The 141,179-nt window shown below is 50.7% G+C and overlaps 4 protein-coding genes and 2 non-coding genes across 13 annotated transcripts in view; 3 read left to right on the top strand and 3 right to left on the bottom strand.

Annotated features, from left to right (window-relative positions):
- Positions 1–48,524, top strand: part of UBN2 (ubinuclein 2) — an 86,116-nt gene extending 37,592 nt beyond the window's left edge. The window contains 12 exon segments of the mRNA XM_038754458.1: positions 1,882–2,019; positions 5,710–5,819; positions 7,193–7,703; positions 24,126–24,244; positions 25,881–25,994; positions 26,828–26,971; positions 29,520–29,570; positions 30,622–30,664; positions 34,493–36,142; positions 41,828–42,059; positions 44,600–44,692; positions 48,191–48,524. Of these exon segments, the coding sequence (XP_038610386.1) occupies positions 1,882–2,019; positions 5,710–5,819; positions 7,193–7,703; positions 24,126–24,244; positions 25,881–25,994; positions 26,828–26,971; positions 29,520–29,570; positions 30,622–30,664; positions 34,493–36,142; positions 41,828–42,059; positions 44,600–44,692; positions 48,191–48,240 (3,255 nt within the window). The 3' untranslated portion in view covers positions 48,241–48,524.
- LOC119935444 lies at positions 19,667–19,734 on the top strand. Its single transcript, XR_005453327.1, has one exon. It is a non-coding gene; the product is annotated as a small nucleolar RNA SNORD75 (small nucleolar RNA).
- A 13,938-nt stretch (positions 48,525–62,462) lies between the features above and the next one.
- On the bottom strand, positions 62,463–66,589 carry FMC1 (formation of mitochondrial complex V assembly factor 1 homolog). Its single transcript, XM_038754496.1, has 2 exons — positions 66,450–66,589; positions 62,463–63,103 (listed from the first exon to the last, which is right to left on the bottom strand). Exons 1-2 carry the CDS (start codon positions 66,579–66,581, stop codon positions 62,900–62,902), a joined length of 336 nt encoding a protein of 111 aa, XP_038610424.1. The 5' UTR covers positions 66,582–66,589; the 3' UTR covers positions 62,463–62,899.
- A 1,022-nt stretch (positions 66,590–67,611) lies between these two features.
- Positions 67,612–67,684, bottom strand: TRNAR-CCU. The gene has a single exon. It is a non-coding gene; the product is annotated as a tRNA-Arg (tRNA).
- A 10,493-nt stretch (positions 67,685–78,177) lies between these two features.
- Positions 78,178–119,958, top strand: LOC119934066 (putative RNA-binding protein Luc7-like 2). 4 transcript variants are annotated; one of them, XM_038753445.1, is made up of 11 exons: positions 78,178–78,384; positions 99,743–99,813; positions 101,601–101,695; positions 108,513–108,611; positions 109,822–109,932; positions 110,638–110,781; positions 111,896–112,072; positions 113,501–113,592; positions 115,280–115,309; positions 117,508–117,699; positions 118,896–119,958. In XM_038753445.1, the coding sequence occupies exons 2-11, from the start codon at positions 99,756–99,758 to the stop codon at positions 119,092–119,094; spliced, it is 1,197 nt and encodes a 398-aa protein (XP_038609373.1). In that variant the 5' UTR covers positions 78,178–78,384; positions 99,743–99,755; the 3' UTR covers positions 119,095–119,958. The 4 variants fall into 4 exon arrangements, with proteins under 4 accessions (XP_038609373.1, XP_038609372.1, XP_038609375.1 ...); XM_038753444.1 differs by lacking the exon at positions 99,743–99,813 and having other exon boundaries at positions 78,179–78,384; XM_038753448.1 differs by lacking the exons at positions 78,178–78,384; positions 99,743–99,813 and adding an exon at positions 101,166–101,188.
- Positions 119,959–127,258: 7,300 nt separating this feature from the next.
- PRB4 (proline rich protein BstNI subfamily 4) lies at positions 127,259–137,380 on the bottom strand. Of its 5 annotated transcripts, none has more exons than XM_038754497.1 (7): positions 137,036–137,380; positions 134,754–135,027; positions 134,602–134,660; positions 134,236–134,321; positions 132,591–132,704; positions 129,974–130,096; positions 127,259–128,430 (listed from the first exon to the last, which is right to left on the bottom strand). In XM_038754497.1, exons 1-7 carry the CDS (start codon positions 137,058–137,060, stop codon positions 127,963–127,965), a joined length of 1,149 nt encoding a protein of 382 aa, XP_038610425.1. In that variant the 5' UTR covers positions 137,061–137,380; the 3' UTR covers positions 127,259–127,962. The 5 variants fall into 5 exon arrangements, with proteins under 5 accessions (XP_038610425.1, XP_038610427.1, XP_038610426.1 ...); XM_038754499.1 differs by having other exon boundaries at positions 132,591–132,632; XM_038754498.1 differs by having other exon boundaries at positions 132,530–132,704; positions 134,830–135,027.
- Positions 137,381–141,179: the final 3,799 nt, after the last annotated feature.

Raw genomic sequence — 141,179 nt, 5'->3', positions numbered from 1 at the left:
ATCCCGTCTCCCAACAGGACTTGATCACATAGCAACAGTTGGCATAGGGGGGTTTTTTATTTCTTCACAGCCCCCCTAAAGTCGCATGTCCTCCAAGAGACCACCTCCAACTAACCTCTCATTTTCCCTATTTGCCGTCCCTCATCTTTACACTTCTCTTTAGAGAAGCAGCGTGGCTCAGTGGAAAGAGCCCGGGCTTTGGAGTCAGAGGTCATGGGTTCAAATGCCGGCTCCGCCGATTGTCAGCTGTGTGACTTTGGGCAAGTCACTTCACTTCTCTGGGCCTCAGTTCCCTCATCTGTAAAATGGGAATTAAGACTGTGAGCCCCCCGTGGGGCAACCTGATTACCTTGTAACCTCCCCAGCGCTTAGAACAGTGCTTTGCACATAGCAAGCGCTTAATAAATGCCATCATTATTATTATTATTATTATTATTATTATTAAGCTCTCCAGCGCTTAGAATAGTGTGTTGCACCTAGTAAGCGCTTAATAAATGCCGTTATTATTATTATTACACTTGGATCTGTACTGCCTAAACACTTGATATTCGCCCCAGCCCCATAGCGCTTAAGTACGTATCCTTCCCGTCTCCCATTTCCCCTGTCTGTAATTTAACGTCCGTCTTCTCCTTGAGGGCAGGCATCATGACTTCCACCTCTGTTGTACAGTACTCTCCCAAGCGCTTAGTACAGTGCTCTGTGGCCAGTCAGCGCTCAGTACGCAGCATTAATTGGGCAGGGAATGTAACTGCTAATTCTTTTGTATTGCACTCTCCCCAGCGCATAGTACAGCGCTCTGCTCATAGTAAGCCCTCAAAAAATACCGTTGATGGATTGATGGTGGGACTCAACTCTTCTCATCACCGTCAGACCCAGTGGCTTCCTTTTTCCATACTTCGGGAAGTGCAATAAAGCAAACAAAAACAAAATCAAACCTGACCCTAGGGTTCCATTAGGATATGGAAGAATATGGTTTGACTCGGGGATAGCGAGAACAAAGGCCAGTGACACAAAAACTATCAGTCAGTCAGTGGTCTTTACTAAGCGTCTAGTACAGTGCTGTGCACACTGTAAGCACTTAATAAATTCCAGTTGTTGATGTGAGTGCTTCCTCTAAGCCTGTCCTGTAGACTGTAAACGTGTTAGGGGCCGGGAACGTGACTGCGAAATCTGTGGTGTTGAACTCTCCCAAATTCTTATTACAGTGCCCTGCACGTAGTCAGTGCTCGATAAATACCATTAGTTGATCGATTGCAGAGCACTGTATTAAGTACTGGGAAAGTACAGTTTATATTATCTGTCCCCCATCCCCGGACTGTATGCTGTTTATTGTTGTATTCTCCTAAGCGCTTAGTACAGTGCTCTGCACACAACAGGCACTCAATAAATACGATTGAGTGAATACAATGTCGTGGAGTGGGTAGATGGAATTCCTGCCCACAGTTTGCAATTTCACGGAGGGCGCGGTGGGGAGAAGACAGGCATTAAATTACAGGTAGGGAGAATAACACAAACGAAAGTACCCCAAATCACAGATGACAACCAGGGTGTATACTAAGGTGGAGAATGAATACAGGTTTGCTAAAAAGCAGAGCATGGGCTTTGGAGTCAGAGGTCATGGGTTTGAATCCCGGCTCCGCCAATTGTCAGCCGTGTGACTTAGAGCAAGTCACTTCACTTCTCTGTGCCTCAGTTCCCTCATCTGTAAAATGGGGATTAAGACCATGCCCAGGTCTGTAGAATAAATAGCCCGCTGGCCGTCCCTTGCAACGGGGCTGTAGTTAATATCTAAGGGCCAGAGGTGAGTGGCGGGGAAAACGATTTCATGAGAAAGCATTCGGAGACGTGGGGTTTTCACTGAGCCTCGCTTTCCCCGTCCAGTACGACGAACTGGTTCCCGCCTCCCTGACGACCAAATACGGAGGATTTTACATCAACACCGGCACGTTGCAGTTCCGCCAGGCGTCGGAATCGGAGGACGAAGACTTCGTCGAGATGAAAAAGCACAGGCCGCCTAAAGTGAGTGCGTCTGGAGACTCGGTGCAGGTTGGAAGTGTGGGAAGTCCCCACCCATTCGTTCGATCGGTCGTATTTATTGAGCGTTTACGGTGTGCAGAGCACGGTACCGTGCGCTTGGGCGAGTACAATGGGTCCGTCATCCGGCAGACATTTTCAATCTCCCTGCAGTCTGAGAACCCTCTGAATGGTCTGTTGCCAGACTGGATTAAAGCCTACAGCTGGAAGACTTACGGTTTGGATGGTTCTTTCCCAAAAGGCCGTCTCTTTGGGTCATTTCCTTCCCCTTTTCAGAACTCTTCAATGGCAGCTAATTTCCCCGGCAACTACATAAAAATTCAAGCTCAGGCACAGGATTTTTCAGGTCATTGTCCAGTCTAGACTGTGAGCCCACTGTTGGGTAGGGACCGTCTCTATATGTTGCCAACTTGTACTTCCCAAGCGCTTAGTACAGTGCTCTGCACACAGTAAGCGCTCAATAAATGCGATTGATTGATTAACTGATTTACAGCTCCTCACTAGCCTCTTCTCCGGCTAAACCTTGGCTCGTACTCTCCGCGTTAGCCAAGTGTAAAGAGCGAGAGACCCATGGAGCGAATGACTGGTTCGATGAGCTTTTGTTCAGCCCAATCGGTCAGAGGTGTTTGTTGAGCACGTACTATGTGCGGAGCAGTGTGCTAAGCGCTGGAGAGTACAGCGGATTTGGTAAACTCAATCCCTGTCCTCTGGAAGCGTACGGTCTAATATCAAAGCTGCCCCTTTTGGTGAAATACTGGTCTTTACAACAGTAAAAATGATCTTTATTCACGGCGGGGGTCTCCCGGGGTCTTTGAGAGACAGTCACTACTCCGCGTTCCTGTTAAGGAAGAGTCATGTTGTATTGATCAGTGGTATTTTTTGAGCGCCTGTTATGTGCAGAGCACTGTACTAAGTACTTGGGAGAGTCTTTCACAGTAGAGTAGGTAGACTTGATCCCTACCGAAAGGGAACTTACTTAATCATATTTATTGAGCGCTTACTGGGTACAGAGCACTGTGCTAAGCACTTTAGGAGAGTAACTCGTCTCTAGACTGTAAGTTAGTTGTGGGCAGGGAATGGGTCTGTTTATTGTAGTATTGTACTCGGCCAAGCACCTAGTAAGGTGCTTTGCATCCAGTAAGCGCTCAGTAAATGCGATCGAATGAATGAACGAAAGCGCTGTAACAGACATTCCCTGCCCACAGTGAGCTGCGCATGCCTCGACTAACATCGTAGGCATGCTTACCACCCTTTCTCCTGACATTCATTCATTCAATCGTATTTATTGAGCGCTTACTGTGTGCAGAGCACTGTACTAAGCGCTTGGGAAGTCCAAGTTGGCAACATATAGAGACGGTCCCTACCCAACAGCGGGCTCACAGTCTAGAAGACATCCCTCCACGTCCTATCCAGACAGAAGTATGCTGTTGGATGCTGTCGGGGAAGCAGCGTGGCTCAGTGGAAAGAGCCCGGGCTTTGGAGTCAGAGATCAGGGGTTCAAATCCCGGCTCCGCCAACTGTCATCTGTGTGACTCTGGGCAAGTCACTTCTGTGTGCCTCAGTTACCTCATCTGTAAAATGGGAATAATAAATAAATAATAATAATGGCATTTATTAAGCACTTACTATGTGCAAAGCACTGTTCTAAGGACTGGGGAAGTTGCAAGGTGATCAGGTTGTCCCACGGGGGGCTCCCAGTCTTCACCCCCATTTTACAGATGAGGTAACTGAGTCCCAGAGAAGTGAGGTGACTTGCCCAAAGTCACACAGCTGACAATTGGCGGAGCCGCGATTTGAACCCATGACCTCTGACTCCCAAGCCCGTGCTCTTTCCATTCAGCTGTTTCATCAGGGGAACAGAGAGGAAGTCATCATCATCATCAATCGTATTTATTGAGCGCTTACTATGTGCAGAGCACTGTACTAAGCACTTGGGAAGTACAAATTGGCAACATATAGAGACAGTCCCTACCCAACAGTGGGCTCACAGTCTAAAAGGGGGGAGACAGAGAACAAAACCAAACATACTAACAAAATAAAATAAATAGAATATATATGTACAAGTAAAATAAATAAATAAATAGAGTAATAAATATGTACAAACATATATACATATATACAGTCCCCCAACGGCTTCTCCAAAGTGGGGAGCTGCCCTCAGGACCTCAGTGTTCTAATCCCGGCTCTGCCACTTGTCTGCTGTGTGACCTAGGGCAGGACACCTTTCTTCTCTGGGCCTCAGTTACCTCATCAGTAAAATGGGGATTGAGGCTGTGAGCCCCATGTGTGACAGGGACTGTGTCCAACCTGATTTGCTTGGATCCACCCAAGTGCTTAGAACAGTGTCTAGCACATAGTAAGCACTTAGCAAATATCACAATAATTATTATCATTATTATACCACAGGGGAGTCTGCTTGCTCCCCTCTCAGGGCAGATCTCCCCCAGTTATCAATCAATCGATCAATCAATCGTATTTATTGAGCGCCTACTGTGTGCAGAGCACTGTACTAAGTGCTTGGGGAGTACAAGTTGGCAACATATAGAGACAGTCCCTACCCAACAGTGGGTTCACAGTCTGAAAGGGGGAGACAGAGAACAAAACCAAACATACTAACAAAATAAAATAAATAGAATAGATATGTACAAGTAAAATAAATAAATAAATAGAGTAATAAATCTGTACAAACATATATACATATATACAGGTGTTGTGGGGAAGGGAAGGAGGTAAGATGGGGGGATGGAGAGGGGGACGAGGGGGAGAGGAAGGAAGGGGCTCAGTCTGGGAAGGCCTTCAGCACTTCTGTCCATAGCTATTGTGCCTTTATTTCTTAAACACTCACAGTGCTCACAGTCTGGTGGCATTGTACCCTCCCCAGCGCTTAATACAGTGCCCCACACAGCGGGTGCTCAATAAATACTCCGGAGCGATTGATCTCTTCCGCTTTGTTCGATTTCCCCAAGGTTCCTATCCGGTGTCCGTATAGCCCATGGAAAGTTCACCTTCATGAATGGGTATTTTAAATAACTGAAGACCGTTCTATTTGTGCTTATTTCTATCAATCAATCAATCGTATTTATTGAGCGCTTACTGTGTGCAGAGCACTGTACTAAGCGCTTGGGAAGTACAAGTTGGCAACATATAGAGACAGTGGGCTCACAGTCTATTTGTTTCCAGCACGGGTTTATGTAAGGTTGGGTTTTTCTCGCCGCCGTCTTTAGATAGGAAGCTTTTTGAGAGCAGCGGTTAGGCCTCCCCCTTCTAATGGAGCCGCCCCTCCGGCCCCAGGACCCAGGTTTGTGTTCGTGTGCATGCGCGCGTTTACTATATACCGGGCACCAAGTGCTGGGGTAGACACAAGGTAATGGGCATGGACACAGTCCATACTCCACGTTGACAATCTGAGGAAACTGAGGCCCGGACAAGTGAAGCGACTTGCCCGAGGTCACACGGCAGGCACGTGGCAAAGCTGGGATTAGAACCCAAGTCCTTCCGACCCCCAGGCCCCTCCTGTATCCACCGGGCCACACTGCTTCTCACCCAAGGCTCTAAACCAATAGTAAGCGCCCAATAAACACGGTTGACTGGCCCGTCGGCCTGGGGCGGGCCGCGAAACTGTGATCGAGATGGTTCCAGCTGAAGAGTAAGACGCATTTTGCATTCCTTTTACAGGTTTCCAAAATAAAAGAAGGAGAGGATTTCAGCCTGAAGAAGAGGAAGCGGAAAGAGGAAGGAGAAAAGGAGAAGAAGGCTCAGAAGATGAAAGTTCCCAAACAGCTGGGGTAGGCCTCAAAAAGCGGGGGCATCACAGGCATGATTTCTTCCGTGCAGAGAGGGTGCAGCTGACATGGGCTCTCGGCTTTTATGGTATTCGTTAAGCGCTTCCCACTGTCGAACCCTATTCTGGGGTAGATACAGGTGAATTAGGTTGCACACAGTCCCTGTCCCGCTTGGGATTTTCAGTCTAACTGGGAAGGAGAACAGGAGCACTGAGGAAAGAGAAGTTAAATGAGTTGCCCAAGGCAGCACAGCCAGCCGTTGGCAGAGCTGGCTTTGATGGGGATTCCCTTTTAATGGCTTCATGGTTGGCTTTAATGACTTTAATCCTTGACCGGGTTGCCCCAACTCGGCGTGGAACCAGGTCTCTAGAAGAGCCCAATCGGAAAATGTCTAGTCTTCCTCGTTCACGTTCGGCTCATTCCGCTTCCTAAAAGCCGTCGGAATAAGACTCTCCCGAGTCCGGGGCAGTGGAAGTCTCAGGAGCCCTTGGGCGGAGATTCATTCATTCATTCATTCAATCGTATTTATTGAGCGCTTGGGAAGTACAAGTTGGCAACTTGTACTTGTTGGCAACAAGAGGGGAGGGGTTCCTCCCTGGATTGGGGGTGTTCCCTCCGTCCCACTAGGGGAAGCAGCACGGCCTAAGGGATAGAGCACAGGCTTGGGAGTCAGAAGGACCTGGGTTCTAATCCCGGCTCTGCCACTTGTGTGCTGGGTGACCTTGGGCAACTCACTCAGCTTCTCTGTTCCTCAGTGACCTCAGCTGTAAAAATGGGGATTGAGACTGTGAGCCCCATGTAGGACAGGGCCTGTAGCCAATCTGATTAGCTTCTATCTACCCCAGCGCTTAGAACGGAGCTTGACACACAGCGAGCGCTTAACCAATGCTACTATTATCATTACCACTAAAACATGTCACGGTGGGGATGAGAGTGGAGGAAGAGGGGAGCGGGAATGGGTATAAGCACCCCTCACGCACACATATACGTGCACTCTTCAACTGTTAAAGGTAGCCTTGGAAAGGAACAGCACTGGAAAAGAAGAGGGTCTGGGAAGAATAGGTCTTGGGTTCGAATTCTGACTTTGCCAGTTGATATAACTTGGGCAAGTCACAGAACTTCCCTCCGCCTCCTCATCTGTGGGATGGTGAGAAAATACTTGCTCTTCCTCCCCCTTACACTGTAAGCCTGGTGTGGGACAAGGATGGTCTCATCTGCTTATATTGTATGTACAGTGCTGGGCACGTAGTAAGCACCTATCAGACTATCGTTATGATGAGCAGGATTACAATCCTGCTGATGGCTGAGCCTTACAGAAGCCTCCTTTCTTTTCCCTGCTGATGGCTGAGCCTTACAGAAGCCTCCTTTCTTTTCAGAGTTCTAGCCCTCAACTCGCACAAGTCGGAAAAGAAGAAGAAGAAACTCTATAAAGATTCTTTCTCTCTGGCCGCCATGATCCGAAAATTTCATAAAGAGAAAGAAGCGTTACGGAAGAGAGACTCTGCCCCGAAAGAGGCCGTGACTGTGGTGCCCTCCGCCCTGAGTAAATCTCCCTCCGTCGCGGCCACCTCCGCCACCCCCCTGGGCCACGACGCCTCCGAGTTAAACCTCACGAGCCCCGACCCCGTCCTCTCCATTTTCGGGAGCACAAACGAGCACGAACTCCTGCAGGAAGCCGAGTCTGCCCTGGAGATGCTGGGAGACCTCGACTTCGACCGGCTACTGGATGCCACCTCGAATGGCAGCCCCGTGTCTGAGTCCGGGGGCGAGAACGGCAGCGCGGCCCAGCCCCCTCCCACCGCTCAGGTCCCGATGCCCAAGCTGGTCCCCAGCCTCCCGGAAGGCCTGCCCGTTCTCCTCGAGAAACGCATCGAGGACCTCCGCGCGGTAAGTGCCCCAGCCCAGACGGCTCCACGGAAAGCGACTCCGTTTCTTTGCCGACGTTCCGCTTCCTCCGGTCGCTTGGAAGACGGGATTTTTCTGTACTGGTTGTGGTATCCGTTAGGCGTTGCCTCGGCGACAAACACTGTTCTGAGCGCTGGAGTAGATGCTAGATGGCCAGGTCGGACGAGTCTGTGTAGAAGGGAGAACAGGGACTGACTCCCCATTTTACAGTTGAGGAAACTGAGGCCCAGTGAAGGGTCACAGCGCAGAGGAATGGCAGAGCCGGGATCAGATCCCAGGTTCTCCGACCCCCGGGTCCTCGCTCTTTCCTCTAGGCCCGAAGAGTAGAAGACTCTCCGGAGGGCCGGGTTTTCTTTCAGGTGCCAAGGATTGGTCTTCAGGAGAGGGTGTTTGAAGAGGAGAGCATTTATAGCCAAGGATAGGCGATTGTCGGTATCGCTGTCGGGAAGCTCCGTGTCGGGTCTTTATCCAGAAGACTGGAAAATGGCTGTGCTCTTCCTCCTCCCCATCCCCGCCAAAGAGATGGGCTCGCCGATCCCGGAAATAGCTCCCCATTAATAGAGGGATGAAAAATTGAGAGCCGTTTCTAAGAATAACTAGATCGTGAGCGGGAAATGTTCTGAGCAGATCGGCTAGACTGAATTATTCCTGTCAGAATTACTAGCGGTAGGGCTGAATTAAGATGGAGGGTTTAGAGATCGTGGAAGAGAATCTGCTGTTTGGGGTTGGCATTTTATAGAGCCGCCGTTACCTTCAGGGGCCGGGAGGAAGTGGGTGGTTATGGGATACCTGGGGAAGGCAAACTCAGACTGGCTGTGGGGAGCAAAGGACGGTGAAGAGTTCAGGGATTCCGAGGTTTCTCGTTTGGAAGTGCCAAACGAGAGCCAAGAACAGAGGGAGCTGCGTAGAGAGAAAATAAGAAGCTCTGAGCAGCTTGAGTTCGTGAGATGATACGTCATTCGGTCAATCAGTCAATCAGTGGTGTGTATTGAGGGCTTACTATGTGCAGAGCACCGGACTAAGCACTTGGGAGGGTACAGTACAACAGAATTAGTAGTCACATTCTCTACCCGTAACTAGTTTACCGTCTAGAAACGGGCTTACTTGCTTCACGATACAGGTGTCACCTTGAATGTAGTTGGGAGTCGAAACCGTGGTGACTCGAAGCCTTGACAGGGACATCATTCCATTTTGGGAGAAGAAGAAGGGCCCCCCTCACACCCTCCAGTTGTAGATGGGCCATAAGTTGGGTATTTTTAAGCCCACCGTGCTCAGCGCCCGGGTAGGTACAGGAGAATGAGTTTAAACACAGTCACTGTCCCATTTTGGGCTGGTGATCTGCCAGCTAGGGAGAGAGGGTATGCACTCTCCCCATTGTGCAGACGAGGAAACCCAAGGTCAGAAGAGGAAATAACTTTACCCACAGTCACACAGAACATCGGTGGCAGAGCTGGGGCTAGAACCTGGGCGTCTCCCCCACCCCCCGCCCGTCTCCCAGTTCTGGGCTAAAGCAGTCAGTGGTATTTATTGAGCGCTTGCTAGGTACAGAGCACTGCACTAAGCACTCAGGAGAGCGTAATAGAGCAGAGTCAGGAGACGTGTTCCCTGCCCATAAGGAGCTCTTTCCGAAAGGCCCGGGAGTCCCAGAGCCAAACCAGGTGTGTGCTAAATCCTAGAAGGCAAAGAGGATATTGAGGAATATGCTGGGAGCTAGTAACCAAGATGGAGGAGGATCAAGGATGAAAAATGTTCTGGAGTTTTGGATCTCTTTTCCATAACCCCATTTGGACGGTTAAATAAGTCGCTTATATTCCCCACACCCCTTTTCCGCGTCTAACCTCTATTCAGTGGTGTAGTTGACAGGTAGGACGTGTGGAGTATACAGATTGCAGTTTATCGTACAAAATCTCTTTGGGTTCCCTGCTTTCACCCATTCCCTGCCCAAGTCCGGCCTGCGGCAAGCATGTTTTAGAACTTTTTTTAAAAAAATGACATCTGCTAAGCCCTTTACTGTGTGCCAGGTATTGTACTAAATGTAGGGTTTGAGGGCGAGGCCAATAACAACAAACTGAATCTTCTGGTGGGGCCGGTGGGAGAGATGTGTGGGAGGGGAGTGGTGTTAGAAGAGGTCCCGGGGGAAGGCGTGCCCTTTGACCCTAACTGCCGCCAGCACCCGTGGTCCATTCCAGGAATGAGCAGACGGAGGTGGAAGCTGGGATATTTCTTGGGAAAAATCGATGGGAAGGTGCGGGGTGGGTGGAGAGCGAAAGAGGGCAAACGCAGAGGAACAGATAGGAAAGAAATAGAAGCCACTGAAAAGTCAAAGCTGTAGCAAGACTGTGAAAGTTAGAAGCTGAAAGAGGCGGGAAAGGTGGGAGAGAGGAGGTGAGGCCCAGCCGCCGTCATCGGTCGACGATTGTTGGAGATCCGCGAAGGTGTGTGTCATGTTAGGAGCTTCGGAAATATGTCCCAGGTGGAGAAAATGCGCTCAGTAACCCTGGATTTGCAGTAGTCCAATGCAGCAAAGTTGGTAGACACGTTCCTTGCCCACAAAGAACTTAATCTAGAGGATGGGAGAAAGATAAAAATATTCCTTTTCAGTTTGGTGGTCTCGTTAGAATTTAAATTTAAGGAAGTTCGTCTCTCTCTTTCCCAGCCGTTGGCCCCCAAATAACCAATAGCTAAGTGCGCACCGCTCATCCGGGATAAGATTCCCGTTTGGGGTATCACGGGATGAAGGTCAAAGCAATGTTTATCTTAAAATGAGTCTCCATTGTCCCTTCCCAAGTGGACTGTGCACAGCAAGAGCTCAATAAATACAACTGATTAATTAGAAACCCGTCAATAGTTTCTGTGGGCATTGAGTAGCAGGAATCGGATCCAGCTGGCTCAAATCCAAATGGCGCAGAAGTTCCTGAGTAGTAAGTACTCAATACGAATGAATGAATTAATGAATGAATTAGAAATAATAAGAGTAGGAGATGAGAAACCTGATTTTTCAGAAAGTAATGGAGAAAAGAAATCGCCTTCCTGAAGGAAATGACAAAATAGACTGTTACCCTTGGAGAATAAGGTTGCCAACCTCAAGCTTAGCCTGATACAAATCACCACAGTTTGGCAAACATTTCTTCGAGTGTTGGGGTTGCCTAAAAACGAGCCGTCCATTTTAAAAGTCAAAAGCTATGCTGAAAATTGACGTTAATACCTGCTGCCTGCCAAAACGGTGAAACAATAATAGCACGTGAGGTGGAATGGAGCCGATGCCAGATAGCGTTTGATAGGCGCCGTTGTCAAAAAGAACTTAAAGATGCCATTTTTATGTTAGATCCTAGTTATATCTTAGGATATTCCACCCGCATGATGATCTTAAAATTGCCTCAATCCCTTCCTGTCCCGTGCTGATACAGGTCTGCCATTTTGTGGTTTTCCTCTTCTGGTCTGCTCCAGAGAACTAGTTCCTGGATTTATAAATTATTCATGCATATCAGCATCTGCCTCCCCCTCTAGACTGTAAGTTTGTTACAGGCCGGGAACGTACCTGCCAATTCTGTTGAATTGTACTTTCCAAAGTGCTCAGTATAGCGCTGTGCACATAGTAAGCGCTCAATAAACACCATTGATTGATTGCCTTTTATCAGGTGACCTAGGCCTTGCTTAGTAGGGTTAATATACAGCCTGGTATTTACCTTCCCAGAGACTCCAGGAAGAAGAAGGAGGTGGGGAGTGTGAGAAGTCAGGGCATTCAGGAAATCAGTCAAACCGTGCTATTTATTGAGCACTTACTGTGCGCACGAAGCACTTTACTAAGTGCTTGGGAAAGCACAGTAAAATATTGTTAGTAGACATGCTCCCTGCCCACAAGATGCTTACACTCCCTGGAGGGAGACAGACCTATTAAAATCAATTATGGGGCGGCGGGGGGGGGAATAGAGGATAAGAATATGTACCTTAATGTGGTGTGGCTGGGGGGACTGTGCAAATGCTCAGGCGAAGCAACAGGGAGAAAGGGGAAGGGAAATGGGTGCTCAGGGAAGGCCTCTCGGAGAAGATGGGATTTGGGGAGGGTTTTGAAGTTGGGAAGAATGGCGGACTATGAAATATGAAGCGGGAGGGAGTTCCTGGCCCGAGGGAGGTTGTGGGCAAGGGGTCAGCGGCGGAATAGATGAGGTCTTGGTGCAGAGAGTGCGGTTGGTGCCGGATTGGATCGTAGTAAGGAGATCAGCGAGGTAAGATAGGGAAGGGAGCTGACAGAGCGCCTTAAAGCCGACGGGAATGAGTTTCTGTTTGATTAGGAGCTGGACGGTTAGCCGGCAGAGGTTTTCGAGTGGGAAGCGGTTTTTCAGAAAGATGGAGTTTGTCGCTCCACTTCTGAGATGGAAAGCTCCCTGGCTGCCGTTGGAATGTGGTTTTCTCTTTAATGCCCCGACTTCCATTCACAGCTTCCCAAGAGTGGAACCAAGGACTGCTTAAGAGTGGAAAGAGCCTGGGCTTTGGAGTCAGAGGTCATGGGTTCAAACCCCGGCTCCGCCCACTGCCAGCTGTGTGACTTTGGGCAAGTCACTTAACTTCTCTGTGCCTCAGTTGCCTCATCTGTAAAATGGGGATTAAGACTGTGAGCCCCCCATGGGACAACCTGATCACCTTGTAACCTCCCCAGCGCTTAGAACAGTACTTTGCACATAGTAAGCGCTTAATAAATGCCATCATCATTATTATTATTATTAAGCTCATTAGCCTTTGCCACTGCCAGGATCTGAGAGAGTTCCTGATTGAGATGGTCCTTTCCTGGAGTCGACGTAATAATTTTGAGGCCGCTCAGCGAGAGTGGCCTGTCAAACTCTCTAGAGTCATCCCCGGGGGTCCCAACAGGCCGCCTCGGGGGTCAGACCAGACATCGCCTGTGGAGTTGGGAGTTGGGTTCCGGCTCCGTTGGCCAGCACCGTTCACCTCGCCCTCCATCCGTGAAGTCGCGGGGATGGGGAACCCTGTTTGGCAACCTCGGCCCAAGCAGCGAGATTCCTGCTTTGGCCACTGGCTTCTTTCCTCTGACAAGTTTCACTAGCTCCGATCGGAGCGAGAGCCGTCAAAAGATTTCTGAGCCCGGTGTTTAGAGGAACGCGGAATGATAAATCCGTCCTTTGTCGTCGTCTCTTCTTTCTTTTCCTCTTGGTTATTTCACTTGGGGGGTGGCCAGGGAGGGAGATCTTTCTTTCTCTCCAGCAAGCGGCTGATTGGAACGCTAGTTGAAAAAAGGAAACGCTGAGAGTGACTAACTGTACGCTCTATTTGTCCTCATGGGGATGGGGTGGGGAGTGCAGAAAGAGAGGAAAAAGCCAGGTTGGGTGGGTTATTGTTTTGTTTTTTTCTTTTTGTTAACTTTTTTCCAAATAGCAGGAATGTTGAATGGCAAAATGTATGGATGGACGCTGTTGGCCTCGACTGGCAGGTGTGTAAAGTTTGGTGTATTTCCAGGCGGTGACCAAGTGGTTCCCTGGCTCTCTCTGTTCTTCGCTTCTCTTGATCCGGGGCTTTACTTGGGATTTTAGGCTGATAAAAAACTTCCCAGGGACTGCTCCTGTTCCATTACTTTTTCTTCCATGTGTCACGTTCCCGTCCTTTTTTATTTCAAGGTTCTCAATTACCGCTGGTGCTTTAGAGACGAGGCATCCGTATTGCGGGTGATCGGCCCCTGTGCTGAGAGTTGAGCCCAGGAAGGAGTGTTGCCTTCAGAAACCCTTCAGTGTTGCCATTTTTGTTCAGAGCAGCACGATTTGGTACATCGGATGGAAACAGCATGGTTTAGTGGATGGAACATGAACTTGGGAGTCAGGCCAGAATGTACCAATATTTTGGGTACATTCTTCTGTTGAAAATTGTTTGATTCTTTCAATTTTCCAGAAGGACCCTACCTTTGTTGCCAGACTGCAATGCCCAAAGACAATAAGGGTTCCACCTTACCAGGTGGTTAGGCCTGTCATTGGCACCAGGGCCCCTTAAAATAACATCGTCTGACTCCTGGCCGGCCCTGAACCGAAGTGCCCAGGCTGGTCCAGGCATCAGCCCGCTGCAAGGGGATGGAGGAAACTGGGATCGGGTGGCATCCCCAAAATCCCAACACATTTCGATGGGTTTATTCAGAGCCATCCCTGAGATGGGAACTAAAGTTAATCGATTTGGGGGCCAGCTCTGAAAATATCTCTAACCCTGTTTAGTGATGCAGTCAATCATTGGTATTTATTTATTGAGCACGTACCGTGTGCGGCACGCTGTACTAAACACTTGGGAGAGCCCAATACAATAAAGTCGGTAAGCGATCCTTGCCCCCAAGGAGTGCGAGTCAGTTTTAAGCCAGGGAGCAATGATAGAAGCAGAATTTTGATGACCTGAAGTCCGTGCTACTGCATGTTAAATGGTAGCTGCCGTTTGCTCTGTGCTTACGCTAAGCCCTCCTCCCTGGGATCCGTTCCCCGTCCCTCAGTTCTCCACTTCCCGAGGGAGTCTGAGGAGATATGTCAGCCCTCATTAACAAATCCCAAGGTGGTGGAAGTAGGAGGTATGCAGCGGGGTGAGAGATTGTGCCCTCCTGCCCCCGACAAGTTCCACAGACAGCTTTATAGTTACATGGCGGTTTCAGAGACGGGAATGGAATCATAGTCGTGGCCTCAGCAAGCGTCAAGAGTGCAATCGTAAGATACTGCTCTGGATCCAAATTCCTGGTCTTGAGAGTTTGGAATTCCTCTATGATAAATCTGCTGGGAACACCTGCAAACCGCACCCCACCCCCCCGAATCCCATCTAGTTCTCAAAGGCAGAGAGGGAAGAGCTGCTCCGGTCCTCTCCAGCTGGCTTGGCTAATTATGCTGATATTTCATCAGCCTGGAGTGCTCCTGCTTTGGCAACAGGACTCTGGGGAGGCGCAAGCCATTGCTTAATTTACTCCCCGCTTAGCTTCGCTGTTGGGGAAGGGGGGAGAAGAGAGAGAAAAATGCCCAGTGATGCTTGAAAATGAGAATATACTGACCTCCACTACACCTTGGCTTTGAGGACGAGAGTAGGTAATACTGAAAGCTTGGTGCTGTTAGACTTCAGCACCTCTCTCATCGCCGATGAGCGGGATACTCCCATTTTGGTCATGGTGGTATCTCCCAGGAAGGAAGGATTTAGAGGCCATTTTGGTAAGCCCTGTTATTTCACAGGCATCTCTCTGCAACAGCCCCCGCTCCCACACCTAGCAGTAACAGGTTTGCAGAAGGCCCGGTCTCCGAAGGTTTATGGCTGGGCAAGGGCTTCTCTGCTTGGACTTCACAGCCTGACTAGGGGTAGACCTGTGGCAAGCCGGAATTTGGTGAAGGGAGAGAGGGGACTGGCTTTGTGTCCTTGAGGGAGACGATGCCTATGCCCCCCGTGTTAAGGTGTCGTCAGGATCTGGGAAATAATTCGCGTCAGTCGGAGAGCGACACCGTTTCAGCATCCTTTTAGGCGATTTCTTTGACACCTTCTAAGGAATTTGGCGAAGGGAAAGAGGGGACTGGGTATGTGTCCTTGAGGGAGACGATGCCTATGCCCCCGTGTTAAGGTGCCTTCAGGGTCTGGGAAATAATTCCCGTCGGTCGGAGAGCGACACCGTTTCAGCATCCTTTTAGGCGATTTCTTTGACACCTTGTAAGGAATTTGGTGAAGGGAAAGAGGGGACTGGCTTTGTATCCTTGAGGGAGACGATGCCTATGCCCCCCCTTCAAGGTGCCTTCAGGGTCTGGGAAATAATTTGCGTCGGTCGGAGAGTGACACCGTTTCAGCATCCTTTTAGGCGATTTCTTTGACACCTAAGTGTCTGCTGATACTGGCAGGGTGGTTTATTCCCCTCCCAAGGAAACGGGTCAGTTAAGGAGGGCATTTGAGGAGGAGTCCAGAAGTCCGCTTGAGCGATTTTTGGTGTGCTAGGGTCTTAAAAGATTGTGTTTTCCCAGCTTGGGGTGGTCCTTTTAGGCAGAGGCTCTGGCATGATTGGAAGAGCAAAAGGTAACGCAGAAACAGCGCCAGGAGCTTCAAATCACAAAAGCCGCGACCCAGCGAGGAAGATTTAAATGTAGGCATAGACGGGGATAATAATGCATATTATCTGTCTTTCAATTAGGCAATCCATAGTATTTTTTGTGTGCCTATTGAGAGCTAAGCCCGTGTTAAACACTCGACCTCGAGTACAAGAGAAACAGAACACACATTCTGCGCCCTGAAGGAGTTTACAGTCTCCCCTCCGGCCCCCCGACACACACACCCCCCAAAAAAAATATCAAAGTGGAAGCAAGAGGAGCACAAGAGTAGGGCAGGAAATGGTACAGATAGAGCAGAACAAAATAGCTGAATCAGTAAATGAATGTATTTCCAGCCTCACTGGTGTGCTGGATAAATTGCCACCCTCAGTAGCACCACTTTTGAATACTAACACCGATCCCGTGGGGGTGTGGAGGAGTTGGGGGAGGGGGCGAGTGAGAGAGAGAGAGTGCACACATGCGTGTACGTTCTCTTTTTGTGTTCTGGTTTAGAATAGAAATGGTGAGGATCATGTGAAACAGTGGATAAACCCACACAGTTGCAAGCAAACCCATGCTCAGACATGCATTTGGGAAGATTTGGGGAGCTTTTGTATTTTGGGGGGTGGTTTATTCCGCATTCGTATTCACGCCCCTGTGGGTCCACCCTTAACTTCCTACTAGCTTTGCCCGATTCTTGGGGTGACGGATCACCCAGCTCTGATGGGTGGGGTTGCCAGCAAAGAGAGGAAAAACGTTCCGTGTTTTCCACTCCCTTCCCACCCCCGACCCTAGCTGTTGGCAACGGAGGTCTGAAGACCTCGAGCGGGAAGCCCTTCGTCACTGACTCCGCTGGGCTTGGAAAAGGATTGCAAGTGCAGTTCGTTTGTTCATTTGTTCAGTCGTATTTATTGAGCGCTTACTGTGTGCAGAGCACTGTACTAAGTGCTTGGGAAGTACAAGTTGGCAACACCTAGAGACGGTCCCTACCCAACAGTGGGCTCACAGTCTAGAAGGGGGAGGCAGAGAACAAAACATATTAACAAAATAAAATAAATAGAATTAATATGTACAAATAAAATAGAGGAATAAATATGTACAAACATATACACATATAATATATAAAGGTGCAGTCTACCTTTGGCCGCCGTAGCCGGGAGCAAGGGATGGCCAGTGCCCCGGAGACAGGCTGGTTCTGCTCTGGCTGCCGCTGCAACACCCCAGAGAGCTGCCCCCAGGACTCAATCAGTCAATCAATCAATCAATCGTATTTATTGAGTGCTTACAGTGTGCAGAGCACTGTATTAAGCGCTTGGGAAGTACAAGTTGGCAACATACAGAGACAGTCCCTACCCAACAGTGGGCTCAAGTTTGCTCTCCACCCCCAAATTCTCCAAAATGAATTCTGGAGTTTTGGGTGCCATCCTCTCGTGCGTCCCAGGTCCTATTTTCAGGTTTCTAATATAGGAGTTTATGTGCAAACAGAAATACTATGGCTGAAAGACTGGATTTACCAGACGAGCGTGGCTGCCCCAGAAAAGTCTGGGTAGGAGAGTTCACTAAAGTCCCCTTGACTTTAGCATGTTCATTTCCATTCCTCCTGCTTGACTTCCGTCCATTTCATCCATTTCGTCTTTTCCCCCAAGATCCACACTTAAAAACTAAGCTTTTGTGAGACTGCCAGGGCATCCAGCATGAGGATTTTCATCAAGAGTTCGTTAGAAACTTTATGGAAAGGAATCCCTTCTGTTCCGAAGCCATTTTGCTTTGATTAGCGGGGAGCTAGAGAAGACAGGAGGGGCATCTGAGTTGCAGGTTCTGTCGGCTCTGGCCTCTCTTCACCTCACTATAGCAGTTCTTTGCGACAGTTCCACAAAGAGTGCATTTTAACCTCAAACTGTGGTGCGTTGTCTAGGCCGCCAAGCTGTTTGATGAAGAAGGTAGGAAAAAATTCTTCACACAGGATGTGAACAACATGCTACTGGAGTAAGTAATTTACTTCTTTGGTTCCAGATCCCTGGCAGATTGCATTGGTTTGTCCTCGTCAGTCGAGGCTCTGCGGGGTTAGGTGGTCCAGCTTAGGATGTGTGGCAAGCTGAGGAGGAATTCCCAGCTCCCTTCACTTCCTGTGAACTCCGGCTGCCAGTCAGATCCTGCCGCTTCCGGACCGGCTGGGGCTCTTCGGGATGCTGCCCTCTGCTTCTCTAACGCTTGAGCTCTCAGACTCCTGTCGGGCAAATGGGCAGTGAAGCTTCGCTTCAGCAAGAGGGATCCAGGGCAGTCGTGAGGTAGAACTCCCTGCCGGTTGGCGCTGTCGACTGGGGAGTCTCTATCTCTGCAAAGCAGTATGCAGAGGGGGGATTTTGGAATGAGCTCTGCTCCACTCCCAACACTTCCTGGAATGCTCGCTGGACTGAGGCAGGGAGAGGGATTGGCAGAGGACAGAAGACAAGGCTGTGAGGAACACACAGAGGCGACCAGGCCTCCGGAGAAGAGTTAAATCTGTGTAGGGTCCCCCCTCCTTGCTCCGGAATCCTCTTCCGTCTCCATCGTACTCCTCCCTTGGGAGCCTGGACCCGGCATCTGGGCCGGGGACGAGACCACTAGCTCTGACTTCCCTTTCCCCGGGCTCGCTGGGGAACGGCGCAGACTCAGAGGCTCGTGGGCATCGAGTCGGAGACTTTGGGCAGATTTAAATTGTAGGATAAAAACTGAAACGACAGGTTTTTCGAATCGCAGCGGGAACCACCGTAAGGAGGGTAGTCTGTCCGCATGCACTGTAGGAAAGGAGTTCAAGTCCAAGCAGTCTTCCGTGTCTGTGACCTTCGAATGGCGACCACTTTAGTGCATCGATTGCAGGAGATTTCTAAACGTGGACATCGTGTCTTAGGTGTGTGTCGGGGACAGGTGGCTTCTCGTCGAGCTGATTAGTGGTCGGGGTGGTCATTCTTCATAGGGTTGGATTTAACTTTGACCAAAGAAGCACAAGAGGCAACCCACCCGCATTAAACCGATCCCGGGACGTCTCCCATCCTCCCTTCCAACAGCCCAGAGAGCGGTCCTCACAACCACATACATCGTGATCGGCAAACGGGAGTACCCTCCCTTCCCCCGTCCACGGAGAATTTCTATTTCTAGGAAATACCCTCACCGACGTGAGTTGCATCATTAACGCCATTTTGAGAAGCGCTGGTGGCGTCATTTATACACTGTGTTATTTCAGATGAGAAATGACGACCAGTTGCTTTGGACTGAAATGCAGGTCGCACCTGGGGTAACCAGTGCAGTCAAAATGGAGGCTCCTTTTCAGAAAAAAGCTGGTTTTCCTGTAGCGCCCGATATCTTCGAGTCGGCGATTTCGTGGGCTTCACCTAAATCGACAGACCCTATCGACATGGCCATTAGATAGCACTCGCCCCCTGATATTGTGATAAATATTTCACACCCGTCGGCGTAAACAGCTTCCCTGGGGATGGCAGCCAGAGTTCGCATCAGTGGGGTACCTGTGTTGGCCTGGTTAACTCACGAAAAGAAACGGGTGCAGAAGTTGGGGCCGGTATGTGCGGACCCTCCCCGGCTTTGTATCTGGTCCTTTCCAGACTTCCTCCACAGGAGTGGAGCTCTCCCTGGCTGTGTGGTGACTCTAGGAGTCCGTTTTACCTGTCACTGCTCGGTAAGGCGAGGTCAGACCCGCTCCCGCCGGCGAGTCGAACAGCGTCGCGAGGGACTGCTTTCCCAGCCCCGTCGCGCCTGCCCCTCGCCAAACTGCCAAGTCGGGCAGAGGCCCCCCCGGGCCCAGTTAGTTCCGGATCATCCGTTTCCCGCTGTCCGCTCAGCGCCCTTCCCTTGGCTCAAAAGGTGCCTCCAGCACTTTTAAGGCCCCCTCCGTGGAAATAGCCTATGATGGTTTTAAGCAGCCTATGATGGTTTTAAGCATAAGAGTAGTGGACAGAAGTGATTTCTGATAATTGTCTACTGAGGCCTTGGGGCTTGAAGAAGTCAGGTTGTTCCTGGGTGGTATGTTGAGATCTTGAGCTTACTCCTTGTCTGTCTCGCCATCGACCCCCAGCCCACGTCATCCCCCGGGCCTGGAATGCCCCCAATCCCTCTGCCCCTCCGCCAAGCTTGCTCTCTTCCTCCCTTCAAGGCCCTGCTGAGAGCTCACCTCCTCCAGGAGGCCTTCCCAGACTGAGCCCCTTCCTTCCTCTCCCCCTTGTCCCCCTCTCCATCCCCCCGTCTTACCTCCTTCCCTTCCCCACAGCACCTGTATATATGTATATATGGTTGTACATATTTATTACTCTATTTATTTTACTTGTACATATCTATCCTATTTATTTTATTTTGTTAGTACGTTTGGTTTTGTTCTCTGTCTTCCCCTTTTAGACTGTGAGCCCACTGTTGGGTAGGGACTGTCTCTATATGTTGCCAGTTTGTACTTCCCAAGCGCTTAGTACAGTGCTCTGCACGTTGTAAGCGCTCAATAAATACGATTAATGATGATGATGATGATGAAATAGGCTAGCACTCGCAGAAACGCTCCCGCCGCACAGTTGAGGATGCTTCCGCCGCAGGGGGCTCGCTTAGATTTCAGCAGAGTCTCCCAGAAATTCCGCCGTCCCCCTGCTTAGCGTTTCTTGTTTTTTTGTCAGTATCGAGCTGCAGTTACAGGAGCTGAGGCCAGCCATCCGCGGTGGAGTCTATTCTCACCTCGAGGCTTTTGTCCCGTTTAATAAAGACTCACTAGTAAAACGTCTCAAAAAGCTACACCTTAACGTCCAGGTAAGAGGAGGGAGGAGAGCGATGATATTACTACAGCACTGGGCTTCTCAGACGGGGCCTGTGCTGGCGGAAGGGCGATCCCTAAGGCGGGAACTGCAGTTGAAAGTAGTCGTCTCGACGACGGAAAGATCACTAGGCTCGGAGTCGGGAGATTCCGGGTTTTTGTCACGCTCCACTGTCTTGCCGCGTGATCCTGGGCGAGTCACCCGACTTCCCTTTACCGTGGTTTTCTCATCTTCTCCCTGTCCGGGAGGAGCTTACCCTCTGGTAACTGGCATTAATTGGTGAACAGACCACAGTCAGGTGTGGGTGGTGGGTATAAAAAGGGTGACTGGGAGGAGGCGATGGCGTGAGGGTCGGGTTGACTGATGGGATGGCGTGGCCTGAAGGCTTCCCGGGGGAGGTGGCTTATAAGGAGGTCCTCAGATGTGGTTTGGCGAAGCCATGTCGGGGAGGCCGGCGGAAAGATGCGAGCGGTGGTTTGGGAGAGGCGGGAAATTAAGACTCAGGCACAGTTAGAAGCAACGTGGTTTAGTGGAAAGAGCCCAGGCCGGGGTCTTGGAGGACCTGAGTTCTAATTCCGGCTCCACCACTTGCCTGCTGGGTGGCCTTCGGCAAGTCACTTCTCTGTGCTTCACTTACCTGTAAAATGAGGATGAAAACTGTGAGCCCCGTGTGGGACAGGGATTGAGTCCAGTCTGATTAGCTTGTTTCTACCCCAGCACTTAATAGAGTGCCTAGTACATAGTAAGCCCTTAACAGATACTATAGAAACAAACAAAAAGTTAGCCGGTGCGACCCGTAATCGACCTTCAGGTATTTGGTTTTTTTGACGTCGGGCTACTGTGATCGCTTCCCATTGATGCCGATTCTTCTGACGGCAAAGGGAAAAAAGAATCAATTTTCCCATCAGTGCGGTGGATGTAATTCATTCCCGGTGAGCCCCCGGCCCTTGAAGGGGTTTCTTAAAGCCCCATCCCAGACCGTAGGCCCTTGGCTTCTCAGAGCCCCAACACGGTGACTCCAGAAACGTACCATTGGCAAATCTCCCTCCCCACAGCCTGGTCTTATATCCCAGCTCGTTCCTGGAAAATCTACATTTCCAGGCCTTAGTAGTAGTAATAGTATTTTTTTTAAGCACTTACTAAGGTGCAGGGAGGATGCTTTTGTGAGAGGGGAAGAAAACGGTGAATGCACCCTGGTCTCATAAAGCTGAGAGGTGCTGCTATCACTTTTCTGTTGATAAAATCAAATGACGCCCATTTTCTCAGTTGCTCCTTTTGAGGCTGGACCACTGGGGTAGGCACCTCTAAAAGATCTTGGATTTATTTTGCCGGACCTCCAGCGAGCTCGGAGTTCTCCGCAGCTTTTGTTTCCGGTTCAAGATGCGGCTCTTTCAGCTTGTCTGTGGGGAAGGTGGAAAGATAAAGGGTGTGGTGCTCTGTTTTTGGAAGACCAGGAAATGGAGGCAGGAAAAAAAAACAAATTGTTGGAGCAGGGTGGAAGGGAGAATGTCTCCCTCATGGGAAAAGTCTCTTGCCCCCACGTTCCCACCCCCTCTTGGGCGAAGTTGAACCTGAGCTAAGACAGCCCACACAGGCAGTGGGGGAGATCAGTCAATCGCTTGTATTTATCGAGTGCTTACTATATGTACTCATTTATTCATTCAGTCAATCATATTTATTGGGCGCTGACTCTGTGCAGAGCACATGTAAAGCTCTGTACTGAGTCCTTGGGCCATGAGAAGGATATGAAAAAGCAGCCCACATCAGCTTGTTCTGTCTTCTCCAACCTGGGACGTGGACTGTGTCCAATCTGATTAGCTTGTATCTACCCCAGTGCTTCGTAAAGTACCTGTCACAGTAGTAAGCGTGTGACAAATACCATTTAAAAAAAAGCACTGGAGAAAGAACACTGTTAAAGAGTAGGTGTAGACAAGCCCTGCCCACAAGAGGCTTACATTCATTCAGTCCTGTTTATTGAGCGCTTACTGTTTGCAGAGCACTGTACTAAGTGCTTGGAAAGTACAATTCAGCAGTGAATAGAGATTCCATGGCCATGTCTAATTATTTCCACCTGCGTATTCTTTCCCAGTGCTGAGTACACGGCTGTGTACGCAGTACGTACTTAATAAATGTAATTAGTGCCACTCGGTCCAGGGCCATGTCTAATTATTTCCACCTGCGTATTCTTTCCCAGTGCTTAGTACAAGGCTCTGTACACAGTATGTACTTAGTAAATGTAATTAGTGCCACTCGTACTATTCCTGACGGAGCTGACAATGGTAGATTGCAAAATTTTCATGGCATCGGTTCTCCTCTGCTCTGTGCTGCAACCCCCAGGCCGGGACTCCCTGTAGTAGGTTCCCTGCGCCCCTCCTCCAAACGGTGGGTATGGTGACCCCCTCAAAGGGCGTCTCTTGGGGTCAGGAAGAGCATGTATAAAAAACTCCCAAGGATCAGTGGTCGTCACCAGTCAGGGACCCCTCCCTAATCCCAGGGGTAGCTCCAGCAGTAGCCCAAGCGTGATTCACGTTTTCTCGGTTGAGATCGGTTCCCGGTTACTAGTTGGACTCCAAAGTTTTTGGCCACGAGTTGGACTGTGAGCGAGGCAGGGACCCTGTCTGATCTGATTACCTTGTATTTTCCCCAGCGCTCAGTTCAGTGCTTTACCCAGAGTTAAACGCTTAACCAGTACCCTAGTTATCAGTGTTGCGTCTCACCCAGAAAGACTCCCGGTTTGGGAGATGTCTCTTCGGGGGCCTCCTTTCTCCCCCACCCCGTCATTGCTCTCTTGTACATAGCCACCTTCTGCAGGAGCTGCGGTTTCTTTGTGTTTGGGCTTTTTGTTCTTTGATCAGTCCCACTCAGCTCTTCCAACTGCAAAGGAGAAGAACCGCGATCCTCATCTTTCACATGGAGAGAGGTAGTCGACCTTAAAAGCGGGCTATTAGGTGCCAGGCTAAGTCCTTTTGGGGTGTCATTCAAGCGCTTTGTTCAGTGTTCTGTGATGGATTGGTTCTGTTGGAGGGCATCGGGGAAGGTGGAACTGGGAGTTAAGCTGTTAGCCAAGAAGGTGTTGTTATCCCCAACCTTTTTTTTTTCCTCCCAATATTTGGGGAAACTGCTGGAGGGGATTTAAGCAGCGAATTAATGGTCAAGTTCCAAAATCAGGAACAAGCTCTCTTCAAGGAGATGCTCGTTGTTTTTCAGAGAAGCAGCATGACCTATGGGAATCAGAAGAACCTGGTGGGTTCTCATCCTGGCTCTGCCAATTGCTTGCTGTGTAATCTTGGGCAAGTCACTTCACTTCTCTGGGCCGCAGTTTCCTCAGCCGTAAAAGGGCTGTTCTTGCTACTTGGAGTCTGAGCCCCTTGCGGGACAGGGACCGTGTCTGCCGTAATTTACCAGCACCTACCCCAGCGTATCAGAACAGTGTTTGACACGTAGTAAGCGCTCAACAGATGCCATGCAAAAAGGGAGGAGTGTGCTAGAAGACGGAATGGGGGTACTGGGGTCGGGGGGAGGCGGGTAGTTAGTTTATTCTCGGGATCGAAAGCTTTGATCTGAGTTTCCTTTCCTTTCCTTTGCAGGATGATCGTTTAAGGGAACCCCTGCAAAAGCTGAAAGTGGCTGTGAGCAACGTCATGCCTGAGCAGCTGTTCAAATATCAAGAGGATTGTCAGGCCCGCAGTCAAGCCAAGAATGCCAAGTATGTCCCTTTTCAGGTCGGGCCGGCCGCAGCGTCGCATTTACCTTGCGGTCCGGGCTTCTAGCTCCGGGGAGGCCGTCCTCATGCCCCACAAAACAGTGCTGCCTAGTTGGGCAGAGCACCGACCTGGGTCCTGGGGGGGTCTCACCCCGTTTGCTTGCATCCTCCTCAGCGTTCAGTACAGTGCCTGGCACATACTAAGCACTTAACGAATACCAAGATTAGTATTAGTAGAGAAGCAGCGTGGCTCAGTGGAAAGAGCCCGGGCTTCGGAGTCAGAGGTCACGGGATCAGACCCCGGCTCCGCCAATCAATCAATCAATCAATCGTATTTATTGAGCACTTACTATGTGCAGAGCACTGTACTAAGCGCTTGGGAAGTACAAATTGGCAACATATAGAGACAGTCCCTACCCAACAGTGGGCTCACAGTCTAAAAGGGGGAGACAGAGAACAAAACCAAACATACTAACAAAATAAAATAAATAGAATAGATATGTACAAGTAAAATAAATAAATAAATAGAGTAATAAATATGTACAAACATATATACATATATACAGGTGCTGTGGGGAAGGGAAGGAGGTAAGATGGGGGGATGGAGAGGGGGACGAGGGGGAGAGGAAGGAAGGGGCTCACACAGTTGTCAGCTGTGTGATTTTGGGCAAATCACTTAACTTCTCTGTGCCTCAGTTACCTCATCTAGAAAATGGGGATTAAGACTGTGAGCCCCCCGTGGGACAACCTGATCACCTTATAACCTCCCCAGCGCTTAGAACGGTGCTTTGCACATAGTTAGTGCTTAATAAATGCCACCATTAGTATTATTATTATCCCAGCTCTGTCACTTGTCCAGTGGGTGGCCTTGGAAAAGTCACTTCACTTCTCTGGGCCTTAGTCGCCTTCATCTGTAAAATGGGGATTCAATCCCTGTCATCATCATCATCATCATCAATCCTATTTATTGAGCACTTACTGTGTGCAGAGCACTGTGCTAAGTGCTTGGGAAGTACAAATTGGCAACATATAGAGACAGTTCCTACCCAACAGTGGGCTCACAGTCTAAAAGGGGATGACAGAGAACAAAACCAAACATACTAACAAAATAAAATAAATAGAATAGATATGTACAAGTAAAATAAATAAATAGAGTAATAAATATGTACAAACATATATACATATATACAGGTGCTGTCCTCCCTCTTACCTAGGCTGTCGGCCTCATGAGAGGCAGACTGTGTCGGACCTGACTGATTTGTATCTACCTCAGTGCCTGACACAAAATAGGCACTTAACAAATACCATTAAAAAATGCACCCTGTATAAATACCTCCATCAATCAGCCAATGGCATTTATTGGGCGTTTACTGTGTGCAGAGCACTATAATAAGGGCTTGGGTGAGTATCATATAACAGATATTGTAGGTATGTTTCCTGCTCACAAGGAGCCTATAGTCCATTCCCTGCTTCTCTGCATTTAGGATGAGAGTACCTATTTCCCTTTGCATGTATGAGAACTGAAGAAAGACCCTCCTCTTCCTCAGCAGGCCCTTCCCCTGGGCCCTGATTTTGAAAGTCTTCTGGGCCCTCTGTTGCAAGCAAACCCCCTGAGAGAAACCCCGGTTTCATTTTCCAGGCAGCAGGCAGATGAGGAACGAGAGAAAAACGGTTCCGAAGAGGATGACGACGAGAAGCCGGGGAAACGGGTCACCGGGCCTAGAAAGAAATTCCACTGGGACGACACCATCAGGTAGGACTCGCCCATGCCCGAAGTCAGCAGGATCGGGACCCAAATTGGGCGAGCCGCCGCCCGGTTTCTGGAGGCGCTTCCCCACCAAGTCAAGGACTTGGTCTAGAGTACAGAAGGGTTGGAGAGGGAGAAAGGGTTCTGACTAAAATGTCTTACCGCTGGCATCATTTTTTTCTCCCAGTATTGACCACTTTTAGACTGTGAGCCCACTGTTGGGTAGGGACTGTCTCTATATGTTGCCAATTTGTACTTCCCAAGCACTTAGTACAGTGCTCTGCACATAGTAAGCGCTCAATAAATACGATTGGTGATGATCATTCGGACCCTGTAATTTTGGGCACAGCGTGGGGCTCCGCTCAGATAAACACCGGGGGCCAGGACGTGGTGCCGTGTTTCGTTCTTTACTTTCTTCAGGCCGGTCCATCAGCCGCTCTGAAATGCACCCTTTGGAATACCAGCTGTCCACTGCCCGCTCGTTTCCTTCCTTTCCTACCATTTTGGCCCCTGACTGGAAAAGGGCCGGGCTGAAAAGAGTACCGGCACCGGGCTACTCATACAGTGACGTTTTCCCTAAAACTGCCAGAGAAAATCGCCATCCCTAAAACCGAGAGCCTTTCCATTTGGCAAGCGGACAGGGAAGGGTCCGGCAGTGGAATGGACAAGATCAAAATCGGCACTAGCATTTCGGAGGTCTCTAATGGTTGTTGGTATAGATTGCCCTTGGCATCAGACGGACTCCCCTCTTCAGTACGTCACCTGGCTCTTTCTTGAAACGTCCAAATGGCAGCCTCTGGTTTGGTTTTGCAATTAAAAGATGGCTTTTCTCCGTTCAGGACTTTGCTGTGTAACCTCGTCAAAATCAAACTGGGATGCTATGAGCTAGAGCCAAATAAAAGCCAGTCTGCGGAGGATTATCTCAAGACGTTTATGGAGACGGAGGTGAAGCCACTGTGGCCCAAAGGCTGGATGCAGTCTAGGTAAGAAATACGGCCTCTTTTTCTGCCATGTTAACATTTTGGATCGGTGAGCCCCACCAGAAAAAAAAAACACTAAGGTAACACTCGATAGAGAAACAGCATGACCTGTTGGGAAGAGCGTGGGCCTGGGAATCAGAAGGACCTGGATACTGTCGGTTGTGTGACCCTGGACAAGTCACTGTACTTGCTTCAGTTATCTCACTGGTAAAATGGGGATTAAGACGGCAAGCCGCGTGTGGAACATGGATGGTGTCCAACCTGCTTAGCTTGTATCGACCTCAGCACTTAGTACAGTCCCTCTGGACTATAAGCTCGTTCTGGACTGTGAGCCCATTGCTGGGTAGGGACCGTCTTTGGAGTCGGAGGTCATGGGTTTGAATCCCGGCTGTGCCAGTTGGCAGCCGTGTGACTTTGGGCAAGTCACTTCACTTCTCTGGACCTCAGTTCCCTCATCTGTAAAATGGGGATTAAGACTGTGAGCCCCCTGTGGGACAACCTGATCACCTTGTAACCTTCCCAGCGCTTAGAAGAGTGCTATGCACATAGTAAGTGCTTAATAAATGCCATTATTATTCAGCGCTTAGAACAGTGCTTTGCACATAGTAAGCGCTTAATAAATGCCATCATTATTCAGCGCTTAGAACAGTGCTTTGCACATAGTAAGTGCTTAATAAATGCCATTATTATTCAGCGCTTAGAACAGTGCTTTGCACATAGTAAGCGCTTAATAAATGCCATCATTATTATTATTATTATTATGTTGCCGATTTGTACTTCCCAAATGATTAGTCCAGTGCTCTGCACACAATAAGCGCTCAATAAAAACGATTGAATGAATGAATGGAATGTGTCTGTTTATTGTTATATTCTACTCTCCCAAGCTCTTAGTACAGTGCTCTGCACACAGTAAGCGCTCGATAAATACGATTGAATGAATGAGTGAATGAACACAGTGCTTGGCCCATAATAAGCTCTTAAATTAATAATAATAATAATAATAATGGCATTTATTAAGGGCTTACTATGTGCAAAGCACTGTTCTAAGCGCTGGGGAGGTTACAAGGTGATCAGGTTGGCCCCCGGGGGGCTCACAATATTAATCCCCATTTTACAGCTGAGGTAACTGAGGCACAGAGAAGTTAAGTGACTTGCCCAAAGTCACACAGCTGACAATTGGTGGAGCCGGGATTCGAACCCATGAACTCTGACTCCAAAGCCCGGGCTCTTTTCCACTGAGCCACGCTGCTTCTCGTAAAGAGCATTTAAAGAGCAGGCACACACTCGAATTAGTGGTAAAATGGCTATGTCTGAGCGCAGTGACATACCTGGTGGCCTCTTTTTTTCAAAAAAAAAATGGCCACAATGCCATCTTCCTTTCATTGTTTTAACTTCTGGAGAGGTGATGGAGGGAAGTGGATAAGGTAGGGAATCATAAAGAAGGAAATGTGTAAAATGGTTGGATTTGAGTCCCCCTTTTTTTTTTTTTGTCATTGCTTTGTCAGAGGGACCCCTGAGAGGACACCTTGTAAATAATAAAATAATTAGGTTAGATCCGTTGCCCCTTTCCCATTAATCAGGGGCACTTATTGAATGCCTACCGTGTTCAGAGTTCTGAATTAAGTGCTTGGAAAAGTACAACAGAATTAGTATACGTGAACTGTTCCCTCGGGGACCTAACGGTTTAGCAAGGGAGATAGATGCTTAAATTACAAACAGGAAGAAATGATAGGCTCTATGAGATATATACGAAAATTCTGTGGCGTGTTGTGAGTGCGTAAGTGGCACGGAAGTGCCAGAGTATCAGTGTGGGGATAAAAGGTGGAGTTGGGTTGGGTATTTTGAGTTGATCTGGTCAGTGAAGCGAATCATTCAATCAGTGATATTTATTGAGAGCTTCTCTGTGCAGAGCACTGTACTAAGTGCTTGGGAGAGTACAATACAACAGAATCAGCAGGCATATTCCCTGCCCAAAATGAAGTGAGGACTAGAGAAGGGAGAGCCTGGAGGCAGGAAGGGGGTAGATTTTGTAGGCAGATGAGAGATCTCCTTTTGAGAGAGAGGAACATGAAGTGACCAAAGTTGGCCTGGGGGCTGGATTTTTACCAGTACCGCCCCAAGTCATGAATGTTGGAGCAGAGGGTGAGCTGCTGTTGTTATCCGGGGCTGAAGGTTGTTGATGGCAGATCAGCGGAGGGGCAGGATGGAGTTGAGATGGTTACCTGGGGCAAGTCACTCCCCTCAACTTCAGTTTCCTCATCCCCAAATGGGGACTCAGTACCTGTCTACCCTCCCGTAGACTGTGAGCTCCATGTGGGACAGGGACTGGGTCCCGCCTGAGTATCGTCTGTCCATCCAGCGCCCAGTACGGTGCTTAGGACCTAGTATGCTCTGTACAGGTACCACAGTTATTTTGGTTATTGGCTCCACTGCCCCACTCTGATTCTGAAAGTCCCAAGTGAAACCCAGTGCTCCGATGGCAGACGGCGGAGATCTGAGGGACCCTTATTGCTCCCCCTGATTGCTTTGGGTTTTATTTTTTTTTTTCCAGAATGCTCTTTAAGGAAAGCCGGAGTGTTCACAATCATCTCACTTCTGCCCCGTGAGTAAACGCGGCACCCCCTGGCCTCTCCTTTCATCTGGGCCGGTTTTTCAGCTCCTGTCGCAATCTGTTGGTTTCCCCGAGGTGTTCAAAATTAATTATGGTAGTAGACTGATTTTGTTGGCTTGCAGGGGCTTTGAACAGGGCCACCTGTTGTGTAGGTCCCATGTGAGGTGGGGGCAAGAGAGGTCAGAGATCTTCCTTCGTATCAGTTGGTTCCTCCCAAGTCCTTACCCACTTAATACTCGGGTTTGTGCCTTCTCCACCGTGCCACCCTTAAAAACAGCGAGTAATGCTCTCTTCCAAATGCAGACTCTTCTTGGGTGTTGACATATTGTACTCTCCCAAGAACTTAATGCAGTGCTTTGCATACATTAAGCGCTCAGTAAATATGAATGAATGAAATAGTGACAGACTCTTCTGACTCCGAGTCTGTCTTGTCGAATGTCAGAAACATCACTGGGCTTCAAAGGGAGGCAGCTAACCCGTCCACGCGAGCGCTGTCCGCGAAGAAGTTTCCAAAGCCCCTGATGTTTGAAAATGAAAGTGTCAGAAATCAGCGAGGGCCCGTCGCTTAAAACAAAAAAGTCCATCCCGCTGAGCACTTCTCAAAAAAACCCATTCAGTCAGGCTGCCCTATTTGAGTTAAAGATGATCTTCCCTTTTAAGAGATACAGAGTAAATCATGCTTTCTGGACCTGGGTTTGGGCAGTAAAGTTCCACTTCCGAACTTGCGTTTTTCAGGATCTTAAACCTGTAATCTTTTCTATGTTAAGAAGCACTAGGAAGCTCCTCCCATCCACCCACCCCCTGAACATGCCTTAAAGGCTTAGAGAAAAATGGGAAGAGAGAAAAAGTTAATTGTTTTACTGTCTTCCAACTTATTTTGGTTCTTTGCACTAGTAGGGCCATCAACCGGTCATTAGTGTTTTACTGAGTTAAGGATGTTTTTCACATTGTTCCCTTTTACCTGGAAGGATATGTGCTGAGAGTGAAGTAGCTTGACTGATCTCTTTTTATCTGACTTTGCGTCTGTTCTTTCTTGCATTAGGGCGAAGAAAAAGGTGATTCTGGCACCGAAACCCAAAGTGAAGGTGAGTAGCGGAAACCCTCTCTTTACCAGGTGTTAAATGGTGAGGGAGGGCAACTTGTCTTCCGCGGTTAAAACTGCAACCCCGGTGTGTGGTTTAGTTCAGTCCAATTTGAGGCCTTTGAGTGACTTTCTGACCACTATGGAGAAAGCTAGTCTGCGGTATCCCTTGAAACTCAACCTAAGATAGTTTTTCAGTTTTGCCACTCTGCCCTTTTCCAGCTCGCCCTTACACACTTTGTGTTCGTAGTTGACCTCTCCTTGTTTGCTATAGGAAAGAGCTGAGCTCCTAATCATCATCATCATCAATTGTATTTATTGAGCGCTTACTGTGTGCAGAGCACTGTACTAAGCGCTTGGGAAGTACAAATTGGCAACATATAGAGACAGTCCCTACCCAACAGTGGGCTCACAGTCTAAAAGACAGTGGGCTCACAGCCTAAAAGAATCCCCACCCATCCCTCCTCTGCACACACACGCTCCCTCAGCTTCCCTATGGACTTCCCCTTCCCTCACAGTGTGGTGTGGGGAAATTTTCTTAAATTTTTTTTTATGGCATTTGTTAAGCGTTTGATAAGTGCCAAGCGCTGGGATAGATACAAGATAATCAGGCTGGACGTAGTTGTGCCCACATGGGGCTCACGGTCTTAGTCCCTATTTTAGAGATAAGGTAGCTGAGGCCAGTGAAGTGACTTGCCCAAGGTCACACAACGGACAAGTTGTGGAGCTGGGAATAGAATCCGGGTCCTTTTGACTCCCAAACCCACTCTATCACCGAGGCAGCGCTTCTTCCCCTCGCTCAGCGGAATCACTACCTCTTGCACCTATGTATTTATTAACGTCCAACCGCAGAACTGGTGAAGAGATTATTCTGGAGATCTCCCCTCCCACAATATACGTTCTTCGTATACTTCCATTGTATTTCCCGAAGTCTCAGTGAAGTGCTTTGCATTCACTAGGCACCCCATAATTATCGCTGCTACCAACCCGTTCTTCTCTCTTCCCAATTCAGTTGTTACCTCATGCTAGGGGAAGCTAGCGGAAAGAGCACACTCTGCACCAAGCATTGTAATAAGCACCAGGATGGATACAAGATAATTGGGTGGGACACAGTCCCTGTCCCATATTGGGCTCACAGTCTGAGGAGGAGGGAGAATAAATATTGAATCCCCATTTTACAGATGAGGAAATTCATCAGAGAGAAGAAGTCAAGGTAAAGTGACTTGCCCAAGGTCACAGAGAAGCTAGTGGAAAGAGCACAGACGTGAGAGTCAGGAGACCTACCTTGTAATTTCAGCTCCACCACTTACCCGTTGTGTGACCTTGAGCAAGTCGCTTCACTTCTTTGTGTCTGTTCCCTCAGTTGCAAAAATGGGGATTCAGTGCCTCTTCTTACTCCTACTCAGACTGAGTGGGACCTTATGGTCTTGTATCGATCCTAGTGCTTAGTACAGTGCTTGGCACATAGTAAGTGCTTAACAAAAGCCATTATTGTTATTATTAGTGTTGTTCTTATTGCTGTTATTATTATTGTTATTATTATTATCGGGGAAGCAGCGCGGCTCAGTGGAAAGAGCCCGGGCTTTGGAGTCAGAATTCATGGGTTTGAATCCCGGCTCTGCCAACTGTCCGCTGTGTGACTTTGGGCAAGTCACTTATCTTCTCTGTGCCTCAGTTACCTCATCTGTGAAATAGGGATTAAGACTGTGAGCCCCACGTGGGACAACCTGATCACCTTGTAACCTCCCCAGCGCTTAGAACAGTGCTTTGCACATAGTAAGCGCTTAATAAATGCCATTATTATTATTATTATTATTCTGTCCACTGTCAATAAAACTGTCATCTTCACCTGCTTCTTTGGTCAGGTCACCCTAATATTAACTGCCCTCCAGGGGCTCCCCATCGCCCGGCATCCAGTGCAAACTGCAGACAGTTCCCTTCAAAGTTTTCCGTCTGCCTTCTGCTCTTATCTTCTGCCCGGCAACTCCTGCTTGTGGCGGTGGGGCTAGAAGATAGGGTATTTGGTCATCCCCTTGTTTGGAGCTGTTTCCCCAGACGCACGTTTTTCCAAAAGGCCCGCCCCGAAATAGAGGCAAAGGAACGTTCCCTCCCAGAAGCGAAAGTCCCCGGGGTCAATGGCAGAGGGACGGCCGTATGTTCCCAGGGTACTTGGAGGAAAACTGCCCTATTAGATTTGAAGTTCCTTGAGGGCAGGGACCCTAACTGTTCAAGTACCACAAAGGGATTACGCCGGTGCTGTGCTCTCACTCCATCAGCAATCTAAACAGACACTTTCTGACAGACTCCTATGACAGCTCTCTCTTCCCTGTTCCTCCTCCCTACCTCTTAATTACTGGCCCATGGATTTCACTGAGCCAGGCACAAAGTGCTTCTCTTCCCCCCCCGCCCAACACACACACACACACACACACACACACACACACACACACACACACACACACACACACACACACACACACACACACACACACACACACACACACACACACACACACACACACACACACACACACACACACACACACACACACACCCCCCCCCCCCCCCCCACCTACCTATCTACCTACCTTCCTCGGTCCCTGCCATGTCCCTTCCAGAGGACTTAGCCTTGTTCTTCAAACCGCTCCCTATTTAGGAAAATCTGATCACCCCTTTTTGGCTTGGGAGAGAAGGAAAGCAGTGAAAGGAAGGGGATGAATCAGTTTATGAACTGTTGGAGTAACAACTCGAGGGAAGCCTCAAGCAAGAGTTTGCTTTGTATTTGCACTGTGCTTTCAAGGATTTCTCACGAAAAAAGCCGAGTCCGTGTAGCAGATACCTCAGATGTCGCTGCGCAAAGGGTAAAGGGGACATAAAATTCAAACAAATCAGTCTTGCAGCCCCAAAGAAAGTGTTTTATTGCACCTCTGCCCGGGATATTTTTTCAGACACAGAGCTATAATGTATAAAGCCATGACCATCTGTACTTCACTTACGTAATATCATTTTAGACCGTGAGCCCACTGTTGGGTAGGGACCGTCTCTATATGTTGCCAACTTGTACTTCCCAAGCGCTTAGTACAGTGCTCTGCACACAGTAAGCGCTCAGTAAATACGATTGATGATGATGATCATAAACTGACACTTCATAAAGGTATTGCACCGAAACAGATATTTGTACCCCTAGTGATCACTTCTAAAACGGGAGGAAGTACAATTACGGGGCTAGACATTAGAGCCAGAATACGTGAGCATGTTTTAAATCTGATATTGGGGAATCGGCCGATGCCGATTTTATAGCTGCCGGTCCACGGTCAGATGCCCAGTACTGTCCTCTTCCTTTTCGCAACTCTGTCTTAATGATAGCCATCACCTTCTTTTCGACAACGAGCAGTATTCCTTGATCTCCAGGGCTGTTGGAGTTTTCCAAGTGGTTCTTGGGCTTTTGGCCCCCGTATGTGTGCCTTCTTTTCTCTCTGACTTCCGGGAAACATTCGAACGGCCCTCTCCGCTTCGCCTTTTGTGGACAGTGGTGAATTTGGCTACTGATTTCCCTCAAGCATCACTTCTTCCACAGCCGTTCCCTCTCTCACCTTCTTCCCCTCCCAGTCAGAGCCAGGGATAGTCCCGTCCCCATCCCCGACTCTCCCCCACCATTTTATCCGGTCTCTCTCCCTCTGCCTTCCACCCTCAACGGCCGGTGCCCGGGACCCACAACCGGAGACGGATGTCGCCTCCCCAAACTTAAGGTCCCGGCGTTTACAGGGATTTGGGGGGCGATCTCCAGTGGGAGGTGGACTTGTGGTAACTGGCTTTTTCCTCCTTACCCCAGGACTGCAGTCCCAAGAAGGAGCAGAAAACGCCCGCGCCGTCTTCAGCGGGGTCTGCCTGCGGTCCCGCGGCGGGCTCCGTGCCGTCGGCCGCGGCCCCGACCGGTTCTGGCTGCGCGACCCCGGCCCAGGAGACGATCTGCCTGGATGACTCACTAGACGACGACCTCTCCTTCCACCCCCCGTCGCTGGATTCGATCTCGGAGGCCCTGGCCGTGATCAACAACGGCGCCAAGGGGCCCCCCGTCGGCTCGGGAATGAGCGCGCTGACGCCGAGACCTCGCCCCGGGCTGAGGGAAGAAAAACTAGCCAGCATCATGAGTAAACTGCCGCTTTCGGCCCCGAAGAAGATGGAGTCCGCCCAGGCGGCCCACTCGTCGAGTCTCATCGCTGGCCACACGGGACCAGTACCAAAGAAACCCCAGGACTTAATTCACACCGGCATCTCTTCAGGCCTTATCGCCGGCTCTTCGATTCAGAACCCGAAAGTTTCCCTAGAACCCTTGCCAGCCAGGCTCCTTCAGCAAGGACTGCAGAGGTCCAGCCAGATCCAAGCAGCCGTCTCCTCCTCCCAGACTCACGCCTCTCCCTCCTCCTCCTCTCCCTCGTCCTCTTCCTCCTCCTCCCAGGCCCAAGGGGCGGCCTCCTCTCACGCCCCGCCGTCGTCGTCGGAGGCCCGCGAGGCCTCCCCCGGACCGCAGGGGACGAAGGCGCCCCAGCCTCCGCCCGCCCCGCAGAACTACGTGTCTCCCCTCCAAGCGACCATGAGCAAATCGCAGACCAACCCCGTGGTGAAACTGAGCAGCAGCCCCCAACTCTCGTGTCCCGCCCCACTCCTCAAGGCTTCAGACAAGCCTCTCGTCTACCGCCTTCCTCTGTCCATGCCCTCCTCGGGAAGCGGCTCTCAGGGGCCGCATCCTCTGGTCTCCAGGACAGCCTCCAGCGCCTCTACCTCTAGTAACTATTTAGCTAAGGCCATGGTGTCCCAAGTTTCCACCCAGGGTTTTAAGCCTCCCTTCTCTCTGGCCGCCTCCCCCAAGCCCGCCGCCTCCCCCAAGCCCGCCGCCTCCCTCAAGCCCGTGGCCTCCCCCAAGCCCCCGGCGCCCCCGAAGCCCTCCGCGTCACCTAAGCCCTCCCCCGCGCCCCCCAAGCCCTCCCCCAAGCCCTCTCTGGCCACTAAACCTCCCCTGCCCACGAAACTGAGCCTGTCGAAGTCCGCGGTGCCCCCCAAGCCCATGGCCTCCCCCAGTTCTTCCACTTCTAGTGCACTAGTAGCCCAGAGTAGCCACTCCAGCAGCAGCACCCCCCAAGCCCACAAACAGCCGAGCGGAGGCCACATCAGCAGACAGTCCCCCACTTTGAACGTCCTGCCCTCGAGTCGCCCCTCAGGCCTTCAGCCCGCCAAGAATCTCCAGGCCTCTTCCAAGATGGCCAGCCCCTCTTCCACTGGAACTGCCGGAAAGAATAGCCTGAGCGGCGTCGGAATGAATGTACCCACCAGCCGAGGCGGCAACCCTAGCTCCAGCGCGACTAATAGGACTAGTCTCTCTGGGGGAGCAGGAAGTGGAACACAGGGTGCTACTAAACAGTTATCTACTCCGCACAGACCATCCTCTGCCTCAGGGTCTTCAGTGGTAGCGGCCAGCGTGCAGGTACGTAGCTGACGAGCGGTCTCATCCTGACCGCCTGGGCCGGGGTGGGGACGGGGGGAGCGATGCTGTAGCCGATATCTGGAGAATCCGCAGAGGGTCTTTGCTCTCTCGACCGTACGTCGGTGTGGCGGTGTCTCAGACCGACGCCCGCGTAGCCACGCGAAGCTCACCGGATGGCCAGCTACGAGGGCTGGAAGGAGTTTTTCGATTCTCCCTGCCTTCCAGGGGCCCGGTGTGCTTTTCTCCGAGTTCTCGTCTTTGGAAAGGGAAGACCCTCGTTCCCACGTTTTCCCCTTCTCCCCACTCCCGGCCACCCATGCGCTTTCCCTGTACACTTGATTGCCCCTAGTGATTATCTGGAAGACCCTGGAAGATTTGCCACAACTAGAAAATCCTCATTTTTAGAGAGGTTACCGTTTCCGGGGACCCCAGTCAATCTGTAGAAATCATCGAGCAGCCGCTGTGTGCAGAGCACTGAACTATGCACTTGGGAGAGTTTAGTAGAGACTCAGAGAAATATCCAGCAGCTACCCATTAAGAGCAGAGAAGGGAACGAAGGAGAGGTGCATAAATAAATTGGCGCTTTAATGGTAGGGTATGGAAATACGTTTGTCCACAATTGCTAAGAGTCGGTGTCAGCGCGTGGTTACAGAGGAAGCGGATAGGAGGATCGGAACCGGCGAGAGAAAAGTTAATCCGGGAAAGCCTCCTGGGAGAGATGAGATTTCAGGAGGGCTTTGGAGATGGGGAGGACCGCAGCCTTTCGGATTGGAAAGGGGAGGGAGTTGACGCAGTTAACTTGAAAATCAGAAAAGGCGTCACGGTAGCCCTTCAGATTAACACCCTTTCTCCCCAAGGTGGTTTTCTGTAGGCTGGCTATGTGAAGGAGGTTTCCCTCACGGAAGTTAGACACAGTGGCAGACTTGGAAGGCATCTAATTCCCCCCACCCCTTACCCCTGAAGGCCAGGGTCAGTCCCGAGAACGCCGGTCCGGAGCAGTCCTGGGAGGAGTGGCCTGGTTTGGCCAGAGGCTGGTCTCTGTCTCTCAATCAGTCAATCAATCGTATTTATTGAGCGATTACTGTGTGCAGAGCACTGTACTAAGCGCTTGGGAAGTACAAGTTGGCAACATGTAGAGACAGTCCCTACCCAACAGTGGGCTCACAGTCTAAAAAGGGGGAGACTCTAGGGAGTCTCTCCTAGATTGGGGTATGTTTCAGGCACAACCCCCAGGTTCCTGGACTTTTTCTGACTGTAATCCCAGGCCTAGACTGGGGTTGAACCCTCAGACTCCCTGGGGTTTAGGGCCAGGGCTAATTGGGGGCCACTTCAGGATGGCATAGGTGCCCTGGTGCTCATTCTGAGGAACGGAGCAGGAGTGGACGGCCGGTATGGGACTGGGTGTCTAAACAGCAGCCGGAGGCTGCCTCAAGTCCCTGACCTATCTGGCAGACGGCAGGTGGATCAGGGGTGTTCAGTCTAGACGATATTTTCCCGGGTTGCCGTGAGAATGTCCTGTTGGCTAGAAATGGAAGACTTCTTACACTGAACATAGGTGACATCCCTTAGTTCCTCTTAGTCTTCCAGGCCTGACGGCTAGGTTCTAGAAAGAGATTGAATCGACCCTGCCGGGTCTCCCCGGCTCTCGGGAGGGAAACCGGGACCGTGATGAGCGAGGATCCTTCCCTTGTCCAAGTGTTTGCAAAGTGGTGATGAGCTGGTCTGACAGGGCTATGATTTTGAAAGGGCACCTGTGTATTAATGTGCCCTGGGCCTGTGAGTGTTGGTAGTTTTAGGGGTGCATCAGTCTGAGGGCATTGTTACCGGTGGAGAATTTTCTCCTCATGTGGGTCAGACTGAGCTGACTTACGTGTAACCGTCCATCCCTTCCACTGCGCATGTGGAAAAATCGCTACCCTGTTTGTCCAGTGGGCATCGTTCCGAGACTTCCTCTTGGAGTCATGATTTCCCCCAGCCTCTTCTTAAGAGGTGCCACTGTCTGCTTGGTCGCTGGCAAACTCTTTCCTACCTACGAACCCCACTATACCTCCTCCTCGCCTTCCTCCTCCTCCTCGCCCAGAACTTTGGAGTCCCTCCTGCTGACTTCCTCTTCATTTGGGGGCAGTCAATCACCGAGACCTGCCTCTCCGTCCTCAGGAATGTTTGGACGGATTCACAGCCCCGCCGTCTCCATTCCCACCCCCATTGACCCTCTTGGTCAATTGCAGGAACTCCCTGCCTCTCGCCCCCGACCTTGAGCCCACAAGAGTCATCTTTCTCCCTCAACTTGCTCACCAGGCCTCAGAGTTTACAGGGGCCTCTCAGGGGCTCCTCCATACCTCACTGGACTCCACTTACCATCCCCTGCCCCTAATTTCTGTCTTCATTTCCTCCCCTCTTGGCCAAGCTACGATGTGCCCTTCCAAGTTTTCCTTTTAGAAAGCCCCCTCTTCGTAGAAGCCCGCCCAGATAAGCCCTATCAGTTCCTGAGCGCTCCACTCATTCCGGTTATCTCCCGGCTAGTCCTGCGATTCCTCTGTAAATGTTGCGTATGTATTTCTGTCGCTTGTATCCCTACATATCGCTATACTCTCTGCCTCTGTCACTTGTGCTTTACGTCTGTTTGTATGTTGCCTGTTTGTGTTTCTCCTGTCTCCCCCCAACCCCGGCCGTGAGATTGTAAGCCCTCCGAGGGCAAGGCTCTTGTCTTTTGCTTTCTGTGTTACTCCCGTCGTGGCAGATCCTGAGCTCTGCCCCCAGAAGGCTTCCAATAAAGGCTGTTGATGGAATGAGTGGTTTTGACTAGAAGCCGGAGGAGTTCCAGTTGCACTGCCAGTGTAGATGCCCCCAGCTCCCTTGGCGTGGAGGACCGTGGGCATGACGCGGCGTGACAGCTCAGGAGTTTCTCGCCTCCTGCCCCCTCCCTCTCTAGCAGCTATGGGCTTGACTGAGATTATCCCTCCTCTTTCCCCATCCCTTTCGGAGTGCCAGAGCGCTCCTTAGGGATAGAGGCAGAGCACCAACCCCCTGCCTGTGTGCTAAGAACCATCCTCGCCCCCCTCCACAAACACACCCACCCACCCGCTACCTTCAAGGGGGTTACTGCAGAGGTTTCCCTCCAGCCTCCCAGAGCCTGCTTTCTAGGGGCAATCCAGGGGCAGGAACGGGGCTTCCTGCTCAGGTGGTCAGCCACGGGGCTGGAGGCTTCTCGAACATCCAGCCCAGCCCCTTCAAGCCCCGGGGAGTCGGTTTACTTGATACTCCTCGGCCCCCAAGAAGCCCCACACTGGTGCTCAGCTCCCCCTGAAACTGTGACAGCCCCATTTCTTGGGTAATACTTACAGGAGATGATGCAGGCAGGAATTTGTGGTTTCAGGAAAAGAGCATTTCTTCATGGGTGAGTCAATGCCAACCTGATTATTTCTGATCCAGCTGCTTCCAAAATATGTTTCTTTGGAAGGGCGGAGTCAGTCCTGAACCCAGGTTTGCATTGGTCACCAAGTGTAATTTATACCAGCTTTGATCAAAACAGTTTCCTTTGTACGTTGTATGTGGCTAGATCACATGAGCAGCGTGAGAAGCAGCGTGGCTCAGTGGAAAAAGCCTGGGCTTTGAAGTCAGAGGTCATGGGTTCAAATCCTGACTCCACCACATGTCTGTTGTGTGACCTTGGGCAAATCATTTAACTTCTTTGAGCCTCAGTTACCTCATCTCTCTATATGTTGCCAACTTGTACTTCCCAAGCGCTTAGTACAGTGCTCTGCACACAGTAAGCGCTCAATAAATACGATTGATGATGATGATCTGTAAAATGGGGATTAAGACTGCGAGCCCCACGTGGGACAACTTAATCACCTTGTATCCCCCCAGCGCTTAGAACAGTGCTTTGCACATAGTAAGCGCTTAACAAATGCCATTATTATTATTATTTATTTATGAGCAGGAGTTTTTATTCTCTCGCTCCCGGGAAAGGATCTTGATTGCTTCAGTAGGTTTACTGCAGTCTCGAAGGTTGCTGGATTTTTTTTTTGAATGGGCTACTGAAAAGTAGCTACTCATGATTGGTTAATGACAGTACTGTAATTTTTACTCCTCCCCTCCCCACCCTCGCCCCCCACCCCCTCTTTTTTTCCCCCTCTCATAATTCCAGGAGTTTTGTTTTTATATATAATACATATAATATATAATATATATTATATAATATATATAATATATAAATTGTATGTGTAATAAACTCCTGGAATATATACATATATACACTTTTAAATGGAAGAATATCTGCCTTCTAGTTGGCTTCACGGGAGAGAATCTAGCGATCGCACATCCCAGGAAGTTGTGCGGTTGTGTGTAGTTGGTGCAAAGATGATTTGGATAAATTGACTTATGAGAGGCCCAGGGGTTATTTGGAGCACAAGTTCAGAATGACAGCTCGTCAGTCTGTTACCATGAGGACGGTTGTCCAGGAAGGCAACCGTCGTACGGTTCCTCCGAGCATCCCGGTGCCCCCGCACAGGAACAGGATACTGAGCCGGGCAGACCACCGGGGTGGACCCAGGACAACCGTTACCCGCATCCCGCAATGGGGCTTCCCGATTCCATTCCCCATCATTCCGTGGATTTCCAGAAATTTGGCCAGGCAGTTTTAGTCTGTTCTTCGAGACCAGTCCCAGCAACAGTAGACGGGGCTGCTTCACAGAGGCTGACGCTTTTGGTCACCTCCCGTCTCTTGCCGGGGAGTCATCGACCGGAATCGTAGCTGCCACTGGGACATTGCTGTTTGAAGCAGGGAGGCTGGTGATGTCCTAGGGCATCGGAATTCTTGTGGAAAATATGGTTTGGCCCCAGCCACGAGCAGTTCCTACTGGGTTGGGCTAATAGAGACCCATCTTCCCTGGCCTGCCGCCTTGCCCGGTGCAGTGGCTGCGAGTCAAAGCTGGCCCGGAGGGCCGGGTGGGGCAGACCACCTCAGCCCATCCCTGGACCAGCAGATTCGCGTGCAGCGGGAGACAGAGGGGACTTCGGGAGACACGGGGTACGTGATCTGGGGGTGGGTGGAGTGGCGGGAGTTGAGAGAGGGAAGGAGAGTGACTCTGAATGAGGTTGTTCATAGGAGGAGATAGAGGTAGAGCTCTTCTTAGCTGGGAACGCAAGTTGCCTTTAAGGGAGGAAGAAGAGAGGATCAGGGAGGAGAAAAGGCCAAGGAGGGAAAGGGGACTAGGAGAGGGAGAGAGCACAGGAAGAGGCACAGAGGAAAATTTTTGCCTCCAACCGAAGCCTCCCAGGATCTGGGGTAGAGGAGTGCCTTTGGTTCCTCGCTTGTATTTTTACTATAGTTGCGCTTCGTCGATGCCAGGATTTTCGTGAACTACCCTAATTAGGCTCTCCCTATCCTTTAGGCCAAACCTTTTGAGCCCGGTCTGTCGGGTTATTGTGGGGTTGAAAGGCGGCTAATGTCATCCCAAATAGACTCTGCCAACCTTGAAATTGGGAGAAAACAAAAACAAAACTGCAGTCCGGGGGGAAACGTCCGCCGTCACCGCGAGCCTCGGGGTTCCCTCCGTCAAAAGCCTTCCCAGGCCGGGGAAGGAACAAGGTGCAGCGCCGCGGGGTGGGGATGGCCGCGTCATTTTAGGGTTTGGTTGGAAAGGCGTTTTGTAAACATTTTGCCCCCTGGTTTGTGCACAGTCCACAGCAGGAGCATCACTATTGGCTAATGCCTCACCTCTGACTCTCATGACATCACCCTTATCCATAACGAATCAAAATGTGGCTCCATTTGGGATGCTGGGTGGCCTTGTTCCTGTGACCATGCCCTTCCAGTTTCCTTTGGAGTTGCTTGGCTTCGGGACGGACACAGCTGGAGTGACTACCACTGCGGGATCTACCTCAGCAGCTTTCCACCACAGCCTAACTCAGAGTAAGTCATCCGGGGGATTTACCGACCGCTTGCCGGGGGCGGAGCGCCGGGCCGAGGATGATGTGACGGAGCTGGCGGGCCCGTTCCCTCCTCACAACAAGGGACACGGAGCGTTGCCTGCGTGAGGGGAAAAAACCAAAAATTAACCAGGATGTGCAGCCGATCCCTGCAACCTGATGCCGACCTGATTGTTTCTAATCCAGCTGCTTCCAAAATATGTTCCTTTGGAAGGGCGGATTCAGTCCTGAACCCAGGTTTACATTGGTCACCGAGGGTAATTTATGCCGGCTTTGATCAAAACAGTTTCCTGGGGCACCAGCGCATCTTTACTTAAGCAGCCTGGCCTAGTGGATAGAGCATAGACCCTGGAGTGTTGCCAACTTGTACTTCCCAAGCGCTTATTACAGTGCTCTGCACACAGTAAGCGCTCAATAAATGCGATTGAATGAATGAATGAAGGACCTGGGCTTTAATCCCAGCTCCGCCACGTGTCTGGTGGGAAAGTTGTATCACTTTTCTGGCCCTCAGTTCCCTCATCTGTAAAATGGGGATTAAGACTGTGAGCCCCACGTGGAACATGGACTGTGTCCAACCTGATTAGATTGGATCCGCCCCCGCGCACAGAACAGCGCGTGGCACATAGTGAGCGCTTAACAAATGCCATTAAAAACCAAAAACCTCCAGCCTAATGGAACGGAGGAAGGAAATCCTGGAAAGTCACTATTGAAGGGCGTACGGGGAAATACGAGAGGCAAATCTTTAGGGACCAGAGAGAGAAGAAAATCAACTATAGGTGTAGTCTGTATTCTGGTGAGTCTGATTAAAATGGGTTTTTAACTCTTAGTCCAATCTTTGTGGACTGGATTAGGGTATTTGACTCCTCTTCCTCGCTCCCAGTTTTTAGCATCCTGTGGAACCCTGATTTCAGTAGACCGGTTGCCCCATCAGTCAATTTATTTATTTATTTATTTATTATTATTTATTTATTATTTACTTATTTATTGAGTGTTTCCTGTGTGCAGAGCACTGTACTAAGCGCTTGGGCGAGTACAATATGACAGAGTTGGTAGGCACATTCTCCCCCCAGAGCCGAGGGAAGGCAGCCAGTAATAAAAATAAATGAAATACCGACACGCCCCCAACTGCTGGGGGCTTAGGAAGGGGTAAATAAAGGGAGCATCGGTTAAGAAGCGGTTCTTCCGTGCTCGGCAACCGTCCCCTCACATCCTTCAGGCATCGGAGTCCGGTTTTCAGTCCCCTCGTCTTAAAACGCAGAGGGGTTTCCTGCAGTCGGAAGCAGAGGAGGGACGTGGGCGATTGCAACCGAACCAAGTGGTCCCCGCCGCTCTCCCTAGGTTATCTAGACCTAGCTGTTCCACAGGTCGTATTTTGTAAAGGAGAGTGGACTCCTGAACCCTGCCAAAACTATAAATGGGAGAGCTAAGGGGATTTCTGTGTCTCTCCGGCTGCCCGAGCCCCACTCCTGATGGAATTTCTGGGGATGACCCCATCCCAATAGGGGCGGGAATATGCCGCAACCGTTTAACTCTTGGTTCCTCTCTTCCTCAAATTTGCCTGCATCTTTGTCTGGTCCTCTGGAGTCAAATCTGCCCGCATCTCTTTCTGGTCCCCTCGAATCTGCCCTGCTCTCCCCGAAAACCACTCTGCCTTTTGGAACAGGGACAATTAAGAGAGTATTCTTAATTCATATATGGTTGTGAAAGGGAAGGGGGTGGAACTGTGGGGGACGTTATCCCCCCCCCCTTCGTCGTTAAAATGATTTTCAGTCTGGTTATTTATTGAGGGCTTACCGTGTGCAAAGCACCATATTAAGCGCTTGGGAGAGTACAGTGCAACAGAGTCGGTAGGCACGTTCCCTGCCCGCGACAAGCTTCCAACCTCAAGGACGAGCGTACAGTCGAAGGGGGAAGAAATACACGCTGTGACCTTGCTTAGTACGGTGTTGTGCATACAGTAAGTGCTCAATAAATACGATTGAATGAGTGAATTAACCGTCTTCTTGGAAGTGCTCTCCTCGTCGAACTGGAATTCATGTTAGCAGGATTTTGGGGGCATTTATTTTGCTTCCTGGGCTTCTTTAATAGGCCTTTTCTCTCAGCCCAAGGGAGAGAGGGGTTTTGAGGGGTGGTTTGGAGATTCTCTCGGATCATCCCTCAAAACCAGTTTCTCCCACGGCAAGCTGCCAGGAGAAAGCCCCTAAAACTCCCGCCATTTGCTGGGTAACAGATTTTCCTTAAGTGGAGGAGCCCGGTGTAAACTGTAAAACACCAACACCCAGCCATCAGAAGAGAAGCAGCATGGCCTGGTGGAGAGAGCCCGGGCCTTTAGAAAAGGGGAGAGAGAAGCGTTCATTCAGTAGTCCTCCAATCCAGGGTTCGGTCTATGAAGATGGTCCCGACTGCCTTTCCCCTCCCCTCCCCACTCCAGGTCCAGGGCCGAGGTTTGTGGGGACTTATCTTAGGATTGGTTTCAAGCCTGCTAAGTGCTCTTAAGCCTAATTTCCATTATTGCCTCCCCAGATTTGCTAAAGGGTTTACAGCCAGGAGCTCAGCACGCAGCAGCGACGCTTTCTCACTCACCTCTGCCGACTCACTTACAGCAAGCTTACAATGGTAAGAGAGTTTTGGACTTCTCCTTCCTCCTGGGTCCCGGTGGTTCTCAGTGTTTCCCACAGGAGCCAAAATGATATATCTCTCTCTCTCTCTCTCTCTCTCTCTTTCCCTATTCAGCCTAGCGGGAGAGGAGGGCAGGAGGTGAGGGCACAAGGGGTTTTTTTTAGCTTCTCATTGGTGTTTGGAGCCTTTGGATCAAACAATGAGAGGGAAAGCCCAAGAAACCCCTGGTATTCAGGAAGAGATGCCCATTTTCTGGTTTGGGGAAAGACTTGGGTATTCTCTCTCTCTCTCTCTCTCTGTCTCTCTCTCTCCCCCTCTTTCTTTCTGCCATCTCTTGTTCTCTCTTTGGATCTCTGGCTTTCTCTCTATCTCCATCACAGGGTCTCTGTACCTCTGGCTGTCACTCCCCTAGCTCTGGTTCTTGCTTCAACTCTGGCTCTCTTTCTCTCTGGCCATCTCTGATTCTCTCGATCTCTGGCTCACCCTCCCCACCCCCATCTCTGGTTCTCTCTCGATCTCTGGTTTTCTTTCTGGTTCTAATTCTCATTCTCTCTCTCTGTCTCCCCCTTCCCTCCTTCTCCTCCCCCCCATATCTCTCTGTGTGTACATATACAGTCTTTGGTACATAGTAAGCCCTTAACGAACATCCGATATGTTTGCTTGGTTCCTTGCCTTTTTTTTTTTTATATGCTTGTTTTCACAGCAGACAAATAAGCATTCATTAAGGGCTTACTGTGTGCCAAATGGTGCTCAGCACTGGGGTAGATACAAGGTTATCAGGTTGGACACAGTTCCCTGTCCCGCGTGAGGCTCACAGGCTAGCCTAGGATTAAGTCGTCGAACAAGGTCATGAAACCCTGGGCACGTTGAGCTCCGATTGAGTGCCCCTCAGAGTGACCTTCCATTTTCAGAAGCCGGGCACAATGAAATCTCCGCCCGGAAGGATTTTCGGGGCCGAAAGGGAAGCAGCTGCCCTCAAGGCACCTGCCAGCACCAGCGAGCAGCCGGGGAGTAGTTCACTTTCTTCCTGGGCGCTGGCTAATGGGCACTCAGAGGAGAGGTCAATCAATCAATCAGTTGTATTTATTGAGCGCTTACTGTGTGCAGAGCACTGTACTTTCAGACTCCATCTCATTCCAGCCAGTCAGTCGGGTAGTGGTATTTATTGAGTGCTTATTATGTGCAGAGGAATGTACCAAATGCTTGGGAGAATATACTGCAACCAAATTAGCAGTCAACAGGGTTCTTGGCCTAACGGCCCCCGTCCCCATTACCTCCTTTTTGCCACTGAAGAAGTGAGGAAAATCTGTCCCCTTCCCTTTAAACTGGCAGCTGTTGGGAATCTCTGTCTTTCACTGGGCTTAAGGTCTGCCTTTAAGCCGTGACTATGGAAGGCTCCAATGGCCAGTTGACATTCCAACCCTAGTACCAAACCCTTTCCTGCATCACGCTCAATAAATACCACTGATGGACTGATCCACCGTGCCTCTTCTGGCCTTTCAGGAAGGCGAGAATCTTCCGAAAGGGAAGGAGAGCAGAAAGAACACAAAAAGAAAATAACCTAGTAATGGTAACTTTTTTTACTAGGCTCCAGGCACTGTACTAAGCGCTAAGGTAGATACAAGTAAATTGGGCTGCACACAGTCAGTCAATCAATCAATCGTATTTATTGAGCACTTTCTGTGTGCAGAGCACTGTACTAAGCGCTTGGGAAGTACAAGTTGGCAACATAGAGCGACGGTCTCTACCCAACAGCGGGCTCACAGTCTAGAAGGGGGAGACAGAGAACAAAACCAAACATACTAACAAAATAAAATAAATATATACACCCACGTCTTACACGGGGCTCGCAGTCGTAATTCCCATTTTACAGATGAGGGAACTGAGGCCCAGAGAAGTGAAAGCGATTTGCCCAAGGTCACACAACGGACAAGTGGCGGGGCCGGGATTAGAACCCAGGTCTGTGCTCTGTCCACTGTGCCACGCCGTGTACTTTGTGCAGGCCACTGTTAGAAAGCACTTGGGAGTGTACAGTAAAGTAGTAAGTGATTCGATCAATCAGTGGTATTTTTTGAGCTCTTGGGAAAGTATAACACAACGGTGTTAGTAAATGCGATCCCTGCCCACAAGTAGCTAACGGGCTGCAGGTTAAGGAGGTACGCTAACGTTTTCCTTTTTTCTTTTTAATGGCATTTATTAAGCACTTACTATGTGCAGAGCACTGTTCTAAGCTCTGGGGAATTTACAAGGTGATCAGGTTGTCCCACGTGGGGCTCACAGTCTTCATCCCCATTTTCCAGATGAGGGAACTGAGGCCCAGAGAAGTTGAGTGACTTGCCCAAAGTCACACAGTTGACAAGTGGTGGAGCCGGGATTTGAACCCATGACCTCTGACTCCAAAGCCCGTGCTTTTTCCACTGAGCCACGCTGCTTCTCTTCCGCTTCTCCGCTTCCGTTTGCACACTTAACGATGTCCTGGGGAAAGCCGGCTCCAGTTCAAGCAGGGGGGGGCGAAGAGGGGCGCGGACCGAAAGATCCAGATCCGTGCATTTGGGTGAATCTGCTGTGAGCCTGTTGTTGGGTAGGGACCATCGCTATATGTTGCTGACTTGTACTTCCCAAGCGCTTAGTACAGTGCTCTGCACACAGTAAGCGCTCAATAAATACGATTGGATGAATGAATGAATGGAGAGCAGAGCATGAAGCACCGGGACCGTTTGTCTGCTGCGTGACTTGGGGTGTAGCACTTTGCTTCTCTAGGCCTCCGTTCCCTCGTGCGTAAAATGAGGATTAAGACCGTGAACCCCATACGGGACTTGGACCGCGTCCAACCGGATTAGCACCTATCTACCACAGTGCTTAGTTTCGTGCCCGGCACAAAACGAGTGCTTAACAAATTCCACTTAAAAACCAAAAAAAAAAACAAAACCAGAATCCCAAGGGTCAGCCGAATCCTGAGTACAAAAAGCCGGCTGCCCCACCAGATTGCAAATGCACCAGAAGTCGTGTGGTTTAGTGGACAGAGCCCGGCCTGGAGGCCGGAAGGACCTGGGTTCTAATCCCGGCTGCCGTATGACCTTGGGCAAGTCACTTCACTTCTCTGGGCCTCAATTATCACTTCCGTAAAGACTGGGAGCCTCGTGAGAGACAGGGACTGTGTCCAACTTGACTAGCCTGCATCTCCACAAAAGCGCTTAATACAGTGCCTGTTTGGTTTTCTTCTCTGTCTCCCCCTTTTAGACTGTGAGCCCAACGTTGGGTAGGGACTGTCTCTATATGTTGCCAATTTGTACTTCCCAAGAGCTTAGTACAGTGCTCTGCACATCGTAAGCGCTCAATAAATACGATTGATGATGATGACGATGGCACATAGTGCTTAACAAATACCACAATTACCATTATTATTAATATTATGCTCACGCCTGTTTTCTCTCATCTTCTCTTCTTTTTTTCTTACCCCCTACCAACCCCCCCCCCCCCCCCGACCCTTCCCAGATGGAGGCCAAAGTAAAGGGGACACTAAGTTACAGCGGAAATCCCAGTGACTTCCCAGCAAGCCAAGGAGTTGGAAGTTTTGATGGGCTGGTGGATCTACCTGATGGGAAAGTGCTTAAGTGGTCATAGGGCTGCTGTTTCTGTCAATGTTTACATTCTCTGTCCCAAGCACTGTGGTGAGGAGGAGGAGGAGGCCGCGGAGGAGGAAAAGAAAACAATACTTGATCAAAGCCAGGTGCAGGAGGAGGAAAAGCTTTGGTGTAGACTTAGTGGCCATTTGGCCTCTGCTAAAGACACACAAAGCCATTCCCTTCTCCCTTCCCTTCCCCCGCCATCCCCCCCCCCCCCCATTCCAACTGTCTTTATAGAGGTTCCGTTGTCAAACCCACAGAAGCACAAACTTGGCTTCCCCCCCGCCCCCGGGGAATAGAAGGAATTTCAGCCTGGATTTGGTGAACTCCGTCCATCCATCTCGGGGGTCGGGGCTGTCCGAGCAGCCGGCAGACGAGACCCAACCGCGGAGCTGTCGAATGTAGCCGAGTCCAGGACGCCCGGAAGGGACCATTACCCTTTCGGGGGGGGGACACAGGCACCGAGGGCCGAAGTTGCCCCCGAGAGGCCAGTCGCGCTCCCCGAGCCGGGCGATGGTCCCTTCCTCAAACGGGCGTCAGCCAACTTGAGCCTTATGCAGGGATTCCGGGTCGTGGTAGACGAGTTGAGCGAGGGGTCTTGGGGGGGAAGCGTTCCTCTGATCCCCATCTCCAGAGTCGACGTTTAGCCCAGACGAAGGGAGGATGGAGGATTCATCCGAACGTTTTCAGGAGAAAACGGCGCTCCGATCGGGTCAGAACTGCCCTCTCATTAGAAGGATCTCTCCGATTCCTCTTGGTCAGGCTCCCCGCTCGTTTCGGCAGGACCCATTAAGCGTAAGGCCTTTCGGGAACGCAGGGCCCAGTTAGGACGCAGGTTTTCCTCGAGGGAAGCGGGGAATTTCGGGACAACAGTCCCTGGCTCCGGGCCCACCCGCTGCTGTCCAGAGGGGCCCGGCCTCCAGCGGCCTAAGGGCGTGAAGGCGCGATCACCCGTCTCAGTTGAGCGCTTGGCTCTCGATTTCACTCGCGCTCCTCGGTCGGCTAGTCCGACCGTCAGGCTTCAGGAAAAGTTGGGCCCGCAGGTTTAAAGCCGACCTCTGCCTCGTGAAGTCAGCAGCGTTCTGAGCTTTCCGGCGGGACGTAGAGGGGACTGCGATCCCCGATCCCAAGCGGGAACGCTCCCGCTCCGAGCCCCGCTCGGCGTTGTGCTTGGAAGCCCACCGGAATCTCAAAGCCTTAGTCGGGAGCCGGTGGAAGCGTAGTGTCCATCTCCCGGCTCCCCGGGTGACGCTTTTAAGAAACCGTGATCCGTTGCGGGCTTCGAATTCCTCCCCCTCCCTCCCGCTCCAGTTTCTTGGTTTGGGTGAGCTTTGCTTTGCTTGATATTTTGGGTTTTTTTTTCTCAGAGACCAGAGACCAGTATTCTGTTTCCCCATTTTTTGAACGCGGGCTCTTCCAAGTCGCGTTCTCCCGTGTGTAGGGAGGGCTCCCGAGGAGAGGCGCTTCGGGCGCCCCGCCTTTGGGAAGGGGGAAGACTAGACTAAAGGGAAATAATAATAATAATAATAATAAAATCAGTAGGTCTCCCGTGGTGTGAAGATTCCCGACACACGGTCCCTATGGCTTGGGCCTCTCTACCGGTTTCAGACCCGCAGCCGTAGTCCTGGAGAAGGTAGATATCCGAGCCGCTGAGCTCTACAGATCTATATAATCGGATCTGGTTCTCTGACCGTAAAAGTCATATGTGCCTGCACTTTGCCTTGTAGGAAAAGAATATCTCTTTGTTTAATAAATAAATGAAAACTTGATTTTTTTTTTAATTTCCCCCCCCCCCACGCCCCCGGGGGACACTGTATTTGTGATGGGGCAGTAGGACAGCCCCCGGTTTCTGGAGACCCGGGGATTTAGGTCCCGACCGGAACGAAGAGGGCCGCTTTGCCGATCCGTTGACCGGGCTAGGGAGGCGTCAGAGAGGGGCCGCGGGGCCGGGTTGGGGGCCACCCGGAAGGCCTGGGGGAAGCCAGGACTGCTTGGTCCGTGCGAGGACGGCTCGTTTCCGCCCTCCTTGATCCCAGTTTGGGGAATAGAGGAGATCCATCCATAGCCCCGTTGGGAGAAGCGGGTTGTGGCATCTTCCCCCGGCTCCGGCTTCCGTTGGACCGGCTGTTCAGGCCGAGGTGTCCTTAATCGCCGCTTCCCCGAACCGAGCGGCGGGGGCAGAGTGATGATCCCTGGGCATCATTCCCCGTCGGACGTCGGTATCCCTGGTGACTCCTGTTTACTGCCTTATCCTCTGATTAGATTGGGCGGGAGTGGTCACCTGACAATCCCCCCCCTCCCCCTCCGGCTCCCAGCCGGCCCCTCCGATTATCCTTATCGTTTCAGCATCACTGTCCCTCACCGGCTGAGCGACGCCCGGGGGTCTCTGACCGTGAAACAGCTCTCAGGGGTTTAGGTTTCTGGGGAGTTTCTTAATTTTTTTTTTATTTTGGGAGGGGTCATTACTGACCGAGGCTGGGACTGAACCAGCAACCTCTGTGGATCTCATGTTGCACTTTAGTAATTCAGCAAAAATCAGACGAATCCTGTGACGTAAGAGGCGCTGGAAAGGATCGAGGGAGAGCCCCCGCCCGCGTCCGGCGACCCCGGTCCATTCTGACCGAGTAATTGAGCGTGTCGGCGACGTCCCAGGGCGAAAGGAGTCGGAGCGCGCTTCGGCACGTCACCTAGGTTCTCGATTCGGGAAGACGGAGCGGTTCGTTTTCCACTTTCTCATATTTGTAATGGCCTTCAAGTGATATATATGTGTGTGTATATATATATATCCATATATATATATCTATATATAGAGATATATATGTGTATATATCTATAGATATATGTGCATATATATATCTATAGATATATATGTGTATATATATCTATAGAGATATATATCTATAAATATATATATATCTCTATAGATATATATATACACACACACAAAAAAAAAAAAACACACTGTTCTTGTACATACAAAGAAATCCTCAGTATTCACAAGCAATAAGAGCCGGTAGGGTTGTCACGAGGCAGCAGTGCCGTGCTTGTCGGGAACTGAACGGGAGTGGACGTGTCAAGCTCGTTGAGCGCCTCCAGAATAAACGCAAGCAATAATTCCCAGTGTAGGGATCGGGAGCCCTGCCCTCCCTCCGATCAGCCTTCCGCCGCACCGCAGAGAGCCAGAGAAGAGCCGCGTCACTCGGGGGAGACCGAGTGGGTTGGGGAGGGGAGAAGGGGAGGGTCAAAGAAGCCGGCTAACCCAGAGCCCCGGCATCCCGACTTCCGTATCGGGAACTCAAGGGGCCTCCCACCCTGACGATGGATGTCACTGGCCCAAACCGCTTCCTGGAAATCCGGGACGTTTGGGCGGGGATCGCTATTGGGCGAGGGGAAAAGGCAAAGCGATGACAAGGGGTTGCTGCTGTGGGTTTGACACTTCTTTGAAAATGACTGTTTTCCTTTCGGAGCAGATCCAAGTTGTATACTGCGCAGGTCTTAGGCGGGGCAGACCTCTTGGAGTCGCCCCCCTCCCCATCCACAACCCCAGCCCTTGCCCCAATCCCCCTTCCCCTCCACTTGGTCACGACGCGTACAGAAGTGGAACTAGATCCTTCGACCAGGCCAGGCCGCCCTCGGTTGCAGAGACCGGACGGGGCCCGTGGATCATCTCTAGCCCTTCGGCAATCTGTCCCGTTTGCTGCTACATTTGGAAAAAAAATGGACTTTGGCCATATTTATTAGAAGACCTTAATCTAGTGTACAGTTCTTTCCTCGTTTTCATTGGGGTTTGTTTTTTGAAAAGAGAATTTTACTCATGGATAGATAGAAGCGATGGGATATTTGATTTGGGGCGGGTACCGTGGAAGAACAGCGGTCCTTCTGTTGTATTTTTATTCTTTGGGATTTGGATTTTTTTTTTTTTAGCGATGGACATACAAGAAAAAAAAAAGCCTGCAGAAAAGCCAAACTCCACCGAGAGTTTCCTCCGCCACCCCCTTGACTTCTGCTGAGCTGAAATTCCACCCTCCTTCCCTTCCCACCCTCAACCCCCACCCCCTCCGAGGGGCTAGGGTTTGCCGGGGGGCGGGAGGGGGCAAGGGGAGGGGATATTTTGTTTTTTAAAATAGTGAAACGGGAGGCAGGTGAAAGACTGGGTAATGACCGTGATGTTATGCAATTTTAATTTTCTAAAAATTCCAGACTGAAAGTGTAATCTGGGCGGATTCGAACCGGACCCCGCCTGCGTGTGGGGCCCGGCCCAGCCGCGCTCGGTCCAGGCCCCCGTCCTTCGTTAAGTGCCTTTTCTTTTCTTTTTATTTCACCCCCCCACCTCTTCCGAAACCGTTCTCAGAGATCCGAAAGTGCTGGCTCGTGAGTCAGGGATTTGAGAAGAGAATCTTAACCTGGCCAGGGGATGTCGTCGTGCCGTCCGCCTCTTCCCTTCCTTGAGAATCTGTGCGCGCGTGTGTGTGTATGTGTGTACGATGTATATAAAATTAGTAGAAAGCTGCTCTGCCATTGCATCCTTCCTAAAGCAACGCCCTCCCTTTGGCTAACGTGGGGAAGGCTCCGGCCTCGAATCCGCTCCCCGCAGGGCGGCGGGGAGCCGGTTTGGAGGGAGGCGGGGGCTCAGAGGAGCGTGCGGTCCAACGGAAGACAAGACACCCCACGCTCGCTTTTCACTGCCGGGGGAGCGAGTTTCTGGCGGGCGGGAACCAGCGCGGCTGCCGCGATCAATCCGGGGTCCGTCGCTAGACAGTCCAGAGCTCGTCCTCCCCAACTTGGGGATCGGGGCGGGAATGGGGAGGGAAGTGGGACCGAGTCAGGCCGGCGGTGGGGAGAGGCCTTCGGGCCAGATTTTCTGCTGGCTCCAGAGAAAGCGAGTGTCTCGGCCCAAGGGTTGGTTGAATTAGGAGAAACACCCAATCTGGGGACGTTATTCACCCAGACAGATCACGGGCATTTCTGTGGGCAAGCATTTCCCATGACGGACGGACGCTTGAAAGAGAAAAGATCAAATTCTGAAGACAACCGGGCCACCGAATCACCCCCCGCCCCGGCATCCCGCTCACCTGCCGGACCGTTTCTTAAAGGTTTTTCGGCCCAACCCGTCGGGGTGCCCGGCTCCCAGTGGGTGGCTGTAGGAAGATCACCTAATCCTCGCGATACCGACTGTCTCGGGGCCTAACGTGCCGGGTCGGAGCGTGGAAAAACGCGTGGCGGGGAATGGGCGTCTTCGTTTCTTCGAGGGACGTACTGTTTGGAGGGAGAGTTGGAAATGAGCCCACAGATAAGTCAATCCTCCCGCCGTCAGGGCTCTTTTTGTGCCCAGAATGGGGGGAGTTGGAGGAAGGAGTCGCTCCGTTTTGTGTTGTGTAGTGGCTGCAACAAGTTGTCCGGAGTCCTGGGTCCCAGTATCCCTTTTGTCCTTGGGGGAACCGTCCCTCCGTGTCTCCGATCTTCTGCTACCTCCCGGGGACGGCAGGAGACTAATATTTCAAAGGGTTCTGAGCTTCTCGCGGTCGTTCTCCGTACGTACAAAAGTATCGCTATCACGCCTCGAACAGGCTAAATAACCGTTCCCCCACCAGCGGGCCCGATATTTCGGTTCTTTCGAAAGACTGAAAAATCCACCGGAGTCGGGGTCGGATTCGGATTTGTTATTTAAAACACCCGCTCTTCTGTTTATTCCTGGGGAAACCAATGCTTCTTTTGGTTTGAGGGTTCCGTTTCCTGAGGAAAACGGCAGTGAGTCTTGAATTTTACGTTAATAGCGACCCCGCGGGGGCCGAGATGACGGGAATGGAGTTGGCGCGGGAAGACCAGAAACCGGCTCTCCCTCTCGAACAAGAATTTTTTACTTCCCAAAAAGATCGCAAAGCAAATGGATGGTCCGGTTGGCCTCTCCCCCGTCCGGATGGTCATCGTCACCACGGTCACTCTCGGCGAGACGGCCACTAAAATGATGGAGATGGGGGGCAATCGGGAGATAATAATAATAATGACGGCATTTATTAAGCGCTTACTATGTGCAAAGCACTGTTCTAAGCGCTGGGGTGATACAAAGTAATCAATGCAGGGCTCGTCTTGAACGAGGGCCACGTCTCCCTTTTCCTTTCACCTCGGTCAGACCTCGGTGACACCCCTTGGACGCGTAACCATTCGGTCCGGCAGGCCGTGCCCCGGCACAGACTAGCTACCGCGCTTTCCGAGGTCCGGGATTTTGTTTGCCGTACAGCCTGCATCTCCTCCCGTTCCTCCGGCCCTCTTCCCGGCTACCTGGGGGCCTCTGCTTCCGTGACGCGCCCCGTCGGGAAGCAGTGATTCCAGGCGTAAACCGAAAGGTCTGTTCTGGGAGTGGCCTGGGTCGCGTCCCCTTCTCCTCCGCTCGAGACCTAGCCCAGAGGGGCGAATTTTAGGCCGGACGCTGAGCAGGGTGCTTCTTCAGCCATTCCCGGGGGGATGATTTTTCTCTTTCAAAGTCAGACTGGTTTCAGAGAAGAATCTTCATGCCAAGTCATCCAAGGAGAGAGCGGGGCCGTTCTTCGTCCACCCCTCCCTACCGAGTTGACGGAACAGCGGCCGGCGGACGGGGTGGATCGGGCGGCGGGGAACTAGCCGGGAAGCCGGTTCTGGTGGCCCCAGGTATTTCCCGTCGCGGGGTCGGGCTCAGGCCAGCGGGAAGAAATCTGCCGTCCACCCCAGACGGGGCAGGGACACAGCTTGACAGGACCAATTAGTCTCCGCCACTAAGGACGTGTTATCTCTCTGTGGTTGTTGCTGTGGTTGTTCGTTCCAGATAAGGCCTTAGTTTAATTAGTCGTCACTAATATCAACTATGCAGATTAATGTACTCTTTCTGTTTCCCCCAGTATTAATGTACACCTCCTCCCTCTCGCCCCCCCCCGCCCCCAAAATAACAGATGTTAGACTTCTACCCAAAGAAATGAGGCGCAGAAATTTTGTTGAATGTGTGTTCTTGGAGAGAAAAAAGACAGAAAAGCAAGAGAGAGCTACTCTGTGTTTTGTCCACGCTGAAATGTGAACTTTGTATTAAAGGCAAAATGCAAACCCTTTCACTGGTGCAGAACTGGTATTGTGTCATGAAGTAGCTTGGGGTTGTGATACTGATCCTATCCTGCCGATCGGAGGGCACAGTTTGGGCAGAACCGAGCCAGGAGGCTGGGAATAATTGGTTCCGTTTCCGTTTATGGAACGGACTCCCCAGTTCTCCCTTCCCTTCTCCCGGTGAGTCTCAGAGCGGAAACTAAGGGAAGGGACTCTGTCCCTCTTTCCCTCTCTCTTCCTCGATTTCTCTCTCCCACCTCTCTTTTCCCCCATCTTTCCCTCCACTGAACATTCCTTTCCCCGCCCCTCTGCCAGCCCGCTCCGCTTGGAGCTGGCTTTTCCCAGAGGGTGTTTGCCCCCAAAGTACCATGCTATGGGACACCCACATTCAGTGCTCATAGTAGATCAGATGATGCTTTTTTGGTCAAGCATCTGTATTTAATGTAGCTAAGTTGGATTAAGGGACAAATGGTGGAAACGATAATGAAATCAGATGTCTTTTTTTTTTTCCCTACTATCCCATAATCAAATCTATTTTTTGGGCGCCTGCTGTGTGCCGAGCACTGGATAAGCACTCGGGAGAGTCCAGTGCGACAGAGTTGGTTGCCCTGTCCGTTGCCCACGGCGAGCTTACAGTCTGCAGCCTAGAATGATGAATTTGTTCACTGCATTTAATCGCTTCCGCTCCTTCCAGGCTTTTATAGTTCTCCCTTGCCCGGAACTGTTTAATTGAAGAGTCTTCTGGGGTGATTCTGGATCGGCCAGTGTATTGCTTAGGAAAAAAGCCAGACAGGATCCGTTGGCAGGCCGGAACTACGGCCGGAACGACATCTGGTTGCATTATACCTGCCTCGGCGCTTAGCACGGTGCTCGGCCCATAGCGAGCACTTAGCAGATGCAGTGGTTCACATAGAGGCGTCCCATCGGGCTGGGGCTGACTGGGCCTCTGCTCTTGCAGAGCATCGAAGGGATGGTGATCCTCCTGGCCAGCGCAGGGCCCCGGGGAGCCCTCTCCTTCTCCCTGCTGGCCGGACGGCCGGGGGACCGAATCCTCCCCCGCTCTGTGATGGTGGCCCGGGAGTGGCCCAGCTGGATGTCCGGATTCTGACCTGTTGTAACCGTTTGGCCGCTCTGGGGTCGGATCGGTGTTCCCCGGGGCCGGGAATACGAGGTGCCTGGCGGGAGGAGGCCCGTCCGTGCGGGCGAACCGAGGCCGGGCATCGATTGGGAGGTGCGGACGTTGGGAGGGGACTGTCCCCAGGGGGGTGGTCACCAGGAGCTCCGCTGCCCCTCTGACGTTTCCACCTTCCCGTTCCCGGCCGAGATGTCCCTCGCCGAGAACTCCCTCGGGAAGGGCCGCTGGCGTGCGGCTGGCAGGTCAGCATCGGCGGACCCCCCGCCCCGCCAACTCCCGCCTCTTCTCAGGGAAAGGGCCGTCGCCGCCCGACGTCCGCTGACCTAATAGTGACGATGATATTTGTTAAGCCCTTACTATGTGCCGGTACTAAGCGCTGGATTGATACAGGCGAATCAGGCTGGACAGAGTTCCCGTCCCATGCGGGGCTCACGGTCTCAACCCCCGTTTTACAGACGAGGTCGCCGAGGCCCAGTGAAGCGACTTGCCCAAGGTCACACAGCAAAATGGCAGAGCCGGGGTGAGGACCCATGACCCCCGCCCCCATCCGAGTAGCAGGCCGCTCCCACCGCCGCTTCCTCGCCAAATCCAAAGCGGGGGAAATGGCCACGGCTGGCAAAAAGACGGAGCGATGCCCTCTCCGCCTCTGGGCTGTCGCCTCCCTCCACCATCGTCCGCCGTTTGCTCCCACTGGGCTTCGCTTCCACTCGCGGGAAGAGCCTGAACCCCCGGTGGGGCAGGGGGCCGCCCCAGGGACGGGGCACGACTGGGCAGCGGGCTGCTGACGGGAAGCTTGGAGTTGATTTCTGGAATAATCTCAGGACCTGAAAGATTGTAGCATTTAGTGTGTCTTAAAAACGATGTACTGTACCAGCCATGGGGTTTTGTAAATACTCCCATCTCCCGATTTGTATTATTTTAGTAAAAAACGTGTGGAGGGGGAGCATGAGTGTGTGTGTGTGTGTGTGTGCGCCCGTGTGCATTTAAGGTGCTTTCTGCCTCAGAGCGTCCAGGCCCCGCTGCTCCCCGGGAATTTCCATTTGAAAGTCATTTGAATTCAAATTCCATTTGAAATTTCACAGTCCTTCTAGACTGTGAGCCCGCCGTTGGGTAGGGACCGTCTCTGTACGTTGCCGGCTTGGACTTCCCAAGCGCTTAGTCCAGTGCTCTGCACACAGTAAGCGCTCAATAAATACGACTGAGCGAATGAGTGAAATTTGAACTGCGGGACGGCTCCTCGGCCGCTCGCGGTGCCGGACTGGGCGGTTAGAGCGGCGCTCCGGCCGCGGCCCCCGCTCTGCCGGCCCGGGCCTTGATCCCGCCGTCCTCCGGTTGTCTCGGGGACGGATGGCGCGTCCAGTCTGGGCCCGCGGGGGTTGGGGATAGGGAGCCTCGGCCGATTTGGTGTCTGTACCTCCTTCTAGTCACTGGGGACGTGGCCCTTCTGTACGTGTCCTGTGTCTGTGCTGTACTTAATAAACATTGATGGACTTTCCTTTCCTCGTGGGGCCTGGGCGCTTATTGATCTTGGGTTCCAGGGGTGGCGGAGGGGGGGTCGGTTTTCCAAGCCTCCTGTGATGAGGCGGAGGGTGTCCGTCCGCTGACGCCAGCTCTCCGGCTGACCCGGCCTCACCGCTTAGACGTCTTCCCTCTCCGCTCCATCCGCTCCGCCGCCGGACCCCTTGGTGGGCGCCTGCCTCCAGGGATCCTTCATCATCATCATCAATCGTATTTATTGAGCGCTTACTGTGTGCAGAGCACTGGACTAAGTGCTTGGGAAGTCCAAGTTGGCAACATATAGAGACAGTCCCTACCCAACAGTGGGCTCACAGTCTAAAAGGGGGAGACAGGGAACAAAACCAAACGTACTAACAAAATAAAATAAATAGAATAGATATGTACAAGTAAAATAAAGAGTAAAAAATATGTACAAACATATATACAGGTGCTGTGGGGAAGGGAAGGAGGTAAGATGGGGTGGATGGAGAGGGGGACGAGGGGGAGAGGAAGGAAGGGGCTCAGTCTGGGAAGGCCTCCTGGAGGAGGTGAGCTCTCAGTGGGGCCTTGAAGGGAGGAAGAGAGCGAGCTTGGCGGAGGGGCAGAGGGATTGGGGGCATTCCAGGCCCGGGGGATGACGTGGGCCGGGGGTCGATGTCGGGACAGGCGAGAACGAAGTAAGAGGAGGAGATTAGCGGCAGAGGAGCGGAGGGTGTGGGCTGGGCTGGAGAAGGAGAGAAGGGAGGTGAGGTAGGAGGGGGTGAGGTGATGCAGAGCCTTGAAGTCCAGGGTGAGGAGTTTCTGCCTGATGCGCAGATTGATCGGTAGCCACTGGAGGTTTTTGAGGAGGGGAGTAACATGCCCAGAGCGTTTCTGGGCAAAAAGCTCCTTCAGCTCCTCCCGCGGCCCACCCGCACCCCAGAATGGAGGGAGCAGGCCACCCGATGGGCGACGGGCTCTCTGGTCCCAGCCCGCTCCCCGCCTACTCCCTGGACGCCAAGCTGGGGACGAAAGTGGCTACCGCGTGCCCTCGAAGGTCGCCACCGGCCACTCCGCCTTTCCCGGGAGGCTCCATCCAGGCCTGCCTTCCACCATCCCCGGGGGGAAAGAGAGAGAGACGCTCACAGCCTGAGGCCTCCACAAATCCTCGGGACGACTGAAGGTACAGGTGCGGCCGCAAATTCTCCTCTAGCGATGGCATCCTACTTGGAGAAGCAGCGTGGCACAGTGGAAAGAGCCCGGGCTTTGGAGTCAGAGGTCATGGGTTCAAATCCCGGCTCTGCCACTGTCAGCTCTGTGACTTTGGGCAAGTCACTTCACTTCTCTGAGCCTCAGTGATCTCATCTGTAAAATGGGGATGAAGACTGTGAGCCCCCCGTGGGACAACCTGATCACCCTGTAACCTCCCCAGTGCTTAGAACAGTGCATTGCACATAGTAAGTGCTTAATAAATGCCACTATTATTATTATTATTATTTGGAGTCAGAGGTCATGGGCTCAAATCCCCACTCCGCCACTTGCCAGCTGGGTGACTTTGGGCAAGTCACTTCACTTCTCTGGGCCTCAGTTACCTCATCTGTCAAATGGGGATTAAGATGGTGAGCCCCACGTGGGACAATCTCATCACCTTGTATCCTCCCCAGCGCTTAGAACAGTGCTTGGCACATAGTAAGCGCTTAACAAATACCAAAATTATTATTTGGTATTTCTCTGCGTGATGTTTCGTCATCCCTGATGTATCCGTCTCCATTCCCTTCTTCCCATTTATACTCTTGGGTCGTGAGCTCCCCCGAGGAACAGGGTGCGGGTCTAATTCCCGCCTGTGAATTCTCTTCCAGCTTTTAAAACAGCGCTCGGCACGAAGTGAGCGCTTAATAAACACCGTTACTACTACTGCTGGAACTAGCTGGGGCAATCTCCCCTCGGAGGGTGGGGGCTGGCAGCGGGTACATTTAATAAGGATGGTGTTTGTTAAGCGCTTACTATGTGAAGCGGTGTGGCTCAGTGGAAAGAGCCCGGGCTTTGGAGTCAGAAGTCATGGGTTTGAATCCCGACTCCACCACGTCTGCTGTGTGACCTTCGGCACGTCACTTAACTTCTCTGCGCCTCAGTTCCCTCATCTGTAAAACGGGGATTAAGACTGTGAGCCCCACGTGGGACAACTTGATCATCTTGTATCCCCCCAGCGCTTAGAACAGTGCTCTGCACATAGTAAGCGCTTAATAAATGCCATCATTATTATTATGTGTGAAGCACTGTTCCAACCGTTGGATAGCTGTATGGCTCAGTGGAAAGAGCCCGGGCTTGGGAGTCAGAGGTCATGGGTTCGAATCCCAGCTCCGCCACATGTCTGCTGGGTGACCTTGGGCAAGCCACTTAACTTCTCTGAGCCTCATCTGTAAAATGGGGATTTAGGAAGCCTTCCCAGACTGAGCCCCCTCCTTCCTCTCCCCTTCCCCCCAACCTTATCTCCATCCCCTCCCCACAGCACCTGTATATATGTTTGTACGTATTTTTATTACTCTATTTAGTTTACTTGTACATATTTATTCTATTTATTTTGTTAATATGTTTTGTTTTGTTGTCTGTCTCCCCCTTCTAGCCTGTGAGCCCGCTGTTGGGTAGGGACCGTCTATGTTGCCAACTTGGACTTCCCAAGCGCTTAGTCCAGTGCTCTGCACACAGTAAGCGCTCAATAAATACAACTGAATGAATGAATGATTAAGACTGTGAGCCCCACGGGGGACAACCTGATACCGTATCTCCCCCAGCGCTTAGAACAGTGCTTGGCACATAGTAAGCGCTTAACAAATGCCATCATTATTATTATTATTCTCCCCCATTCAGACTGCGAGCCCACTGTTGGGTAGGGACCGTCTCTATATGTTGCCAACTTGGACTTCCCAAGCGCTTAGTCCAATGCTCTGCACGCAGTAAGCGCTCAATAAATATGATTGAATGAATGAATGATTAAGACTGTGAGCCCCACGGGGGACAACCTGATACCCTGGATCTCTCCCAGCGCTTAGAACAGTGCTTTGCACATAGTAAGCGCTTAACAAATGCCATCATCATTATTATTATTCTCCCCCTTTTAGACTGCGAGCCCACCGTTGGGTAGGGACTGTCTCTATATGTTGCCAACTTGGACTTCCCAAGCGCTTAGTCCAGTGCTCTGCACGCAGTAAGCGCTCAATAAATACGATTGAATGAATGAATGATTAAGACTGTGAGCCCCACGGGGGACAACCTGATACCCTGGATCTCCCCCAGCGCTTAGAACAGTGCTTTGCACATAGTAAGCACTTAACAAATGCCATCATCATTATTATTATTCTCCCCCTTTCAGACTGCGAGCCCACTGTTGGGTAGGGACCGTCTCTATATGTTGCCAACTTGGACTTCCCAAGCGCTTAGTCCAGTGCTCTGCACACAGTAAGCGCTCAATAAATACGGATTGATTAAACATTATTATTATTGTACAAGGAAATCAGGTTGTCCCACGTGGGCTCACAGCCTTGATCCCCATTTTACAGATGAGCTAACGGAGGCCCACTGCAGCCTTGATCCCCGTTTTACAGATGAGTTAACTGAGCTACGCGGCAGCGGGGTGAGGGAGGGTCCTAGGCTGTCCCTGCAGCCCCTGCCAGGGGAATAAAATGCCAGCCACAAGGGCCTACCAGTTCAGCCCGGGCCATCCGGATCCCTCGCCTCCCGCCGCCCGGCTTGGGGCCGGCGGCCACGGCAGGTTTTATGAGCAGGCGATCGCTTGAACCTGCCGCTCCCCGCAAGCAAGTTCCCCCGAGGGACCCCCCTGCCCCTGGCTGGCACTGCCCGTGCCCGTGTGGACTCTGGACCCGTCCCCACCCACTCCCCCACTTGCCCGGGGACGGTACCCCGCCGACGACCTGCTCCCGCCCCGGGCGTTTCGGGGGAAAATGAGTTTCAGAACTTCCTTTTTAACAGGGGAGAGGGAGTCCCGGGCCACAAAGCCCACCCCGGGGGCTGGCAGAGGGAGAGACTCTGGACGGGAGCTGCCCGGGACATGGGCGGAAGGAGCCGGGACTTCCGTGAGGACTGTGCCCTGGCAGGGCCCAGGGCCAGGCCCCAGTGGCCACGAGGGACCGCGGAGGGGTGGGCAAGGGGGTCTAACCCTACAGGGCCCCGGGTCACCTCACGGCCCTCAGAAGCTCCGCCAGCGTGCCCGTCTCGGCGGCCGGAATCCCCGGAACCGGCTCAGGAGGCGGCATCTGCCCGGGACCACGGCTTCCTCGACCTCCCCTTCCCAACTCCCAGGCTCGTTCGGCCGATTCGGTTCCGACCGTTCGATCCCATCCCTCCGGCCGCGTACAACGGCCTCCCTCACGGAAAAGCCAAATCCTCCCTTCCATCCCCCGGAGCCTCTTTAAACCGCCGGAACGACCCCCTCAGCAGTCTCCGCTTTTCCCATGTTGGACACGTCTTTATTATCAGCTTTGGGGGGTCCCCCGCGAGGGGCTCCTCAAACCCCTTGTCGGTCTCCTAGCGCGCCAGAGCGGGGACTCCGCGGGCATCCCCGTTCCCCGGCCTTCCCGGGCTGCGTCTCCCGGCGAGCCCTCGTCGCCCGGACCCCAGAGTCCAGGGAAGCCGGACTCACCCGGGAAGCTCGGACGGGCGGGCCGGATCCCCTTCCGAGGATTCAGACGAAGCCCTCCTCGCGTCCGCAGAGTCCAGGGAAGCCGGACTCACCCGGGAAGCTCGGACGGGCGGGCCGGATCCCCTTCTGACAACTCGGACGAACACGGTCGGCCGCGTCGGGAGCCCCGCAGCCGTCGGGGAGGACCTCGTAACGGGAAGACGGCCGGGCCGGTGCCGCGGGGGACCGGCCGGGGCCCGGGCCTAGGGTTCCCGGCCCTTCCCGCCGGGCTGTCGGGGCAGCTGGAGCCCCACCATGCCGGCGGACTCGGTGACGGAGCGCTCCCCTCGCCCGTGAAACTCCCGGTGCAGGGCTACGTGTCGGCGCACGCTGCGCAGGAGGCAGAGGTAGGTGGCCGCGTCGAAGTGCAGTTCGTGCTGGGCTCGGCACAGCTTCTGGCTGGTCACCTGCGGAGGGAATCAATCAATCAATCAATCAATCGTATTTATTGAGCGCTTACTATGTGCAGAGCACTGTACTAAGCGCTTGGGAAGTACAAACTGGCAACGCATAGAGACAGTCCCTACCCGACAGTGGGCTCACAGTCTAAAAGGGGGAGGCAGAGAACAGAACCAAACATACCAACAAAATAAATAGGATAGAAATGTACAAGTAGAATAAATAAATAATAGAGTAATAAATATGTACAACCATATATACATATATACAGGTGCTGTGGGGAAGGGAAGGAGGTAAGATGGGGGGATGGAGAGGGGGACGAGGGGCAGAGGAAGGAAGGGGTTCGGTCAGGCTCCGGCACGCGTCTCCTGGGGGACTTCTCGGTTGCCTCCTCTGTAAAAAGTGAGCCCACGTGGGGCTGGGTCCAAACCGATTTGCCTGAACCTACTATTATTAATAATAATAATAATGATGGCATCCGTTAAGCGCTTCCTATATGCCCAGCACTAAGTGCCGGGGAGGATACAAGGTGATCAGGTTGTCCCACGGTCTTTCATTCATTCAATCGTATTTGAGTGAGTACGGCCCACCGCCTCCCAGAAGCCTTCCCAGATTCACCCCCCCCCCACTCCCTCTGCCTCGCCCCGACTTCCTCCCCCGGCCCCCAGCACTTGTGAGCCCGCTGTCGGGCAGGGACCGTCTCTATACGTCGCCAACTTCCAGTGCTCTGCACGCAGCAAGCGCCCAATAAATACGATTGAATGAATGACCGTCTCTCTATGTTGCCAACTTGGACTTCCCAAGCGCTTAGTACAGTGCTCTGCACACAGTAAGCGCTCAGTAAAGACGACCGAATTGAGCGCTTACTGTGTGGTCTTCACCTTCATTTTCCAGAGGAGGTAACAGAGAAGTGAAGCGACTCGCCCAAAGTCACCCAGCTGACAAGCGGCGGAGCCGAGATTCGAACCCATGCCCTCTGAGTCCCAAGCCCGGGCTCTTTCCGCTGAGCCACGCTGTGATGAACAGGAGACTGTTCGGCGGGGCCGGGCCTTGGGGTACGAGGGCGATTTCCCTCGTGGATAAATCAATCCATCGGCCGATGGAATCTATTTTTTTTTTTCCTTATGGTGTTTATTAAGCACTTTCTAGGTGCCAGGCACTGTACTAAGCGCCGGGGTAGATACAAGCGTATCAGGTTGGACACGGTTCCTGTCCCACGTGGAGCTCACCGTCTTAACTCAGGCACAGGAAAGTGGCTTGCCCAAGGTCACAGCAGACAAGTGGTGACGGGGCGATTAAAACACAGGTCCTTCTGCCTCGCTCTGTCCACTAGGCCACAATGCTTATTATTAGTAGTATTAATTAATAATAATAATAATAATAATACTCACTCAATAATTATGATTGAATGAATGAAAGACTGTGAGCCCCCTGTGTATCCTTGTATCCTCCCCGGCACTTACAACAGTGCTTGGCACATAGGAATATTATATTAATTGTTAATATAATAATTAATTATTAATAATAGTAATAACGGCATTTTATTAAGCGCTTACTATGTGCAAAGTACCGTTCTAAGCGCTGGGGAGGTTACAAGGTAATCAGGTTGCCCCACGGGGGGCTCACTGTCTTCATCCCCATTTTATAGATGAGGGAACTGAGGCACAGAGAAGTGAGGTGACTTGCCCAAAGTCACACAGCAGACCGTTGGCAGAGCCGGGATTTGAACCCATGACCTCTGTCTCCAAAGCCTGGGCTCTTTCCACTTTGCCACGCTGCTTCTCTATTGAGTACTTGGTGTATGCTGTGCACTGTACTGAGTGTTTGGGAGAGTACAGTACAATGCAGTCGATAATCAGATAATTAGACAAGCAGCGTGGCTCAGTGGAAACAGCCCAGGCTTGGAAGTCAGAGGTTGTGGGTTCTAATCCTGGCTCTGCCACTCGTCAACTGTGTGACTTTGGGCAAGTCGCTTCACTTCTCTGGGCCTCAGTTACTCCATCTGTAAAATGGGGAGTAAGACTGAGAGCCCCATGTGGGACAACCTAACTGCCTGGGATCTACCCCAGTGCTTAGAACAGTGCTGGGCACATAGTAAGTGCTTAACAAATACCAACATTATTATTATTATTACTATTACGATTCCAATCGAGGATACTACAACCTGGTGGAAAGACACCACTAAGGCCCTTGGGAGAGAGGGAGGTGGAGGTGGGAGAGCTAACTCTAGTCTTGCTTCATCATCATCATCATCATCATCATCATCAATCGTATTTATTGAGCGCTTACTATGTGCAGAGCACTGTACTAAGCGCTTGGGAAGTACAAATTGGCAACATATAGAGACAGTCCCTACCCAACAGTGGGCTCACAGTCTAAAAGGGGGAGACAGAGAACAAAACCAAACATACTAACAAAATAAAATAAATAGAATAGATACGTACAGGTAAAATAGAGTAATAAATCTGTACAACCATATATCCATATATACAGGTGCTGTGGGGAAGGGAAGGAGGTAAGATGGGGGGGATGGAGAGGGGGATGAGGGGGAGAGGAAGGAAGGGGCTCAGTCTGGGAAGGCCTCCTGGAGGAGATGAGCTCTCAGTAGGGCCTTGAAGGGCCTTGCTTCTACTCTTTTCCTCTTCTACACCAGCTTACAGTTGTCCATACGTACTCTACTGTAATAATGGCATTTATTAATCGCTTACTATGTGCAACGCACTGTTCTAAGCGCAGGGGAAGTTACAAGACGATCAGGTTGTCCCACGGGAGGGCTCACAGTCTTCACCCCCATTTGACAGATGAGGTATCTGAGGCCCGGAGAAGTGAAGTGACTAGCCCAAAGTCACCCAGCTGACAAGTGGAGGAGTCGGGATTTATAATAATAATGATGGCATTTGTTAAGCGCTTACTATGTGCAAAGCCCTGTTCTAAGCGCTGGGGAGTTTACAAGGCGATCAGGTTGTCCCACGGGGGGCTCACAGTCTCAATCCCCATTTTCCAGATGAGGGAACTGAGGCCCAGAGAGGTAGTGACTTGCCCAGTCACCCAGCTGACAGTTGGCAGACTGGGGATTTGAACCCACGACCTCCGACTCCAAAGCCCGGGCTCTTTCCACCGAGCCACGGCGCTTCTCTTGTATTCCCCCCCGCCCCCCTCCAGCGCTTAGAACGGTGCTTGGCGCATAGTAAGCGCTTAACAGATGCCGTCATTATTATTATTATTATTTGCAGCACAGCGCCTGGCGCATCCGTATTTACTGAGCGCTTACTGCGGGCGGGCCGAGCACTGTACTGAGCGCTCGGGCAGGACGAGATGGGCGCCCCGCCCCCCGCGGGCCGTGGGGGTCCGTACCCGGTGGGCCCGGAAGGCGCCTACGAGGTAGCGATAGGCCGCCGTGTCGCGATAGGCGGCGCCCTCGCCGAGCAGGCGCAGCTCCCGCAGGAGGTCGCGCAACGTCCGCGCCGGGGACCCCAAGCCCGACATCTTCGCCGCCCGGGCCCCCCTGGACGCCGCCAGCCAATGGGGGCTCGCCCCGCCCCGCCGCCGGCCAATCGGAGCGCGCCCCTGTGGGAGCCCGCCCCGCCCCGGCCAATGGGAGCCTGCCCCGCCCTGCTGCCAGCCGATGGGAGCCCACCCCGTCCCGGTGGGAGTCCGCCCCGCCTCCGGCCAATAGGAGCCCTCCCCGCCCCCGCCGCCGGCCAATAGGAGCGCGCCCCGGGGGGGGGAGCCCGCCCCACCCCGGCCAATGGGAGCCTGCCCCGCCCTACTGCCAACCGATGGGAGCCCACCCCGTCCCGGTGGGAGTCCGCCCCGCCGCCAGCCAATAGGAGCCAGCCCCGCCCTCAGAGCCAGCCAATAGGAGGCCGCCCCGCCCCTGCCGCCGGCCAATGGGAGCCCGCCCCAGGGGGGGTGCGCCCCGCTGCATGCCGATACGAGCCCGCCCCACCCCAGCCAATGGGAGCCTACCCCGCCCTGCTGCCAGCCAATGGGAGCCCACCCCGTCCCGGTGGGAGTCCGCCCCGCCACCGGCCAATAGGAGACCGCCCCGCCCCCGCCGCCGGCCAATAGGAGACCGCCCCGCCCCCGCCGCCGGCCAATGGGAGCCCGCCCCAGGGGGAGTGCGCCCCGCCGCATGCCGATACGAGCCCGCCCCACCCCAGCCAATGGGAGCCTACCCCGCCCTGCTGCCAGCCAATGGGAGCCCACTCCGTCCCGGTGGGAGTCCGCCCCGCCACCGCCGCCAGCCAATAGGAGACCTCCCCGCCCCCGCCGCCAGCCAATGGGAGCCCGCCCCGCGCCCGGCCTCCCCCCACCCAGCCCAGAGCAATCGATCAGGCGCGCGCCGATCGACCAGGCCCTCGGGAAGGGCACGGTGGCGAGCGGTCCCCCTCCCGACCCGGAGGGGCCACCTTTTCCGGGGGAAACTGGGGGCATCGGCCGGAGCGGAGCAGCCCCTGCTTCCCCCCGCCAAAATTGGAACGGCCCCCGCCCCGGACACAGTTGTAAAACTTTGCACCCCAGATGGGACTCGAACCCACAATCCCTGGCTTAGGAGGCCAATGCCTTATCCATTAGGCCACTGGGGCTCCGGGGGGAGCCTCCGTGCGCTCGGGGCTTTGCTGCCTGGGCGTGCGCGCGCATCGGCGGTGACGTCACGCGGCGCGTGGGGGTAAGGCCGTGCCGCCATTTGCTTTCCCCCGGGGCATGCCGGGACTTGTAGTCCGGGGACAGGCACTCCCCTCCCCCCCAGGCCGGCGCCTCCCATTGTCATTCATTCATTCATTCAATCGTATTTATTGAGCTCTTACTGTGTGCAGAGCACTGGACTAAGCGCTTGGGAAGTCCAAGTTGGCAACATCTAGAGGCGGTCCCTACCCAACAGCGGGCTCACAGGCTAGAAGGGGGAGACAGACGACAAAACAAAACATACTAACAAAATAAATAGACTACAAACCCAAAGACACCAAAACCCCGGCTCTCAGGGGCCCCAGATCCCTAGCCCCCAAACGGCCCACAGAGCAAAACAACCTGTTTAAATTCTATTTTAACGGTATATTAATGTCTGCTCCACCCCCCTAGACTCCAATAATGGTGTTTGTTCGTTCATTCATTCGTTCAATCGTATTTATTGAGCGCTTACTGTGTGCGGAGCACTGGACTAAGCGCTTGGGAAGGACAAGCTGGCAACATCTAGAGATGGTCCCTGCCCAACAGTGGGCTCACGGTCTAGAAGGGGGAGACAGACAACAAAAGAAAATAAAATAAATAGAATATGTACAAGTTAAATAGAGCAATCTCTATACTCTATTGTATAGAGTATACATATACATGTATATGACTATATACATATTCATTCATTCAATCGTATTTATTGAGCGCTTACTGTGTGCAGAGCACTGGACTAAGCGCTTGGGAAGGCCAAGTTGGCAGCATCTAGAGACGGTCCCCGCCCAACAGTGGGCTCACAGTCTAGAAGGGGCAGACAGAGAACAAAACAAAACCTACTAACAAAATAAAATAAATAGAATATGTACAAGTTAGAGTAATAAATACGTACAAACATATATACATATTCATTCATTCAATCGTATTTATTGAGCGCTTACTGTGTGCAGAGCACTGGACTAAGCCCTTGGGAAGTCCAAGTTGGCAACATCTAGAGACGGTCCCTGCCCAACGGTGGGCTCGCAGTCTAGAAGGGGGAGACAGAGAACAAAACAAATTAACAAAATAAATAGAATATGAACAAGTTAAATAAATAGAGTAATAAATACGTACAAACATATATACAGGTGCTGTGGGGAAGGGAAGGAGGTAAGGCCGGGGGGATGGGGAGGGGAAGGAGGGGGAGAGGAAGGAGGGGGCTAATAATAGTTAATTCATTCAAAAGTATTTATTGAGCGCTTACTAAGTACAGAGCACTGTACTAAGCGCTTGGGAAGTACAAGTTCATTCAATCGTATTTATTGAGCGCTTACTGCATGCAGAGCACTGTACTGAGCGCTTGGGAAGGCCAAGTTGGCAACATCTAGAGCCGGTCCCTACCCAACAGTGGGCTCACAGTCTAGAAGGGGGAGACAGACGGAGAACAAAACATATTAACAAAATAAAATAAATAGAATAAATAGGTACAAATAGAGTAATAAATACGTACAAGTTCATTCATTCATGAGCGCTTACTGTGTGCAGAGCACTGTACTAAGCGCTTGGGAAGGCCAAGTTGGCAACATATAGAGACGGTCCCTACCCCACAGCGGGCTCACAGTCTAGTCACAGTTCACTCTGGGAAGGCCTCCTGGAGGAGGTGAGTTCTCAGTAGGGCTTTGAAAGGAGGAAAGTTAATAATAGTTAAGTGCTTCCTATTCATTCATTCAAGTCATTCAATCGTATTTATTTTATTTTATTTTTTAATGGCATTTATCAAGCGCTTACTACGGGCAAAGCACTGTTCTAAGCGCTGGGGAGGTTACAAGGTGATCAGGTTGTCCCACGGAGGGCTCACAGTCAATCCCCATTTTACAGATGGGGGAACCGAGGCACAGATAAGTTAAGTGACTTGCCCAAAGTCACACAGCTGACAGTTGGCGGAGCCGGGATTTGAACCTATGATCTCTGACTCCAAAGCCCGGGCTCTTTCCACTGAGCCACGCTGCTTCCCTATTTATTGAGCGTTTACTGTGTGCAGAGCACTGTACTAAGCGCTACCTGTATATATATTTGTACATATTTATTACTCTATTTTACTTGTACATATTTATTCTATTTATTTTAGTTGGTTTATATGTTTTGTTGTCCATCTCCCCCTTCTAGACTGTAAGCCCACTGTTGGGTAGGGACTGTCTCTAGATGTTGCCAACTTGTACTTCCCAAGCGCTTAGTACAGTGCTCTGCACACAGTAAGCGCTCAATAAATACGATTGAATGAATGAATGAATACTATGTGCAAAGCACTGTTCTAAGCGCTGGGGGGGATATAAGCCCACTGTTGGGTAGGGACCGTCTCTATATGTTGCCAACTTGTACTTCCCAAGCACTTAGTACAGTGCTCTGCACACAGTAAGCGCTCAATACAATTGAATGAATGAATCAATGAATGAATACAAGGTGATCAATCAATCAATCAATCAATCATATTTATTGAGCGCTTACTATGTGCAGAGCACTGTACTAAGCGCTTGGGAAGTACAAATTGGCAACATATAGAGACAGTCCCTACCCAACATTGGGCTCACAGTCTAAAAGGGGGAGACAGAGAAAAAAAAAAACAAACATACTAAACATACTAACAAAATAAAATAAATAGAATAGATATGTACAAGTAAAATAAATAAATAAATAGAGTAATAAATCGCTGGGGAGGTTACAAGGTGATCAGGTTGTCCCACGGGGGGCTCACAGTCTTCATCCCCATTTGACAGATGAGGTCACTGAGGCCCAGATAAATCAAGTGACTTGCCCAAAATCACACAGCTGACAAGTGGCAGAGCCGGGATTAGAACCCATGACCATTGACTCCCAAGCCCGGGTTCTCTCCACAGAGCCACGCTGCTTCCCTAAGCGCTTACTATGTGCCAAGCACTGGTCTAAGCGTGAGAAGCAGCGTGGCTCCGTGGAAAGAGCACGGGCTTGGGAGTCAGAGGTTGTGGGTTCTAATCCCTGCTCTGCCACTTGTGTGATTTTGGGCAAGTCACTTCACTTACCTGTGCCTCAGTTCCCTCATCTGTAAAATGGGAATTAATACCGTGAGCCCCACATGAGACAAACTGATTACGTTGTATGGCCAGTGCTTAGAACAGGGCTTGGCACATAGTAAGCGCTTAAATGCCATCGTTATTATTCTAAGCGCTGGGGTAGATACAAGGTAATCAGGTTGTGCCACGTGGGGCTCGGAGTCTCAGTTTCCTCATCAGCAAAGTGGGAATTCTTTTTTAATGGCATTTGTTAAGTGCTCACTATGTGCCAGGCACTGTACGAAGCACTGGGGAAGGGAGAAGGTTGGACATAGTCCATATCCCATGTAGGGCTGACAGTCTTAATCCCCATTTTAGAGATGAGGTAACTGAGGCACAGAGATGTTGAGTAACTTGCCCAAGGTCTCACAGCAGGCAAGAGACAGGGTCAGGATTAGAACCTAGGTCCTCTCACTCCCAAACTCATGCTCTTTCCACTAGACTCTGCTGCTTCCCGATGTCCCTTCCCTTTCGATAGGTATCCCTTGCGGGGCAAGGACTACATCCAACCTGATTATCTTATATCTGTCCCAGTGCTTAACACAGTGCTTGGCACATAGTGCGCACTTAACAAATGCCATTAATAATAATAATAATAATAATGTTGGTATTTGTTAAGCGCTTACTATGTGCAAAGCACTGTTCTAAGCGCTGGGGTAGATACAAGTTGATCAGGTTGTCCCACGTGAGGCTCACAGTCTTCATCATTGTCATCATCAATCGTATTTATTGAGCGCTTACTATGTGCAGAGCACTGTACTAAGCGCTTGGGAAGTACAAATTGGCAACAATTTGTCTTAATTCCCATTTTACAGATAGGGTAACTGAGGCACAGAGAAGTTAAGTCTTACCTCCATCCCCACCTTACCTCCTTCCCTTCCCCACAGCACCTGTATATATGTATATATGGTTGCACATATTTATTACTCTATTTATTTATTTATTTTACTTGTACATTTCTATCCTATTTATTTTATTTTGTTGGTATGTTTGGTTTTGTTCTCTGTCTCCCCCTTTTAGACTGTGAGCCCACTGTTGGGTAGGGACTGTCTCTATGTGTTGCCAACTTGTACTTCCCAAGCGCTTAGTACAGTGCTCTGCACATAGTAAGCGCTCAATAAATACGATTGATTGATTAAGTGACTTGCCCAAAGTCACCCAGCTGACAATTGGCAGAGCCGGGGTTTGAACCCATGACCTCTGACTCCAAAGCCCGGGCTCTTTCCACTGAGCCAATCATGGAGGGATGAGGAAACTGAGGCACCGAGCCGTGAAGCGACTTGCCCAAAGTCACACAGCCGGGAGGAGAACCCGCGACCTCTGACTCCCAAGCCCGAGATCTTTCCGCCCGCACCACACTAGAGATTTCACTTGCCGGGCTGCCTCTTCCGTGGCTGAGTCAAGAGGTCCCTGGCATTTTTCCACCCTTTTCCAGATAATTGTGCCATTATTCTGAATCAGCTGAGCCCACAAACATTCTACCAGTTAGCCCCTGAGGAACAATCCTACTTCATATTCATTTTTATCATCAGCCTCATTTTTTTTTTAGGGTATTTGTTAAGTATTTACTACGTTCCAGTACAAAAATGACGCCTCCAAAAAGGATATCAGCAGCCTCATTTTTTTAGGGCATTTGTTAAGTACTTACTATGTTCCAGTACAAAGACGACTGACCTCCAAAAAGGAAATGATCACCCTGTAAGGAATAATATACACAGAGCGTGGAACTCCTAGGGAATTGGTCCCACAATCTATCCCCGCTTTTAGGCATCCTCTGAGATTCCCCTCCCGTGCGTAGAAATTATCTCCCACTTTTAGGGTATTACAGCCTCTGAGATGCCCCCTTCTTGCTTAGAATCTGTTTTTTAAATGGTATTTGTTAAGCGCGTATCATGGGCCGAGCACCATTCTAAACACTGGGGGAGATACAAGTTTATTTCATTGGACACAGTCCCTGTCCCACATGGAGTTCACAGTCCAAGTAGGATTTAACCCCCATTTTGCAGTTGAGGAAACTGAAGCCCAGGGCAGACAAGTGACTTGCTGAAGGTCACACAGCAAGCGATTGGCAGAGTCAAGATTTGAACCCAGGTCCTCTGATTCCCAGGCCTGTACTCTTTCCAGTAGGCCATCCTGCTTCTCATCCATTGGTGTGAATCAGCAGAGTCCTTGAGAATCGGGAAAGCAAAGAATACGCGATTTGAGAACACATTCTGCATCACCCCGTGTCTCAGTACCAAAATGACTTACCTCTGAAAATGAAATTATCACCCTGTTAAGAATAACATACACAGAGCATGAAACTCCAGGGAATTGGTTCCAGAATGTGTTCCCCACTTCCATCATCATCATCATCAATCGTATTTATTGAGCGCTTACTATGTGCAGAGCACTGTACTAAGCGCTTGGGAAGTACAAATTGGCAACATATAGAGACAGTCCCTACCCAACAGTGGGCTCACAGTCTAAAAGGGGGAGACAGAGAACAAAACCAAACATACTAATAAAATAAATAGAATAGAATAGATATGTACAATTAAAATAAATAAATTAATAGAGTAAAAAATATGTACAAACATATATACGTATATACAGGTGCTGTGGGGAAGGGAAGGAGGTAAGATGGGGGGATGGAGAGGGGGACGAGGGGGAGAGGAAGGTCTGATACCCATGACCTTTTGAGTGACAGGCCCTTGCTCTACTATGCCATGCTATTTCTCAATAACAGTCCAGGAGATGTGTTCTCAGGCTTGTTGGGAAATTTAAGAAGCTCAATTTTCTATGGCATGTTGATGATCGTAATAGCTGTGGCTATGCTTTCTCTAGCCTATTTGTTTCTCCAATATTGTTGCAAGCGCACAGCCACGAAGCACCAGCAAACAACGAGGAAGTCTAAGCTAGCCTTCGGCAAAGAACGTGAGGAAAAAGAAAGGCTGGGGAGGGAAGTTTGGGATGTGATGGCAATCAGATCACAGATGACTTTCAACCCCGACACCAGAACAGCCTTCTGCTACCAGATACCCACGCCTCAAGTTTTAACGGTGAAAAAGCTCCCGTGGTGAGCAGCAGCCAAATGGGTGGTATCTGGAGCAGTGTGAGTCCTGGAGTGTGGCTTCTTGACTCCACCTTGTTTGCTTAAAAATCACAAAAAGGGGGATTTTGGAAGCGCAATGGTTAAAGTCCAACATATCCCCCCTCCCCACCCCGCTTCTCTCCAAACCTTTTCTGCCTTAGGACTCCTTGATCGCTTCTGGGTGTGTTTGATTTCCAGGGCAACATCTTCCCTTTGTTCTCAAGGTCATTCATTCAATCGTATTTATTGAGCACTTTACTATGTGCAAAGCACTATACTAAGCGGTTAAGGTCTTCTGAAAGGAGTAGCTGACAAAACCCCTTGGTGGGGTTGTGTGGGGATTAATCACATTTAGCATAAGGTAAGGACTGGATGGGAAAACCCCGCCCTGCCTATCCAGATGGATTTATCCTGTATTGTTCTCTTTGATTAAATTAGATGCCATACTAGCTGGATATAAAGACGCTCGAGATTCCTCAAGAGTTGGGCTGGCTTTGACAATCAGAGGAAACTGCCTGTCAACTGCCACTCCCTACTGGTGCTAAAAGCAGCGCTCTGAGGGAGGAAGTGCTTGTAGGGAAGCAGCGAGGCCTAGTGAAAAGAACTCGGGCCTGGGAGTTTAATCCCGATTCTGCCATTTGCTTTGCACGTAGTAAGTGCTTAACAAATGCCATTATTATTATTATTATTATTATTATTATTATTATTATTATTATTATTATGTCTAAAGCACTGTTTTATGCGTTGGGGAGGTTACAAGGTGATCAGGTTGTCCCACGGGGTGGGGGCTCACAGTCATAACCTGATCCCCCTGTGCTTAGAACAGTGCTTAGAACAGTGCTTTGCACATGGTAAGCGCTTAACAAATACCATTATTATTATTATTATTAATCCCCATTTTACAGATGAGGTAACTGAGGCCCAGAGAAGTGACTTGCCCAAAGCCACACAGCTGACAATTGGCAGAGATGGGATTCGAACCCGCGACCTCCGACTCCAAAGCCCGGGCTCTTTCCACTGAGCCACGTTTTGAACAGTGCTTCGCATATAGTCGGCGCTTACCAGATACCATCATTATTATTATTAAATCCCCTTTTTGCAGGTGAGGGAACTGAAGGCCAGGGAAGTGAAGTGACTTGCTCTAAGTCACACGGCTGACAATTGGCAGAGCCGGGATTCGAACGCATGACCTCTGACCCCAAAGCCAGGGTTCTTTCCACTGAGCCCCGTTTTGAACAGTGCTTCGCACATAATAATAATAATAATGATGGTACTTGTTAAGTGCTTACTATGTGTTTACTAAGCGCTGGGGAGGTTACAAGGTGATCAGGTTGTCCCATGGGGGGGGCTCACAGTTTTAATCCCCATTTTACAGATGAGGTAACTGAGGCACAGAGAAGTTAAGTGACTTGGTGCTTAACAAATACCATCATTATTATTATTAATCCCCATTTTACAGATGAGGGAACTGAGGCCCAGAGAAGTGACTTGCCCAAAGTCACATGGCTGACAACTGGCAGAGGTGGAATTCGAACCCATGACCTCTGACTCCAAAGCCTGGGCTCTTTCCACTGAGCCACTTTTTGAACAGTCCTTTGCACAGTCGGCGCTTAACAAATATGATCATTATTATTAATCCCCATTTTACGGATGTGGGAACTGAGGCCCAGAGAAGTGCCTTGCCCAAAGTCACATGGCTGACAACTGGCAGAGGCGGGATTCGAACCCACAACCTCTGACCCCAAAAGCCCGGGCTCTTTCCACTGAGCCACGTTTTGAACAGTGCTTCGCATATAATCAATCAATCGTATTTATTGAGCGCTTACTGTGTGCAGAGCACTGCACTAAACGCTTGGGAAGTACAAGTCATATAGTTGGCGCTTAACAAATGCCATCATTATTATTATTATTAATCTCCACTTTACGGATGAGGGAACTGAGGCCCAGAGAAGTGACTTGCCAAAGTCACACGGCTGACAACTGGAAGAGGCGGGACTCGAACCCATGACCTCTGACTCCAGAGCCCGGGCTCTTTCCACTGAGCCACGTTTTGAACAGTGTTTCGCATATACTCGGTGCTTAACAGATACCATCATTGTTATTATTAATTTCCATTTTACAGATGAGGGAACTGAGGCCCAGAGAAGTGACTTGCCCAAAGCCACACGGCTGACAACTGGCAGAGGCGGGATAAGAACCCACGACCTCTGACCCCAAAGCCCGGGCTCTTACCTGTATATATGTATATATGTTTGTACATATTTATTACTCTATTTACTTATTTATTTGTACATATCTATTCTATTTATTTTATTTTGTTAGTATGTTTGGTTTTGTTCTCCATCTCCCCCTTTTAGACTGTGAGCCCACTGGTGGGTAGGGACTGTCTCTATATGTTGCCAACTTGGACTTCCCAAGCGCTTAGTACAGTGCTCCGCACACAGTTAAGCGCTCAATAAATACGATTGATGATGATGATGGTAGGGACCGCCTCTATATGATGCCAACTTGGACTTCCCAAGTGCTTAGTCCGGTGCTCTGCACACAGTAAGCGCTCAATAAATACGATTGATGATGATGATAGGGACCGTCTCTATATGTTGCCAACTTGGACTTCCCAAGCGCTTAGTACAGTGCTCTGCATACAGTTAAGCGCTCAATAAATACAATTGATGATGATGATGATAGGGACCGTCTCTATATGTTGCCAACTTGGACTTCCCAAGCGCTTAGTCCAGTGCTCCGCACACAGTAAGCGCTCAATAAATACGATTGATGATGATGATGATAGGGACCGTCTCTATATGTTGCCAACTTGGACTTCCCAAGTGCTTAGTACAGTGCTCCGCACACAGTTAAGCGCTCAATAAATACGATTGATGATGATGATGGTAGGGACCGTCTCTATACGTTGCCAACTTGGACTTCCCAAGCGCTTAGTACAGTGCTCTGCACACAGTAAGCGCTCAATAAATACGATTGATGATGATGATGATGATAGGGACCGTCTCTATATGTTGCCAACTTGGACTTCCCAAGCGCTTAGTACAGTGCTCTGCACACAGTAAGCGCTCAATAAATACGATTGATGATGATGATGATAGGGACCGTCTCTATATGTCGCCAACCTGGACTTCCCAAGCGCTTAGTACGGTGCTCTGCACACAGTAAGCGCTCAATAAATACGATTGATGATGATGATGATAGGGACCGTCTCTATATGTTGCCAACTTGGACTTCCCAAGCGCTTAGTCCAGTGCTCCGCACACAGTAAGCGCTCAATACGATTGATTGATTTCCACTGAGCCACGTTTTGAACAGTGCTTCGCACATAGCCGGTGCTTAACAAATACCATCATCATTATTATTAATCTCCATTTTACTGATGAGGGAACTGAGGCCCGGTGCTAAACAAACACCGTCATTATTATTATTATTAATCAATCAATCAATCGTATTTATTGAGCGCTTACTATGTGCAGAGCACTGTACTAAGCGCTTGGGAAGTACAAATTGGCAACACATAGAGACGGTCCCTACCCAACAGTGCCCTTCCCCACAGCACCTGTATATATGTCTATATGGTTGTACATATTTATTACTCTATTTATTTATTTATTTATTTTACTTGTACATTTCTATCCTATTTATTTTATTTTGTTGGTATGTTTGGTTCTGTTCTCTGTCTCCCCCTTTTAGACTGTGAGCCCACTGTTGGGTAGGGACTGTCTCTATGTGTTGCCCATTTGTACTTCCCAAGCGCTTAGTACAGTGCTCTGCACATAGTAAGCGCTCAATAAATACGATTGATTGATTGATTGATGATTATTAATCTCCATTTTACATATGAGGGAACTGAGGCCCAGTGAAGTGAGTTGCCCAAAGCCACACGGCTGACAGTTGGCTGAGGCGGGATTCGAACCCACGACCTCAGACTCCGGGCTCTTTCCACTGAGCTACGTTTTGAACAGTGTCGGCGCTTAGCAAACGCCATCATTCGTGTAATTCTCCTCACAAACGCCGACATTATTGTTCTTCTCCTCAGGGCCGCGGGGGATGCCGGGAGGAGGCCATAGCGGTTGGGGGGGGGGGGGGGGCGGGATTTGAAGCTGAGGCGGCCCCCGCGCGACGGCGCCAAGTCTCGCGAGAAGGCGGGGCCCCGCGGGCGCGCGCCCAGAGGCCGTTGGGGCGGGCGGGAGGCACGCGGCGCGCCGCCTGTTGGCCGAGGGTTCCCCCCCTCCGCGGAGCGCGAGCTGCGTGCGCGCTCCCGCAGGGCGGCGGCGTCACAAGCGTGGGGGGGGGGGGGGCGGTGGCTTCGCGCTGGTCCGCCGTCGCGAGAAGCGGACCGAGCGTGAGGAGGAGGAAGGGGGCCCCGGCTTTTCCTCTCCCCTCTTCGCCCTCCCGGGCCTCCCGCTCGCCGCCATGTCGGCGCAGGCCCAGATGCGCGCGATGCTGGACCAGTTGATGGGCACTTCCCGGGACGGTGAGAGGCGCTCGGGCCCCCCAGGGGGCGGTGTGGGGGGGGGCGCGCGCGCGCTCGGCGGGGGGGGCGAGCGCGCGCTCAGGGTGGGGGGGGCGGTGGAGGAGGAGGCCGCCGATTGGTCCGGCGCGGCGCGCGGCCCCCAGCCAATCAGCGCCGGGGACTGGCGGGCCAGGCGGCCAATCCGCGCCGGGGACTGGCGGGCCCGGCGGCCAATCCGCGCCGGGGATTGGCGGGCCAGGCGGCCAATCCGCGCCGGGGATTGGCGGGCCAGGCGGCCAATGGGGAGCGGCGGCGAGCCCGCCCACTGGGCCGCCCCTCCCCCCCCCCCCCCGGCCCTGAGGGAAACTCGGCCCCAATCCATCTTTTATTAATCATCATCATCATAATGGCCTTTATTAAGCGCTTACTACGTGCCAAGCACTGTTCTGAGCGCTGGGGGAGATACGAGGTGATCAGGTGGGGCTCACAGCCTTCATCCCCCATTTTGCAGATGAGGGAACTGAGGCCCAGGGAAGTGACTTTCATTCATTCACCCAGAATAATGATAATGAAATAATAATGGCCGTGTTTGGTAAGTGCTTCCTATGTGCTAAGCACTGTTCTAAACGCTGGGGGAGCTACAAGGTGATCAGGTGGCCCCATGTGGGACTCACAGCCTTCATCCCCCATTTTACAGATGAGGGAACTGAGGCCCAGGGAAGTGACTTTCAGTCATTCACCCATGATAATAATGAAATAATAATGGCCGTATTTGTTAAGCGCTTCCTATGTGTTAAGCACTGTTCTAAAGGCTGGGGGAGATACCAGGTGATCAGGTGGGCCCACGTGGGGCTCGCAGCCTTCATCCCCCATTTTACAGATGAGGGAACTGAGGCCCAGTGAAGTGACTTTCATTCATTCACCGAGAATAATGATAATGAAATAGTAATGACCGTGTTTGTTAAGCGCTTCCTATGTGCTAAACACTGTTCCAAACGCTGGGGGAGATACAAGGTGATCAGGTGGGCCCACGTGGGGCTCGCAGCCTTCATCCCCCATTTTACAGATGAGGGAACTGAGGCCCAGGGAAGTGACTTTCAATCATTCACCCATGATAATAATGAAATAATAATGACCGTATTTGTTAAGCGCTTGCTATGTGTTAAGCACTGTTCTAAACGCTGGGGAGATACAAGGTGATCAGGTGGGCCCACGTGGGGCTCACAGCCTTCAATCCCCCATTTTACAGACGAGGGAACTGAGGCCCAGGGAAGTGACTTTCATTCATTCACCCATGATAATAATGAAATAATAATGGCCGTATTTGTTAAGCGCTTCCTTTGTGCTAAGCACTGTTCTGAGCGCTGGGGGAGATACAAGGTGATCAGGTGGCCCCATGTGGGACTCACAGCCTTCACCCCCATTTTACAGATGAGGGAACTGAGGCCCAGTGAAGTGACTTTTATTCATTCACCCATGATAATAATGAAATAATAATGGCCGCGTTTGTTAAGCGCTTCCTATGTGCTAAGCACTGTTCTAAACGCTGGGGGAGATACAAGGTGATCAGGTGGGCCCACGTGGGGCTCGCAGCCTTCATCCCCCATTTTACAGATGAGGGAACTGAGGCCCAGGGAAGTGACTTTCAATCATTCACCCATGATAATAATGAAATAATAATGACCGTATTTGTTAAGCGCTTGCTATGTGTTAAGCACTGTTCTAAACGCTGGGGAGATACAAGGTGATCAGGTGGGCCCACGTGGGGCTCACAGCCTTCAATCCCCCATTTTACAGACGAGGGAACTGAGGCCCAGGGAAGTGACTTTCATTCATTCACCCATGATAATAATGAAATAATAATGGCCGCGTTTGTTAAGCGCTTCCTATGTACTAAGCACTGTTCTAAACGCTGGGGGAGATACAAGGTGATCAGGTGGGCCCACGTGGGGCTCACAGCCTTCAATCCCCCATTTTACAGACGAGGGAACTGAGGCCCAGGGAAGTGACTTTCATTCATTCACCCATGATAATTATGAAATAATAATGACCGTGTTTGTTAAGCGCTTCCTATGTGTTAAGCACTGTTCTAAACGCTGGGGGAGATACAAGGTGATCAGGTGGGCCCACGTGGGGCTCACAGCCTTCAATCCCCCATTTTACAGACGAGGGAACTGAGGCCCAGGGAAGTGACTTTGATTCACTCACCCATAATAATGATAATAATGAAATAATAATGACCGTGTTTGTTAAGCGCTTCCTATGTGCTAAGCACTGTTCTAAACGCTGGGGGAGATACAAGGTGATCAGGTGGCCCCACGTGGGACTCACAGCCTTCATCCCCATTTTCCAGATGAGGGAACTGAGGCCCAGTGAAGTGACTTTTATTCATTCACCCATAATAATAATAATAATGGCGGTATTTGTTAAGCTCTTCCAATGTGCCAAGCACTGTTCTGAACGCTGGGGAAGATACAAGGTGATTAGGTGGCGCCATGTGGGGCTCACAGCCTTCATCCCTATTTTACAGATGAGGGAACTGAGGCCCAGTGAAGTGACTTTCATTCATGCACCCATAATACTAATGACCGTATTTGTTAAGCACTTCCTGTGTGCTAAGCACTTTTCTAAACGCTGGATTGATTTGATTGATTGATTGGGGGAGATACAAGGTGATCAGGTTGCCCCGTGTGGGACTCACAGCCTTCATCCCCATTTTCCAGATGAGGGAACTGAGGCCCAGTGAAGTGACTTTTATTCATTCACCCATAATAATAACAATAATGATAATGATGGTATTTGTTAAGCGCTTCCAATGTACCAAGCCCTGGGGGAGATACAAGGTGATCAGGTGGCCCCACGTGGGGCTCACAGCCTTCACCCCCATTTTACGGATGAGGGAACTGAGGCCCAGTGAAGTGACTTTCATTCATTCTCCCATAATAATAATGATCGTATTTGTTAAGCGCTTCCTATGTTCTAAGCACTGTTCTAAACGCTGGGGGAGATACAAGGTGATCAGGTGGCCCCATGTGGGGCTCACAGTCTTCATCCACATTTTACAGGTAGTAATAATGATGGTATTTGTTAAGCGCTTCCTATGTGCCAAGCACTGTTCTAAGCGCTAGGGGAGATACAAGGTGATCAGGTTGCTCCACGGGGGGCTCTCAGCCGGAATCCCCATTTTCCAGATGAGGGAACTGAGGCCCAGTGAAGTGACTGGCCCAAAGTCACCCAGCTGACAAGCGGTGGGGCTGGGATTTGAACCCATAATAATAATAATGGTATTTGTAAAGCACTTACTGTGTGCCTAGCGCTGTTCTAAGCGCTGGGGGAGATACAAGGTGATCGGTTGGCGCACGGGGGGGCTCACAGTCTTCATCCCCATTTTACAGATGAGGGAATTGAGGCCCAGTGAAGTGACTTGCCCAAAGTCACCCAGCTGACAAGTGGCAGAGGCCGGATTTGAACCCATGACCTCCGACTCCAAAGCCCGGGCTCTTTCCACTGAGCCACGCTGCTTTCATGCAGTCCAGCGCTTAGAACAGTGCTTGGCACATAGTAAGCGCTTAACAAATACCATCATTATTATTGTGAGGCAAATGGCGTTGGGCCTGTTTTGTGACAACAGGACTTGCAACTCCGTTGTTTGGTCATCGTCCCTCCCGCCCCGCAAAGAGGGGCCACCATTTTGTCCACGAACCGAATTAAACCAACAGGCATCCATCCCTCCGCTTAGATGATAATAACCGTATTTGGTAAGCGCTTACCACGTGCCAAGCACTGTCCTAAGCGCTGGGGGGGGATACAAGGTAATTAGGTTGTCCCATGTGGGGCTCACAGTCTGAATCCCCGTTTTACAGATGAGGGAACTGAGGCACAGGGAAGTGAAGTGACTTGCCCAAAGTCACACCACTGACAAGTGGCTGAGCCGGGATTAGAACCCATGACCCCTGACTCCCAAGCCTGGGCCCTTTCCACTGAGCCACGCTGCTTCTCTAAGAAGATGACATTTGGCACCCACTCCGGGAAGAGGCCGCCTGAAAACGTGGGGCCCAGCGATTTCAATGGAAACCCCCCCAAAAAATAATCATCATCATCATCCTCATCATCAATCGTATTTATTGAGCGCTTACTATGTGCAGAGCACTGTACTAAGCGCTTGGGAAGTACAAATTGGCAACATATAGAGACAGTCCCTACCCACCAGTGGGCTCACAGTCTAAAAGGGGGAGACAGAGAACAAAACCAAACATACTAACAAAATAAAATAAATAGGATAGATATGTACAAGTAAAATAAATAAATAAATAGAGTAATAAATATGTACAACCACATATACATATATACAGGTGCTGTGGGGAAGGGAAGGAGGTAAGATGGGGGGGATGGAGAGGGGGACGAGGGAAGTAAAAAAAGACACACACACCCCCCAATGCCATTAATATAGAGAAGTTGAAAGGTTGTGGAGAGTGTGGCTAATTGCCAAATCTCCCGACATGTGCGATACCACGCGAAGGATGACGTGCAGTTGTGTTTGTGTTGTTCTTCAAGCCACGTAGGCCCAGTTCGACTTGAACTTTTGAACCCAACCCAGGTCAGAAGGGCTTTCAAGACAATTTGTTTACTTCCAGACGGTTTTATTCGGTCCCGCCTCTCTAGGCAGAATGATTCGGTGGAGAATCTCAGTTTGAAAAAGTTTTCCAAAAGCCGCCTTAATTTAGTTGAGATCAGCGTCCGTATGCAAAAGCGGAAAAAAGAGTCTAGCCTTTAACCGGAAATGTTACTAACACTTCGCTCCGGTCCCTTGCAACAAAGTATCCTTGTTTTGAGGAGAACCGTAGATGTAGTATGAAACTGCTAGGGTAACTTACAGAATAGCAATTTCTAACAACATTTGTCCTCGCAGGATACTTTTTTTTAAAAAAAAAAATAAAGAATACTGTTTAAATTTAAATCCAGTTTTTCTTCCTGGGATCCTTAGCCTTTTATCCCCAAATTACTTGACTTCTCTAAATAAAAATAAAATGCATCTTGTGCAAACTTTAGAACATATCATTTTTCTTCCTGGGATCCTTAGCCTTTTATCCCCAAATTACTTGACTTCTCTAAATAAAAATGAAATGCATCTTGTGCAGACTTTAAAACATATCCAAGAAATGGGTGTATAGGCAGAAGTGGGGAAAACTTGTGAAGGACATGTGTTTTGATAATAAACCCTTGAAGGGTAATGTGTATTTGTTATTTCAAATTAAGATTTCAAGGGCACATCAAGTTGAAAAGACTTTGATTTTGGAAAGGAAGTTATTTGTGTCTTTAAATTCAGGAGAGGTAGCTCAAAAAGCGCCTAGTACAGTGCTCTGCACACAGTAAGCGCTCAATAAATACGATTGAATTGAATGAAAAGGTCAGTGTCGGAGTCACTTAAAAAATGACTGACGTGGTACAAGGACTGAGTTGATTGTGGTGTAACTGGTCATTTTAAACTCCATCCCCATGTTAATTTGCATGTGGTGAGGTTTTTATATTTTTGTTACTGGTTCGTGGGCTGTCACATTACATTTGTAGACTTTACTTAAGAGACTGAACATTTTAGTCGTAGCTCACGTGGCTTAAATTTGTGCTTCCTTATCTTGGGGGCTGAAAATATCCAGAAAGTATGTTGAAACAACACCAGCGGCTGTGGTTGCTTTTATTGCTTCAGGAGTTGAATGAACACTAGTGGCAGTTTATGTATTGGCCAGGCCTGGGCGGGAGTCTGTGCTGCTTGCTTTGACTCCAAAACCTTGTTTGTGAGGGACGTATTAGTTGATTCGGATAGAAAAGCAAGAATTGGGGCCTCTGAAAGTCACAGACTGGATATGCACTTAATGTACACACCTACGGATCATAATTTATAGTAATGTCTGTCTCCTCCTCTAGACTGTAGGTAAGCTCATTGTGGGCAGGGAATGTGTCTACAGCTCTGTTGTGGTTGTACCCTCCCAAGCTCTTGGTACACTGCTGTGTGCACAGTAAGCGCTCAGTAAATAGCACACATGATGATGATGAGAAGACTTGGGCAGGTGGCGTAAAAGTCAAGAATTGTTTACCCTTTCCTTGTGAATTAATGATACACCTATTCATTCTTAATTCCTTGGTTTAAATGGTCCTTGAGTTCATCCAGTTCAGGCCCCAGGCAGGCGAATGACTAAACCATCCAACACAGATGGTTATTTTTTAAAAAGATCCACCAGGGCTGGAGCCTCCACAACCTACCTTGGGAGCCCGTTTCAGAATTTTTTTTTTATCCCTGAGACAAGAAATTCATCCTTGTGTCCACTGGAAGTCTCCCGCTCTAATATACGCCTGTTTCTTCTTGTTCCTGACATGGAGACCAAGTCGACACTCTCTCCACTGAAACACCCCCCCCCCCCCCCCCAAAATTGTATCCTTGGAGTCTGTTAAACACTCATCTTCTCCAAGTTAAGCAACCACAGTGTCCTCGTAGGACCTGTTTCCTGCCTTTTTAATCATTTTTGGCCCTAATCTGTGGGTTGCGTAAGGGTTAAACACCACTTAAGACTAGATTGTACATTATAGAATTAGTGACCCTGGAGTTCCAGTCTCATAATAATCTGATTTATATATGTATGTATATATGTATATATGTTTGTACATATTTATTACTCTATTTATTTTACTTGTACATATCTATTCTATTTATTTTATTTTGTTAGTATGTTTGGTTTTGTTCTCTGTCTCCCCCTTTTAGACTGTGAGCCCAGTGTTGGGTAGGGACTGTCTCTATATGTTGCCAATTTGTACTTCCCAAGCGCTCAGTACAGTGCTCTGCACATAGTAAGCGCTCAATAAATATGATTGATTGATTGATTGATTTAGACTATAAAAGTGAAAACCACTGCTGTACAAGTAGCACTTGCAGGGCGATTTATTCATTGTTATCATCGCCGTTATATGGTGCGTTTGGTGAGGCTCTTTGGTAGGTTGTTGCTTCGGGTAATTTTAATGAACTTCCCCTCAGAGAAGAGTCCCGTTCCCAAATGAGTTGATGTAAATGCAGCAACTGTAAATATAGTCCAGCTTGTGAAGACGCTAGGCAGCGGTAGTCTAGTGGAAAATTGCACGAAACTGGGAGTTGATAGCCCTTAGTCTGATTTGGTTGCAAATCGGTTAGCGTGGGTGTGACCCCGGGCCAGTCATTCACCGTGCCATGTCTAAGTTCCTCAATCTGTCCGATGAAGGCACTGTCAGCCTGCCTTTCCTCACAAGAGTTTGGGGGAGATGCACGCAGTAACGTTAGTACTAAGCGCTTAGTACAGTGCTCTGCACATAGTAAGCGCTCAGTAAATACGATTGATGATAACGTGAAAGCTCCCTGAGTGTTTGGACAGGAAGTCATTTTCTAAATCCAGATTCCCAATAGAGCTTTGCGGATAACTTTCTAGGCCAGAACTTGTCTTCTAACATAGCTTTCCAAGTAAATGCAAAACGTTTGTCAACTGGAAAATTGGGTTTTTTTTGTGTGTGGGGGGGCAGTCCTACCTTCCATTGGGAGGTACAGTGACCCGTTCATTCATTCATTGTCATATTTATTGAGCACTTACTGTGTGCAGAGCACTGTACTAAGCACTTGGGAAGTACAAGTTGGCAAAATATAGAGACGGTCCCTACCCAATAGTGGGCTCACAGCCTAGAAGGGGGAGACAGACAACAAAACATATTAACAAAATAAAATAAATAAAATGAATATGTACAAATAGAGTAATAAATATGTAGAAACATATATACATATATACAGGTGGTGCGGGGAGGGGAAGGAGGTGAGGCGGGGGGGATGGGGACGGGGGAGAGGAAGGAGGGGGCTCAGTCTGGGAAGGCTTCCTGGAGGAGGGCCCGTTCTGTAAAAAGTCAGTGTGCTTTAGCTCATACTTTTTATCTCATGCCCAGAAATGAGCCTGGCAAAGTGGCAGCTCGTGCCAGGCTGTTCTGTTGTATTTGTTGTCAGTCATGCAGTTTCCCCTGAGCCTGTATGCCTCCAAAATTGCCCAGACTCCGCTGGGGAATGAGAGCCCGTCACACTTGGCCATGTTAGCTGTACAGTTGCCCACCCCCATTTACTGGTGCGACTGTTTGGAGAAAGACTGTAGCTACAGCCTAGCCCCCCTGAGAAGAACCCCAGTTTCACCCCTTCCCCCAATCTCGTGTCCCGTCGCCCCCTCCTTCGTGTCTGTATCCAGGAAATTCCTCCATCCAGACTCAGAGCCCCGATAGAGCAACCTGGGCATTGTAGGAAATCAGTCGTATTTATTGAACGCTTATTGTGTGCAGGGCACTGTACTAAGCACTTGGGAGAGTACAGTACAACATAGCGGACCTGTTCCATGCCCATAAATTAGGTTATGTAGCCTGTTACTACGTTAAGGCACCTGCCAGGCCCATGGAGTCTGTGGGGATCAGAGGTACAATCCTAAAGGAACTCCATTAACCTGGAGTGATGCCACCCCACCCTAAAAGTGTATGGAAGCACAGGGTCTGGGGAGCCATGGAGCCAAATTGGATGTTTTCTACAAGAATATGAGTCATTTGAGATTGGTTGTCGGTCACTGGCGAGCTTACACACACACACACCCATCAGTGGTGGGAGTGGTGTCCTTAAACTGCTCCCCATGGTTGGATTTGTGGCCCTCCGGTATAGGAGCCCATTTTAGCATGAAGCAAGTCAGCTCCCAGCCCAAGTCCTCAATTTTTCCTATGGGCCAGTGATGTTTATCGAGTGCCAACTGAGGGCAAAGCCATCTCTTAAGCAGCAGGATGTCTTGAGCACTTAGAGCACCGTACCGATGGCTTGAGAGGCTACAGGAGAGGTAGAAGACACACTGTTTTCTCTCCAGTCTCTTCAGTCTACTGGGAGAAGCAGACAGGCCGAGAAAGTATTTACAGCTGCCTAAGGGCTTCAAGAGCTGGGAAGAGGAGCTGTGGCAGTCGAATTTGCATCAATTCCATTATCCGAAATATCTGGATTAGGTGAACTAGCTTCCACCCTGTGGCTCCACACTCCCCTTTTCTTTCCCTTCAGTATAGGAGCCAACACAGTCATGGGGGCAACATAATGTGGGTGTGTGTGTTGGTTTTTGGATCGCGTGGATTTGTGTTCTTTAAGCCAATGTGGATTACATTATCCTCACCAAGTGAGTAAGAGTTTAATGGAAACTAGCTCGTACAAGCTTGAAACCATTAAACTGTTTTGTCTAGTGTTATTTCACTTCTGGGTGTCAGGCAGCCAAAGTTAGCAGTTAATTATACAGTTGACAATGAGCAACAAAAAATGAATGGGGCTTCTTTTGGGTCACCCCGTATCTTCTTTTGCTTTCACTGTGGCCATCTCGACTTTTCATCTCGTTTCATCCAGTCAGGTTAGATATCTTCTAGGAACATTTTACCCATGGGCATTTATTGGAAGAGCACAGCTTCTGGTGTGTTTTCATGATGAGAGGTAATATTAATGACAGAATCGTCATCCTCATCGTGGATTCCTCTATCTCCAAATTCCTGAAAAATGACGATACTTTTCCATACAGCTCAGTCACGGAAAGGGGAGAGCAAGGATTCAGTCCGCCTTTTTGAACTCTGTCAGAAAGAAACTACGATGTTTGGGGCCTGTGGGCAGGCTCTGCTCAGTGGTTGAACTGGATTTTGCAACGTTGCCATAACTTATTCAGTGATTGTGTATCTAATCTACATAAACTGGTGAAATAGCTAGGAGCGCTCTATTAGGAAAGGAAGACTGAACATTGTGGTGACAATGAAATCCTGGGATGGGCTTCCCAAAGAAGACATGATGAAGTGTTTTGGAGGTCTTTAAAAAAAAAAAAAGGCTTAAGTCTCATCTCTCTGAGGTTGTTTCAGTGCTCTGAGAAAGACCTGCCTCTGAAGGCTCTTTTTGATTAAAGGACTTTTAAGTGTCAGCCAGCCCTGTGATTTTCTCACTATTAAGTGTTAGGGGACCCCTTGATGTGCTCAATTTCCGTGTTGGCCTGTCATCAGTTGGCTTTGTTGGTTGGAGGTAGTAGGAGAGGGAGAGGGCAGTTTTCCTTTTGGGGAAAAACTCCGGCCTTGCCAGGATTGTGTCAAACTGTTCCTGGGGCTACAGAGTGGGAACAGGGGGTTTGCTGCCTTTACAAAGGGTCTCCAGAGCTTCCTGTGTCATGGAGAGAAGAGGACCTGAGTTCTAATCCTCACTCTGCCACTTGCCTACTAGGTGAACTTGAGCAAATCGCTTTACTTCTCTGTGCCTCAGTTCCCTTATCTGCTAAATGGGAATTCAGCATATAGTCTCCCTCCTATTTAATGTGAGCCCCCTGTGGGACCTGATTATCTTGTATCTACCCCAGTGCTTACTACAGTGCTTGACCTAGTAAGCATTTAACAAATACCACAGTTATTGTTAATGATTATTATTTCCTTCCCCCCTACTGCCTTTCCTGTCCTTCCAAGACAAATGATTATGTGGAGGACTCCCACTATGAAGACTTTTTAATGGCATGCCGCTTTATTCAGCAGTATGTTGGGAAGCGGTTTATATTATTGTGGCAGGATCTGGCTGTACATACTATGTAAGAGCACTTTAAGTTTACATGGACACGTACAATGTAGTAAAAAACAAAAAAACCCACACAACTCATCAAAAGCACACGATCTAAAAGGAAACTGCAGATATGAACTCGATTCTCAAGGGCAAGAGATGGGTGTAGTCAGAATGCATCATAAATGAGTGAGTCCAAAGTAACCTTAGTTCTCTATTTAAAGGAATGATCCCAAATGACCTTTTATTCACTTATTTACTTAAAAGGAGGAGAGGAATTTTAGCCAGGAATTGGGAAGCCTCTTGAAATGGGAAGAGCCGAGTAAAGCCGGGAGACTTTTAGCTTGGCAGAACGCAGCGTGGACGCTGAAGTTGACGCACTCCTGCTTTTCCGGACTTGGCCGGGTCGTTTGACGAACAGGGCTCAGGCTAACTAAATGAAGTGTGTCCTGGTTACTTCCTGAAATGGATGCTGAAAGAGAAAAAGAGCAGTGGGCTCTATGTATCTGCCTTCCCTCTCTCTCTGTCTTTCTCCCTCTCCCTCTAAGCTTGAGGGGAAGATGGGTAGGGGCTGATTTTGGTGCCTTGCCATCCTTGATTTCGCAGCTGGGCAAGGTGTGAGTGATTTGCTGCCTCTCCCCAACGATCCCCTCATATCTGAACCCTGTTGTTAAGCCTCCTATTGGCTGCCTTGTTCTCAGGCTAATTAAGCCTCCTTCCTCTTAGTCTTTTACTTTTAGCACCTATTTATCAAAGAGTGAACCGTTTTTTTGTGCTTTTTTTTTTTAGTTTCACACCGCTCATCAAGTTGTGTGGCCTCAAACTGAATATAACATATTCGTCCGAAAAAAGCCTTAGGAAACAAAGTCTTAAACCAAACGACTGTTCCCCAAAAGCTGAATCTGAAAATGACGGAAAAACACAATCATGGAGATTTTCACCAGGAATAGGAACATACTGATGCTTAAATATGTTTATCAGTTCATGAGAGATTTGCTGTTGTTCAGTATGTGCCATGAGCTGTGAGTTGAGGCTGTCTGTGCGGCCCGTTCTGTGCTGGGTGAGAGGAAGGATTACTTTCATTCATTCATTCAATCATATTTATTGAGCGCTTACTGTGTGCAGAGCACTGGACTAAGCGCTTGGGAAGTACAAGTTTGCAACATATAGAGACGGTCCCTACCCAACAGCGGGCTCACAGTCTAGAAAATTACTTCATGGTTACCCTATATTTACATACCTCAATGTTGGGTAGGGACTGTCTCTATATGTTGCCAATTTGTACTTCCCAAGCGCTTAGTACAGTGCTCTGCACATAGTAAGCGCTCAATAAATACGATTGGTGATGATACCCCAGAATCTTCCTGCCTTTTTTTTTAAAGCAGCACAGGATTGTTGACTTCACTTGACCCCCCAGATCTTTCCCAGACAGATCTAAACAAAACAAGTCATAGTCCTTCTTCCATTCATGTGGTATCTTTTTTTCCATATTAATTATGCTGACTCCTGGCCCTTTTGGACTTCATCTGTTTTAGAGCCAACTTGTCATGGCCGTTTTGAAATTTAATCAGATTTGTCAGGGCGCAAACCACCGTAAGGTGCTGTCCGGTGGTCTTGCGAGCAGATTTAAGGGGCAAGCTCTTTCCATCTGTCATGAATAAAATAGTTTTATTTTAAATATTAAATATTTATTAAATATTTAATTAAATAGTAAATAAAATATTTTATTTTTAAAAATAAAATAACTATTTAAAATAGTTAAATAGCAGCTGGATCGACCCTTGCAAAGCTTCACTCATCATCCACAGACACTGCACCATTGATAACTGGCAGGGAATGTGCCTGTTTATTGTTGTATTGTACCCTCTCAAGCGCTTAGTACGGTACCCTACGCCCAGTAAGCACTCAATAAATACGATTGAATGAATAATTGCCTAGAAGTAAGCACTTATACATTATGTAGAGATGATTTGGCAACCCATGGGTTGACTTTGGACTGTGAAAGATTCCCTCCTAACCCACAGAACAATTTCTGTAAATTCTGATTTCTGTCAACATGTTCTGGCTACTTCACTCAATCAGTAGTATTTATTGAGTGCTTGCTCTGTGCAGAGCATTGTACCAAACACTTGGGAGAGTGACATAGGTTTAGCAGACAAAATTCTGGCCCTCAAGAATCCTACAGTTTAGCAGGGGAGGTTGACAGTAAAATTACGAAGAGGGTAAGGGCAAGTCCCCATCTGAGGGTGCCCTGATTGGTTTAGATTTTTGGCCCATTTGTTTCCCTTTGTCCTAATTCAGCCATCAGAACAATAATAATAATAATAATAATAATAATGGCATTTATTAAGCGCTTACTATGTGCAAAGCACTGTTCTAAGTGCTGGGGAGGTTACAAGGTGTTGTAAACACAGTAAAGGTAAACACAGTATACTTAAAGTATACTTAAAGAGCACTGGAATAAACACTTGAGAGAATACAACAGTGGTAGAAGACATGATCGGTCAGTGGTATTTGAGGGGCTATTGTGTACAGAGCACTGTACCAGGGACTTGAAAGAGTACAATAATGGTAGAACACATGATCTATCAGTGGGGCTATTAATAATAATGATGGCATTTATCAAGCGCTTACTATGTGCAAAGCACTGTTCTAAGCGCTGGGGAGGTTACAAGGTGATCAGGTTGTCCCACGGGAGGCTCACAGTCTTAATCCCCATTTTACGAATGAGGTCACTGAGGCCCAGAGAAGTGAAGTGACTTGTCCAAAGTCACACAGCTGACAATTGGCGGAGCAGGGATTTGAACCCATGACCCCTGACTCCAAAGCCCTGACTCTTTCCACTGAGCCACGCTGCTTCTCTTCTATTGAGTACAAAGCGCTGTACTAGCTGCTTCAGACAGTACAGTACCAAGAAGTAGCTGTTTATGATCCCTGCCAAGAAGGACCTTACAATCTTTATTTCATTCGGTTGTATTTATTGAGCACTTACTGTGTGCAGAGCACTGTACTAAGCACTTGGAGGCCTTCCCAGACTGATTCCCCTCCTTCCTCTCCCCCTCCTCCCTCTCCCCATCCCCCATCTTACCTTCTTCCCCTCCCCACAGCATCTGTATATATGTATATATGTTTGTACATATTTATTACTCTATTTGTACATATTTGTTCTATTTATTTTATTTTGTTAATATGTTTTGTTGTCTGTCTCCGTCTTCTAGACTGTGAGCCCGCTGTTGGGTAGGGACCGTCTCCTATATGTTGCCAACTTGTACTTCCCAAGTGCTTAGTACAGTGCTCTGCACACAGTAAGCGCTCAATAAGTATGATTGAATGAATGAACTTGGAAAGTACAGTTCAGCAACAGAGACAGTCCCTGCCCACAATGGGCTCACAGTCTAGAAGACTCCCACACACCATCTTCCCACACACAGCACCCTCGCCTGTCTGCTGTCGGACCTTGGGCAAGTCACTTAACTTTTCCGGGCCTCAGCTTCCTCATCTGTAAGATAGAGATTAAGACCGTGAGCCTCAGGTGGCAGAGGGCCTATATCATCGTCATCATCAGTCGTATTTATTGAGCGCTTACTATGTGCAGAGCACTGTACTAAGCACTTGGGAAGTACAAATTGGCAACATATAGAGACAGTCCCTGCCCAAAAGTGGGCTCACAGTCTAAAAGGGGGAGACAGAGAACAAAACCAAACATACTAACAAAATGAAATACATAGGATAGATATGTACAAGTAAATAAATAAATAAATAGAGTAATAAATATGTACAAACATATATACATATATACAGGTGCTGTGGGGAAGGGAAGGAGGTAAGATGGGGGATGCAGAGGGGGACTAGGGGGAGAGGAAGGAAGGGGCTCAGTCAGGGAAGGCCTCCTGGAGGAGGTGAGCTCTCAGCAGGGCCTTGAAGGGAGGAAGAGAGCTAGCTTGGCGGAGGGGCAGAGGGAGGACATTCCAGGCCCGGGGGATGACGTGGGCCGGGGGTCGATGGCGGGACAGGCGAGAACGAGGTACGGTGAGGAGATTAGCGGTAGAGGAGCGGAGGGTGCGGGCTGGGCTGGAGAAGGAGAGAAGGGAGGTGAGGTAGGAGGGGGCGAGGTGATGGATGGATGGACAGCCTTGAAGCCCAGGGTGAGGAGTTTCTGCCTGATGCCTGTATCTACTGCAGCACTTAGGTCCAGTGCTTGGCACATAGTAAGCCCTTAACAAATACCATTCCAAAAAGGGAGCCGATAATCTTCGCCCTCCCATCACACTCGTTCCTTTTCCCCACCGCCCATCTCCGCGAAGCGGAGAAGCGGAGAGTCCATATTACAGAGTAAGCCGTCTGGGTAAAGTCCATGGCGGGTGAGCAGGCCACTGGTCGTCAAGGGGCTCTGACTGAAGGACCACCAGCGACATCTCATCAGACGGGCCGCCGCAGCAGGAACCGTGGAAAGAGCTGGCCAGCGGGGCCGGCGGAGACCGCAGCAGCTATGGACCCTGGCCGTTACTTCATCATCATCATCATCAATCGTATTTATTGAGCGCTTACTATGTGCAGAGCACTGTACTAAGCGCTTGGGAAGTACAAATTGGCAACAGTTACTTCTTGCCCCACCATGGTGCCGTGGCCAGAAGTGGGTTTTTGTCCAGGAAATTGTTCCATGCACAAGTCCTGGCTCCGTCACTTGTTTGCTGCGTGACCTTGGGCAAGTCATGTCATTTTTCTGGGCCTCAGTTCCCTTGTCTGGAAAATGGGGATTAAGACGGCAAGCGCCAGTGTGGGACGTGAACTGTGTCCAACCCGATTAGCTTGTGTCAACCTCGGTGCTTAGGAAGTGCCTGGTACATGGAAAGCTTTTAGACTGTGAGCCCACTGTTGGGTAGGGACTGTCTCTATATGTTGCCAACTTGTACTTCCCAAGCGCTTAGTACAGTGCTGTGCACACAGTAAGCGCTCAATAAATACGATTGATTGATTGATAGAAAGTGTTTAACATGCCACTTTGAAAATATATGAAGGCATCCAGTGCTTAGAACAGTGCTTTGCACATAGTAAGCACTTAATAAATGCCATTATTATTATTATTGTGGCTGACTGAAAAGAGCTTGTGGCTGAGAGTCAGGAGACCTGGGTTCTTGTTCTGGCTCTTCCACCTGCCTGTTGGGTGACCATAGTTAGATCACTCACCTTCTCTGTGCCTCAGTTTCCTCATTTGTAAAATGGGATTAAAAGCCTGTTTGCCCTCCCTCTTAAACTGTGAGCCTCGTGTGGGGTAGAAACTGGCCACTCTGATTATCTTGTATCTAATAATAGTAATAATGATGGCGTTTGTTAAGCGTTGCTATGTGTGAAGCACTGTTCTAAGCACGGGGGGGGGGGCGATACAAGGTAATCAGGTTGTCCCACGTGAGGCTCACAGTCTTAATCCCCATTTTACAGATGAGGTAACTGAGGCACAGATAAGTCAAGTAACTTGCCCAAAGTCACAGAGCTGATAAGTGGTGGAGCTGGGATTAGAACCCGTGACCTGGCTCCCAAGCCCATGCTCTTTCCACTGAGCCACGCTGCTTCTCTACCCCAGGGATCGTTCAAACTGTATCCACCACAGTGCTTAGTACAGTGTTTGGCCCATAGTAATTGTTTTAATGATGCTATTTATTATAAAAATGTGATACCCCCTTTCCCGCCTATTTCCTTGTTGCATTTGAGGCCACCGCGTATTGAAAAGCTGTCCTCATGTACATGTTCATCTTCATTACGTGTTCATGTAGAAATTTTGCCAGATAGGAGAATTCTTTGCTCTGTGCCCTACTGGAAGAGAATAATTCCGTATAATAAAATATATGCGATGCCCCTGCCAATTTTTTTTTTCATTCCTGAGCTAAAACTTCCCTGCAGGCATTTTGCTGTGAGGTGAAAAAAGGGTTCTGCAAATCCTTACGGGAAATTGTAGCTGTTTTAACATTTCAATAAAAAAGGTCAGTGGGTACAGGGTATAAAGTTTTACATAATGAATACTAAAATTGCTTTAATTGTTACAGAAGTAATAATGAAAAGTAGTTTTGTTGTTCCACCCAGTAGTCAATTCAGGGGAAGTTTTCTGTGAAAGATGTGCAGTTTTCAAAGGCCGCATTGCTCTGAAAATAGAGGTTTCCCCCAGTTTAGGAAACGTAAGTCGTGATTTTAGGATGACAGTTCAGTAGCACACTTCCAGTGATACCAGCTAATGGAAGAAAATCGTTTTATTGCTCATTAACAACCCAAAGTCATTCACTTGTTTCTGAAGTTAACAGAATGATGTGCTGCAGGCCTCAGACTTACTCCGCCAGCTGAACATGAAATCACTCTGGAATCTCCAAAGGGTAGCAGAGCATTTCCTCCGCAGCTGAACTGGATCCAATCCTTTATGGAGGAATTCAGATCAGCTGAAGAAGATCAGGCCACTAGAATATAGGCTCCTTCAGGGCAAGGATAGCATCTACTGACTCGGCTCTTCTTTCCCAGGTGCCCAGTATAGCGTTGGGCACTCGAAAAATACGACGGATTGATTCTCATAGGCACTTGAGTGATTCTAAGAGCAGCCTAGAGACTTGTCTTTTTCCGAGGAAGGCGGGGTGGGGTGTGTACATGTGTATAGTACCCACCCTGCATCAGGTGAAATCATCAATCGTATTTATTGAGCGCTTATTGTGTGCAGAGCACTGTACTAAGCGCTTGGGAAGTACAAGTTGGCAACATATAGAGACAGTCCCTACCCAATAGTGGGCTCACAGTCTAGAAATGTGATGACCTGCCATGTGTGCCTTTGTCCACCTATGGTAGTCCCCATGGTCATCATCATCATCAATCGTATTTATTGAGCGCTTACTGTGTGCAGAGCACTGTACTAAGCGCTTGGGAAGTACAAGTTGGCAACATATAGAGACGGTCCCTACCCAACAGTGGGCTCCCAGTCTAAAAGAGTGGGCTCACAGTGTCCCAGGAGGCACACTGTCCTAAGCCCTTAGGGAGCAAACAAAAAGAAATAAAGGACCCCATCCTTACCTTTGAGCAGCTTTTGAGCTAATGAGAAAGACGAGACGACACCAATGCCCATATGAAAAATTAGAGGGGAAAAAAATAATAGAGGCTAGTGTTGAAAACAAATTAATATATCCATTTACAAACTCCATTTCAATCAATCAAGGTATTTATTGAGCACATACTAAGTGTTAGGCAGTGTATTAAGCAGCATGGCCTAATGGAAAGACACAGGTCTTGGAGTCAGAGGACCTGGGTTCTAGTCTTAGCTCTGCCACTTCTTAATGTGACCAAGGTCAACTCACTTCACCTTTTTGTGCCTCAGTTCCCTCGTCTGCACAATAGGGACTTAGCACTTCTTATCCCTCGTACTTAGACTGGGAGTCCCATGTGGGACCTGATTACCTGGGCTCTTCCCCAGCGCTTAGTATATTGTTTGACACATAGTAAGTGCCAAACAAATACTATTATTATTGTTGTTATTATTATTGTTAATAGACTCCTTAAGGTCAGGGAACAAGTCTTGTTAACAAAACACAGACTCCTTAAGGTCAGGGAACATGTCTTGTTAATAAGACACAGTACAGGAGTAACAAGGCAAACGTTCCTGACCTCAAGGAGCTTACACTTTCGTGTGGTAGACAGAGAAATTAGTTATGGAAAGCGAAAAGAGGAGGAAGAACAAGGATAAAGCAGCTGTCATTCAAAGCACATCAGGGTGAAGCAGCTAAATAAATTTGTGAAGATAAAAATGTAAATAAGTCGAGCATGTATGTAAAAGTTATTTTAATTTTCCATTCTCTTGCAGCTATCACATGTATGTGTACATTTTCATCTTGTTCCCTCAGTTTTATGTAATTTATGTCTGCCTGTCTCTATTGGATCGTAAACTCCTCGAGGGCAGAGAGGAATCTCTCATATTGTACTCTCAAGTGACTAGTTCAGTGTTCTGTAGACAAGTTGTTGTTTTTTTTTGGGGGGGGGGGGGCGTTGGTTTTTATAATATTTTAATTGCTTACTATATATCAAACACCATTCTAAGCTCTGGGATAGATTCCAGTCAGTCAGCGGCTCACAGTCTGAATAGGTATTGAATCCCCATTTTGCAGTTGAGGAGACTGATGTCCAAAGAATTTAAATTACTTGCCCACGGTCGCACAGCAGGGAGGTGGTGGAACTGAATTAGAACCCGGGTCCTCCGACTCCCAGTCCCATGCTCTTTCCACTAGACCACGTTGCTCCCGTAAATATCCCTTAACTTCCCTAAAGTTTTCAAGAAATGGTATTGCTTGATTGATTGAATGAATGAGCAGACAGACCTCTATGAGCATGTTCAGATGACTGATGGGATGACGTGAGTAGACAAGTGTAGGGTTAGTTAGAGGAGGTGACTTCTTGGAAGGATAGGAAAGATGCGGTTGGGCAGAACTAAGAGAATGGGCCATTCCCAAAGTGGGAAAGGCAGGAGCAGCAAATGGGTTGGTAAACAGGAGAGTCAGAAATGATGTTCGATTTTCAAAGGTTTGTTTTGGATAACAAGCTGGGCTGTAGGAAGGAGAAGAGAATGGATCAACAGGGCAAGTGGACTGCCGAATTTATTTACAGCATAAATGTTCTAAAGAAATGGGTCTTGTGTCAGCTCTGCTGTTTAGACTTGGGTGCTAGCGCTAGGCTCTGCTTTTTGTGGTTTGGATTATTTTTCTCAGGGGACTTTGCCCACGTGAGAAGATTCTCCAGCTCCATTTACATTAATAGAGCTGGAATTACTTGGCCCTGTGAACTGGTTGGTTCTAACATAGGGATTGGCATGTAGTTTTGATTGATGTCCATCCTCTTTCTAGGTGTTTTGGAATGGAGAAAGGGGCAGGAGTCCTAGAGAGGGGGTTTGAGAATCAGGGTGTCCCTGCGGTGGGCAGAGTAGAGAAATCTCTGGGACCGGGGTGCCCCCGAAAGATTATTATGGGATCTGACGTTCCAGCCTCCCCTCCTCCCTACCCTGGAATCCTTGCACTTAAAGCTGGGAAGTGTTATTCACGATCCTTTGGGATCTTTGTTTCCATCACTACTGCCATCTCTTCTGGGAACTTTTTCATCCAAGTTCCTTTCAGAAATATGGTTTGGGCCAGACCTTGACGAACACAGAAGCGGTATTTATTCGCAAAGATCTTCTTTTTGTGAACGTTCCCTCAGCCGTGGCGTAGCCTATGACAGTCACCTTCCCGCAAGTGCTGTAGCCCTCAGCCATCGATCGCACCCCAGCCCCCCAATCTTCCGCTCAGCGTCCCGCTGGGTCCGGACTGTGGGCGCTGTCACTCCCAGCCCCCTGGAGGAGTGCTTTTAGACATCCCGTCCTGGCCCTGATCCCAGAGGAAGCCACACACTGCTTAGGCTCTGTTAGGTTCCGTGCCCCCCATTAAAAAAAACCCAAAAAACAACTCACACCCCTTCTGTGCAGGTGACAGCTTCCCAAAGGAAACTCTAACTCGGTGCTAGGCTCCTCCCACCCCCCCATCACCCCTAGTCTGAGCGGGATCACCCTCACGGCTCCGCTGGGCAAGGGCCGAGCCCTGGTGGGACCGTGACTCCAACCTCAGGCTGCCTCAGAATCATTTAGTGTCTCGTGCTCTCAGTTCTTCTCCGATAAAAGCTCAGGCATCCTTTCCACGGTCAAATACAAAATCATTTGGGATTACTCTTTTGATGGAGCTAGCTTGGCTCATCAAGAATGTGCGACGTAGCAGATGATGCCATTCCCTGAACTTTGGTAAATTATGCTCTAAAAGTTTAAGTAAACTTCTGAGAAGCAGCCGGAAACAAATACTTTACAAGCTGTTCCTTGGAATCCGAGGTCTCTCTGTTCTTTTTTAGAATTACCTTGAGGAGCAGCCGTCTCCCAACAGCTAATATTACTACATGAGGGTTTAGATCTTTTCCCCAAAGGCCCTGATTTTAAAGTACCCCCTAGAACGCGGCCCTGTTAAAAGCAAGATGTCAGAACGTACCCTTTTAATTTTGTAATTTTTATACATGGATTTAAATGCTTCTGCGAAACGTCCCTCCCTTCACTCTCACGAGTTCTAAAAGACAGTTGCATCCATTATTTTCTTGGAGTTTTAGAAAAGGGAGTTGTCCGTAAACAAAGCCACCCGGTGTGATGAAATGTCCCTGTTGATTATTATATCAAAAGTGGTAAAGCGCAGTTTTTCTGAAACATTACTTAGAAGTATCCCCAAATAACGACCTCACAAAAAGCCCCCGTACAGTTGGTTTTGTGGTGGTGCCTGTAAGCGGAAGGCAGCCTAGGAAGAAATGTTTGGGTTCTCATCTAAGCATCCACCAAAGTCTTAAAGGAAGCTCTTAGTGGGACAGGAGTGTTTATCCAGGAGTGGGGTTTGGAATCCTCATTGCCTGTCTGGAAAAGCAAGAGGCTTTAATTTGTAGGGTCAGTCCACTGTGAGCTTGGAAAATAATTGAAAGTAAAGTGTCCCAACTCTCCTCCCAACACACCTCTTTGTCAGAGGCCTCCTGAAACCTCAGGTGTCACCTTTCTTCCCTCTGGCTGGGCTCCCACCAAATATCTCTCCTGGCCAGTAGCGTTCAGAATATCCTTTTTTTTTTAAAAAAAAATCTTGATTTTTTTTTGTTTACTTTTGTTTTCATGTACAAGAATCATTACAGTCAACATGTACTTCTAGATGCTGTTTTGAAATTGCTGGCAGAGTCTATTTATTCTATTCAAAATGAACAATCTGGCCCCTTGTTTTATTTATAAAGGTTCAATGTTTCTATGCCTGCCTACTTCAGTCTGCAAGGGAGTGTCAGAAAGGCCCCGCATTCGCCGAGCCGTGAGTTATTGCTAACTTTTCAGACGTGTTAATGAATGTGGAACATACGCAGTTGTGTATAAAATTAAGCAACAACAACAAAAAATACTCTCTTCCCCTGCCCTCCCCAAATTCTGTTCTGTAGTAGCAGGCCTGAACTCCAAACGGTTTATTCCAAATCTGGGATATTAAACATCACCTGTTAAAACAAGAGACTAGCCTCTAGAAAACCTATTCTTGAACTGCTCTGAAGCTTCTCTGTTTTGTGAATTGCTTGTGAAAATTTTATTCCGCTTGCAAGTCGGAAGTATTTGTTGCAAGTTTTATTAAGTCATTTATAACAGTTGGAACAAAATCTAGCCCGAAAACGATGGTCTTCATTTCCCAAGCATTGCCTTTAATCAGGCGGGGGTTTTTTTATCCTCCCAAAACGAGATTTTATGGGAGAATAAAGGCAGTGGCTGTGAGAACCAGATTTTTTGTAACTAAAAAAAAATTGAGTTAAGAAAAAAATTACACCTTTTCATACATACGTCAGAGTTCCTGGAGTGTCTCACACTTTTTGTGGAGTGGATGGATGTTTTATCCTTTTACCCACTGCCCTTGTAAAAAATACTGAGATTTTTGGGTAGGGTAGCAAACTGAATTATATTCTTTTTTGCCCTAGCAGCTGCCCTCACTTCAGTAATTCACCAGTATGTTTTCACTTCTGAGTGATTGTTAGAGCATTTCAGGTTAAAACTGAGAAAGTATCCGTTCTCCCAGGACACACCACTCTGCATTTTCGGAAGGACAGTTCCTTAGAAATGATCTCTTTTTGACAACAAGAATGTCTTCCTGAAAATGTACGTGGGTGAAACGTGGGTGGTGTTTGGGTCTGTTTTTTTTTTTTTTTAATTGGTTTTGGATTTTTTTTTAAAGGAGAGAAATTTCAGTAAAATAACATCTTGAACACTTAGTTTTAAACGAAGGTTGTTTACGACCTCCGTCCTGCAGTTGGGCAGCAGTATCCGGTTATCAGGTTGGTATTTCTGCTGCTCTAGGAAATGCAACGTGCCACCTTGAAGACTGAATTAACGATAGACCCAGCTCTTCCAGCTCAGCATTTAGTCCAGCCTAGGGCCCGTCCAGGATAGGTAGGGAATGGGGGCTACCGGGAGGCTTGAAATTTCCCTGTTGCATATCCTGACTGTTGTGTAGGTACTGTCTCTTTGTTTACTGGTGTGTGAGCACCTTCCAGGTTTGTATCCTTTCCAGCGCATTATTCCACCGTCGCTAACGTTGCCTCCTTCCCTCCTGCCACCCCCCCACCCCCCACCCCCCGCACCAAGGGGCGTCGTTCCAGATGGAACCAAACAGTGGACGAGTTGGCGCTGGGGGACAGTGGGCATTCGCAGTGTGTATTATTTGTTTGCAAGATTCTTTTTCCTGCCTTTCCTTTTTGAGGTTAAACCAACCGTTTCCGATCTAGAATATGGAGTAAAGGCCTTTTAGAACATTAAAGAACAACTCTCATGGCCTGGTACATTTTATCCCCTTAGCGCACTGCGATTTCAACTGTAAGACTTTCCGAACTGCATCTGCCTTTTTTTTCCCCCCGCCCTCCCCCTCCCTTCATCCACTTCAGTGCCGACTGCAGTACCCGATGTAAAATCGGGGTTTTTGTGCAGGGGATTAAATGGGCGAGCCCCCCCATCCTGATAGTCGTTAGATTATTTTCACTTTCATGCGGCATTTAAACGGACTTTCTGAAAAGGAACGTGCCCCCCATCCTCTAACCTTGGGTGTTGCCGGTTCCTGTGTTGCAGGAGACACCACCCGTCAGCGAATCAAATTCAGTGATGACCGAGTCTGCAAGAGTCACCTCCTCAACTGCTGCCCTCATGACGTCCTCTCCGGAACCGTATGTATCTAAGCGTCGAGTCTGACCCCTGGAATGTCACGTGAAATAAAAAGAACTGCTGTGTGGCTGCCCTGCGAGAGATGAATTTTCTTTTATAGTTGGCCTCTACTTGACGGGCCCTTTTTCTAAGCTGTTCCTACTTGAATCAGCGTAGACCAATGGCGCTGTTAGAAACGGGTGTCATCTCTGGCTGACCGCTGACTGGTCCACCGCCTTGCCTCTGAATATTCGTCTCCTAGACGAAGGAAGATTTTCCCAGGCTCCATAGTGTTATTTAACAGAGTAATTAATTAACAGAGCTTTGTAAATCCAAAGGTCTCCCTCCTGTCCCCTCACCGTTGGCTCAGTGGAAAGAGCCCGGGCTTTGGCTCAACCGGTCATGGGTTCAAATGCCGACTCTGCCAACTGTCAGCTGTGGGACTTAGGGCAAGTCACTTCACTTCTCTGTGCCTCAGTTACCTCATCTGTAAAATGGGGATTAAAACTGTGAGCCCCCAGTGGGACAACCTGACCACCTTGTAACCTCCCCAGCACTTAGAACAGAGCTTTGCACATAGTAAGTGCTTAACAAATACCATCATTATTATTATATTGCAAGTACCTGTGACATAATTGCAGTTTTTTTTTCTTTTGCTGTAGAATAACGTTTTTGAAATTTACAGAGTGTGGATTTCTGTGTCTGCAAAGATACACAGTCTGAAATTCTAAAGCCAGATTTGGTTTAATTTTAGAGACTCCCGTTACTTTTTACTATTACCCTGAATAATCAAAAATTGGCTCTGATGTGAGGCATATGAAAATATCCAGGTGAAACCTGAATGGAAAAACGTATTCATTTCTATATAACTAGGCTTTAGTAGATCAAAGGGTAGCTCTTTGCAGATACTAATTTCTAGTGTGAATCAAACCTTTTGCCTGAAAACCCTGAGCATTTAAGCACCCCTGCTGTTTGGGACTTAACAGTGTCAGGGCCCGAACATGGAAAGAGTCACAGTGCAGTTGAACTGAAAACCCCTGGCCTGGATTTCCCATTTGAAAACAAAACTGTCACTCCTCCTCAGTTAATATTTGATACCGCTTACTTTGACTGTTTTTCTTAACTCTCTGCCGCTTTACTCTTAGTGTGGAATTCTTATAAAAAGAAGGCCACAAACACCAGCTAAATGGTGGCCCATTATTTAAATTCTGTTTGTTCGACGGCCTATTTGAATTTTAACCCTGACTCCCACCTGGGGTCATCATTTGCACGATTGCTCTAGTTATTGATAAAGCAGCTCTCTCTCCAGGTCTCGAATGTTAGCCTGGGGCACTTAGGGGAAAAACAGAACCTCCCATCACACATCAACTGGATCAGAAATCTGACATATGGCCATTTCCTGTCCTCTGATCCCTCCCGTTGCAAAAGTACAGTTTGATGCGGGAGGGTTGATTTCTTTTGTAGCCTTAGTTCCTGGAACAACCTGCCAGTGGGCACCACCTGACCTGGGCTGATCGGCAGTCTTCAGAAACAGCTCCGTTGGGATGATTTTTTTTCTTCCGTATTTTTGAAGGAATCCAGCTAATTTGATCTCCCCGAAGCGATGAGACGATAAGAACAGCTGGATTCAATTCTTTAATCTTTGGAATCCTGCCCATCCCTGAAAGGCGAGGGTGTCCGAGTTGGATGGCAATGCCAATTTGTAGGGTGTAGTATAGGATCAGATGCAGACCGAGTGCTGGATGTCTAATAATAGTAATGATAGTATTTGTTGAACACTGTGTGCCAACATAGTGCTGGGGCAGATAAAAGATAATCAGATGGGACACAGCCCCTCATTGGGCTCACAGTTCTAAGTAGGAGGATGAACAGGTGATGCCCCGCAGTTGGAGAACTGAAGCCAGGCATCCCAGAGATGCTTAATGGACTCTTCTAGTCCATAGGGTCGAGTGTGATTTTTCTTTCATCTTTACCAATCTAGAGGAGCCGCTGGGAAGAAGCTCCATTAGGTTAGGACTCTGAGAATTGTGGTTCTGCCACGTGGCCTTTTTAATAACTCCTTCCTAAATTACGTCAGTTAGTTGTGTTTATTGAGCGCTTGCCGTGTGCAGAGCACTACTAAGCACTGGGGAGAGTAAAATATAACAATAAACAGACACATTCCAAGCCCACAATGAGCTTAGATTATATTGCTTCACGACAGCTCTGACAAAACTACATGTGTTCACCATGTGTTTGGGGAAGAACATGATTAGGGAGTTTGGGGAGGTCCTTTTGGGGATGAGAACCGGTTTGGAAACAGGGCAGAGTGAGGACTTCAGTTGGGGTTTTCCTTAATGGGGAAGTTCGGTGAGAACGTGAGTTTTGGGAGAAGTGGGTGTGTATGATTAGAAATCCTACACCTTGCTTCCTTCCTCGTTCTCAAAGAAGATGCCACTGATGGTGAAATTCACGTGTTTTTTGTGGGTGTGGCTGCAAAGGCCGATGTGGGACCCGCCGTCCGGATCACATTGGGAACACGCTAAGACCGTCGCTTGGCGTATCGTCATGTTTGCCGTCTGCAGCGCCTGGCCCCGTTTTCGCTTCGTCCTCCTTGTCGTAAACCTTGGGACGTTTCTCCTCGAAAAGAAGTCCCTCCATTTCAGGGGAACGTGCCGGTCGAGTTGCAGGGAATCACTCCCGCTTTTGAGCCGGGAGGCGGCATCGTCCGACACCGTGCTTTTCTGGGCCTGAAAGCGAGGAGGGCAGGGGAAATGGTTTAAGGTTTTCCAATTCCAGTCCACCCCACGGTAGCCAGCCGGTCGGATATCCTGCTGCCATCCATTCTCCTCACATGCGCCAGCCAGCTGGGCGGCAGTGAGCCCGGCTCGTCGTTTCACTGCCAGGAGGCGGGCTGCGTTCTAGGACTTGGTTGTTTGGGATCCGGTCTTGCCGTCGGATGCCGAATATAGCCTCGGATGACACCCACGGAACTGCTCAAAGTTGGACGTGGCTTCGGTGGGGAGGCCGGGCGGGGGGCACCTGGCCATCGAGCAATCTGGCCAGCTCTTACCGCTCTGTAGCCCTTCAGTTGGATCCAGACTATAATACCGTGCTGCTCCCACACTCTGACACCGCCCCAAGGGACGTCCTGGCCTTCTCGACTTGATTGCGACGTCCCTGCCCATCGTTGCCCAGTCGGTCAGAGGGCTGGCTCGTAGAATGCCGGGGCAGTGTTCAGCTCTGGGCGCCCGAATGGGTTTTTGGGTCGTAAGTTCAGTTTCCCCGGTACAGCCTCCCCACCCCCGGAGTCCCGCCCAGGTGATGGCAAAACCGGTTTGTTTTCAGCCTGAACCCCAAGTGTTCCAGGAAGCTGTAAAATGGCAAATGGGTCTGGTGACCTGAATATCATATTTCTACCCCAACGTTTAGTACAGTGCTCGGCACGCAGTGAGCACTTATCAAATAGCTCAGGTGGTGGTATTATTGTAGGGGCTCCCGTTCTGGGGGAAAATGGGGGCAAGTAGAGGATCGGCAGGAGGGTTCTTCCATGTCCTCCCACCCTGGTAAATTTCTGCCTCACCTCTCATTCCCTTTCGTGCGTCTTCGGCCCAGCCATCATCCTTGTCACATGGTGCCCCTCTTTCATGGTGCCCCGACCCTTCCTTAAAGCCCGTGGCCGCCCATTTTCCCATTAGGTCTGTCCCTTCCCTCAGCCCCCTCAGGATGATGGTTTTGAAAAAGCTGTTAAATGGGTCAGTGTGGGCTCGCTTTCCATTCTGCCAAGCCAGCTGGGTCCAGATGGGGGAGAGAGGCCAGCCAGCCCTAACCAACAGCAGCCCTCTTCCACGAAGAACAGTGGGGCTCTTAGCAGCTGCGAGTGCCATCACAGAGCGGCAGGATGGTAGTGGGGTAAGTTCCAGGGCACGGTCTGACGGAGGGTCAGTTCGGCCCCTTGCTGTGGTGGCCCTCACCCCGCTTGGCCAGATGTGCCTCTGGTGTAGCGCTCTGGCCCGTGGTTGCCGCGGGAAGTAAGATTAGACTATCAGCTCGTCTCAAACAGGGAATGTGACTGCTCTACTGTTCTACTGTACTTTTCCAAGCTCCTAGTACAGTGAACTGCACACAGTAAGCGCTCAATAAATACCATTGAATGATTGATTGATCGGACGAAGAGCAGCCCCGCGGGCTCGTCTCCCATCCTTCTGGGGACATCAGTCAGGACCCGGGCCCTAGGGCCAACATCTCTGCTAGCCCAACACCCATAATCGGGAAACTCTTCACGGACCCCAAGGCTGCGTGGGGATTGGAATGCCTCCCGATTGTAAAAACATGCCAGGCCGCCCCACAGACTCCTGTGCCCGCCAGACTGAGAGTTATTATTGCCTTTCTGACTCAGCCACAAAGAGCGTGTCGTGAAGGAGGCTGGTAGCGTTAATTTGTGCAAACGATTTCTTCTTCTGGTGAGCAGGAGAAATTGGGGATCTGTATCCAAAAATGTCAGCCGTGGTGGTCTCGGACTAGCTACACCCTAACCTGTCCATTCTCACTGAAACAGTGGTTGCTAGAGCAGCATTTTCCCCACGATGCAAGGAGATTTTAATATCACAGTTGCCTTAAAGAGTTCCCTGTACCATAACTAACCTTCGTAACTATGTTTTCAGCGGACAGTATGTCTTGCTGGGTTTGGACAAATCACTGAGGAATGTTGAGCATTAGGAATAACTGCCTTTCTTGCACGCCATCGTGGAGGATTTGCGTAATGTGTGGATTTACTGGGTTGTTTTTTTTTAAAGCGATTTTCACTAAAAACATGTCTATCAACTGTTGTATTGTGCTCTCCCGAGTACAGAGTCCTGCACCCAGTAAGCACTCAGTGAATACCAATGATTGATTATTTGCCTCCATTTTCTGTAATTGCTTAAAACTGAAAAATGCAGATGTACTCTCATCTACAGGGCTTTTGACCACACACTGATGTTTTAGTGTTCTGTGTAAGAGCAGTATGGGTCACCGTCAGGGTAAAAGTTCACCAATTTAAAGGCTTTCTTCTTAGTGAATACACTAGAGGAAATAATTTGCCCCAGGAGTAACTCGCGAAGGCCCGTATTCAGAGCTTCCCCTTCTCTTGCCATTGTTTCATTGTCGATTTTGGCCGAGGCAACAGCTGCAAAATGCTCAGAAAAGAGCAGACTAATCCCCCAGCCTCCCCACCCCCCCAGCCTTCCAATTTAGCTTTGAAAACAGAGGGCCCGTTAAGAGTTACTCCTTTATGGTTCCCACCTTAATAGAGGCCAAGGTTGCAGGAGGGAGGGGAGAGGAGGAGGACCTCATCCTATCCAAGTTGCCAAGTTCTTGCATTTTCGAGAGAGAGAGAGAGAGAAAATTAGGGGGCCTCAAGAGCTCTTGGCACTGAAGTTGGCCAAGTACGATAGTCCGTCGGCATTTCCTCGGAAAGAGTCTGGGCCTGGGAGAGGGAGGACCTGGGTTCTAATCCTGGCTCTGCCGCGTATCTGCCAAGGGACTTTGGACAAGTCACTTAACCTCTCCGTGCTTCAGTTACCCCATCTGTAAAATGGGGATTAAGACGGTGAGCCCCACATGGGACAACCTGATCACCTTGTATCTCCCCCAGCTCTTAGAACAGTGCTTGGCACATAGCGCTTAACATACTATTATTATTATTATTACTAGACTGTGAGCCCCATGTGGGGCAGGGGCTATGCCCAACCTGATTAACTTCTATCTACCCCAGCATTTAGAAAAGTGCTTGATACTTAGCAAGTATCATAATTATTGTTTCTGCGAGACAGTGTTTATTAAGCAACCACAGAGTGCATCACACTATACTGGGGATACCCTGAAAAGGGCTGAGAAAGGACTCCGTCCTTAAGGAGTTTACTGTCCAGGAGGTGAGGCAAGACAGACAAATCTATCATCGATATGTGTGTGAAAGCAGTAAGTATAAGAGCAAGGAAAATGTGGATTGAACCGATGGTTGGAAAATGATTGGGGTTAATTGAAAAAAAGCTCTCTGGAGGAAGCGCATTCAGAAATGACACGGTCCAGGGCTCTTAATCTAGTTCAGGCCTAGCCAGCTGTATTCAGCAGCTAGAATATTTTTGCAGGCACAACAGCATCTTCAGATCCTGTGGTGAATTACTTTTGCCGACCCAGTTGACTCTAACAAATGTTGTCACGAGAGGCTGTAGGCTGCTCTACCAGTACATCCTGTTGGTAATTTTCCACGCGCTGATTCTGCTTTCTCACTCTCCTTCCTCTCTGAGGAGAAATGGGTTCCTCCATCTGTCTTTGCCACAAAGCCAGTTGGACAGAACTAGACAAATAAACTAATAATCGTCGAAGGGCTTCCCGCAGCAGTAGGCTTGGGCACCAGTGAAAACCTTGACAACGAGGAAGTAATTACCGTTGTTGAAACAACGTTCCCCCCAAAGCTTTAAAACCTGACGGTCCCGATCCTGCCCTCTCGCTAAAATGGCTGCTCAGTAAACACCAGCAGGCTTTAGCTTCTCTTTTCATGTGGAATTACCAGGGCCACTGGCTGTCTCGGTGTGATAGCTAGACCCCAGAACCTGCCTCTTCTTCACTTTCTCGTATTAAATGTTGGAAACCTGGGGCGGGAAGGGACCTCATAGTTGGGACACTTCAAGAACTTCCCCCTAGTTCTGAAATTTAACTTGGGTCTGTCAGGGCTGGGTTGTGCCTCTAGAGAATTTCAGGACAAATTGAATAAAGTTTAGTATTGGGAAAGGAGTGCGCCGTAGTTAATTACAAATTGAAATCTGTTTTAAATGTTTCAATGCCATCTGTTGGATCTCTTTTGCTGTTGTTGTTTTTCAGAGGATGGACCTTGGAGAATGCCTGAAGGTTCATGACCTGGCTCTGAGAGCAGACTACGAAATTGCATCCAAAGAACAGGACTTTTTCTTTGAACTTGATGTATGTTATATTCCTTTCCATTTGATTCTTTTTCCTGGAAAACGTGTAGTAGATTTCTTTTGGCTGGCCTTCAGTTGTCGAGGCCACAGAAACCAGATTTCAGGGCAGCTTGGGTGGATCTCGAGGTCTCTTAGTGACGCCCGGAGGCGTTGTTTTTGGCCGAAAAATAGGGGGGCCCATTCTGGCAGCGAGTTGCACCACGCTATTCTGATGGTATATCTGACTGTGGTGGAAGAAACTCTCTTTTAAAGGGCCTTTAACTGTACTGTAAAAACCCGGGCCTTTGAGTTTTAGAAGACATGAAAAAAGCAATTTTTGATTCCATTGGAAATTGCTGTAACCGCAGGAGATCAGAACTCAGCTTTTATCTGAATGGTCTCAATTACTTTCCAGTTGGTGGAAGAAAGGGTCATGTAAAGGTTATTATGTTTCTAATTGCCCCCCCCAACCCATCTCTTTCAGAAACTTGTACTCCTGGGGCTGAAATTCCAATTCACTTTCCACTTGACAACGATTGTGCTCCCAATTAGCCAGTCACTTTTAGGGGAAATTCACGTCTGTTGGACTGGGAAATCATTTCCATTAACCCATACTCCATTAAGGTTTTACACACCTTCGGTTCTTCCAGAGCCAGTGTTTTCCCAACATATTTTGGCTAGAACCCAAAATTGAGGAATGTTCTGCTTGAGTCCAGCTGCACATGTGTGTCTGGATAGGACGCAACGCTCACGTGCTCAGGGGCGTGAGTTTTCCTTAACGTGTGTGACCACCCCACTCCCCGACACTAGCAGAGAATCGAGCGTATGTAAAACGTCATATTCCTGATGGTCACCTTGAAGAGTTCTTAAATAATTTGGCCCCGCCCCGTATATTTTTAGGTCGTTTTTTTTTTTAAGGTGCCCTTTTTATTTGTCAGTGCTCTTGGATCCGTTACCTTTGGGCGTTTGGTATTCACCCCAGCTGCACAACACTTACATAGAGATCTATAAATGATTTATTTACATTGATGTCCATCTCCCCCTCTAGACTGTAAGCTTGTTGTGGGCAGGGAACGCGTCTCCCCACTGGGTTACATTGTACTCTCCCAAGCTCTTAGGACAATGCTCTGCACACCATAATGCTCAGTAAATACCACTGATGGATGGATTTCGTAGGTAAAGTACCGCATTGTTTTCTAGCAATAATATTGTCTTCTGATTTGACGTCGTAGGCGATGGATCACTTGCAGTCGTTCATTGCAGACTGTGACAGGCGGACAGAGGTGGCCAAGAAACGATTAGCGGAAACACAAGAAGAGATCAGTGCTGAAGTGGCGGCCAAAGTAAGCGCTTCAGGCATTCTCCTCCTGCCGTCACTTGCCGGAAAACCAAAGCGCGTTGTCCCCGGCTTTGGGATTTTTCAATCTTTGGACCTTCCCAGGAGGAGCGACTGGAGAGCGGGCTAGCCAGCAGGGTTCCAAGAATGGCTGGGTCCTGGGTCTGGAGAAGAGTTGGCATCGTGAAAGAGAAGAGCAGGCCGGTGACCTGCAGGGAGAGAGGTTTCTCTGGCGGGGCAGGGATTGGAAGTAGGAGCTTCCCAGAGTTGGCTGGTTGGCACAGAGTGGACTGGCTAAAGATCCCCAGGAGAGATGCCAAAGGGGAAATGCCTATTCAGGGGTGTATCTCGGGGCGAGGAAGGGATTTTGGGGGCCGATATTTGGCGGAAGGAGGTGGCACGTACAGTTGTAAATTTTAAAGGATAGAATTTGTGGTGAGGATTGTAGTAAGCACTTAACAAATACTATTATTATTAAGAGCAGGGTAGTGTCAAAATGCTCTTGCTTTGGGAACACGCCATTGGCTCTGAGGACTATTTCACACCTTCCAGGATCTTTCCTGGATGCCCATTCACTTTCTAGCAAGGATTTTCCCACGCGGTGGTGGTTGCCATGATAGCATTTTTGCCCCCCTTTCAGCCTACTTTTGGGTTAAAGCCGGTGATGAAAGTAGAGGCAGTGAATGGCTCTTCTCTTTCCTTTTCTCCCGAGGCCGAACGGGTCCACGAACTGAATGAGGAAATTGGTAAGTTACTTGCCAAAGTAGAACAACTGGGAGCCGAAGGAAACGTGGAAGAGTCTCAGAAAGTGATGGATGAGGTGGAGAAAGCCCGGGCCAAGAAGAGAGAGGCAGAGGTAATGGGAAGGGAATGAGGCGAGACTGAACAGCCGCCCCATCCGAGGGCCTTGAGGGGTTGGGTAGAGAGGACCAGAGTTTTCCCTACGGGGCCAGATTCAACCGGAAAGGTCCCTGTGCCCCAGAGGGAGCCAACAGTTGGCTAATGCAGAGAAGTCACCAAACTGCCGTCCCACTTGCTGAAACCTCCCCCACCAGCCCAGAGGTTTCTAAAGAGCCGGTGTGGGGTGAGGAGGACAGGGTGGATACTTGAGTCTTCCTGGCACTTGGATTTTGCATTCAGCCCAGATCTCGACCAAGAGACCAGTCCAGAAAGAACTAATTTACTTTGAAGGGTGTTTGACGCAATTTGGGAGCGAGGGGGGAGGGTCCCCGGTTTACGTACTGTTTGATGAAAGTTGCCCCAAGTTCCTCCAACTCATTAGAGTGCCTAATCAGCCTGTCCTCTTGGACGAATGAAGCCAACGCAGCAGGCTGCCCTGTTGCCACAGCTTGGTTTGTCATGGCATTAACGCTGACCGGGCAGGATCTATTCCAGCGGGCATTGAGATGCTTCTGCAGCCAACCCTTGGGGTTGCACCAGACAGGTGCCCGAATGAGGCCCATGGAAAATTCTCTGGACCTCTCAAGCTTTCTCCTCCTTTTCCCCCGCCCCAGCCTCCTTCCACCAACTCTGGGCAAGGCAGTCCCCTCTCCTGAGGAGGAGGATATGGGCAGATATTTGGCCAGCAAGCCGAAACTCCTCCTCCTTTCCCAGACATGCCAGCCCCCGTTCCGCCCCCCGGCTGCTTCCTTGGTTCTGAGGACCAAGGTGGCCAGGCACACATGTTGCATATGCGTGTTGCACACACGGGCGGGCCTCCCGGGCACCGGGCAACCTAGGAATAACTTTTGTTCTGGAACTGGGCCAGATCCGCCCCCCACCCGTAGCCTTATTTTTTTGGAATCACTGCAGTGAGGCCGACTCGAGTGAGTTCTATAGGAAGGTCAGGGGGACGGACCCAGGACAAGAGAACTTGACTTCTGATTGTTTTGAGCCGCCCCGACTGTTGATCGGACACTCCCCTGTCATTGTACCCAAGAGGTGAGTCCGCCAACCCTCTCCCCTTTCAGGAAGTGTACCGGAATTCCATGCCCGCTTCCAGCTTCCAGCAGCAGAAGCTCAGGGTGTGTGAAGTGTGCTCTGCCTATCTGGGTCTACACGATAACGACAGGCGGCTCGCCGATCACTTCGGAGGGAAGCTGCACCTGGGCTTCATCGAAATCAGAGAAAAGCTTGAAGAGCTCAAGGTACGTTGCTTTACTTGCCCTGCGGGCTTCTCCCCGTCCCAGTCATAACTCACAGGAGACATCACTTAACCGTGCCTCAGTTACCTCATCTGTAAAATGGGGATTAAAACTGTGAGCCCCCGTGGGACAACCTGATCACCTTGGAACCTCCCCAGCACTTAGAACAGTGCTTTGCACGTAGTAAGCACTTAACAAATGCCTTCATCATCATTATTATTATCTGAATGGCCCGCCCGGGCAGATGTGAGCGGTGCTTCCTGCACCTGTCACATTCACGCTCACCGTGAACGGCCACTTCACCTTCTGTAGCCTAGTGTCCCACGCGGTAACCCACGCTGCCCTCTGAAATGAGAACTGTGGGATAGAAATGAGGAACAAAGAGTAACCCACCAACACAAAGGATAGCACTGTGCCCAGAGAGGCAGCGTTGCCTTTTGGAAGAGACGCCGCCCTGGGAAAGAGCGAAGCTTGTGTTCCGGGCGGGCTCGGCCATGCAGCGGCCAGTCGCCCAACCAGGCACCATGGGCAATTCCCAAGAGATAACAAGACTGGATCCTGCCCTTTCACGGGGAGGCCAGACAAATACGTTAACTTCTAAATAGACACAAAAAGCCTAGAGCAGAAGCAGGAGAATGCAAACAAGGGGAAGGTCCAGACGAAATGGGATGTGTCCGTAACTGTCGAGATGCTCTAGGGAGGCTGGACTGAGAAGAAAGCATTGGGCCGAAGTGGGGATGGCGTCCCAGGCCCCCGCCCAAGGCAGGTTGCAACTAGATAAAGAAATATGAGCGTGGGAGACGGCGAGTAAGTCAGAGTGAGGAGGAGGATGGGGGCTGTCTGGGAACCAACGGCCGGAGCCTTGGAGTCTGGGGTTCAGTCTTGGTATGAGCATCAGTTGGGAGCCATGATCTTCCGAGGTCGGGGGGCTGGAATCAGGTGATCCTAGCTGCCTTGTGGAGGAAAGGATGGAACGTAAAAGATCAGGAAGCGGGCGGAAATGGCCTTCTGATTAGATGTGGGCGCTTAGTACAGTGCTCTGCACACAGTAAGCGCTCAATAAATACGATTGATGATGATGTGGGCGGGATAAAGTCTTCACGTGACCCAGTCTGGCAGTTCCATGTTCCCAAGGCAGTTACCATGTGTATTTACTGGGGCCTCTACCAGAGTGATTTTGCAGAGAGTGGTAATGTGCGTTAATCAGTCGTATTTATTGAGCACTTACTGTGTGCAGAGCACTGTACTAAGCGCTTGGGAAGTCCAAGGTGGCAACATATAGAGACGGGCCCTACCCAACAGTGTGGTGTCATGGCACTGCAGAGCGGGTTAGCGATGGGATTTTGTTCCCAGAGCTCTATATTATGCGGCGCTTGAATAAAAGTGGTTTGGGGGCGCATGGGGGTCTTGTTTTTCTTTTTGTTCTTTTAGAGAGTCGTGGCCGAGAAACAGGAGAAACGAAACCAGGAACGCCTGAAGCGCCGTGAGGAAAGGGAGCGGGAAGAAAGGGAGAAATTGAGAAGGTTCGTTCTTACTCCGTCTTCTTCATTGGAACCTCAGTATCCCTTTTCGAGGGATTTCAAGGGGACGGCACAAGCCACAAGGGCCTTTATTTAAAATTTAAACCCACCACATCTCCAAAGCACGATGGAGTGGCCCGGGGGTGATGGGGCGTCATCCATCTTAATCCCCCGCTTTTCTGGAGAGCGGAGGGCGGACAGGCTCTCCGAGCCCCTTATGAGGGGCTCACTGAGAAGAGCTGCTTGGTAGGGATGGGAAATGTATCACTTAGGATAGTGTCTTCTTAAAAATTCTGTGCACCAGCGCTTAGAACAGTGCTTTGCACATAGTAAGTGCTTAGTAAATGCTGTTAAAAAAAAAAAAGCAGGGTGGGAGTTTGGTGTCGGCTGAAGGAGGGGGAGAAAAATACGTCATCAGTCATCAATCAATCGTATTTATTGAGCGCTTACTGTGTGCAGAGCACCGTACTAAGCGCTTAGCACTGTACTAAGCGCTTGGCACTGTACTAAGTGAGTTGCGGGGATCGGTCCCTGGGGGTCCGGAGGATGTCTCTGTGGGACCGGCGTGGGTTGTGAAGGAATGTTCTGAGGGGATGGACTGGATGTGGGTCACCTCTCCCTGGGTTTGGAAAGAGCACGGGCTTGGGAGTCAGAGGTCATGGGTTCAAATCCCGGCTCTGCCAACTGTCAGCTGTGTGGGCTTGGGCAAGTCACTTAACTTCTCCGTGCCTCAGGTCCCTCATCTGTAAAATGGGGGTGAAGACTGTTAGCCCCCCGTGGGACAACCTGATCAGCTTGTATCCCCCCCGGCGCTTAGAACAGTGCTTGGCACATAGTAAGCGCTTAACAAACGCCATCGTTGCTATTGTTATCCTACCTCTCCTCACGCTCTGTGTGCCCCCTGCATCAAATGGCATCACCTCCACCCCCCGACATACATCTGATTTTGGGGCTCTGTCGTTGACAGTGCTCTGGGACTGGCTTTTCTTTTGCACGGGTCGTGTTCTCGCCTCTACATTTTGAGAAGGTGTGAGTAAAGCAGGCCACGGTGAGGGCAGCCGGGTTCCATCCATATCCTGGATGAGAAGCAGCGTGGCTCAGTGGAAAGAGCCCGGGCTGGGGAGCCAGAGGTCGTGGGTTCTAATCCCGGCTCCCCCGCGTGTCTGCTGTGTGACCTTGGGCAAGTCACTTCACTTCTCTGAGCCTCAGTTACCTCATCTGGAAAATGGGGATGAAGACTGTGAGCCCCACGTGGGACAGCCTGATCACGTAGTATCCCCGTCCCCCCCAGTACTTAGTGCTTGGCACATAGTAAGCGCTTAGCAAATGCCATCTTTATCCATCCGTTCATTCAATCAATCGTATCCGGTAAAGGAGAGTGGAGTTTCAGACTGAAACGATAAACCGTGCCAGTGGTATTCCGGGTCAAAATAGCCAGGGTTCTCCAGAGGACCGTTGTCTCTCTTACCTGTTCCCTTAGAAAATCCAGGAAAATAGTAATTGCAACCGCAGATTTGCCTGGTTTATTTTGCATGTGCCATCGTGGCCTAAGGACCGTAGACTGTTACGCTAGTTGTGGGCAGGGAATGTGTCTGTTATCGTGTTGTGCTCTCCCAAGCGCTCAGTACAGTACCCGGCACACAGCGAGCGCTCAGTAAATACGATCGATTGACAGCTGTTCTCCTTGCAGGTCCCGATCACATAGCAAGAATCCCAAAAGGTATGTTATTTGTGTTCTCTTTTGCCAGATGCCTTAATGGTGTTTAGTCACATGCAGTGTGTGTGTATAGGAATGCTCGGACTAGAAAGGCAACTAACCACCTCTCCTTGCCTGGCAATTGGGTTTTGGTTTTTTATGGCATTTAAGCACTTTACTACGTGCCAGGCACTGTTCTAAGCGCTGGGGTAGCTACCAAGCTAATCAGTCTGGACGCAGTCCCACATCCCACATGGGGCTCACAGTCCAACCCCCGTTTTACAGACGAGGGAACTTCGGTCCAGAGAAGTGACTTCACTCGCCCAAGGTCACACGACAGATAAGTGGCAGAGCCAGGATTAGAACCCAGATCCTTCTGATTCCCAGGCCCGGGCTCTATCCCCTAGGCCACGCTGCTTCCCTTGAAGCAAGGCTGTTAAGCAACTCTGTGGGACAGTCCATCAGGGTGAACCTCTGAGCACTTCTGATCTCTCAGGACCACAGCCCAAACCCCCAATTCCCCCCCGGATCTTCCAGCCTTAGTCCCTCAGATCCTCTGCCAGTTTTCCACCCCGGGGAGCAGAGGTGGACAGCTGTAGCACGGGAATGGCAAGAGATGGGAAGTGGTCTCTGACCAACTCTTTTGTCCCTTCCTAAACACTCAGCACTCAGGAAATACCATCTATTGATTGTCTGGTTGCATGATCAGAGAGCAAAATGGTCCCAGGGCATTTGGGGACAGATCCTTTTCATTCCGTCGTATTTATTGAGTGCTTACTGTGGGCAAAGCATTGTACTAAGCGCTTGGGAGAGTACAGTATGACAACAAACAGACACATTCCTGCCCCCCAGCGAACTCCCATGGAGTCCTTTCCCGATCCCACTTGTTGAGCTGCAAGTCTTTCTCCAGGTGTAGAATGCGCCTCTGCTCTGGAGGATCGATCAGTGGTATTTATCGAGCATTTGATGTGTGCAGAGCACTGTACAAGGTGCTTGGGAGAGTCCACCATAACAGAGTTGGTAGACGTGTTCCTTGCCCACGGTGAGCTTGCAGTCTAGAGGATGTGGCCTGATTAGAGACACCCGATCTCAGCTTCTGCTTTGTGTGCCTGAGCTTGCCAGGGACGTTTTCATTGCCGAGTGTCAGGCGTTTGACTCCGATCCGGGCCTGGCTGATGACGGATACCTTTGATTTTTGGAGTCCGCAATAGGAGTGTCGGTGGCGACTATGTTTTGGGGTTTTGTTTTGCGATCATCTCCTTCTGATTGCAGGGGCCGATGGCTCGCTCCTGGGGCTGTGGGGTTGGGAGGGCAAAGGGAGGAGACAGAAGGGTGCCCAAATGCTGATTGCTTCAGCATTGTATATATGCTTGTACATATTTTTTTACTCTCTATATTTATTTATTTAATTTATTTCTACATATCTATTCTGTTTTATTTTGTTAGTATGTTTGGTTTTGTTCTCTGTCTCCCCCTTTTAGACTGTGAGCCCACTGTTGGGTAGGGACCGTCTCTATATGTTGCCAATTTGTACTTCCCAAGCGCTTAGTACAGTGCTCTGCACATAGTAAGTGCTCAATAAATACGATTGATGATGATGATGATGCTTCCACCAACAGCCAAGTCTTCCCCCCTCCAAATCCCCGCCCTCTGGGTTCTCAGGGGCATGGCTCCTCACTGCTTCCTTTGCCAGTCCAGCGGGGAAGAAGGGGTGGAGATTTGCCAAGTGGAACACGCCAGGGTATCCCAGGCTGGCAGTTGCAACCCACCCAGGGGTGATTTGGGGGCATGAGCTCGCCATCCTAGATGCATCGCCAGGTTGCCCCGGCCTCCGTTCGGCTCTAGCCCTCTGCCGCCAGGCCGTCTGGTGTCTGAGGAGACCCACCTAGGTGGGGGGCATGGCCTGAGGTGCTCTCTGTCCATCTCCATCTGTCTTGGAGGCGGGGTTAGCTAGGACACTGCAGCTCCAGAATCATTAGCTTGACATGAACATGGGACTGGGGGCTATATTTCCTCCATGCCTGCTCATGGCAGGGGAAGCAAATACTCTCCAAAGCAGCTCTTTTCCCACAGGTGCCCTGCCGCAGGGTGGACCGGGGCTAATTTTCGGCTGGTTTGGCATAACGGGGGTTCCCAGATGCTCCCCAAGCTCCCCCCGCCCCCTCCCCGACTCCCTCAAACGGGACTGCTCAGGCCCTTACCGCCATCTCGCTTGGGCCTAGATCTAGGTCCCGGGAGCGCCGCCGGCACCGGTCTCGCTCTGCCTCCCGGGAACGGAAGAGAAGGACTCGTTCCAAATCCCGGGAGAAACGCCATCGCCACAGATCTCGCTCCAGCAGCCGCAGCCGTAGCCGCAGCCACCAGAGAAGCCGCCACAGTTCCAGGGACCGGAGCAGAGAACGCTCCAAACGAAGGTACCGCTGGGGCCTGAAGGGATGAGGTGCCCGGCCCTGTGCCCAGCCCTCACAGGGCGGCAGCTTTTTCCTTGGCATCGGGCCGTCCTGGCCATTTCTGCACAAGTTCCAGAGGTAGTGGGCCCGTTGTGACGTTGCCTCACGTTAGCAAGGGACGGTTTTCTCTCTCCTCCTCCTCTTTCTCTTCGTCCTCCTCTAACTAGGTCGTGTCTGAAACGACCGTGACCCCTCTCCAGATGGTGCCCGAACTCCTGTTCCGATCGGGAGGGAGACTCTCAAGAGTGTGATGGGGTCCATTAGCATCCATCTGAGTGACCAGGGAATAATAATAATAATAACGCTGGCATTTATTAAGCGCTTACTATGTGCAAAGCACTGTTCTAAGCGCTGGGGAGGTTACAGGATGATCAGGTTGTCCCACAGGGGGCTCGCAGTCTTAATCCCCATTTTACAGAGGAGGGAACTGAGGCACAGAGAAGTGAAGTGACTTGCCCAGAGCCACACAGCTGACAACTGGCAGAGCTGGGATTTGAACCCATGACCTCTGACTCCAAAGCCCGGGCTCTTTCCACTGAGCCACGCTGCTTTTCTAATCCGGTCCTTTTGCTGGACTGGAGGTTGGCTGCCGTTGGCTCGATGTCTAATCCCTTTGGGACTCTTAGAGCTTATTAATTCATTCATTCATATTTATTAAGTGCTTACTGTGTGCAGAGCACTGTACTAAGCGCTTGGGAAGTACAAGTTGGCAACATATAGAGCTATTCCTACCCAACAGTGGGCTCACAGTCTAGAAGGTAATAATAGTAATAACAGTTGTGGTATTTGTTAAGCACTTGCTATGTGCCAAGCACTAGAGTGGGTACAGGATGCGCACTTGGGGCTCCCAAGTCCAAATAGGAGGGAGAGCAGGTATTGAATCTTCCTTTTGTGGTTGAGGTCACCGAGGCCCAGAGAAGTGAAGTAAGTTGCCCGAGGTCACCCAGCAGACCGGTGGCGGAGCCGGGACCGGAACCCAGGTCCTCCGATTCCCAGGCCCGCGCTGTTTCCGCTAGGCCACGCCGCTTCGGCCGGCTGCCCGGCGGGGCCGTCCCGGCCAACTTCTGCGGGGTTTCCCGTGGCCCCGGTGGCCCCGTGGAAATCCCGACCCCCAAATCCGGCTCCCGGGGCAGCCTGTGAGAGCAGTGCTGTCTTTCCAGGTCCTCCAAAGAAAGATGCGGAGAGAAAGACCGGTCCCTGAGAGAGCCAGACATAACCTCCCGCGACAAGGACCGGAGTTCAAGAGAGAGGTCACCCCGCGACCGAGAGCGCAGAGACAAGAAGCGCTCCTACGAGAGCGCCAACGGCCGGTCGGAAGACAGGAGGAGCTCGGAAGAGCGCGAAGCCGGGGAGATCTGACCGCCCGCCGGCTCCCCCGACCCCCCCTCAGCTTCCGACGGAGAGAAATACGATGGTTTAGTTGACGGCCGCCGTTCTAAGGAGACATCAGTGAGCAGCAGTTCCAGACCCGGATCCAGCTAGGCTAGATGTACCGTATCCACAGTGGCTCTTAATTCAGTCCCAACCGCCCCCCTCCCCTCCCTCCTTTCCCCGTGAAGCCCAAAGCCGCGTCCGTGGTGTCCCACGGACCGCCGGACCGCCCTGAGACGTTCCCTCCGGTCAGCGGGGCGGTTTGATGTAGCGGGATGCCGAGCGCGGGGTGTTTTTCTTCTTTTCCGTAGGCGTTGAATAGTCAACAGATCGTGTTCCTTTACCTGGGCTTTCTCGACAGTTTTGTCAGACGACTTGTTCGGTTTTAGTTCGATCAGCCGCCGCCCCCGTCCCTGAAAGTCAGTCTCCCCCAGTCCGAGAGGTAGGCTTACCTCGCATGGGCCAGTTCCACTGATGGATGGATTGAGAGTTAGTCGGTTACAGTTCGGAGCGTTTGTCCTGGATTTTGTGCTGGAGAAAACGGAAGTGTTCGTTCCCCTTCTTCTTCTTCTTCTTCTCCTCCTCCTCCTCTTTTTTTTTTTTAAACAGTGCCTATTTAGATTTGGAAGTTGAACAGCTGTTGCATTACATCCTTTTGCATTTTTATTGAAATTTTGAAATCAAACCTTGTCCTGTTTTTTCTGTTCCCTGAATTGGTATGTTTAGTTTGTTGGCAGGGCTCTCTGAAGCACTTTCGGCTTTTTTTTTTTTTTTTTTTTCCTTTGTGGAGTGTAAAGATTGCACATCTTAACTGTAAAAAAATAAACAAAATGAAAACAACCGTCGACCCCACCACCACCACAGCCTTTCAGCGAGCTGCACTGTCCAGTGAAGACTCTGACCGACCCGTCGTCCCCCCCCCACCCCGCTCTCCTCTCCCCTCTCCCATTTATTTCCTAGGTTGGGAGTCGGGCCCGAGGTGGCGGGACGGCAGAGCAGGCCTGCTAGCGAGGACTTGGCTCCTCCCCGGGACGTGGTTCGCGTAAGTCCCAACCTGAACTGCACACCTCCCATCCAGCCCGGGAAACTCACCGTCTCCCCCGGGAATTGTGACTCCACTTCCCTCCCTCGAAAGCAAAAAGTTTCCCCTCCCTTTGCCCTCGGTAGCCCCAGATAGCTTGTGTTGGTGGGGGAAGGGACCAGGCCATCTCACCCTTATTCATTCAATTGTATTTATTGAGTGTGTACTGTGTGCAGAGCACTGTACTAAGCGCTTGGGAAGTCCAAGTTGGCAACATATAGAGACGGTCCCTACCCGACAGCGGGCTCACAGTCTTGAAGTCTGTCTGGGCTGCTAGGATGAGTAAAAGGGCAGTGAAGGTGTATTAGAGCCTCCTGGCCCGGTTCAGTTGCTCTAACAGCAGTGAGTAATAATAATAATAATAGCATTTATTAAGCACTTACTATGTGCAAAGCACTGTTCTAAGCACTAGGGAGGTTTCAGGGTGATCAGGTTGTCCCATGGGGGGCTCACAGTCTTCATCCTCATTTTACAGATGAGGTAACCGAGGCCCAGAGAAGAATCATAATAATGATGGCATTTATTAAGCGCTTACTATGCGCGAAGCCCTGTTCTAAGCGCTAGGGAGGTTTCAAGGTGATCAGGTTGTCCCACGGGGGGCTCACAGTCTTCATCCTCATTTTCCAGATGAGGGAACTGAGGCCCAGAGAAGTGAAGTGACTTGCCCAAAGTCACACAGCTGACAAGTGGCGGAGCCGGGATTTGAACCCATGACCTCAGACTCCAAAGCCCGGGCTCTTTCCACTGAGCCACGCTGCTAACTGGGCCCCGGGCCCCTGCCATTGCGGGCGGGTGGGTGGAAGAAAGGGAGCCACTGGGGCAAGTAGAAACCCATAGCCCAGATGACAAACTCCCAGTACAACAGTTGGGCTCTGTCTCTTTCCTTGTCATTGATGGAGTTATTCATTCATTCAGTCAGTCAGTCATTCAATCGTATTTGAGCGCTTACTGCGTGCAGAGCACTGTACTAAGCGCTTGGAAAGTACAGTTCGGCAACAGAGACCATCCCTACCCAACAACAGGCTGGAAATACTTCCCAAGCGCATAGTACAGTGCTCTGCACACAGTAAGCGCTCAATGCCAACTTGTACTTCCCTAGTGCTTAGTACAGTGCTCTGCACACAGTAAGCGCTCAATAAATATGATTGATTGAATGAATGAATATGATTGAATGAATGAGTGAATGAATGAAATACAAGGGTTCAATAATAATCATTATAGTATTTAAGTGCTTACTATGGGCTGAGCACTCCTAAGTGCTGGGGTAAAAATAATAATAATAATGTTGGCATTTATTAAGCGCTTACTATGTGCAAAGCACTGTTCTAAGCGCTGGGGAGGGTACAAGGTGATCAGGGTGTCCCACGGGGGGGGCTCACAGTCTTAATCCCCATTTTACAGATGAGGTAACTGAGGCCCAGGGAAGTGAAGTGACTTGCCCAAAGTCACACAGCTGACAGTTGGCGGAGCCGGGATTTGAACCCATGACCTCTGACTCCAAAGCCCATGCTCTTTCCACTGAGCCACGCTGCCAGGTTGTCCCACGGCGGGCTCCCAGTTTTAATCCTCATTTTGCAGATGAGGTAACTGAGGCACAGAGAAGTTAAGGGCCTGCCCAAGGTCACACAGCATTCATTCAATCGTATTGAGCACTTATGTCTGCAGAGCACTGTACTAAGCGCTTGGGAAGTCCAAATAGGCAAACATATAAAGACGGTGCCTACCCAACAGTGGGCTCACAGTCTAGAAGGGGGAGACAGGTAACGAAACGAAACAAGTCGAGTGGTGTCAATACCATCAGAATAAATAGAATTATAGCTCTATACACATCATGAATAAAATACAGTAATAAATATGTACAAATAAAATAGAGTCATTATATCCAAGTGCTGTGGGGAGGGGAAGGGGGTATGGTGGGGGCGGGGGGTGATGGGGAGGAGGAGAGGAAAAACGGGGGGCAGACATTCATTCATTCATTCAGTTGTATTCATTCATTCACTCAATCGTATTTATTGAGCGCTCACTGTGTGCAGAGCACTGTACTAAGCGCTTGGGAAGTACAAGTTGGCAACATATACAGTCCCTACCCAACAGCGGGCTCACAGTCTAGAAGGGGGAGACAGAGAACAAAACATATTAATAAAATAAATAGAATAAATATGTACAAATAAAATAGACTAATACATACAAACATATATACAGGTACATACTCATTCAATCGTATTTATTGAGCGCTTACTGTGCGCAGAGCACTGTACTAAGCGCTTGGGAAGTCCAAGTTGGCAACATCTAGAGATGGTCGCTACCCAACAGTGGGCTCACAGTCTAGAAGGGGGAGACAGAGAACAAAACATATTAATAAAATAAATACAATAAGTATGTACAAATAAAATAGACTAATACGTACAAACATATATACAGGTACATATTCATTCAATCGGATTTATTGAGCGCTTACTGTGCGCAGAGCACTGTACTAAGCGCTTGGGAAGTCCAAGTTGGCAACATGTAGAGACGGTCCCTATCCAACAGTGGGCTCACAGTCTAGAAAGGGGAGACAGAGAACAAAACATATTAATAAAATAAATAGAATAACTATGTACAAATAAAATAGACTAATATGTGCAAACATATATACAGGTACATATTCATTCAATCGTATTTATTGAGCGCTTACTGTGCGCAGAGCACTGTACTAAGCGCTTGGGAAGTCCAAGTTGGCAACATCTAGAGATGGTCGCTACCCAACAGTGGGCTCACAGTCTAGAAGGGGGAGACAGAGAACAAAAGATATTAATAAAATAAATAGAATAAATATGTACAAATAAAATAGACTAATACGTACAAACATATATACAGGTACATATTCATTCAATCGGATTTATTGAGCGCTTACTGTGCGCAGAGCACTGTATTAAGCGCTTGGGAAGTCCAAGTTGGCAACATCTAGAGATGGTCGCTACCCAACAGTGGGCTCACAGTCTAGAAGGGGGAGACAGAGAACAAAACATATTAATAAAATAAATAGAATAAATATGTACAAATAAAATAGACTAATACGTACAAACATATGTACAGGTACATATTCATTCAATCGGATTTATTGAGCGCTTACTGTGTGCAGAGCAGTGTACTAAGCGCTTGGGAAGTACAAGTTGGCAACATCTAGAGACGGTCGCTACCCAACAGTGGGCTCACAGTCTAGAAGGGGGAGACAGAGAACAAAAGATATTAATAAAATAAATAGAATAAATATGTACAAATAAAATAGACTAATATGTACAAACATACAGGTACATATTCATTCAATCGTATTTATTGAGCGCTTACTGTGCGCAGAGTACTGTACTAAGCGCTTGGGAAGTCCAAGTTGGCAACATCTAGAGACGGTCGCTACCCAACAATGGGCTCACAGACTAGAAGACTGCAGACAAGTGGCGGATCCGGACTCTCTTCCCTTCCTGCACCCTCTTACCGCACGCTTGGGCCTGGGATTTCCAGAGTGTCACAGGGGCTTAGAGGAGGGGAGTCTCTGCCCTTAATCAAAGGTACAGCCCGTCAATTCAGCCTGTTCGGTTCCATTTTACAAGTTTGAAAGGTGAATGCGCAGAGAGGATTTCCCTCCGCGTCCGAGGACCCTGAGGCGGGGAAGCTTTGAAGGTGAGGGAGACGGGGGGCTGCGCCCAGGGATCTCACTCAATCAATCAATCAATCAATCGTATTTATTGAGCGCCTACTATGTGCAGAGCACTGTACTAAGCGCTTGGGAAGTACAAATTGGCATCACATAGAGACAGTCCCTACCCAACAGTGGGCTCACAGTCTAAAAGGGGGCCGAGCTCCGGAAAGCAACGATCCTCGGAAGGGGACGGCGGCACCCAGTTCTCGGGGTTTATGTCCTGTGGGGTGGTCTTCCCCCCTGCCTGGGCCTAGCCGGGGGCTCCGATCGGGGCATCCTCCTGCTGAGGGGCCTCTTGCCCTGTAATAATAATGGTGGTGTTTGTTAAGCGCTTACTATGTGCGAAGCACTGTTCCAAGTGTGGGGGGGATACAAGGTGATCAGGTTGTCCCACTTGGGGCCCAGTCTTAATCCCCATTTTACAGACGAGGGAACTGAGGAACAGAGAAGTGGCTTGCCCAAGGTCACACAGCTAAGGGGCGGAGCTGGGATTCGAACCCCTGACCTCTGACTCCCAAGCCCACGGTCTTTCCACTGAGCCACGCTGCTTCCCAGGACCCTGTAGAAAATGTGCAAAAATCCCTCTTTGCCTTGTGGGGGGGAGGCAAGACCCCGTTATGGTGCCCGCGTGCTCTCGAGGCCCATGGGGATGGTTGTTTCTCAGATCACCTGCTTGGCATTTTACCCAGTCCGCCCCTTAACCTCCCCGGCAGCGGACCCGAGTCCAGGCGGGTGGAAGGGAGGGAGCGAGCGGAGCTGCTGGCATCGGCGGCGGAGTTTTTGTGGACCGGTGGGGGACGTAGGTGGTCCTTTGGGAAAGGGAGAAGGGCAGGGTGTTGGAGTGTGCACCCCAGTGTGCAAGTGTGGGCTTCATCTGTACAATTAAAAGGGGGAGCGGGGCTGAAGCCCCCCATGCCCAGTGTTACGGCTGGGCCTGGGGTAGGGTGGTCCTGTCGTAGTGCCACCGAGGTGCTGTGGTGTCTGCCCGTCTAGACTGTGAGCCCACTGTTGGGTAGGGACCGTCTCTATACGTTGCCCACTTGGACTTCATTCATTCATTCTTCACTCAATCGTATTTATTGAGCGCTTACTGTGTGCAGAGCACTGGACTAAGTGCTTGGGAGGTCCCAAGCGCTACTCTATATGTTGCCAACTTGGACTTCATTCATTCATTCTGTTGTATTTACTGGGCGCTTACTGTGTGCAGAGCACACAGTAATAATAATAATAATAATGATGGCATTTGTTAAGCACTTACTATGTGTAGAGCACTGTTCTAGGCGCTGGGGGGGGGGGGATACAAGGTGATTAAGTTGTCCCACATGGGGGCTCACAGTCTTAATCCCCATTTTGCAGATGAGGTAACTGAGGCCCAGAGAAGTTAAATGACTTGCCCAAGGTCACACAGCAGACGTGCGGCGGAGCCGGGATTCGAACCCATGATTTCGGACTCCAAAGCCCGGGCTCTTTCCACTGAGCCAACTTGGACTTCATTCATTCATTCATTCATTCAATCGTATTTATTGAAAGCTTACTGTGTGCAGAGCACACAGTAGGCCCCAAGCGCTTAGTATAGTGCTCTACACACAGTAAGCGCTCAATAAATCCGATTGAATGAATGAATGAATGCCCAGAGCCCTGATTAGGCAACCCGTCAGTCATACTTAGTTTGTCGCTTTTTATCAGTGGTACTTATCGGTCACCTTTCAGGGAGCGGCACGGGGCTCAACCGTGTGCCTCCCGCCCTCCCAGAAAGCCAACCGATGGAGGCTACGTGCGTCAGTAGGTTTGGCTGCTCTGGCCCAAGCTAAAGCCAGGTTTAAAATGGCCACGGGAGCGTTCCGGGCTGCAGGAACAGCCGGGCACTGAATGGGAGGAGGAGGAGGGGGGAGAAGGGGCACTGCCAGCTGGCAGGCGTCGAATGCCGAACCGCTTCCGCCGGGAGGTGACCGCTCTTGCTTGCACACGTCGTTTCCGAGCCCCGGTGAACGCCGGCCCCGGGGTTGCTGCCCGCTTAGGGTGGGAGGGAGGGCCTCGCGGGCTGACCGTGCGGGCTCCAGGGTGGCACCCCGCGTCGGTGCTCCGAGCTGCCCCGCCGCAGTCGAGGCCGAGGTTGCAGAGCGGCAGGCGGGCCCGGGCGCCGTTGTGCCAGCCGGCGGCCAGCAACAGGAAGGCGACGCTGGCCACTTCCCTGCCGCCTCGCCCCCGGAGGCCCAGGCGGGCCAATCCTGCTGGCACGGGCTGCTGGCTCCCTGTGCCCATCCAGGGGCTCTGCGGGCACGGTCTGTCCCCCACCCACCTCCGTGGCACCGGGAGATGGAACCCACCCCAGGCAGGAGGTGGCAGGCCCACCCTGTGCCCACCGCCCCGCCTCCCACCTTGCCATGCAGAGTGCCAGGGACCTCCCACCCCGTGCCCAGGGAGCACTTGGAGGAGGCTTGGGGGCTCATTTGTCTTTTTTTTTAAATGGAGTTTGTTAAGCACATAGTATGAGAAGCAGAGAAGCAGCGTGGCTCAGTGGAAAGAGCCCGGGCTTTGGAGTCGGAGGTCATGGGTTCAAACCCCGGCTTTGGGCAAGTCACTTAACTTCTCTGGGCCTGAATGGGGATTAAGACTGTGAGCCTCACGTGGGACAACCTGATCAACTTGTATCTACCCCAGTGCTTAGAACAGTGCTTTGCACATAGTAAGCGCTTAGCAAATACCAACATTATTATTATTATTATGAGCCAGGCACTGTGCTAACTGCTGGGGTAATCAGACACAGTCCCTGGCCCACCCGGGGCTTGCAGCCTTAGTCCCCATTTTACAGATGAGGTTAACTGAGGCTCAGGGAAGTGAAGTGACTCGCCCAAGGTCACACAGCAGACAAGTGGCAGAGCTGGGTTTAGAACCCAAGTCCTGATTCCCAGGCCTGGGCTCTATCGACTTGTCCCAGGCTGCTTCCCATTTTGAGCTCTGTCTAAGGAGGGTGGCTGGGCCAGGCTCGGAAGAGCGGGGCATATAATAATAATAATAATAATAATAATTGTAATAAAAATAATACAATAATAATGATAATTATTAATGATTATTATTAATTATTATAATTATTAAGTGCTTTCTAAGCACTGGGGAGGTTACAAGGTGATCAGGTTGTCCCACGGGGGGCTCACGGTCTTCACCCCCGTTTTCCAGATGAGGGAACTGAGGCCCAGAGAAGTGACTTGCCCAGAGTCACCCAGCTGACAATTGGCGGAGCCGGGATTTGAACCCATGGCCTCTGACTCTAAAGCCCGGGCTCTTTCCACCGAGCAACGCTGCTTGTCTGAGGAGCAACCAAGGAAGTTAGGCGGGGGGTGGCGGAGGAAGGGGGGGTGCTCAGTCAATACCCACAGATACATTTCGCTCTTTAATGTTTACCGATGGCACCCCACGCCAGGCCCCAGAGCGGCTGAAGCTCACCGCTACTCCGTCTGGCCCGTACCCAGCTACACAAACTGCCCTAGCTGGAATGGCGTGTGATCCTAGGACTCCTTCCTATATGGTGGAATTTGGAAAAATAAAACCCCCACAGTGAGCTCTCGGTAAAATAGGTGACTTACAAATATTTACCAATGGGGTAATCGGAATAGATACGTGAATGAGCCATCCCGTCTATAAATAAAGGCTGAGGATCGAACCGAGTGCGGAGAGAAGTGGGCGGTAGGGCGTTGGGAAATGATCCGGGACAGTTGGAAGAGGTGGGATTCATTCTAGGAGGGAATCTCCAGGATGTGGGAAGGGTGTCTTTTGGTTTTGTTTTCAGGGTGCCTGTCCTGATTGGGTCAGGGTGGCTTCAGAATAAGGAGGGAGAGAGACATGGATTGGCTTATGCATCCACACACGGACTCGTGGATTAATTTCCCCACCAGTGGGGTCCTCTTGGATCTACCGGACGATGCTTGAAGTGAAAACTGGGGAAGGGCGGCCAGCGTCGCCGACGGACAGGAGAGATTGGGTTCGGCCTTTGGCCCTGGGATCGACTCACGAGGGACGATGGGTCACATCGGGTGTCCCACCGCTGCTCCCTGCCCGAACCCCAGTCGGCTGATCCCTGCCCCAGAGGGCCCCTGGCTCAGTTTACAATTCTTCTAGGACCCCCCCGACTCCTAGAAGGGGGTCTCCGTGGCTTGAAGCGAGTCGGGGACCCCGCACCGGCCTCTCCCCCAGATGCCCATCTGTGTCGCCGGGCCGCCTCCCGCTCGGGACCGGACCCCGGCCCAGCCGGGGGTGACCCCGTTTCCTCCTTCCCCTGGGCGGATGGACGGGGCCGGAGCCTACAGGGGCCGGCCCTGCTGGGATGGACGCCGCCTCCGCTGTGATGGACGTCGCCGCTCTGACGGATGGCGCTCGGGGACAGGTGACTTGAGGTCCGCAGTGGTGGGTGCCGCAGCCTCCTGGCTTGGGGAGGGCTCGGGATGACCCGGCCTGGCTCCCAGGGAGCCCTGTGGCCCCGGGGAGAGGGAGGAGGGTCCCAGCCAGTCTTCTCCCGGGCGGCCCGCGGTCCGGTCTGGGGCCTGGGTGTGGCTACGCGGGTTGGAGGCTGCAGGCGAAGGGGAAGCCACAATGCAGCTGGGCCCTCTCGCCAGGACCAGCCCCACTGCGTCAGCCCGCGGTCCCAGAAGCTGGGGGGCCCCCGAGCTGAGTCCAAGGACTCGGCCCTCAGCCCCGGACGGACCCCATGGGACCCGTCCTTCCCCGCTGGCTCTAATAATAATAATAATTGTGGTATTTGTTAAGCCTTACTATGTACCAGGCGCTGTTCTAAACGCCAGGATAGATACGAGATCATCAGGTTGGTTGGACACAGTCCCTGTCCCACCTGGGGCTCACGGTCTTAATCCCCATTTTCAGATGAGGGAGAAGTGAAGTGACTTGCCCGAGGTCACGGAGCAGACAAGTGGCGAGGCTGGGATTAGAACAAAGGTCCTCCCACTTCCAGGCCCGGGCTCCATCCACTAAGCCACACTTCTTCCCTCCTTCTCTGTTCCCCCCCGCCCATGGTTGCCTGGGCTGGCATGGTCCAAAGTGCTACTCTGGCCAAGGAAGGAGGCATAGGGGAACCGGCTCAGGGGAACCCACCCTCTCACCGCTCCCCAGAAAATCCCCAACCATCCCTTTTCCCACACTTGTGGCTCCCCCCCCCCCCCCCCACCATCAATCATATTTATTGAGCGCTTACTATGTGCAGAGCACTGTCCTAAGCGCTTGGGAAGTACAAATTGGCAACATATAGAGACAGTCCCTACCCAACAGTGGGCTCACAGTCCTCCCTTCCTCCCAACCCGGACCCCCCCCCCGTCTTTACCAAACCATGACCCGGGTCTTCCCCCCAAACCGGCACCTCCTCTGGGCACCCCCATCAACCGCCTCAACCTGTGGGGATTTTGTTTGTTCTCGACTCGTTCCCTCCTGGCTCTATTATTTCTATCTGCCAGCTCTCTCAACCCCCTCTTAGGTCCTCTGTCCCCTTCTTTAACTTCAGAGTGTGAATCCTGCGGGGATTTGCATCTTTGACCTCACCCCTGTGTCTCCTCGCATGCCTGGGCCAGTGCCCTGCATCCAGTAGATGCCCAGCGTCCCACACAGAGTGCCCGGGGAGAAAACCGCCAATGGTGGCTTTTAGCCCAACCCCGCAGCAACCAGCAGGCCCCTGTCCAGTGGGCTGGCCACCATGGGCAGTGCCCGGGCCAGAGCAGAGCCCCACCTCCGCTTCCTTCACCCGCTGCCCCAACTCCATTTACAACCCCAATCTCACCCCTGACTCGCCGAGGCCTCTCCCCTGGGCCGCTCCTCATCTCTGGGGGCAGGCTGACCGTCACGGGGTGGCCCCATGCCCTGGGACACGAGCCTCTCCTGGTTGTCCCGCACCCTGGGATGCCAACTTCTCCTGGGCACCCTGGGATGCCAGCCTCTCCTGGCTGCCCCTCTGGTTGCCCTTTCCCTGCAAACGGTTCCTTCGGCTTTCAGGCTTCCCACCCCGAGGGTCCGGGATACGCTCCCGACATCCCAGCCCCACCGTGTGCCCTCTCCTGTTGAAGCCCACGGGGTAGGGGTGGGGGGCACCGGCCTGCTGGGCATCTCACCTGGGCTCCTCGATGTTTGGATCCTTTCCTTCTGACTCGCTTCCTCTCACCAATCCCACGGGCTTCCTGGAGGAGGGTCCGGTCTCGGGCCCAAGCCCAGTGAGAGGGATCCTGGGCCTGGATCTGGAACCAGAAGAATGAGAATATGGGGGGGTCAGAGGGGTCCCCGGGGCCTCAGTGACTGCGGGATCAGGCCCGGCAGCCCAAGAGATGCTAATAATGTGAATATGAATGAATAATAATTGTGGTATTTGTTAAGCACTTATTACGTGCCAGGCTCTTAGGCGCTGGGGAGGATACAATAAATTGGGTTGGACACAGTCGCTGTCCCAAATGGGGCTCACAGTTTTAATCCCCATTTTATAGATGAGGGAACTGATGATGATGGTATTTTTTAAGCGCTTACTATGTGCAAAGCACTGTTCTAAGCCCTGGGGAGGTTACAAGGTGATCAGGTTGTCCCACGTGGGGCTCACAGTCTTTATCCCCATTTTCCAGGTGAGGGAACCGAAGCACCGAGAAGTGAAGTGACTCGCCCGGGGTCACCCAGCTGACAAGTGGCGGGGTTGGGATTTGAAGCCATGACCTCTGTCTCCCAAGCCCGGGCTCTTTCCTACTGAGCCACGCTGCTTCCCTGAGACACAGAGAAGTGAAGTGACTTGTCCAAAGTCGCCCAGCGGACAAGTGGCGGAGTCGGGATTAGAACCCAGGTCCTTCTGACTCCTAGGCCCGGGCTCTAGCCACTAGGCCATGCTGCTTGGGGCTGGGAACGTCTGGGAAGATAATCGACCCTGCCGCTCCCAACCTCAGGGATGAATCCATCAGGGTCCCCCAGCAGAGCAGGGAAGCTGTCTGACCTAGTGGAACAAATGCGGGCCGGGGAAACAGGACCCGGGTTCTAATTCCGGCTCTGCCACTTGTCTGCGGTGTGATCACGGGCGAGTCACTTCCCTGGGCCTCGGTTACCTTATCTGTAAAATGGGGATTAAATCCCTCCTTGGACTAAGAGTCCCAGGTGGGACAGGGACTCTTCAACCAGATTGTTTTGTATCTATCCCAGTGCTTAAGACAGTGCTAGGCATCAATCAATAATCAATCGTATTTATTGAGCGCTTACTGTGTGCAGAGCACTGTACTAAGCGCTTGGGAAGTACAAGTTGGCAACCAGATTGTTTTGTATCTATCCCAGTGCTTAGGACAGTGCTAGGCATCAATCAGTCAATCAATCGTATTTATTGAGCACTTACTCTGTGCAGAGCACTGTACTAAGCGCTTGGGAAGTACAAGTTGGCAACCAGATTGTTTTGTATCTATCCCAGTGCTTAGGACAGTGCTAGGCATCAATCAATCAATCGTATTTATTGAGCGCTTACTGTGTGCAGAGCACTGTACTAAGCGCTTGGGAAGTACAAATTGGCAACACATAGAGACGGTCCCCACCCAACAGTGGGCTCACATTTGACAAGTACCATTTAAAAAAAAAAAAAAGTGAGAGGGGAGTGGTGCCGGGGACTGTCCCTGACTTGCTGTGTGACCCTGGGGCAAGTCAGGTGACCTCTCTGGGCTTGTCTGGAAAATGGGGATTAATTAAATCCCTCCTTAGACTGAGTCAATCAATCAATCAATCAAACGTATTTATTGAGCGCTTACTGTGTGCAGAGCACTGGACTAAGCGCTTGGGAAGTCCAAGTTGGCAACATATAGAGACAGTCCCTATAATAATAATAATAATAATGATAGCATTTATTAAGCGCTTACTATGTGCAAAGCACTGTTCTAAGCACTGGGGGGTTACAAGGTGATCAGGTTGTCCCACGGTGGGCTCACAGTCTTCATCCCCATTTTCCAGATGAGGGAACTGAGGCCCAGAGAAGTGAAGTGACTTGCCCAAAGTCACACAGCTGACAGTCGGCGGAGCCGGGATTTGAACCCACGACCTCTGACTTCAAAGCCCGGGCTCTTTCCACCGAGCCACGCTGCTTCCCTACCCAACAGTGGGCTCACAGTCTAAAAGGGGGAGACAGAGAAAAAAACCAAACATACTAACAAAACAAAATGGGACAGGGACTCTTCAACCAGATTGTTTTGAATTTTTCCCAGTGCTTAGGACAGTGCTAGGCATAAACATTTAACAAGTACCATTAAAAAAAAAAAAATGGGAGGGGAGCGGTGTTGGGGACTGTCCCTGACTTGCTGCGTGACCCCGGGGGCAAGTCGGGTGACCTCTCTGGGCTTGTCTCCTTCTCTGGAAAATGGGTACTCAATCATATTTATTGAGCGGAGCACTGTACTAAGCGCTTGGGAAGTCCAAGTTGGCAACATGTAGAGACGGCCCCTACCCAACAGTGGGGTCCCAGTCGAATGATGCCCGTTGGCCCGTCCCCGGGTCCCAGGGATGTTGTGAGACAACAAGGGATGGCTGCTGTGGATGTTACCCCCAACCACCCACCTACCTGGGGAAGTTGGGGGGGTTCACAGAGGGATTGGCCTTTCTGCTGGGACGAGGGGAGCGCTCCCACGCACACACCCGGCCCCCTCCGAGCCCCCCGGCCTGACCTGCCGGCACTCCTCCGGGAAGACCCAGGCCCTCCAGTCCATGGCCGCCAGGAACTCGCACCTCAGCCGCAGGAAGTCCCGGTCGAGGTCCTGGGCGGCCGCTCTGCCGAAGAGCACGCGGAGTATCTCCCATTTGGACTCCAGGTCGTCCTCCTCCATGTCGCAGGCGATGAAGCTGCCCTCCCCCCCCCGGGGCACACGGACCCCCGTCAGCCCACCCGGCCGCAGGGGGCTCGGGGCCCTCCTTCCTCCTGGTGGGTGGGGGCCGGGGAGGGGAAGGGATCAGTTTTCCTGGGAGCCGACCGTGTTCCTCTTCATCGTCTTCACCGTCAGTGCTTTGCACATAGTAAGCACTTAATAATAATAATAATGTTGGCATTTGTTAAGCGCTTACTATGTGCAAAGCACCGTTCTAAGCGCTGGGGGGGATGCAAAGTGATCAGGTTGTCCCATGTGGGGTTCACAGTCTTAATCCCCGTTTTACAGATGAGGTAACTGAGGCTCAGAGAAATTAAGTGACTTGCCCAAGGTCACACAGCAGACATGTGGCGGAGGCGGGATTCGAACCCATGACCTCTGACTCCAAAGCCCGGGCTCTTTCCACTGAGCCATGCTGCTTAGAGGAGCAACCTTGGGCAAGTCACTTAACTTCTCTGAGCCTCAGTTACCCCATCTGTAAAAATGGGGATTAAGACTGTGAGCCCTACGTGGGACAATTTGATCACATTGTATCCCCCCCAGCGCTTAGAACGGTGCTTTGCACATAGTAAGCGCTTAACAAATGCCGTGATTATTATTATTATTAAGCAGCGTGGCTCAGTGGAAAGAGCCCGGGCTTTGGAGTCAGGGGTCATGGGTTCAAATCCTGACTCCACCAATTCTCAGCCGTGTGACCTCTTCTCTGTGCCTCAGTTACCTCAACTGTAAAATGGGGATGAAGACTGTGAGCCCCCCGTGGGACAACCTGATCACCTTGTAACCTCCACAGCGCTTAGAACAGTGCTTGGCACATAGTAAGCGCTTAATAAATGCTCTTATTATTATTATTATTATACGATGCTACTTGTACATATTTACTATTCTATTTATTTTGTTAATGATGTGCATCTAGCTTCACTTCTATTTATTCTGATGACTTGACACCTGTCCACATGCTTTGTTTTGTTGTCTGTCTCCCCACTCTAGACTGTGAGCCCATTGTTGGGTAGGGACCGTCTCTATATGTTGCCAACTTGGACTTCCCAAGCGCTTAGTACAGGGCTCCGCACACAGTAAGCGCTCAATAAATACGACTGAATGAATGAATCAGACGACGATGATAGTGATACTTGTTAGGCGTTTCCTATGTGCCGAGCATTGTCCTAAAGGCTAATCAGTCCCTATCCTATATGAGGCTCACAGTCTTAGGGGGACGATGAACAGGTATTTTATACGCGAGGAAACTGCGGCACAGAGAAGTTGGGACTTACCCAAGGCCACGCGGCAGACGGCGGAGCCAGGATTAGAACCCAGTTCCTCGGATTTCCAGGCCTGTGGTCTTTCCACTAGGCCACCCTGCTTCCCTACGGAGCCAGGGAGTTGCTCACCAGGACCGGTGGTCTCAGGCTCCCAGGTAGGCCGGGGGGACGGGCTCCCGACCCCTGTGTCCGGCGGGGTTGCCCAGGCCCCCGCCCTGCCACCCGCCGGGCCCCTTGGGGGGTACTCACAGGGCCAGGAAGAAGTGTATCCGGGTGTAGGAATCGGCGGGGAGCCCAACGCGGCTGAAGTAGGCCACCACCATGGACAGCAGGAACTGCGGGCGGCGGACACCGCGGGGGTCAGGAGGGTGGGGACCCATCCGTCCGGCCTCAGGACCTCGGGGCTTCCGAGTGCGGGGCACGCAGGGGGTCCTGCGGGTGGTTCTGCGCCGCCACTCCCTCCCGCCACCCGCCTGACCTCTGACCCCCTCGGCCCCCCGGGCCTCTGCCCTCCCTCAGGCCTGGCGAGGCAAGGATGCCCGTCCTGGGGTGCGGGGCTCCAGCCGAAGTCTCCCCCCTCCCAGCCCCATCCCCACCACGGCCTGCCCCCCGCACCTTGTCGGACACCCGGAACTCGCGGTCCAGGTCGAGGCACCGCTGCACGACGGGATCCCCTGCCGAGGGGAACGGCCCGACTGCCGGAGGCCGCCCGGGGCCCGGCCCGACCCCCGAGGGGCTGCACCCCTCCCCGAAACAGAACCGCTCACCGTCGCCGGGCCTCCTCCCCGGGGGGCGCGGGGGCAGGAGCCAGGCCCGGCCTGGTGCCGGCCTGCCCTCTCCTACCCAAGAGCCGATAGAAAGCATCCAGGTCCTCGGGCTGAACGGCGGCGGCGGGGGCTGGGGGCGGCCTGTGGCGCTTCAACCGGATCCTCGTGTCGCCCAGCCGGTCCACGGCCCACCACGGACGCTTCCTCCGGACGCGGCCCGCCGGGGCCAGCGCCGCCACAACCGGACTCCGGCCCCGGCCCCAGGCCCACCACCCTGCAGGGACGGAGCACAGCGGCGTCGGGGACACGTTCGGGGGTGGCAGGGCGTCTTCCCCCGGCCCCTCTGTGCCGGGCCAGGCAGGGAAGGCGTCCGCTAGATTGTTGGGTTGCCCTTCCCAAGCGTTTAGTACAGTGCTCGGCACACAGTAGGTGCTCGGTACATAGGATTGACAGCCTAGGTATCCACCCAGCCTGCCCCTCCCATTCCCACCCCCCAGGGTGGTGATAATAATAATAATAATAATATAGCATTTATTAAGCGCTTACTATGTGCAAAGCACTGTTCTAGAGAGAAGCAGTGGAAAGAGCCTGGGCTTTGGAGTCAAAGGTCAGGGGTTCAAATCCCAGCTCCGCCAATTGTCAGCTGCGTGACTTTGGGCAAGTCACCTCACTTCTCTGTGCCTCAGTTACCTCATCTGTAAAATGGGGATGAAGACCGGGAGCCCCCCGTGGGACAACCTGATCACCTTGTAACCTCCCCAGTGCTTAGGACAGTGCTTTGCACATAGTAAGCGCTTAATAAATGCCATCATTATTATTATTATTCTAAGCTCTGAGGAGGTTACAAGGTGATTAGGTTGTCCCACAGGGGGCTCACAGTATTAATAGCACTTCATGCAGTGCTCGGCACACAGTAAGCGCTCAATAAATACAATTGAATGAATGCCAACTTGTACTTCCCAAGTGCTTAGTACAGTGCTCTGCACACTGTAAGCGTTCAATAAATATGACTGACTGAATGAATGAATGAACAATCTCCATTTTACAATTGAGGTAACTGAGGCACAGAGAAGTGACTTGCCTAAAGTCACCCAGCTGACAATTGGCAGAGCCGGGATTTGAACCCATGACCTCCGACTCCAAAGCCCGGGCTCTTTCCACTGAGCCACACCGCTTCTGGTAGTTGGGGTTCGGGGGGCCTGGGTTGAGGAGCCGGGCGGAGGGTTACATCCCTCCCTCCTTCCCTCCCCCAGACCACCCGGAGCTGACACCATCGGGTCCGTGGGCAGCTGCCAGAGGTGTTGATGGGCGGGGGTGTCCTGGACCAGGGGCCAGGGGCCAGTTTGCTCCCTCACCCTTAGGTTTCATTGTCCTCTCTCAAGCGCTTAGTATAGTGCTCTGCACACAGTAAGCGCTCAATAGAGTTGATTGATTCTCCCCACAGTGGTGCCCAGGGCCGAAGGGTTGGGGAAATGGGAGAGGGGGGCAAGTTCCTTGAGGGAGGGGAGACTCATGGTCTCATCCCAGCAGTTGGCAGAGCAGGGGGCCGGCAGGAAGTCTGCAGCTCGCGGAGATGGAGCACAGCTGGACTGGTCCGGGCCCTGAACCTCAGACCCGGCCAGCGAAGGTCACGGGGCTGGGCAGGGGGGTGAATTTATTATTTTCCTGATTTTTTATTTAAGGTATTTGTTAAGCGCTATGTGTCAGGCACTGTGCTAGGTGGCTCTGCCACTTAATTTCTCTGTGCCTCAGTTCCCTCATCTGTAAAATGGGGATGAAGACTGTGAGCCCGCCGTGGGACAACCTGATCACTTTGAGAACAGTGCTTTACGCATGGTAAGCACTTAATACGTGCCATTATTATTATTATTATTATTATTATTATTCCCTGGGGTAGATACAAGCTAGCCAGGTTGGACACAATCCCTGCCCCACCCGGGGTTCACAGTCTTAATCCCCAAATTTCAGATGAGGAACCGGAGGCCCAGAAAATTGAAGCGACTTGCCCCAGGTCACTCAGCAGATAAGCGTCGGAGCCGGGCGAGAGCCCAGGTCCTTCTGACTCCCAAGCCAGTGCTCTAACCACTAGACCACCGTGCTTCCCTGGGGGTAGGGATTGAGGGGTCCCTGGATGAACTCCTGAAATTGGGGGCTCTTCCTGGCCTGGGCTGGGAGGTGGGGGGTGGCTTGTGTTTGTGGGGGGCACCAGGTTTTCCCCTTCCAAGAGCCCCTGGACACTTGTGCCTCAGTTTCCCCAGCCCTAGATAGGGGTTGGGCCTCACCTATCTTCCTCAGGGCCCCTCCCATCTGGGAGGGTCCGGGCGGGGAGGTCGGGGTCCTTGGGGCTGGATCTCCTCCCGGCTCAGGGCTCCGTGTTCGCTGCCCGCCTAACACCCAGCCGGGCGGGCACCCCCTGCCCGTCTGACCCTGGGGGGACCCCTGGGTGCCTCCTGGGCACCCCCAGGGGTCCGAGGCCTGGAGGTTTGGGGGCTCGGCCCTGAGGCCTATCTTTGAAGCCCCTTGGGTTGGACGGGCTTAACCCTGGGCCCACCCCTGGGCACCCCCAGGGGTCCGAGGCCTGGAGGTTTGGGGGTTTGGCCCTGAGGCCTATCCTTGAAGCCCCTTGGGTTGGACGGGCTTAACCCTGGGCCCACCCCTGGGCACCCCCAGGGGTCCGAGGCCTGGAGGTTTGGGGGTTTGGCCCTGAGGCCTATCCTTGAAGCCCCTTGGGTTGGACGGGCTTAACCCTGGGCCCACCCCTGGGCAACCCCAAGGGTCCGAGGCCTGGAGGTTTGGGGGCTCAGCCCTGAGGCCTATCCTTGAAGCCCCTTGGGTTGGACGGGCTTAACCCTGGGCCCACCCCTGGGCAACCCCAGGGGTCCGAGGCCTGGAGGTTTGGGGGCTCAGCCCTGAGGCCTATCCTCAAAGCCCCTTGGGTTGGACGGGCTTAACCCTGGGCCCACCCGTGGGCAACCCCAGGGGTCCGAGGCCTGGAGGTTTGGGGGCTCAGCCCTGAGGCCTACCCTTGAAGCCCCTTGGGTTGGATGGGCTTAACTCTGGACCCACCCCTGGAGGTTTGGGGGCTCAGTCCTGAGGCCTATCCTTGAAGCCCCTTGGGTTAGATGGGCTTAACCCTGGGCCCACCCCTGGGCACCCCCAGGGGTCCGAGGCCTGGAGGTTTGGGGACTGGGCCCTGAGGCCTATCCTCGAAGCCCCTTGGGTTGGACAGGCCGGTCCTGGGGGAGGGTTGTGTGTGTGTGTGTGTATTTGGGGGGTCCCTCCGGGGGTCCCGTGGGCCCCACCGGGCTGTAGCCAACGTAGGCCCCACTTAGGCCCCAGGCCTGGGCCAAGGCCCGCCCAGCAGACCCCGTCGGGGGTCCGACCGGGGTCAAGGGTCAGGGGTCAGGGGTCGGGGCCCAGGCTTGGGAGCAGCACGTGGGCCGGGGCTGGGAACCGCCCTCCAGGTCTGGCCGGCGACCCCCACCCCCCACCCCCTAACGGTGGGCGGCCGTGAACGGGTTAACCTCCGGCCCCCAGGGTGGGTCCCCGGCCCCCTCCCCTTAGCGGGGATGGGGGGGGGGCGTGGGGGGGGGGGGACGGCCTGGGCCCCTCCGCCCCTGCGGCAGGCCGGGAGAGGGGCCCCCAAACTGCCTTTCCACCAGGGAGCAAGGGCGCGGCCGGGAACGGGTTAAAGCCCCCTCCCCCAGCCTGGTCCCGGCCCGGCCCCGCGGAGGGTTCTGGGAGAGACACCCCCACCCCGGGGCAGCATGGGAAGAGCATCATCATCATCATCATAAATTGTATTTATTGAGCGCTTACTGTGTGCAGAGCACTGTACTAAGCGCTTGGGAAGTACAAATTGGCAACATACAGAGACAGTCCCTACCCAACAGTGGGCTCACAGTCTAAAAGGGGGAGAAAAGGGGGACTGCTCTAAAAGAGCATTTCTCAGGGCTGCCCCACCGGGCCTCCCCCTCCTAGTAGAGGCCCACCCATCTCTTCCCAACTTCGGCCCTTCCCTCCCTCAGCAACCTCACCCGGTCCCCCACCTTGGCCCCCCGTGGGCTCCTCCCTCCCCTCTCACTGCCCCTACTTCCCACACCTCATCATCAGTTGCAATAATAATAATAATGACGGCATTTATTAAGCGCTTACTATGTGCAAAGCACTGTTCTAAACTCTGGGGAGGTTACAGGGTGATCGGGTTGTCCCACGGGGTGCTCACAGTCTTCATCCCCATTTTACAGATGAGGGAACCGAGGGCCAGAGAAGTGACGTGGCTTGCCCAAAGTCACACAGCTGACTGTTGGCGGAGTGGGGATTTGAACCCACGACCTCTGACTCCAAAGCCCATGCTCTTTTCATTGAGCCACGCTGCTTCATCAACATTATCATCATCAGCAGCAGCAATAATAATAATAACGATGGCATTTATTAAGCGCTTACTATGTGCAAAGCACTGTTCTAAGCGCTGCAGAGGTTACAAGGTGATCGGGTTGTCCCATGGTGGGGGCTCACAGTCTTCATCCCCATTTGACAGATGAGGGAACCGAGGGCTAGAGAAGTGAAGTGACTTGCCCAAAGCCACACAGCTGACTGTTGGCAGAGCTGGATTTGAACCCATGGCCTCTGACTCCAAAGCCTGTGCTCTTTCCATTGAGTCATGCTGCTTCGTCATCATCATCATCGTCAGCAATAATAATAATAATGATGGCATTTATTATGCACTTACTATGTGCAAAGCACTGTTCTAAGCTCTGGGGAGGTTGCAAGGTGATCAGGTTGTCCCACGGGGGGCTCATAGTCTTCATCCCCATTTGACAGATGAGGGAACTGAGGCCCAGAGAAGTGAAGTGACTTGCCCAAAGTCACCCAGCTGACAATTGGCAGAGCCGGGATTTGAACCCCGGACTTCTGACTCCAAAGCCCGGGCTCTTTCCACTGAGCCACACTGCTTTTCTAATAGTATTGATTGAGTGCTAACTGTGTGGAGAACACTGGTAAGGAGCTCGCTGTGGGCCGGGACTGTCTCTCTTCAGTACTGTATTGTGCTTTCCCAATCGCTTAGTGCTCTGCCCACAGTAATTTAATTTAATGATGGCATTTATTAAGCGCTTACTATGTGCAAAGCACTGTTCTAAGCGCTGGATAATAATGATGGTGTTTGTTAAGCGCTTACTATGTGCAAAGCACTGTTCTAAGCGCTGGATAATAATGATGGTATTTGTTAAGCGCTTACTATGTGCAAAGCACTGTTCTAAGCGCTGGATAATAATGATGGTATTTGTTAAGCGCTTACTATGTGCAAAGCACTGTTCTAAGCGCTGGATAATAATGATGGTGTTTGTTAAGCGCTTACTATGTGCAAAGCACTGTTCTAAGCGCTGGATAATAATGATGGTATTTGTTAAGCGCTTACTATGTGCAAAGCACTGTTCTAAGCGCTGGATAATAATGATGGTATTTGTTAAGCGCTTACTATGTGCAAAGCACTGTTCTAAGCGCTGGATAATAATGATGGTGTTTGTTAAGCGCTTACTATGTGCAAAGCACTGTTCTAAGCGCTGGATAATAATGATGGTATTTGTTAAGCGCTTACTATGTGCAAAGCACTGTCCTAAGCACTGGATAATAATGATGGTATTTTTTAAGTGCTTACTAAGTGCAAAGCACTGTTCTAAGCGCTGGGGAGGTTACAAGGTAATCAGGTTGTCCCACGGGGGGCTCACGGTTTTAATCCCCATTTTACAGATGAGGTCACTGAGGCCCAGAGAGGTTAAATGACTTGCCCAGAGTCACACAGCTGACAAGCGGTGGAGCAGGGATTTGAACCCATGACCTGTGACTCCAAAGCCTGGGCTCTTTCCACTGAGGCACGCTGCTTCTCTAATGGTTTTGACTGCGTGCTAACTGTGTGCAGAACACTGGTAAGGAGCTCGCGGTGGGCCGGGATTGTCTCTCTTCAATACTGTATTGTGCTTTCCCAATTGCTCAGTGCTCTGCCTACAGTAATTTAATTTAATTTAATTAATGATGGCATTTATTAAGCACTTACTATGTGCAACGCACTGTTCTAAGCGCTGGATAATAATGATGGCATTTGTTAAACGCTTACTATGTGCAAAGTACTGTTCTAAGCGCTGGGGAGGTTACAAGGTGATCAGGTTGTCCCACAGGGGGGCTCATGGTTTTGATCCCCATTTTACAGATGAGGTCACTGAGGCCCAGAGAGGTTAAATGACTTGCCCAAAGTCACACAGCTGGCAAGCGGCGGAGTCAGGATTAGAACCCATGACCTCTGACTCCAAAGCCCGTGCTCTTTCCACTGAGCCGCACTGCTTCTCTAATTGAGTGCTTATTGATTGAGTGCTTACTGTGTGCAGAGCACTGGTAAGGAGCTCGCTGTGGGCAGGGATTGTCTCTCTA

The sequence above is a fragment of the Tachyglossus aculeatus genome, chromosome 11, assembly GCF_015852505.1.
Source record: "Tachyglossus aculeatus isolate mTacAcu1 chromosome 11, mTacAcu1.pri, whole genome shotgun sequence".
In the NCBI taxonomy this organism is placed as follows: Eukaryota; Metazoa; Chordata; class Mammalia; order Monotremata; family Tachyglossidae; genus Tachyglossus; species Tachyglossus aculeatus.
The sequence above is the reverse complement of the archived record's forward strand: the minus strand, read 5'-3'. Positions and strand labels throughout refer to the sequence as shown.

Bases quoted from the DNA above. Each gene is read 5' to 3' on its own strand.
- FMC1 (XM_038754496.1), bottom strand. From the start codon at position 66,581: ATGTCGGGCTTGGGGTCCCCGGCGCGGACGTTGCGCGACCTCCTGCGG. The intron at 63,104-66,449 runs GTACGGACCCCC...TTCCCTCCGCAG, and splicing joins GCGCCTTCCGGGCCCACCGG to GTGACCAGCCAGAAGCTGTG.
- LOC119934066 (XM_038753444.1), top strand. From the start codon at position 78,324: ATGTCGGCGCAGGCCCAGATGCGCGCGATGCTGGACCAGTTGATGGGC. The intron at 113,593-115,279 runs GTTCGTTCTTAC...TTCTCCTTGCAG, and splicing joins GAAAGGGAGAAATTGAGAAG to GTCCCGATCACATAGCAAGA. The intron at 117,700-118,895 runs GTACCGCTGGGG...CTGTCTTTCCAG, and splicing joins AGAGAACGCTCCAAACGAAG to GTCCTCCAAAGAAAGATGCG.
- PRB4 (XM_038754497.1), bottom strand. From the start codon at position 137,060: ATGGGAGGGGCCCTGAGGAAGATAG. The intron at 135,028-137,035 runs GTGAGGCCCAAC...CCGTCCCTGCAG, and splicing joins AGGGGCCCTGAGGAAGATAG to GGTGGTGGGCCTGGGGCCGG. The intron at 128,431-129,973 runs GTGAGATGCCCA...CTTCGCCTGCAG, and splicing joins CCAAACATCGAGGAGCCCAG to CCTCCAACCCGCGTAGCCAC.